This window comes from Hirundo rustica, chromosome 14, assembly GCF_015227805.2.
Source record: "Hirundo rustica isolate bHirRus1 chromosome 14, bHirRus1.pri.v3, whole genome shotgun sequence".
Taxonomy (NCBI): Eukaryota; Metazoa; Chordata; class Aves; order Passeriformes; family Hirundinidae; genus Hirundo; species Hirundo rustica.
The window spans coordinates 2,603,410-2,745,284 of NC_053463.1; the positions used below are offsets into that span (position 1 = coordinate 2,603,410).

General features: G+C 46.6%; 3 protein-coding genes across 3 annotated transcripts; all 3 read left to right on the forward strand.

Annotated features, from left to right (window-relative positions):
- Nucleotides 1-355: 355 nt before the first annotated feature.
- Nucleotides 356-38,538, forward strand: CPEB4 (cytoplasmic polyadenylation element binding protein 4). Its single transcript, XM_040077859.2, has 8 exons — nucleotides 356-3,068; nucleotides 11,820-11,901; nucleotides 28,309-28,482; nucleotides 29,507-29,596; nucleotides 30,058-30,176; nucleotides 30,989-31,103; nucleotides 31,288-31,469; nucleotides 34,117-38,538. Exons 1-8 carry the CDS (start codon nucleotides 1,947-1,949, stop codon nucleotides 34,342-34,344), a joined length of 2,112 nt encoding a protein of 703 aa, XP_039933793.1. The 5' UTR covers nucleotides 356-1,946; the 3' UTR covers nucleotides 34,345-38,538.
- Nucleotides 38,539-47,005: 8,467 nt separating this feature from the next.
- On the forward strand, nucleotides 47,006-52,789 carry C14H5orf47 (chromosome 14 C5orf47 homolog). The gene is made up of 5 exons (XM_040077864.1): nucleotides 47,006-47,279; nucleotides 47,877-47,965; nucleotides 49,407-49,509; nucleotides 51,634-51,680; nucleotides 52,070-52,789. The coding sequence occupies exons 1-5, from the start codon at nucleotides 47,006-47,008 to the stop codon at nucleotides 52,094-52,096; spliced, it is 540 nt and encodes a 179-aa protein (XP_039933798.1). The 3' UTR covers nucleotides 52,097-52,789.
- A 9,715-nt stretch (nucleotides 52,790-62,504) lies between these two features.
- NSG2 (neuronal vesicle trafficking associated 2) lies at nucleotides 62,505-93,827 on the forward strand. The gene is made up of 5 exons (XM_040077861.2): nucleotides 62,505-62,617; nucleotides 63,436-63,586; nucleotides 75,417-75,536; nucleotides 90,392-90,502; nucleotides 92,009-93,827. Exons 2-5 carry the CDS (start codon nucleotides 63,458-63,460, stop codon nucleotides 92,198-92,200), a joined length of 552 nt encoding a protein of 183 aa, XP_039933795.1. The 5' UTR covers nucleotides 62,505-62,617; nucleotides 63,436-63,457; the 3' UTR covers nucleotides 92,201-93,827.
- The last annotated feature ends 48,048 nt before the right edge of the window (nucleotides 93,828-141,875 follow it).

Here is a 141,875-nt window from a genome sequence, read left to right on the forward strand (position 1 = left end):
CGGGCGCCGCGCTCCTCACTCCAAGATGGCGGCGCCGCCGGCATCCGCCTGACCTCCCGCCCACACCTAAGATGGCGGCGGCGCCGCGGGCGATGCGCGCCCAGCCCCGGGGTGGCCGCCCGGGCCGGGGAGTCCCTGCCCGCACCAAACATGGCGGCGCGGCGCCGGGCGGAGCCGGAGCCGGTGCCGGGGGCGGGCCGGGGGCGCGGCCGCCACCGCCCCGGAAGCGCCGCGCGGCCCCCGCCAGCTGGTTGTCATTTGGTGCGGCCGCTCGGTCCGGGCGGCACGGGCTGGGCAGCGGCCGCGCGGGGACCAGCGAGGCACCGGCTGCGGCGGCCGCCGGGGGGGTGGGGGGCGGGGAAGGCGGCAGAAAAAAACACACGGAAAAAGACGCACAAACGAGGCGGCGGCAGCAGCGGGGGCTGCGCGCCGGGGACGCGTCGCCGGCTACCGAAAGCTGTCGATCTCCTCGTCCTTCCAGCTCCCCGCAGCATCGAGCCCGCGGAGACCTCCCCCCCACCCCCGGTGCGGCCGGTACATGAGGGGCACGGCCCGGCCGCAGCCCAGCCGAGCCGCCGCGGGGCAGGGAGCGCCCCGAGCCGCCGCCGCCGGAGCCCCGAGCGCTGCGCCCCGAGACAGAGCCTGCCCCGACCCCGCCGGGCGATCCGGGAGAGCCGCTTAAACACCTTCCATGGGGGAGAGAGGAGCCCGGCCGGCCGCGCCTTCCCCTCCCTGCCGGAGGCTGCTGCGCTGCTGAGGTAAAACCCCTCCTGCCTTGCCCGGCTCGAGTGAGGGCGGGGGACGCGCGGGGCGCCCACAGCCCGGCCCCGCTGGATGCCGAGTGCCTGAGGAGGGAGCGCGTTCCGGGGGCTCGCTGGGCTGCGGGAGCCGCGATTCCCGGGGAAGGAGGCGAGCCCCGCACCACAAAACACCCTCCCGGCAGCAGAGAGCGAGGAAAAAAAACCTCCTTCCCCTTCCTCCTGCACAACTCGCTGTCCCCTCCCTTCCCTTTCCCGAACGGTGAACGCTGATTTCTGAGATGAAAACCTTCCTCCTCGGACAGCCAGGACTCATATGAAGGACACGCAAATATTGGATCATAAATAAGAAGCGAGTCTGGCGAGCTCAGAAACCCAGCCCAGAAGGAGCAGCATCAAGAATCCACCCTTCTCCTGCACAACTCACTCCCCACCCAACACACAGAGAATACTGATTTCCTGAGATAAGATCTTACCCCTTTAAACAACCACACACGCATACACACGGTGTATATTATTGCTAAATATAATAGGTTAAGCCCAGCAGCACGGGATAAAGCCTCTTCTGCAACTCACTCCCCCGTTTCACCCTTCTGAATGCTGAGATCCTGAGGTAATTTTTTCCCTTGTCCACAGCAAAGACTCTTTTTGAACAGGACACAAATATATATTAGATTATAGAGATGTATTAAATTATTCCAGATTTAAATCTATTTTTTGCTGCCAAGGGGTTGAGGGACCAGACGTCATTGTATTTTTTTTTCTTCCCTCTTAACTCATTTATGGGCGAGTCAAGGCTGCTGAGGAGGAAAAAAACAGGATAGTTAGAATCTCTTTATCCTTATTTCCCAGAAGCTTATTCTCTCATTGCTGTGCATTTCCTTTAGAAAAAAGGAAGCCTCTTATTTTGTGAACCAAAGATTTATTTTTCCCTTCCTCCTGGCCAAAGGAAGGAAATGGACACAAATTGACACATTGAAATAGTTGAAGAGATCTATCTTTTGCAAAAACAAAAACAAAAAAATAGCAAACATCTTTATCCAAATCTGAAATAAACAGCGTGGAGGGGGACACTGGAATATCTAGCGAAAACCAGGATACTTGCTAATCTTGCCTCACAAGAGGACAAGCTAAACACTAAACATCAACTTGTTCTTACAGGGAGGATTCAAACCCTAAATATAATAAATGGGGGATTACGGGTTTGGAGTGTTAGTGCAAAACAACACTGGAAATAAGTCAGCTTTTCCAGTCAGATTTCATCCACATCTGCAGCCTCCACACCATCATCAAAACGCAACCCCCAGCCCTGCTGCTTTTATAAATAATAACACAGCTGCCAATGGCAGTAGTGCTGGGTCAGCTTGGCTCTTTCCTGCTCCAGCTGCCCATAATATTCAGGATGAGATTCTGGGGTCAGAAAAATCTAAAACTCAGCAACAGGAAAAGCAAGAGTCCCTAGAAAAACAGCAGCTTTCCCCTGGTCAAAGTCAGGAAGCAGGCATGCTCTCTGAACCCGAGAAAGCTAAAACTGAAGAAAACCAGGGCGATAATTCTTCAGAGAACGGCAATGGAAAGGAGAAAATAAGAATAGAATCGCCGGTTTTAACAGGATTTGATTACCAAGAGGCTTCAGGGCTCGGTACTTCGACACAGCCCTTGACATCCACCGCATCTTCTCTGACTGGTTTTAGTAACTGGTCTGCAGCTATTGCTCCTTCTTCATCTACGATAATCAATGAAGATGCAAGTTTTTTCCACCAGGGAGGGGTCCCTACTGCCTCAGCTAATAATGGTGCTCTGCTGTTTCAGAATTTCCCACATCACGTCAGCCCTGGCTTTGGTGGTAGCTTTTCCCCCCAGATCGGACCCCTCTCTCAGCACCACCCTCATCACCCCCATTTCCAGCATCATCACAATCAGCATCAGCAACAGAGGAGGTCTCCTGCAAGTCCTCACCCGCCTCCATTCGCACACAGAAATGCTGCTTTTAATCAGTTGCCTCATTTGGCCAACAATCTTAACAAGCCACCTTCTCCGTGGAGCAGCTACCAAAGCCCATCGCCCACCCCGTCCTCCTGGAGCCCCGGCGGCGGCGGATACGGCGGCTGGGGAGGGTCCCAGGGCCGAGACCACCGCCGGGGACTGAACGGAGGCATCACCCCCTTGAACTCCATCTCGCCCTTAAAGAAGAATTTTGCAAGTAATCATATCCAGCTGCAGAAGTATGCACGACCCAGCTCGGCCTTCGCTCCCAAATCCTGGATGGATGACAGCTTGAACAGAGCTGACAACATTTTTCCTTTTCAGGTGAGCGCACTCTGTTGTATACATAAGACAAAAAAAAAAACCCAAAAAAAACCAAAGGAAAAAACCTCCCCAAAGAGCATTAGCATGCCCTGGTTGTGGGATTTCTGTGCTTACAGCTGAAAAAAACCATATGGCTAACTCGAAATGTCATAGTGGGAATGATCCTCCAAGCTGTGATTCATGGTTTTTTTTTTTTTTAACAGTGATGGTCATAAATATCTATTGCCCATCAGCCATCTGTATTGGCCACTTTGCTTCAGCTTAATACTTACACACAAACAGAAATAGCCGATGAAGAAATTCACTGACAAGTATTTCAACAAAGAGGAAAAAGGAAAAAAAAATGTGCCTGGTGGAGTATGAGAGATCTGAGGCCTTTTAAAGTATTCAGCAATGTACCACATCTGAGAAAAAGTATGGAGTGATTGTGTTTGGTTTTACAGTATCAGATGGGCTCACAGTGCAGCCTAATTTTTGTAGCATTTTTGGGGGGAAACTTTGCTTTTTACAAATAATGGTAATCACCACAGTTTGCTCTCCTCAGGGATGGCAGCAACTTTTGGTTACAGGCCATTAAATCAGCACTAAAAATAGATGTGGATGAGATCAGCTGGTGGTCTCCTATATTTTGCTGTGGCCTTCTCCTGGCAGGAGGCAGGTTGTCTGGCAGCTCAGCCTCTCCTTCTGGGCTGACTTGTTATGAATTTGAAAAGAACTGTATAATGTTGAACCTAATTTGCAGTAGGAATTAAACCAGAAGTCCCCTTCTTTTCATCTGACCACCAGTTAAACCCAGCTTTTATATGTGTGTGTGCCTTTTGTAAACTCCTTTAGGGCGAATTAAAAGACCCAAGAGTTCTTTTACATTTCCAGGGTTGTTTTTCAAGCTCTTCAAATGAGGGCAAAAGTAAAATTCTCAACGTGATTGCAGTATTTCTTGCCATGCTGCAAGAACTGGGGTGACCTACTTAAATACAAAGATACAAACTGTGCAGCGTGTCTCATGATGTAAAGAAACGGAAATGCATTTAACAGTGACTTTGTGGATTTGGGGATAGCTGGGTTCTTTGCAAACTGCAGGTTTTTGGTGGTGTGCAGGCCCTGCTGACAGCACAGCAGCTGCTGGCAATAACTTTCCTTTAGAACCCTTTTTTTTTTCCACTGCAGTGCTACTGACTGGTTCAGTATCAGGTAGAGCCCTTCTGAATTTAGAATGCAGAGTAATAATTGATTTTAATGTCAGGATTTGTAATAAATATAATGAAGCTGTGTCCAGCATACCCAATTTATCCAGTGAAACCATTAGAAAAAGGGACCCAGCTGGAGCTGGTCTTTTCAGCCTCGCTGCAGCGAGCCTTGGCTCACGGTTTGATTCACTCTGTACCCTGACACGTAGCTGATGTTGAGAGTGACAGAATGAGATCAAGTGTGTCCTTGCTGCTGTGTGTAAGACCCAAATATATACACAGACAGAGCATTGTGCTTGGATTGGCATCAAGGAAATTTCAGGAAACTGGCAAAGTCAACCTTGACTCCTGGATGGTGTTCGAGACACAGAATAGCAGACACACGTAGTTTGATCATGGTAAAGAAATCATTTTGGTGTAGCATGTTGGTGTCTGTTTACATAAACACTCTGATGAAGCTGTACATGTCAAGACCAAGTCTGACACTCCTTCATGCCAAGAAAAGGAAAGTGTGGAGTGAAGTGCTTTCCAGTCTGTTACTATCACTTCTGTGAGGAAAAGGGCAGGGCAGCAGAGCAGGACTTCAGCACTGCAGCCCTAGAAAGATGCTGATTAATTTTGAAGCCATCTTGAACAACTGCTCAATACAACTTTTTTTTTTTTTTTTTCTTTTGTATAAAATCTTCAGCTCCTTTGGTCACTTTAGCTGAGTGTTGAAAGCGCAGTGAATTTTTGAATCACTGGAAACAAATGATGTCAAATTTTACCTTTGATGTCTTTTTATTTTTTTCTTGACTATGCTGTTTCTATTCCTGACTCAAAGCAGAATTTTGCTTATTACATATTTGTCATGCATCTCTCTCTCTTTCTCCCTCTCTCTCTCTGCCCCTGAAGTATCCTTGCTGATGCAATCATACTGGACAAGGCTATTTTGTTACTGGAATCTTCTTAAATTCCTGTTTAGGAAATAATTGAAAGCTGTCTTTGCTGCAGCAACATAATGGAGTAATTTGATACAACAATCCCTTTCATTTAATATTTATGTTTTGCTGCTTAAATCATTAACAAGTGGTGCTGCAATCTAGTGAAAATGAGTTTCTTTAGAAGGCAAAATGTAAACCAACCATTGCAAATATCGGGGGATCACTTTTTTTCTTTTCCTCAAAGGTCATGTGTATTCCAGAGCTTGGTGACACACAGGATTCTGTCTGTGTTTTGATGGAAATCTCGGGGTGACCAGGAGTAAGAGCTCTTTTCCTCTTTGGAGAGGATGGCGTTGCTAATTTCCCTATTCACTGACGTGAACTCCTGCTCCCTTCAAACATCCCTGCCCACGGGATGAAACGGGTGCTCCAAATGGTGCAGATGAAAGGAAAATCCTGTGGTGATCAGTTTGATAACCTTGCAATTTGATGATGCCTTGCCTTGGCACTGAGAGCTGCGTGCAAACCCTGTGCTCTCTGCTCTAAGTGTTTTCCATTTGGAATCCTGTCTCCTGCAATTCCCGAGCGACAGCGTCCGTAGGAACCTCTCGCAGGGATGGAACTGGCAGCAAGGTCAGAGAAGACTTAACCAGATCTGTTAATGAAATTAAGTTTTGATGTTGTGCTTTAGCCACTGGGCAGGCTCCCCCCTTCAAAGATCTTTTGAAAAGAGAAAAGCCATTGTTCTTTGTGTGTTCGTTTGAAAAGGAAATGGTCTCCAAATGAAAAAATGGTTCCTGAATTAAAATTAAAAAGCAAAAAACGGAGTCTTTTGGCTCTCACAGCCTTCCCTGAGAATTAGTATATGAAAATGCTTTGACTGTGACTGTGGCACCTTACCAAGTTAGTGATTTTTAAGAATAATTCCTTGTCCTTCTCTCCCAGCAGCACTGACAAACTCGGTGCTCAGTAATTCGTTTCACGGCAGCGCTGCCTTCAAGATTGTTTTGGCTTTCCTTTGGCTGTGTACTTGTACTTCCTCATGAGTGGAACATCCTGCCTGTTATGCAATGCATAAATCTTGCTTTGATAGGCATTTCCAGCTTTCCAGATCTCATCTTCAGTGCGTGATGATGTTTTTTTTAAATGTCTCTCTGAAGGCACAAGCAAGTGAAGCAATAGTGCTCAGCTTTCTGTAAAAATGCTTAAAAAGAATTTGTGTTTCTTCCCGGAATCAGGCTCGAAAATAACTGCCCATTTCAAAGAATTTTGTACATGAGAGCAGTTCATTGTATCCACTTGTTCAAAATGTTTTTTCCTTTCTTCCCCAGTGGCTGATTTCCAGGTATATAACCCCTTCCAAATCCAGCCAGGGCCTGTGCCAGGGAGACTTGCTCTTCCCCCAGGCAGATATGGAATGTTTGAGAAAACACATTCGTGATTACAAAATGTGTTTGAATTCCGACCTCTGCGTCAGCATTTGTTTGCCCATAGAAATGGCCTGATCTAATAAGTGCATTAAACAAATTCACAGGGAGCTGGAATTAAAAAAAAAAAATAACCTCTTGAATGAGTTTGCCAAACTTTCTTCTTGAAGGGATCTTGCAAATAAATTTCTTTACCGTTCCTCTTTATTTTAATATTTGGGTTTGAGGAACCTCTTCTTAACTCACGATGGCTGGCTGCACAAAAAGAGCTTATTTGTTTTGCAGAATTTCATTTTTTATTCTAGCAACAGCAATTATTCCCAATAATGTCAAGGTATCATATGAAAACAGAGCAAATCCTTGGAGGTGGGTTTTTAAAGCTGCTCCCCCATTTTTTCTGTAACTCCATCAGCTGTGCAGTAATTAGTGTTTTGTGTGCTGTTCCCCACAGCTCCTGATGTGTGGGATTAGCAGCACTCTAATGTGGTATGACATGCACAAGTTAAGTGCTGTGGAAGTTAACACTGTTCTTGTTTTATAAACTTACTACTGACGTTAATGCTTGGGCTTTGGCCCTCCTGTGTGTTTTTGACCTCAGGGTTTCTGTTTAAAGAGAGCTTTTGTTAAGGAGCTATTTGAATTATGTTTGTCTTTTTCCTAAGATTAAAAGGAGTACTCTTATTAAGCATTTTGCTTTGAAAGTTGCATACTTAGCAGCCCAGCAAAGAGTGAGAATGCAAAATATTGTGGAAAATCATTTCTGGAAGATACATGATAAACTTAATATACAGCTAAAATAGAATCACACGTGTTACAAACGTTTCAAGTAAAAGGTTGTAATTTCTAACACTTAAAAAGGTCAGGTTGGACTAAACTTTGTGTTTTGTTCCACTTCACTTTTCCAGCTTTTTCTTTTTGTTCCCTGGTGAAGCTATAAAAGATGATCTGGGCAGAATACAGCAACATCCTTTCAGGAAAAACCTGTTTATTCAAAGCCTTTAATTCACTGGATGCTGGACTGGGAGCTGGAATACAGCATTTGCAGGGTGCTGGCAAGGAGGAGCAGCTTCCCCAGAAGCATAATCCAGTCCAAATTGGTGTTGCAGTTGACAGAGAAGTGTGGACCTTGTATTTATGATGATAAATATGGGGATATTGCTTCTCCTGTGCCTGGGACAGGTGGCTTTGGAATTGTGGGAAATGGTAACAAGGTTTCAGAAAGTTTCAGGCTTCTGCTGTAATTAAAGTACAGATAAACCTGTGAGGTTTTTGATTTGCACAAACGTTCTGGTCTGACAAAGATTTAAATGTCTAAAGCCCCACTTTTACATCTACACCTACTCCATAAATGCAGAGCAATAAATTGCTTAATGTAATGACATCTTTTGCATTATTATCAATACCTTGGGCTTTAGATCAATCTTATTTTAAGAGCTCAGGCCCAGCCTTAGCTGCCAGCAAATGTTCATACCTTGACTTTTTTTGAGCAATTTGGGATTTACCACTGGGATGCCCATCCTGGGAAGTGCCCTCAGGTCCTGGCACCTTAATTATTCAGGTGATGGTAATGCTGGGGGTGCTGATTAAATACAATGCATCTAGAATGAATTAATAGTTAAATTAAATGTGCATTTTTCTGATGTACAGGAGAATTAATGTATGGGATTTTTAAATTTAAAGTATGATCTTCCTGTGCAGGAAAACTTCACGTGGAATTTCTTTTGCATGGGAGGATGATCCAATGTCTATCATACATGTGCACCAAGTGACTTTCTTTTTGGGATGAAATGTCTTCGGACTTGGAAAAATAAAGTTGGAATAGGGATTAGAATTTAATTTTTTTTTAGGCAGGGGTGGCCAGGGTAGAGTCCAGAGGTGGTTTGTTGATTATTGTAGGACATTTACAGACTCAATAACTCATTTTTCAGCAGATCTGCTGCCTGTCACCTCTTGTACATTGTGAAAACAGCCCTGCTTATTCCAAATTATGGTTAATGAATGTCTTCTAAAATGTTGGCTGAAATTTTAAACATAGTCATATATATTAAGACTTGCAGGTTGATTTCTTTCTTGTTGGTCGTTTTTTGGCTTCAGTTTGTTTAATTTGGTTTGTGTTTTGTTTGTTTGGGTTTTCTTTTTTTTTTTAATTTTTTATTGTGGCCTTGTGTTTACCTGATGTCTTTCTGCTTCAGTTCTGTTTCCTAAGGATAAAATTGTGCAGCCTTTGAGCCCTCTGATAAAACAACATTTTAGATGTCCTAAGCAAACTTGTGTAAAGCTAAGTTCTTTTGGAACCCAGGTAAATAATATCAGGCTGTGGTTGCCACATTTTGTTACTGAATTGTGCATACTCTGCTTTAGTCCAGGGTAGTCATTACCCTTGTATATTTTCTTTATAAATAAGTGTACAGTAGCAATCCAGCTCCAAAGCACTGTAACTTTGTCAATTGCTTCATTAAAGCCATCACAATACTGTTATTAATTCTCTCTATGTGAAATCTCTTAAAGAAAACTTTTTTTTTTCCCTAAGTTCAGTGTGGTTTATATGCTTTATAAGTAATATGTGTCTGAGAAAAGTTCACATTTGGTTTGTGATCAATATCTTGATTATTAGAGCTATTTTTGATGTTCTGGGGTAAAATGCAGAGTTATGCATTTCTTCAGGGGTTTGGCCACTCTCACTTGCCTTCACCTGCCTTTATTTTTTCTTTAGAGGCACAATAAATGGATATATTTCAGATGTTGTTCTGGTAAAATGTCTTGGAAGATAAGACTGATGAAATCTGTGCTGCTGTTTTCAGAGGACTTTCACTCTAAAAAGGACTTTATTTGTATAAAAATTCTGAAATTTCATATTCTCAACTGGTGACTTTCTCTAGTAGTGTGCGGCCTGCCAGGGCAAATAATCAACTAAATGAATGGAATTATTTTTAATAGTCAGCACTGTGTAAATCTGTGACCCAGCTGAGCTTGGCATCTTGGCTGGTCCTTATTTAGGACTGACATCTTTTCAGTGGGTAGATGTACAGAGTCTTCCTTACAGATCCCAAGTTTTAGCCATTCCTCCTTTTTCTGGGACTGCTGGTAGCTGCAGGTGGGAACATCACAAATTAATCTTTTGTATCACTGTGCAGCGTTGTGTTTTAAAGTGCTTGCCGTGGGATTTGCAGCTTATGGACGTCACCCTAAAAAAGGGCCAGCTTGTGGTTCACTTGAAAAGGAAAATAAATTCCTCAGCATCAAAAGCTTCCATTGGAGAATGCGCTTCCCTGTGAGCCAACTAGTTCAATTCCATTTTTTCCCCTTCAAATGTTGAAATTCTCTGTTCTCAATATTAAAAATTAGCATTGCAGCAAGCTCTTCATTACTACAGCTCAAGCCAACATAACACAGATACTTTAGAGAGAAGAGACTTGCTTCAGGCTCAGGTGCTCAGCACAATAAAATGGGAATTACTTGGCCTGGGTCACTTCCTCTGTGTCTCTCAGACGACTGAAATGTGAAGTGCCACAATTCCACGAAGATTTGGAATTACCGAAGTTCTGCGCTTTGTAAAATCAGAGTTTTGTAGCCGTTCGTGGGGTGGGCTTGAGGTTAACGCAAGAATTCAGGGAGGAGAAGCTGCTGAGGGACATCAGGTTTCCAGTAAATGCTCCCACCTGTGTTTTAGGCTATTTTTGTCACTTTGTGAGGACTGCTGGAAATGCAGAGGTTGCCTTTTAATATCCATTCCTGAGTTACTCAACTGTTGGATCCTGATGGTGGGCTTGTACTCACTCCTGCTAAGGGATTCTAATGTAACTAGAGTTTGAAATAGGTAAGGAGTAGCAATGTTTAAACCAAACCAATCGATTAAATCTGCTAGGGAAAGCAGAAAACTCTAGGAAATACGTGAAAGAAAAGCGCAAAATTTAAGAATTTAAAATGCTCCTGATATTTTCTCCAAGGTGCCTCAATTATCTTGTAATAGAAATGACCATGGAAATCAATCCTGTGGGGAGACAGGGCAGTGCTGTGCTTTTTATAGCAAATTTGATATTTGCTAGACTTAATAAAGGAACTGGTTCCAAACTCTGGCCTTTTTAATGCTATTTGAGACACGGCACATCCGGGTTGGAATACGTGGCCTGTTCTGTCTCAGTAATAAACTGTTCTGAAGAGAGGAAAAATACCAGGAAATTCGATTGAAAAATGGTATTTTTTAGTGATCAGAATGTAATTTACAACTTGGAAATGGATCAGGAGCTGGTGAGTTCCTGCTCTTGGAATAGTCTGAGGTATTTAAAGTCCAGAATGAGGGATCAGTGAAATCAGGAACAGCCCTTGCAACACACAATCACTGCTGCTTCAGCGCTGAAATAAAGCACTTTATAACTCACCACTGCCTTTAAAAATATTCCAAGCTGGATCTGTGTGCTTTGGAGAAATTTCAGCTTCACAGCCAGTGTTAGGGACAAAAAACACACTCAGTGCTGGAATAACAAGGGTTGTGGAGAAGGAGTCAAGAGCAAAAATGTCCAAAATTGCTCACATTTCTCTTTCTCGTTTGAACAGACTTCCCAAAGCTTGAGCTCAGTTCAGAGGGAATTCCTTAGAACAGAAATGAAATAAAATCTTTAGAGGTGATGGTAGAGAGCTTTTAGGACAAAAAAAAATTAAAATCAGGGTGGGTTAACGTAATTGTATAAAAATCTATCCAAGTCCAAATGTATAAATACACAGAAAGCATGGATATGTGAATAATATTGGGACTTGGAGTGATTTTTGCCTCCCATTAGGACCTTTTATGATCCTGTAAAGATTTCAGAGATTGCAAGAAATTTCAGTTATTCTGAATTTGCCAATTAAATTAAAGCTGTGCCAGGGTATTTTGCATTGTGTTTTGCTTCTATAGCATCAGATTTGTATCATGTGGAATTTATTGTTGGGTTGAGAAAGCCTGAGTTGTGCATATGTTAAATGATGGCTCTGGTTAATAGGAAGGGGAAATAGTTGGTATTACACTTCATTGGCTATGATTAGATTATTATAGATCAAATTCATATTTAATAATATTATAATTTTTAATATTCCTCTATCAGAGGAATTTTTTAATATTCCTCTATCCTTTGGTATATGATTTTTTTGCTTAATTCTGCTGTGGTTATGTGGAAGAAGATGGAAGTTTTTTTGTTTCAGGTGTTTAACCCTGGCTCTGTTTGTGTTTGCTTGCAGGATCGCACGAGGACTTTTGACATGCACTCACTGGAGAACTCCCTAATTGACATAATGAGGGCTGAAAATGATTCACTGAAAGGTAAATTTAGACAGAGACTATTTCCTGCAGCAAATAACTGGGGAGAGGGGTTTACTGAAAATAAGAGACTCCAGTTTTGGACAGCAAAAGCAAATTTACCTCGTGCACCTGATGGCTTTTTTCAGTTGTGTGAATGAAGCTGTTGCAGCACAGGAGCACTTGAGGGTGTCTGTCCTTCTCCAGAGCACTGCAGAACACAAACACAGGCTGACCTGGTTTTTATTTGCCAGGGGTTTTGATCAACTTCAGAAATCTTGTGCAGCTCAGCAAGAAGTAACTTTTTATTTAACACGGTTTTCTTGATGAAGTCATAGTTTTTCCTGTCTTGAGAAAGAATAAGGTTTATCCATGTCCTTTTGAGAAAAACAGAGTATTTTGTCTTTTTTTACCTTTTTGGAACCATTGGGAAAAGAAAAGAGAGGTTGAAGTGACTTGCATTTGGGATTTATCTCTTTTTTTTTCTCTTTTGTTTTTTTGGCAAAGGTAATCTCGCTTTGGAAATACCTCAGCTTACAAAGTATTCAAAGTATTGTCTGCACATAATTTTGTCTGAATAGAAACTGCTTATGGTCAACAATTCAGAGCTGTAGTTTCATGTCCTGTGGGATGAGTAATCCATTTCAGTTCAGTGGTTACTTGAATGAGTAGAGTAGTCAAATTCTCACACACGCTTCTTATCTAACCACTCACTTTTGTTGCCAGTCATGAGACCACTGGAAAAAACACAAACCTGCACTTGTGGTTTCTGCAAGTAAATTCCTTTTGATATCAAGGCTTGTGGTGGTAATGAAATCTGACTTGTTTTAATAGTGATTCTTGCTCAGAAGACCAGCCCTTGATAAACTGGCAAGGACTTGTGTTTGTTGCTTTCTCTGTGGTCTGAAAATGCAGCTCGAGTTTCCCGTCCCCAGTGCTGCGCAGAAATTCGGTGTGGTGAGAAACACCATGAAATACTTTCCTGTTGAAATGGCAGGGAGAGCCTGATGTGGATAAAAGTGATGCCAAATGAATTAAAACTCTAAAAAACCTCCCCTCCTTATACAGTGGGGACCAGGCTTTTATTAATGACAAGTGTTATCAGCTTTATTTGGTTTGTGTTCTGTCTGGCAACATCCCATGCCCCCAGAATTGCATATAGAACCAAGAATGAGGTGCTCTGCCTTGACTGAGCACCTGGGATTTGCCCCAAAACCTTCCATCCAAGTACCAGGCACTCCCAAACCAAGTTACAGCTTTGAAATCTGGCCCAAGGTGACATGGCCATGGATCAGATAAAACCTCCCTTTAAATCTGAATTTAACAAAGTCAGCTTCATACGTATTTATGGTCAGCTGCTAAGCAGGGGTACTTCTGAAAGTAGCTTGATGTTTAGTTTAAATGCTTTGAAAAGGTTCTTTGCAGTTGGAATATTTCTTTTTGAGTGCTTAGCATGTTTTAAGAGTGATGGAATAAGTATGTCAGCAAAGAATACAAATAGTTCTGACACGCATTAATTCCTGCTTTAGCCTGAGTGTTAATCCCCTCTGCAGAGTCATCTGAGGGTTCTCTAAAGTTCTGTGTGCCTTGTCTCACACTGATTGAAACACAGGGATATCAGTCAGGTCCTGGTCGGGGAATTATTGCTTAGATTCCTTGTGAATTATTCTGTTTCATAGTTAACAGTTACATAACTGCACACAAAAAAGCCTCAAAGCCCAGATGAGACATTTAAGTGACTCCACATGAAATACTTTGTTGTGAAGCCTAATTTTTCAAGGATCTCCTCAGCAAGAACATGAACTTTGCTTGCAGTGAAGTGTGCAGTGCCTGACTTTGGCTGTGCTGCTCTGGCACAGCGCTCAGTGACTGAGTTCCTGTCGTGTATTTAAGGAATGGATCTTTATTCAACCCAGTATCCGCCGTGCCGTGCTAACGCCGCAGAGATCATCCCTGAGTAGGGTGGGGTCTGCAAGGAGAGGAAATACCTTTAGTTAAACCAACTGATACAGCTGGAAAAAAACTGTAAACTGCTGGGACAAAACATTCCACACCAGGCCCGGAGTGGGGCTGCTGATCACGAGCCCTTTGTGTTTATTTTCCATCTGCTAACACAGATCCTGTCTCATGTTTTCTCTTTTCTTGCCCCATCTTTATTTAAACCTCGGATATAGAAATCTTTAAATAGGACAAATTATGGCTGTCAGCTCGAATCTTGTTTGCTGTTTCAAACACCTGCATTTAAATCAGCAGCTCCATGAGAAGTTTTTTCGGTTTGCATTTTAAATGGGTTAATCAGTGCATGCAGTGCTTTGAACTAAAGTTGGATACTCTCAGAAAGGAAAAGCTTCTGGGTTTGAGACTTTAAAAATAGCCTGGGCAAGACAGTAATAAAACATACTGTGGAGAGCAAGCTCAGAATGGCATGGAAATAATTCAGATGATCTAATAGGTCTCACTGCTATCTTGTGAGAGGCTTAATCCTGCCTCAGCATGAGTTTAGTGTGTAACACTAACGGCACCCCCTTCATGTTGTCATGGACTGCCAGAGAAAGAGGTACTGTGTAAAATACCCCTTCAAAACAACTGAGAGTATGGGCTCGATAATGGACAGCAGTCACAGTGTGGAACCTGCTGTCTCTGGGACATCTTTTCCATCTTTAAATGCAATGTTCAGAGCAGCAGGCTGGGTATTCTGTAATAGAATCAGAAGGAGGAATTCTTGCAAATGTAACAAAATCCATTCACAATGTGTTCTGCGTGTCTGAGGTGATTAAGCTGTGCCAGCCTTGGATTTGTTTAGATCAGTAATAATGATGTTCTTAGGTTGTCCTGCTATATGAAATAAATAATATTTCCTGTGTGGGATTAAAAGGTGAACCTTACAGTGATTCGGTACACCCAGTATTACCTTTTAATGCTTTGAGTAGGCATTTTACCATTTTCTCCCCTTCTTTTAAGGTATATTTTTATCCCTGCTCAAATCCTCTTCCTTTGCTGAGCAGCTGCCATTTCAATATGTTATTTTTATCCAGCCCAGTGAGTGTGCTGCGTGCTGCACAGCCAATGTCAGCCTGCAGAAGCCTTTCCCTGGAGACTTAATTGCATCTTCTTTGCAATGTACTCGGCCTCCCTGAGCTGAGCCTGGGATCCAGAGCCTGATTTTTTAAATCTGGGTCTTCCAGATGGCAGTTTGAGCATTACTGTCATAGTAGTAGATTGACTAAATATTTCCTTGTTAAGTGGCACTGAAATGTCTTTAAATGCTTTATGACTGGTATGCTACTGAACTACCCAGTATTTCAGTTCAGAACATCAGGTTATTGCCTGGAAATGATGCAAGGTGGGATGGATGAAAGCAGCTTGTAGGACATCTGCTTCCAGCCCTGCAAAGCACTCCTGTAAAACCTGGGTGTGAACAGCTCAGTGTCTGCAGGAATCCTGGGAGTGTGACACAGCCTGGAAAACTAAACACACTTCTGCACAAAAGGGAAGGGTTTAGGAGTGGAGTAAGGTCAGACACTGGCAGGGTTGAACAGCAGCCCCAGATTTTAATTTTGAAAAGCCAGAATGCTGAAAAGTTGCACCATTCAGGATTTCTCTGAGCAAGCAGAGAGACCAAGCTGTATTTTTAATCATCACCCCCTTAATATTAACCTGAAAAACCATGGCAAAATTGAAGAAAATATGTAAACCTTATAAAATGGTCTTTGATGAAAGAGGTCCAAATAGTTTTGAGAGCTTTTTTGAATATTGGAAAAGAAACTGAACTGGTTGTTTCTTTTTGAGCCATATGGATTATGCAGCATTTTCGTATTAATGGAGTAGAATGAGACATTTGGGTTTCTGTATGATCCAGAATATTAATGAGAACCTGCTGAGAATCAGTCCCAATTCTCTTCAGCAAAGTTTAGGGTCCCTTACACATGCACAGGACAGAACCTGACCTCTTTTAAAATGTAAAATAATACATTTTCAGGTTTTCCACAGCTGCTGTGGTGGTTGTACCTCAGACTTTGGTGTTGATCTCCTTGGCCAGAACCTAAGGGTTAATGATTTGCAATTTTTTAATGTATCCAGCTTCAAATAAAAATTAACAAACCCATCCTTTCAGGCTGCAGACAGTTCAGGTTTGCCTTCATTTTCTTTGGAAACTGTTGATGAGTTACTGTGTGAATGTTTCATTCCCAGGATCTTCCTGAATTTTACCTCCTATGCCAGGAAAGGCTAATGGGATTTGCAGACCTGAGTGCCTATTAATTAAGAGGAAAATCAATTGTTTTACTGTGTCAAAATATTGCAGAACTGGGTCTAATAGCACTGAACTACAGCCCATGCTGAGGGAGCTGGGATGGGGAAAATTCTGTGGGCTTTTATTTGACATCAGCTGTTCCCATTCCTGGTGGGTTAAAGTAGAAGTATTACAACTTTTGCTATTTAATATTCTAAAATAATAACAAGCAGGGGCCCACTTTCTTTCCAAATGTGGCTAATATTCAACATTTGGGGGCAATACTCAATATTTTAATTTTTTAATTGAGGTGTATGTTGAGTTATCCCTGCCTTTCCAATATTTGGGATTTAGCACAGTTTTTGTTTAGAAACAGCCAACAATCTTGTAAGAGTATGAAATCACCTGGGCAGCAGGAAGGGACTAAAATCTTCTATTAATCAACACTGAGATCAGATTCACAGATTGGATTTTAAACCTGCCACAGAAGTAATGGATGCAAACCATACATAATGTATGATTTTACACTCATTAGTTCTTACCTCATAAATTTCCAGTCATTTAAATGGACTTCTGGATTTGTGGCTTCAGCAGAATTGTTTGGAAGAGATGCTGGATTTGGTGAGGATTGGAAAGGTAAAAGTGGGTTGGAAAGAAACAAATCATGTCTGAAACTTGCGAAAAAGAAAGAAGGCAAAAAGGGGAATTAGCCTTAGGTAGTACTCAAGGAGGAAAGATCTCCAGTGAATTTGAAAACAGATTTTTGAGAGGAGGAGCTGGGCCTGGTCAGTCTGGAGAAGGGAAGGCTGAGAGGGGATCCCATTAATCCCTAAAAATATCTCCAGGGGTGTCAGGGGATGGGGCCAGACAAGAATTACTGAGCAGTTTAACCTGTCTGTTACAGAAATGCTGGTTTTGGCATAGCACATATCAAACAGTCATCAAACAACTCTGGTTTTACTTCAGCCCTGCAGGATTTTGAGGTGGGGAACCTTGATTTGTGCTCCGTCCAAAACGGAGCCATTTAGCCCTGAGCCACGGGGTATTGATGTAACCACCCTCTGAGGCCAGGAAATTCCTTTTTCTGCCACCTCTGAGCAGTACAAAAATCCCAGGGTTTTCTGATCTTAATCCAATTTGGGAATCAGTGTCAGGATTCCTGTGAAATTCACTGGAGCAGACCTGTGTTTTTCTGTCCAATCATTTCTCCCAGGCCCCTTGCCATGCTGTCCCATCTCCAGAGCCTGCGTGGAAAATTAAATGCCTCTCATACTTCTCAGACAAGATATTTCCTCGGAATGTATGTGCTGGAAATGATGTGGCAGTCAGGACTCTTTTTAAACACAGCAAAACATTGAAATGGTGCTGAATATTTTCATGTCTAACTCGGTGATTTGATCTTCAGAAGCGGTACAGCCAACAAAATCGTTCTGAATGCCGTGACAGCAGCCTTGCTAATCTGATTAAAACCTTTCTAAGGTTTTCTTGCTTTCTTTTTTTTATATTTGTAGCTTCGTGAAATTAATTCCATCCCTTTTTTTTTTGAGAAGCGAGTTTAATCTTCTGTTTTGTTTAATGTCACTGTCCACCAAGCGGGTTTTGTTTTGGGTTTTTTTGGTTTTTTTTTTTTATCTTTTCTGAATTCTTGCTTTGATAATCTCTGACCATTCTGGATCATCTTCAAAGCTGCCTTTAATTTGGAGCTGTATTTCATGAGTGGTGTCTGTTCCTTGTTTTAGAAGACGCTGAACTCTCCTGCCTCCCTTCCCAAACTGCTCAAACTACCTGTCTTTTTGCTTTTTGCTCACTTTGTTCACTTTTTGCCTTGATGTTGAATCGTTTGAGTCTTTTGTTAACCACATTTTGCATGATCTCTGCCGTCGTGTTTGTGAGCCTTGAAATGGCATGAAAGGAGCAGAAAGAAAAGCCTGAAGTGTTTTTCTTAAACCTGGAGAGAAAGAAGAAATGGGTGTAATGAGAGAGGGGATGAGTTTTGAGAAAAAATAAGGACGTGAAGGCTGAGATGTGAGCATAAAAGGGAAAAAATTGGTCCTAAGAAAGTCATAACTTCTTTAGTCGTGGGCAGTCATTGCTTATGCCCAAGAGTGACTAAAATCTGAATTTTGCATCAATTATTTAAGACATTTCAAGAAAGAATCCTGATGCATATAGAATTTGTGTATTGATTATCCACTGATTTTAATCCAGCATTGGCTAGAATGATAACATCTCTTGCTGAGGCGAATTTGAAAACATGTTTTAGAGTAGGTTTATCCATCCTTGGCTTGATGCTGTGTGTGTTGGAATGCAGACTGGTCAGCTGTGAGGACAGGTTTTTTCCACTCCAGTGTTGATGGTTGGGTTGTCAGGTGAGTGGAGCAGTGACGTGCTGCCTCCAGAGAGGCACATGTCAAATGAGGTGCAGGGAGTGGTATTTCAGCTTTACTCAGAAATCCCATTAGCAGGAATCCCAGCTCAGCACTCAGATTGGGTGTGAGAAAAGGATAAATGTTGTACATGGAATGTGGGGATACTTATATAAATATGTACTTATATAAATACTGCCGGTGCCTGGTTCTGTGCAGCACTTCTGAATCCAGGCAGGGGAACTGGTGATTCTTTTAAAATAATGTTTTCATTTTCTCTTCTCATTTGGATTAGGTGTGGGGAAGTGTGTGGTACAGTTTTATCACATTCTGGGAAAATGAGTGACTTACTTGTGCTCTTCACTGGAAGAATGGAAAACGGGGAAATGTTCCACTGCAGTGGAACTTCTTCACAGTGTGCTTCTTCACAGAACCATGGGAGGGTTGGGTTGGGAGGAACCTCAAAGCCCATCCAGTGCCACCCCTGCCGTGGTGACTCCTTCCACTGTCCCAGGCTGCTCCAAGCCCCAAAGTCCAACCTGGCCTTGGGCACTTCAGGGATCCAGGGGCAGCCACAGCTGCTCTGGGCACCCTGTGCCAGGGCCTCGCCACCCTCACAGAGAGGAATTCCTTCCCAATATCCCATCTGACCCCGCCCTCTGGCAGTGGGAAGCCATTCCCCCTTGTCCTGGCACTCCATCTCTTGGAAATTGTCCCTCTCCATGTTTCTTGTTGGCTCCTTCGGGCACAGTTGGGTCACTCCAAATCCTTCTCTTCTCCAGGCTGAACAATCCCACTTTTCTCAGCCTTTCCTCGTGGGTTGCTGTTGACTTGCTTGTGTTCCAGTTCCCTTCTTGTTTGGGAGTGAGTTAAGAGGGTGGTTAAAAAAGGAACCAAGGCCTCGTGTTGCATTCCAGGCTGTCTTGTGATCATTCCTTCCACCGACAAAAATAAGTTGCTTTGAACCTATTATTGTACTTAAGGAACTGCAGGTTTAGATCTTGCTCTGTAAGTCCAGCTCTGGCAAGTCACAGGCAGGTGATCCAGGAAAAAGCCTGGAAAGAATTCCTGGTGCAGGGATTGGTGATGGTGTGGACAGATACCGAAGCTCTTGGGGTGAAATGCTGCAGATACAGAGTCCAGGAGCACAGTGATACAAACCATGACAGCAAAGATTTGGGAAGGTTTTACAACTTTTCATAAGTTGTTCAATAAATTCTCTACTAGGTTCAATAAATTGTTCTTGTCACTTACAAAATAAATTTTACCTAGCAATTTTTAGCGTGTGACATCCCATTCCTCCCTTTCCTCCTGTCAGAAAGTGTGTCATTAATGAAGTTACCACGTTTGAAGTAGTTTGTGGCTGAGCAGCTGATTCCTGTAATGCTTTTCCTTCTCCCAGCTGCAAACTCTGCCTTTCATTTCTTACTTTCCGAGTGAATTTTGAAGTGTTCAAAAGATAAATGCTGCCAATTATTCCATATCATAAACTGCAAGATGTATTGAGGCAAAAGATGGGATGTTTTTATAACTCCGTGTCTATTCTCCAGCAGTCATACATGAATATAAAATAAAGCTCAATGCCATGAGCGGCAGGGTGCCTGCTTTCCTGAAATACAGTATAATTCCAGCTAACATCCAGTCTCCAGCTGATGGTTGCGCTCCATGATTTGCTCCTTTGCTTTTTTGGTTCCTTATCTCACACCCTGGGGGGGATCCTGGAGGAGAGTTGTAATCAAATACATACAATATTTAAAGCTCCCACTTAAATTGATTTGCCGTATCCCACTGGAATATAATTGGAATTAAGGAACAAATATTGATCCCTGCTAGACAAAACTATAGCTCTGTCAAGGATTTGTAGCAGGTTGGTTTAGGAGAAGATTTCTCGGTGTTCTGCTGTTTGATAGCAAAGAAACTTCAAAGTTACCTTTGAAGCTTCTGTATTTTTGAGATGAAGGAGACTGAATTGGGTTTGTCACATTTCAGGAGTAGTTAAGTGGTTGTGGAAATGCAGGAAAATCCTGTCTGGAGGTTCCTTCAGTCCAGAGTTCCCGTTGGTCTGACAGAGCATCAGCAGTGACACTGCTGCTGGGTTTTAAAGCCCTCACACAAACTGAACTCAGGGTTTCCAGAGTTAACCTTTCTTATCTCATTTCCCCTTCACACTTAGGCTTCAACTGTGGAGTGCCCATCCCTGGAGGTGTCCAAGGAAGGCCTGGACGTGGCACTCAGTGACAAAATTGGGATCAGTCTCAGCTTGGACTCAATGGCCTTGGAGGGCTTTTCCAACCTAAGTGATTTCTGGAATCATGTCCAGGGCTTTCGGGCTCAGTTGCCCAATCCAGGAGTTACCTGGAGCTCCTGACAGAGGTGGAGTTGGAAGCAGGATGTTCCTTCATGTCCCTGCCTGCCACTGCAGCCTGGGAATCAGGGAATCCCAGAATAGCTGGGCTTGGAAAGGACCTCTGGGGATCACCCAGTCCAACCAGTGCCCAGGCAGGGTCACCTGGCCACATCCAGGTGGGTTTGGAAAGTCTCCAGAGAGGAAGAAGAGTGTGGGGGGCTTCTTCCCTAGGATAATTCTTCCACAGGCCCCATCTCTGCAGTGAGGCAGATTTGCTTTAGGCAGATTAAAGCCCTAAAAACCTGCAGCTCGTTCCACAAGCCTTGGAAACAGTCCCTTTGCCTTTCAGTGTTCTCAGCCTCTCCTCCAGCCCTGGTTATTTGATGTCTAAAGTTGTCAACACTCCCTGTTTGCCGTTATTATGCTGAGAATCTGCTTTCTGCCACTCACTCAGGTTCTACCTTTCTACCATGTGAACCCAATTAATCCAAGATAATCACAGTGTTACTTACCTAAGGATTTTGCAGGATGATTGTCCGCAGGGTTTTTAGAGGAAAGAAACCTGTTTACTTTTTGTCTGTCAGTTGTTTTGTGACGGTGACCTGGAATTGAAAATTAAAGATTCTAGTCAGACCTGTACTTGAGTCCTATGGAATAACAGAAACTTCATTTTGTTCCTGTTCTTGACAGAAGGAATGGTAAATACTTGTCTTCAGGCATCTGGCTTTACTTGAAATAAAGCATAATATTTGCATCTACAACAATACTCCTGTTTTTCAGCATTTGTTTGGACATTTTGGACATAAGGTAGAGCTGTATTTCCTAACTTTTTTTTTTTTTTTTTTTTTTTTTAATCTCTTTTTACATTGTGTTTCTTTAAAAGTAAATTTAGAGGAAAAATACAAGTTTTGGCAACTCTGCTGCTTAATTTTGCAGAATCAGTAATTCCAAAGGTGTTAATCCTTGGTTTTACTGTGCAGTGAAATTTAGGCTTCTTTGCAGTTTCATGCTGACTTTGACATTGCTGAAAGTGTGTCAAATACACATTCTTCAGATGTACATATAGAGCTGCTTAATTTTTCTGAGACTGTTTTAAGATTAATAAAATATCACTGCAATACTTTTCACTCTTTGAAGTTTGGTAGCATTTGAAATCCACAAAATAGAGAATCTCTCATATTCCCTTTTAGTGGCTCGGTTTGGAAAACAATTTTTAGGACAGGGATCTCATTTCCCAGTGTCAGGGATGGCTGTAAAATGCAAAGTTCTGATGTGGAATGCACCGCTGTCAGTGCAGATTTGTTACCATTTTGTTCAGTTTGTTCTGTCTTGACAGAATTTCTCATGGATCAGGTGTCCTGGGCTGGTGCCACTCTGCCATGTATGGGCTGTTGTTCCACAGTCAGCATGGAATAATTCCACATCATGTGCTTGGAATAATTTGCCTGGAATGAGATTAAGTGCCTGAACTGGGCAACGTCTCTGCACACATGCAAATGTCTCCTGGTACCACTCGTGGAACTGGTGACTGATCCTTTTGTGTTTTAGAACTGAAATCAAGGAGTGCATAAATAGAGCACCTGTTTTGCCTGCCTTAGAACCACAGAGTCACAGAGTGGTTTGGGTTGGAAGAGACTTTAAAGATAATTTAGTTTCATCCTCCTGCCATGGCAGAGACACCTTCCACTGTCCCAGGGTGCTCCAAGCCCTGTCCAGCCTAGCCTTGGACACTTCCAGGGATCCAGGAGCAGCCACAGCTTCTCTGTGCCAGGGCCTCCCCACCCTCACAGGGAAAAATTTCTTCCCAAAATCTAATCTAAACCTTCTCTCTGGCAGTTTGAAGCCGTTCCCCCTTGTCCCATCACTCCAGTTGAGGACACACACAGCTTTTCATGACATTGTCTGCTCTCATGCTGAAAATGTCATCTAAGAATTAAATTGTAAGGCTCTATTAAATGGAAAGGGATACTTATGTGTGTGATACATGCAGGTAGATAAGATTTTCTGTGTTCTAATTTCAAGTATATATAGCTCTCTGCAAAATCCCTGCTTGGATCTCTAAATTTAATACAGATAATTTAACCCAATATGCAATAAGTAGAGATGTTCTTTAGAATTTTCACTTTTCTTCCCTTGGTTTGGTTAAGGAGATGTTTCATTTGTTCCCTGGTGAAACAGGGTTTGAGGTGACCTTACAGAACCTCTTGTGAAATGTCCTCTTACCTGTGGCAGAAGCATGTGATCCATGGCTGACATGTGAAACGCGTTGTGAAATACAAAATGATGATAAAATCTCACTCTGGAGTTAGAACCAGCCCTGCCTGCCCTCAGGGATTAATGGGGGGGGAAAGCAGTAAAATATTAGAGTTCATGTTTTTAATGGCCTTGTGCACAGCGTTGTCAGTCTCGATACAATTGCAAAGTACAGTTGAGTGTAAAAAAATGTAGGAATAAAGCTCTGCTGGTGTAATGGCTAAAGCAGATTGTGCTTTAGTTATTTTTCTGTCGTTTAAAAGTAAAATTCAGGCAAGTTGAAATGTTTTCTCTGGTTGATTCAAGGATATCCAGCTCAGTTTTAGAAATAATCCTGTGGAACTTTGGTACTTCTGTTTCTGTACAAGTTTAAGTCCTAAGGGAAACAAAAGACAGCCTGGCCCTAAATCACCTTCCCAGTTTCAGTGAAGGCCTGAAGCTCTCTGATATTGGTCATGTTTACTTTCCAAATAAACAACTGCTCACCAATGTTAGTAATAGCAGAGAAAACTTTATTATAACCTTTCAAAAAATAAAAGAAAATCTGACCTCTGACACTTTTCTCCATTTATATAATATTTAACAAACAGCTGCTGATGGTATAAATTCTAAATGCACCTGGAATCAGCAAATGCCAGGTGCTCAACCTGGGCACAGTTTGTGCAGAATAAACGTGGAGCAGATTTGGGGTTTGAGTGATTTAGGATCCCTGCAGCATTTTTCAGGGTTTTTCAGCAGAATGTGTTTGTGGGGTTATACCCTGACAGGATTTGTGGTGCCTCCGATAAAGGGAAGAGAGTTCAGCTCGTTTGATTGGAGGTGAAGACACAAAATATGTGAATTTTGAAATGGAAAGGGGGTAGGAGCCCATTAAATGTCTCAAATGAGGAGAAGACAAAAAATTTGAGTGGGTTTCTTATTCCTGATGCTCTTTAAAATGAACGAAAAAAAAAAAAAAGCAGCAGATTTTTGCAAAATATCATTAACTTTCTCTATGGCTTTATTTCAAACACGGAAATAAAAGGAGGGCTGAGAGGACAAAATAATTGAAGCAGCTGCTAATAGCATTTTAAATTTCAGGCTGATTTTATTGGAAGAACATCTCTGCATTGGTTATTAATGAGCAGTTGAACCAGTTGCATGAACACTTTGCATTTTTTAGGTTTTGTAGCAAAATTCTTGCTCAGATATCCGACGAGATGAATAAATCTCAGGCCCTTCTTGCAATTATCTGAACCACTGAAGAAATGGGGAAGGGAAAAAGAGCTTTGAGGAATCCAAACCAAGGCTGCAGTTGTCTCATTTCTCAGCAAAGGACGGACAAGTGTCGTGATCTACAAATTCAACCTTTCCCTGTGGTTGGTGGCAGTTTAAGGCTTCATTTGTGCAGCAGCTTAGCTGGGTGCTCCTGTAGCAAAGCCTCCTGTTAATCTGAAATTCTGCAAACCAAAGGGGGGACTCAGCTGCCTCCCCGGCCTGCCAAGAGAGCATTCCTTGCCTCAATGCTGTTTGTATTTCACAGAGTTTCACATTGTGTGAAATTAATGGCGTGTGATGAACTCTGCATTCAGGGAGCAGAGAAAGTTTGTATCTGTGCTGTGCTGGGCGAGTTTATAAACTGTGGCTCCTGAGAAATGTTTTGAAATGTCAGATGTCGGTATTTTGCGGCTTAGATGTGAAGCAAACGTTGAAAACAAGAGGCAAATTAAGAAGAGGAAGAGGGAAAAAAATCATAGTATTGGGTTCTCCAAACCTAGTATTTGGCTCTGGAAATAATTCCTAGCTGGTGGCTGATCCTTTTTGGGATGTTTTTCGTGCTGGTAAAGGAGAAAAGTCCTCTTGTGTGGAGTGCCTCAGGTGGGGAAGCTGTGAGGAGTCCCTGGCCTGAGCTGTGGTCTCACATCCACCGTGGAATCGTGTCTGTGTGTTGTTGCCAGCAGTGAGTGTACAGAGAGGAGGAGGCTGTGTGGTTTTGTCAGTAGTTCAGAAACCACAAGCAGGATTTTTATGGCTTTATAGGCAGAGCTGGCTTTGAGAGTGCTTGATGTGCTCCAAAACGTGCAAAGGCTGCTGGGCTCAGGCAGGGACACAGCAAGATTGCTGATGCTTTGTCATTTCCTTCCATTTCTCCTCTGAGGACTGTATCAGCCTCCTGCATTTCCAAATCCCAAATTACCGTGGAAAAACTGTAATTGTAAAGGCCCTCAGCCCTTGAGGTTCTCCCATAAAACCTTTGCTTCAAGAATATGCTCCAGTCTGAAGACCGGGGTTTTGTTATTTTGTGTTCTTGGTGTTAATTGTGAGTCTCTAGCAGAGGAGCGAAACGATCCTGTGGATGTTAAATAATCGTGAAGTAAATTGGATTGATACAGTTTTTATTTGGAAAGAGGAAATGACTCCTGTATTGTTGTGGTTTACAAATATTTAAATGCTTCAACTAATTGCCGGCCTCAGTTTTGAATGGGGAAGCAAAATCAAACACATGATGTGCTCAGAGTTTCTCACAGCACTTGCCAGGAAGAATCCAAGTTTTGAAAACAGTTGGCCTGCTTTCAGAAAGAGATTTTAATGAGATTAAAAGAGAAAGAATGTGCAAGTTTGATTAGAAAGTTTGGCCGTGCTCTGACAATGGGTTCTTGCAAGCCAGCCCAGAAAATGCTGTTGTTTTTAGGGGTAGAACTGATTTGTTCTGAAACATGAAAAGTAGGAATGAGTGGGTAACTCGAATTATTCCAGCACAGTGTCCTGGGTGAGTGTGAGAGAGTCCATCCTGTTGGACACACTGCTGAGTCTAGAAGGCAACTTCAGTGGCCCAATTTCTCCTTGACTTTTCAGTTTTTCAGCTGGTTATTTCCCAGTCAGAATTGACCCAAGGATTTCGTGGGTTGTGCAGAGCAACCTGATTTCAAACCAGAAAGTGTCACACCAATCTTTCGCTTTCCTTGTGTCAGGGCTTCTCCAGCTCGGGTGGAGAGGAGTGCTGGAATATTCTGGAGCTTGGCAAGGCAGAGAGAGCCTGGTGCATGAGGAAAGATCCATTTGCTTATAGGCACACCCCCGGAAACAGCTCAAATAAATAAATAAATGTGCAAATTCGGGGCTAAAATTGCTTCCAAAAGTCTCTTTGATTATCCATATCCACTTGGTCAGCCTCCTGTCACCGTGGTTTATCAGTAAGTAACAGAGCTGGGCTGAGGAGGCCATGGGGGGCGGGGAGGGGCAGCTTGTGAACACTTATTTTAAATGACCTGGATCTGCAAAGCCTTGAGAATCACTGAGTCAGTATAAAGGCAATAAAACGAGGTCTTTTGGTCCTTATAACAATGATTGAAAGGCTGTTTTCTTTCTCATTTAACATGCAGCAAGGACATATGGGAGAAGGCGAGGTAACAATATTCCTCTTTAATTTTCTAATGTTGACAATGTCTCATGGGAGAAATAACATTAAGTTTTTACTAGAGGGCAAAGTCCAAACTTTAAGCTTATAAGGGAGCAGTTTCACACACGTTTACATCGTCTGCATGCCATAAATCAGCATTTTAACTGGATTAGGGAGTACCTGAGGCTGAAATGAGCACAGTGGACATCACCTGGATGGTTTGTGACCGTGGGGGGCTGTGTTGCTGTGTTTGTGTGTGTGTGTTACGAATGCCAATGCTGGAGGAGTTTATTTTGGGAATTTTGGGTGCTGATGGAGCATAACTGCAGTGAGTGGCTGAGCTGCTGGGTTCAGTGTGTGTGTGGAGTTCTGGAAAGAGGGGTTAGGTTTGGGAATTGCTCCCTCCCAACAATACCTGCAGGACTGAGGTCTTAAGAGATGAAACAAATCACAAGTGCACCAGTTCCTTAGGGAAAAACAAGGTTGAAGTCAATATTAACGATTTTTTTTATCATAGTAGGAATGAGGTTTGCCCAGCTACAGATAGAGGTCTGATTATACTTGAGTGGTTTTTTTATTAAAGGTGTGTAGAAGATTCTTGAAATTTCAAGTAAGGCAACCTGACGGAGCCTTCCAATTTTTATTCATATAAATTCTATGGACTGTGGATTTTATTACCTTTTTTTTTTCTCCTTTCAGCTTCTTAGCTGTTTGATTTTTTTCATGGAAAACGTCTGTATCTTGGTCAGATTTTCTGTTTTCAAGATATTTTCTTTTTTTAAATCAATTTCTTTCAAGAGGAGGAAGCAAAACCAGGATAAATTAATCTCACCAGGACATTTCTGTGGTAGATTGGGATGAATCCTGAAAAATCAGACAGTGTATCACATCATAGACAAAAGGAAATGTATACTAAAACATCTAGCATGCCTCATCACTTACTTTCCCTATATATATTTATTCCTAAAATGCTCCTTAAGTGAGTAGAAGTCTCAGCTTGTTGTGTAGCTGTTGCATATTGGAACTAAAGAGGGAATTCATGGCAGAGAACAGCTCCTGTGCTCTATTTATGATACTGTACAGTGGCATTTATAACAAAGAACCTTATTTAAAAGAAATATTATTAAGGAACTCTATGATCAGGGATTATCATAGAAAGATGCTGGACTGTGAGGGGAACATTCCTCATTTTACAACATTTTCTCTTAGAGTGAGGCCATTTACAAAACTCTGTTGTAACACTGAAGTAAAGTTGTAAGGGGGAACAACATTTTCAGTCTTTGCAGTAAATGACAGTGGGTTTTTCCTGGTTTCCTCTGGTTATTTTTGTTATTTACTACTGGGTGGTTTATGATGTGCTCTGATATCAGGTAATTTAAATGTGCAATATATTTAACTGGTAAAATTCTTGTTTTCCCATTTTCACCTTGAAATTGTATCTTCTTCCCTGGAAGAAGCTGTTCACTGGAAAATGGAATTATGTGCCTTGATATTGTGAAAACCCCAAAAACCAAATTGGCTCTTCCCATCCCTTTTTATACTTCTTAAAAGAAACCTCATTGGAAACACAAAATATGGGAAGCTGTCAGCTCGAGCACCCGTTAGAAATCCTGGTTTGTCGCTAGGAGGAACCTTTGCTCTGAAATGAGGCATTTGAGCCGCTGGATGATGCAGAAAACGAAAAGGGTGCAATGAAATCCAGAACATAACTGCTCATTCAGAGGGCAAATCACTCCCAGTTCTGCTGATGCAGCAACCGGTGCATTTTCCCCAATTATTCCAACAGTGTGTGCTTTGTTCTGTTAGTATGGTTTTTTTTCCCTGTTTTTCTTTTTTTTTCCATCCCCCTCTTCAGGTCAGTCTTCGCTGTTCCCAATGGAGGATGGGTTCCTGGACGATGGGCGTGGGGATCAGAGCCTGCACAGCGGCCTGGGGTCTCCTCACTGCTTCTCCCACCAGAACGGGGAGCGCGTGGAACGCTATTCCCGAAAAGTCTTCGTGGGGGGGCTGCCTCCGGACATCGATGAAGGTACAAAACCTCACCCAGGGCACCTGCTGGGCTGGGAAAACTTTTGTCTGCCAGCTCAGGGATGGGTGTTTTCCAAGCTTTGATGTGGAAATGGATCTTTCAAGTGAGTTTAGGCTGTGGCCGTTGTAAGAACAAAATCACGTTGCCATGCATTAAACTGACTTCAGCAGGATAAAAAGTACAGAAGTGCAAAATTAAACAAGGCAGCATCACCTGTGGAAACTCATAAATCCATTGCAGTCATTTTGCAGGCCCCAGAAGTCAGTAGCAGGAAAAGCTGCTCGTAGTTTTATAAGGTCTGTGTGGGGTATCAAGTCCTAGCTTGGTTTGTGGAGTTGAGGTTGTTTCCAGCAATGGTTTTTGTCCTGTGGTAGCTTCTGACCTGGCATGGTGAGAACCCAAACAGGAATGAATCTGTAAAGGGCATCCTGAGGCACCGGGGCTTTGTGGTGGCCCATCACACAAATCACACAAATACACACAAATACTGCAGCTGTTATTGAAATAAAATTAGTAAGTCAGATACAAGTGTTGTGAAGCTTCATTTCACCAGAGCTCTGTGTGTATGAGCCTGCTGGGATAGTGGTTAGAAGAAATGCAGCAATGAAGCTGAAAAGTTTTTTTCTTAATCACAGTACTGTTTTAATCCACACTTTTTTTTTGTGTCAGAGCTTGTAATGCTGTGACATGGCAACCTGAACTTCATGTCACCCATGAGAGTAGTTGCAGCTGGATTATTAGAACTGTATGGATGCAGTGGCGCAGTTCCTGAGAATTAGTGGGTTATGAGCTTTTATTTATAATTATCAGTAGAAAGAAAAGTTTGAGCTTTGGCCTGTCTCGTTTTATAAGGAGTGTTCTGCTTTGTCACAAAGATTCCCCATCAGCACTGCTGCGAGCTGCTGAACCTGGAGGGTCACAGAGTGTTTGTTTATAGGATGAAGCTACCTGAAATCTGTGTCTTTCAAATGTCTGGAGTTCAGTTCATTTTCAGTTCACGCCTTTTCCCTTCTCTCCTGTTCAGATGAGATCACTGCAAGTTTTCGGCGCTTTGGACCTTTGATTGTAGACTGGCCACACAAGGCAGAGAGCAAATCTTATTTTCCTCCTAAAGGTAAATACCTGCAAACCAATTAGATGACTATTTTAATTTTTTTTTTTGTTGTTGTTGTGATAAAACACAAGATTGGTCTGACAGTGACACGATGCTTAGGGGTAAAAAGAATTTAATACTTGGGATTGTTCTAAACTGGTGAAGTTTTGAATATGGTTTTGCAGTTATTATTCACTAAAAGAATGCTTCCTTAATTTCCTGCTTTTACTTTATTCCATTTTCCCTCTTCCCCCCCATTGTTGTACATGTATTAACAGCTTTTTAAAGGCTCCACAGGAGCTGGGAAGGATTTGTCCCTCAGATGAACAACCAGTGCACTTGTGGGTTGGAAATGTGTGCTGAGAGCACCTTAAATCTTCTCCCTTCCTGTGTGGCAGCATAATGTCAAACCTAATTCTGAGTTAAATTCTGATCCTGTAGACAAAGAGACAGCAGTGATGTTTGTGTTTTCCCTTGGCCAGGATATGCATTTTTGCTGTTCCAAGATGAAAGCTCTGTGCAGGCACTGATTGATGCATGCATTGAAGAAGATGGAAAGCTCTATCTCTGTGTTTCCAGCCCCACTATCAAAGACAAACCGGTAGGTGGAATTGTCAGGCCCTGCACAATTCCTGGGTGATAATCACAAATTGGGCTCTTCACCTGCAGTTTTTTCTGTCTTCAGAATGTTAATGTTAAAATTTCTTGAAGGTGTCAAATTAAGAAAAGAACAACTTACTACTTTTGAACTAGACAGAGGAAAGTTTTTTAGTCTAGTTACAGTGCCTATTTTTACTAGAAAAAGATGTATTTCCAGACAGGTATTTTATGGTGAATGTGTAGGATTCATATTATCCAAATGTTGTATGTAACAGTAAATCCTAAAAAAACATACCATGGCATTGAACTGTAAATTATTAACATACAAATGGTTGGGGGGCTGATGCAAGTCTGTCAATAGTTAGGGACAATTCTGCTCTAGTCCTGTGCTGCAAATTTTGGCCAGCTGTAACCAAATACAAATACGGAGCAGCACAGTAACTAAACAGGCAGCTCTGGAGCCTGCTGCACTGAGATAAAGCTGGGACAAGAGGAGCAGTGCAGATCTGTGTGACCAGGGGTGTTGTACAGCACAGCTCAGGCATGATTAAGTAAATGTGTCAGCAGAGGGTGAGGGTTTTTTTCCCCAGAAATTTGGGTGACAAGGAAGTGATGAAATTTAGCACCCTCCAAAGGTCTGTGTGAAGAGAGCTCGTTACCATTTCATTTGGAGAAATCATTGCTGAACGAGTAGAGTTTAGAAAGTACAGCTGTTTAAGAAGTTTACTTCTCTGTAGGACGCTGTTGTAATTTATATTACCGAGACACTTTGAATTGTGAACAGTTAAAAAAACACAGGCTTTTTGTCCGTAGGTTCAGATCCGGCCTTGGAACCTTAGTGATAGTGATTTTGTGATGGATGGTTCCCAGCCTCTTGACCCAAGAAAAACCATTTTTGTTGGTGGTGTTCCTCGGCCTTTACGAGCAGGTACACGCTGCGGCGCTGGGCGTTGGATGCGCAGCCTGGGCCGGGGAGCGCTGGGGGAAGCGAGCCCGGCAGCGAGGGAATATCGAGCGCGGTGCCGCAGTGGGGGATGCGAGGTGGCCTGAGGCTGTGCTTGGAGAGAAAGGAGCCAGCCTAGAGCGCTGTTTGGTTTTGCTTTGTGCTGCAGTGGAGCTGGCGATGATCATGGACCGGCTCTACGGAGGGGTTTGCTACGCCGGCATCGACACCGACCCCGAGCTCAAGTACCCCAAAGGAGCTGGGCGGGTGGCGTTCTCCAACCAACAGAGCTACATTGCTGCTATCAGCGCCCGCTTCGTCCAGCTGCAGCACGGAGAGATTGATAAACGGGTAAGGCCTGCGCCCCTCTGCTCCTCTGCAACGCCCTCTCTGCCTCACAGGGGTCCTTGGCAATGGTGCTCCGGGTTAATCCCGGTTTTAGTGCCTCTCGCGCGCGGCGCGGAGTAAAAGCGGAGCGGTGGGGAGCTGGTGGTGCTGGCACGTGGGAGGTGACTGTGAAAATGGCTTTCTCGAGTTGCTGAGTGTAGTGGGAAGTGTGGCAGCTGCCTTGGCCTTTTCTAAGAATACTGCGCTCCTCAGATGCTCCCACTGCGAGGATTTGTAGTGTTTGTGGGGTGCGGGGAGGGATCTGCCAAGGTATTGGGGCAGCTCTTCCTCCTGCTCTGCAGCCCTTGGGAGAACAGGCAGAACCACCCCAAAGTGTGCTGGGAGTCCCAGAGCATCCTGTAAACTTGTTACTGTGCCCTGCAGCGTCCCAGTCACACTGCACAGCCTGTGCTTGGATATTTCGTTCCTTTATTATTGTATTCCTTATTATTTTAAATTAGAGGAATATGCCAAATGGATCAGCACTTTGCTTTCTGCCCTCTTCATCTCTCTAAAATGTAATTGCCAGTTACAGTGCTCTTCAGACCACAGTTTTGGGAAACTCAGATGTTCACATCTCCTCTTGTAATGCATCCTTTGTCTCTGGATTTTTCCTACATGACTGTCACTGCTGATCTTAATTTTATAGTTAATACAGTGGAAAGCCTCCAAACTTGGCTGATTAGCCCATTATCATTTCACTTCTGCTTTGGCTATAAAGCAGAAGAATTGTAACAACAATCTGACTGTGGGCCTGTGAATTGGAATGTCTTTGTTCTAATCTTGGCTCTGAAATAAGTTCTGTACAGCTTTGAACAAATAATTTGGGCTGCCCTTGTGCAACTTGTGCTTGCATAAGCAGACACTTGGGTGAATAGGTCCATTGAAGCTGGTGGGACTACAAATTTAAGTAAGTACTTGTAAACCCCCCCAAAAAATTTTGCAATCTATTTCCCCTTCTTTCTCTCCTCCCACTCCTTATTTCCTCATTTTTTTGGTGTAGTTTTTGTGTGGGGAGATAATGTTCAGAGAGGATTCATTATAGGAGAGATGGGGTGCACGAGGGAGGTAAAAATACAGCAGCACTAGCTTTAATTGAGGTTCTGTTTATTAACAGTTTTCCAATACTGTTTTTCTGTAAAAAGAAAAATAAAATTAGTTTAAAAAAAAAAAAAAAGTAACAAGAAGGGATTTCCTGTAAAAATTAGGCAAGGAGGTGCTGCTAAAGGGTGTGCCATGAGATAATGCTCAGGAAGGGTTCCGTGGCTGAGGCTCCAACCCTGAGTGGGCCTGATGGAGCTGCTGTAACTGAGGCTTTCTCTGGAGCTGGGAAATCCAGAGATTAATTTATTTAAAATAAATAACTGCAGGGAGCAGTTACAGCCGTGTCACACTCAGAATAAATGTGACAAGGACACCTGAGCCGCAGTTTGGTCCTGAAGGTGGCTGAGCCGAGGGAACAATGCAGAATCACCACGTGAAGGAGGCCTGTGTGGTATCTTTGTTCTTTTAGCACTTGGAGAAGGCAGCAGTCCTCAAAAAACCCCCAACCTCCCACTGCACAGCAGATTAAGGGATGGGGAATGTGGTGTTAGGAATATTTGCCTGCCTCTGCTCTTCTACAAATTGACTGAGTTGGCAGGGCGGGGTTTTGGGAAATGCAACTCGAGCGCTGTAAGAGGAGAAAAGCAGGTCATTAAAAAGGCTGTTCTGCTGTGTCTGAGCAGTTTATGTGTCCTGTAAGCAAAAGTGACATCAAACTGCTGCAGTGCCATCTGGACTGTGATAAAATTGGGTGGGTTTAAAAACCCAGGAACTTGTGAATGTCCTTATTTGCCTGAGGTGTGTCCGAGGCCTGTGAGGTGCAGAGAGGAGCAGTCCCAGGCCAGATGCAGAGATAACAGCAGAGATACCAGTCACAGCCTGGGTGTTTGAAAATGTTGGTGAAAACAACACATTAAATGAGCTTCAGAGAAGGTTCACAAACCCTTCTAGAGCAGGAATTTGTACCTATATTTATTTCTGCTGTTCTGAATTCCTGCCCATCACCTGGCCCTTAATGCCAGCAGCGTAGGAGGGCATCAGTCCCCTGTTAAGCCTCTCATTTGATCCCCAAAAGATCAGGTGGATTTCCTTTTGCTGAGAGGACTAAGCCATGGAAAAAATACAGAAATGAAGTCTTTATTTAGAGAATAAATGAATTGTCTTAACGTTGGGAATCCAGACAGTGCAATTTTCAGGCCATGTGCATATTTAATCAGCAGTTACTGTGTTGTATAAACAGCTTCCATTCCTGCCTGAAAGGGACGGAGCTTAATTGGGCATCGAAAATAACTCCCATAATTATCCAAGGTTTTGGTGTCAGTCAACAGGTTGTTTGAGCCTTTCTGTAAATCAGTGACAGCAGGTGTGAGACCCATGGTCAGCACTGATCTCTGGGGGTTTTTCTTAAGGATCAAGGAAGGCATAGATGCGTCGAAGTATCACGAGGGGGAAAATCTTGAATGTAGCATTCCCTACTGCATAACTGCTGGCTGCCCTGCTAAAACACGGGTGTGGAATTACGAATTTGCCCCGGAGAGTGACCAACTGTCTTGTTTCGTGGCTGCAGGTGGAAGTTAAGCCATATGTCCTGGACGATCAGCTGTGTGACGAGTGTCAGGGCGCCCGCTGCGGCGGGAAGTTCGCCCCGTTCTTCTGCGCTAACGTGACGTGTCTGCAGTATTACTGTGAATATTGCTGGGCTGCTATCCATTCCCGTGCCGGCAGGGAATTCCACAAGCCCCTGGTGAAGGAGGGAGGGGATCGCCCAAGACATATTTCATTCCGCTGGAACTAAAGGATCGCTCATTTGCAGGCCTCCAATTAAGTGCACTCTTCTGTTCTCCCGACCGCCCTCCCCGCCCCGCCCCTCACTCACAGCATGTCCTTTTGTAGTAGTCTGTAATTTAACAATAGTCTAAACGAAAGAATGACCTATAAATGGGTATTTTATAGAATCTTGTCATTGAAAACTGTATTGGGAACTCCTTTTCGTATCGATAACATGTTGCGAGCGAGTTGCGTTCTCGTGTCTTTACTACCCAGAGAACACTTAATTTCCTGCAACGTTTTCTTAGAGGAGAGAAAAATATTAAGAGAAGAGAATTGAAACAATAGAGTATTTTGGTTTTTTAATTAAATTATTGTTAATAAAGAACATAATAATACTTTTATTAAATAACCGTGTAACAATAACACTATCAGTCTGTTCTGACACTTTTCCCCCAGGGAAGCCTGTTTTTGCCTCTCTTTTTATTGTTTGGTTTGTTTTTTTTTGTTTGGACTTTGGATTTTTCCAGCAACAGATGAAGTTAGCATTTACCTACCAACAGGAAAGAGCATGTTTAAAGCAACAGAAATGCATGAGCAAAGTTGAAGCAGCACTATATTAATGATCTTTTTTGTTTGGTTGTTTTGTTTTTTTTTTTTTTAAAACTTTTTTAAGGGTTTTGAGGCTGAAATTTTAGCTCGGTGTGTATCTGACCGTGCCTCTGGCTACCACCCACATCCAAATTACTAACGAGATAGCAGAGCTTAGTATATTTTCATCAAAATGATTACATTTTAAGAATTCCTGAATGTAAAAGTTGAGTAAAGTTACTACTGAGGGGGGAGTGCACTTTTTTTTTCTTTGTGAGAACTCAATTGTCTGGTTACAGCCCTAGATATCCTACCAAAGCTAGAGTAATGACAACTAGTGAACTGGCATTTCCTCTCCTGAAGGATAAATATATAGATTTTATTTTTGATGGCTATATATAACTCTATATCCTAATATACTAACATTCATCAGGGGCCAGCCTTTGCTCTCCATTTTGACGTGAAAAAGTAGAAAAACCTAAAGATACCTCAAGGATATCACTGATTTTTACTGGAGTTTTGATATCCCATTGTGGCACACAAACTCAAATTGGCTGCTTATTGGTTTCCCATCTTGGCTGTAAAGTCAGTTTTCAGTCCCCTCAAATTTAGCAGTAACAGAAGGCACGAATGAAATCCAGGAGTTTCCAAATCCTGCTTTGCACCGTTGGCCCAATTTTGTGCACGGAATGGTGCAAGTGTGCCGATGCCTTTCTTACTCTTCCTGTAGAAAGAATCCCAGCTCAGATCCCAGCTCTTCAGAACTAATTGTGGGGAGATAAAGACGAGCAGGTGGAAGTGCCAACACCGCTAATTAACGCCGGCTTTATTGGAACTCAGTCCTGCCTTGAGAAGCATCAGCCCAGGACACGTGAACCGAACGCTGACGAGTGGGTGCAGAGGGTTTAGTTTGAAACAGATGAAATGAAGGAGTAGTTCTGAAAATTAATTTTTAGTACTTTTGAACTAAATGCCCTGGCCAACTTCTCCACCAAGGATGTAGCAGTGTGCAAACAAAGTGATTCTGTGGCAATCTCTGCCCGGCCCCAGGGGCCTGGAACCACCCGAGAGTCTCCCAAACCAAAGATTTGCCCTGGCACTGCTTGGAAAACATCTGCTCCCTTCAAAGCCCCCCTCATCCCTTTCCCCCAGCCCCCATTATCTTTATGAGAAGCAGTTTTTCTGTTCAATACAGGCTTTAATGAACTGATACCTTACCAAGTTCCAAAGGTCAAAATGGAGACATTTGCTGTCTATTAGTCAAGTATAGCAAGGGAGCTGCTTTTACTGAAATCCCTGAAAATATTGACAACAGTAATGCAAATGCAGAGTGCTCTTGTGTAGATTGTCAGGGACTTTTTTTTCTCTGAAGTACCTAATTCTAGTTGGAATGTTCCTTTCATTTTTTTTTAATGCTTGTAGGTGGCTTGGGGTGTGCTATTGTGCCGATCCTACCCAGCAAACAGGTGAGGTGGGTTTCCATTACAAGAAAATAACACTGTTTGAGAACTAGCTTTGAATAATAATTTTTTCCCTTTGTACATGACCTGCTGAATTTCGGTACAGTGTTTTTGTAGCTAACTTATTTTGTCATGCACATAATGTATATTTGTTATGCACTACTTTTGTATATCTTGTTTTTCCAACAGTGAGCATTTTTAGGCACACTTTTCACTGACGGGATATCTCTTTATGCAATACCTCAATTTTTCATATTGCAAAGAGTAGCTTTTTGTACTTTTATTACTGAGAGATCTTCATATACTTCATTTTTTAATATAAATAATTTTAATAAATTTTATTTTCTTATATTCTGCTTTTTATACATTTCAGTGCTCTGCATACATTTTGAATTATGGATGTTGTGCACTGGCAATGCTATTTTAGAATCTGCAGAGAAAAGAAAGCATGTTGCTTAAACATCTTAGCCCAGCACCAGGTATTTGGTGTACATATAATTTAAGAAATAGTATATGTAAAGTTGAGAATTAATGAAGAAAAAGCATGAAAGTGACAAATGACACTTGTCTTTAGACCCTTGAAATTTAAATGCATAAATATAGTGTAGAAATTTAAAAGTCAAGAACCATCAAAATTGTCTACCGCTTCTTACTGAGTTTTTAAAAATTATACACAAATGCGGACGTTTTTGGTGAATGTTTAGCCATTTTTATTATTAATAAAGAATCGATGTTAGGTGTTTGATGCAGAACCGTGTCTGCTCTTTTAAATTATATTTAAAGAATAAAAGAGAGCCTGCTAGGTGGGCAGGCATGTAATGTTAGTATGCATGACTAATGTAAGAAATCGTTATTCTACTAATATTCACTTGTGATTGTGTGACAAGCGTGTTTACAGATCCTTTGGTTACACTTCGATTTACAGGGCATAAACAATTCTCTCCATTACTCTGTGCTTCGCGAGTGCTGGCCGAGCCTCCTGATTGCACTGTGGGGTTACCGTGTAGCCCCAGGCTCATTAACGTGCAATTAGCTACCGGTGGGGGGGTGTCATTAATGAGCAGCGGCGTTCCCGGGGTGGGGGGAGCGACAGAGTAATTCCATGGTTATTTTTGCAATGTAAAATAAAGTGTTTCTGATTATTTTATATGTAAAGGAACCCCACTGCCCCGTGCTTTTTTGGTATAGTCTCTACTTCTCCATACACAGACCTCTGCAGAATGCAAATTTCAACCTTGCAGTGACTGAATTTAGCCTTTTATAAGGATGCTGTTGGAAAGACTTGATAATTCACCCCTTGTGTTTTTGAAGAGTTCAAACCTTCTGTTCAAAGGTGATTTAAAACTTGAATGTGATGAATTGTGGCAAGTTAACTTCAAGTTATGTGCAATACCTATTTCAGACTTCTGGAAGATCTTTGCAGTGTAATTCTTTGTTTTTAATTGCAGACATTTAAAAATGTCATTTTCTACTGTTCTAGTAAATCCTCTTTCTTGCTGGTGTTTCTAAAGAAAAGAATCAGAAATCAATCTTTCTACTAATGTAAATTTGAGATTATTTTTAAAAAAAAATGGAATAAAACGTTTTGGTCATTTGCTTTATTTTATTATCTTATTTTAAAGCTACTGTGATAGCATTGTAAGAATTGGGACAATATTGTATTCAACTGTTTTATTTTTTATATTTTTAAATTTTAAAGTATAATTAGTTTTTATAATTTTCATCAGATTTTTTTGTTATATTTTTTGGAAGTGAAACTTTTAGCAAGTGGGTGTCTAGTTTTTACTAATCCCTAATATGTTTTTCCCCCGATGTATTGCTCATATTATCAGAAGGAAAAGTTATTTAAGTATGTCAGTTAATTGTACTACTTGGCTGAATTTCCATATAGTTTTTACTGTGTATGGGGAGGTTGTAGTATTTATTATAGCATTTTAAATAAGGGTAATTCATTTTTTATTAAAGTCATTTTCACGTTTAAGTTCATATTTTTGTATGTTCTACTCTAAGTTATATAACACAAGTTACTTTTTTTAAAGAGTTCATTTGTTGAAGTGCTAGTGAAAATTAATGTTATTAAATAGTTTGCAAATGACTATTTATACCAGTATGCATATAATTTTTAAATATTTGTAATGTGAGATGTTGAATGAATAAAACTTTTAACTCAATGTTTCTCCTTAACCTTTTTATTTTGAGCTTCCTGCAGGAACTCCTTCCTTTGTGGCTGAAGCTCCTGGGGCTTGGGGAGGGGACTTTAGTGGGGTGAAAAGGGCCTTAGGGGAAGTTCTGCTGCCCCGTTCTGCTCACAAACGCAGCAAAGGTTCCTTGCAGAGGCGAAGATGCAGCAGGCGAGGAGAGCGGCCACTGAGGCACAGGTAAGCCCACAACGGATTGGGCTGGAAGGGACCTTAAAAACCATCCAGTGCCACCCCCTGCCATGGCAGGGACACCTTCCCCTGTCCCAGGCTGCTCCAAACCCTGTCCAGCCTGGCCTTGGGCACTTCCAGGGATCCAGGAGCAGCCACAGCTGCTCTGGGCACCCTGTGCCAGGGCTGCCCACCCTGCCAGGGAGGAATTCCTTCCCAACATCCCATCTAAACCTGCTCCCTGTCAGTGTGAAGCCGTTCCCCGTGTCCTGTCACTCCATCCCTTGTGCAGGGTCTCTCCATCTTTCCTTCAGCTGCTGGAAGGCCACAGTTGGGTTCAACAATGAACAATCTCAGCTCCTCCAGCCTGTCAGAGACCTCCGTGCAGTGGGACACAGAGAACCAGGGCAGAACCCAGCAAGGCAGGGTCAGACAAGGGATCCTCTTTAATTGTCTCAGGCCTGTGATCTGACAGTATCAGAGAACTTGCTCGTCTCAGCCTTTAATTTAAAATACCTAAACTTGAAATACCTGAAAAGCCGTGTGAAGTGTTGCTACCTTACAGATCTGCTCTTCAAGGGCTGTTCAGCAGGTGCTTAAGGAATCCCAGAGTTGTCACTGATCTCGAGTGCCATCCCTGGAGGAATTGTGATGCAAATGTTCAGTGGGTGGTGACTCTCACTCCTTTGTGTGGGTGCTCCTGAGCTCTGATCATTTCTGCCAGCGCTGATCACTTCACTTGCTTTTGCCTTCCCCTGGTGCACGTGGAGCAGCTCCAGCCTTCGGGAACTGGCTTTTCACAGGAATGCGAAGCTTTGCTGGTGGTTGCACGCAGATATTCCCAATTCCCCTGCCATGACTGTTTGAACAGAAGGCTGAGGTGGTTGGGATCAGGAGTGGCTGGAGGTGCCCTGCCTGCCCAGGGAGTCAGGAATTCCTCAGTGCTCAGTGCCAGCCACGCAGCTCCAGACACCCTCGAGCAGTTCCAGCGTGACTTGGCTGGGAAACTTTATCCCTCTGTTCCCTGCGCTGGGATTGTGAGGAAACAGCCACAGCTCTTGACATTGTTTTCAAGTGCAAATGGTCTTTTAGACAACATGTGCTTCCTTATGTGTTCATGTTTTTTCACGAGTGTGACAGACTTGAAATCTGGTCCTGGAGTACGGGAGGTTTAAGGCTTTGGGTGCCGTGGTGGTGGAATCAGCAATGTCCTTCACAAACACGGCACTCACTCCCTGCCTGACTCCAGTTCAAAGTCCTGAAACTTAGAGAGTTTCCCCGGGTCCAACATTTGATTTAGAGTTGGGGATTAAAGTGTCTATTCATTCTAGAATTCTGCTGTTCTGAAGATGGCAGAATGCTTGGTGAATGTTTAAATGTTCTTACTAGGCAGAGTCTAAAACAATGAAATCAATAAGGGGAAAGATCTGGATCATTCAAAACTCCAAATAATCACTGTTGGGAGTGATAGGCTGATTCTGAATTGCCAGTAAGTTTCTTGGGCAGATGACACAACAAATCCATTTTGGGTTTCACTTGCACTGAAGCTGTAAGTAAATTCTCCAGGGAGGCTCCAGAAGATGGAGGTAAACCATGCTGGGTGGAATTCCAGAATTCCCACCGTGTGTGAATTCCAGCTTTTTCCTTGCTGCAGGAGCTGCCCCCATCACAGTGCCCCGGAGCTCTCTCGGGTGCTACTTGCACTGAACGAGCTGCCACATTCCAGGCCGGTGCAGGAGGTGGATGGAACCAATCTCCCCCTGATTTAAAGGCTGAGCTGATCTCCAGGACAGGCTCTGAGCTCTCGGGTTGTTGTGGGACACCTTCAGCTCAGTCCTGACTCTCCCGAAACGCCCGGTGAGGCTCCAGGGAACCTGGGACGAGTCGTAGCCTCGGAAAGGGGAGATGAGGAGAAATGCTGCCATCCCTTCCTCCGTGTGAAATAAGCTGATTCAGTTTGTCAGAGTGAAAAACAGCCTGTGGGATAAGAATATCCTCACAGCTGTCTGTGCTCTCAGAGGAACTGAAGGGGGTGAATCAGTGCTCTGAATACATCACTGAAAGCCTTCCTGCATCCCCATGCTCTGATTGATGCCATCAGATATCACCTGTTCTCATGGCACAGGAACTATAATTTCCTGATTTCTTGCAGGGCTTGTCAGAGAGACAATTTGATGCTAAATGCTGATTTATTTGAATGCATCTCTCCCTAAGGGAAGCTGCCTCAGTCACTTTGTTCCTGAAGCGTGGGAGACTGTGTTCATTTAAGGTTCCTCCACAAAATTTGCTGGTCCAAAGTTCTCAGTCCTCCCGGTATACATAAAATACAGAGATGTATTAAGTCAGTGTTTGATTGCATTTTTCCTCCTGAAATTTAATTTTGGTGAGTCATGAAAGCTGAGATTAAATCCTCTGAGCACAGCACAGGCCAAGAATGACTGTGAGGACACATGTTTGGGTTTGTATTATTTTTAATGGTTAAAATGGATGTAGTTTTATTGCTCTCAGCTGTGGGGTATTTTTTAATCCCAAAACTATGAGTTGCTTTGCTTTTCATGGGAGTGAAGAACGTTGGTTTTAAATGGCAGAGCGATGGGGTAGAGGCAGTGGACACACACTGTGTGCCTCAGTAACTCAGACCAGACCTGAAATCCGTGGAAGGAGAGCAATGCACTAAAAAAAAAAAAAAAATCTCCACCAGCCTTCTCCAGCCCAAGGCTTGAAAAAAAATGTTTGCTCAGTGTAAATCACCATCTGACATCGCTGCTGACTCACGGGCCAGGATCAGTTTGCTCAGGGATTGTTCAGGCCTTGCTGTGCATTAAGTTGTCAGTTTGGCCAAGCATCACTTTGCAAGGCACTGCTTGTGGCTTTAAGCTGATGCCCGGTGCTGGGCTGGGTTGGGAGCACGTTCATGCCGAGTGCTGCTGAGTTTAAATGGGATTCCTTAAGTTTCTGAGGCATTCTCCTGGAAGCAGCAGCAGCAGCCCCCAGCCCTGCTGCAGTGGGCCAGCTGTGCACGGACAGATGTTGCTCAGTACGCACTGGCAAAATCAGCCCAGCTCTTCAGCCAGTGGAAAGGGAATTTGCTCAAGCGTTGCTTTTACAGAGGGGGAGGAATGTGAGGGCAGAACAAAGCAGAGACTGCTTCCATTTTCTCTGCAGAGGGAGCAATCCATGGAGACAGAGCCCTGCTCTGCTCCTCTCCTGGCAGCATCCTGCTGTCTCTGGGGGAGGGAGGGAGGAGGGAATGCTCAGTGCCATTATAGGGTGCCCTTGCTGCTGAGAATCCCAGAACCTTTTGGGTTGGAAAACACCTCAGAATCCATTGAGTCCAAGCTGTGCCCAATCCCCACCTTGTCCCCAGCCATGAGCACTGAGTGCCACCTCCATCTTTTGGGTTGGAAAAGACCTCAGAGTCCATCGGGTCCCACCTGTGCCCCATCCCCACCTTGTCCCCAGCCCCGAGCACTGAGTGCCACCTCCAGCCCTTCCTGGGACACTCCAGGGATGGGCAGTCCTGCAGCCAGGTGTGCTGGTGGTCACACTTTGTCCTGGAAGCCTGTTGGATCTCAGAGGAGAAGTAAGAAATTGTGAGTTTTCTGTGTCTGGTCTTGGGTTGTCTACATTAATGCTGAATCTGGGGATGATTTAGTGATCTTTGCATTTTACATCCTGCATGAGCCAGGATTCTTTCAGCACCTGGAGGGTTATGGCAGTAGGGCTGAACTTCCTCAGCTGTGTGTTCACTGGGGATCTGACTGCACATTCCCCTGAATAGGAGACTTTTAATCTTTAATGTCATAGTCTCTGCAGCCTAAAATCTGGTAAAGTTTCTCTGTCTGATTTGGAAACAAATACCAATAACTTGCACATTTAGTTCATTTTTCATTTGAAAAATGAAATCAGAGCAAGGGAAGTCCTCACCTGCCTTTCCTGGAAATCAGGCTGTGTCACTCTGCCGTAATCTCAGGCTCACTTTGTCTCCTTGAGTTTTGCCCATAGTTTTATTTCCAATTGGCAATCTGTTGAAATGCTGTAACACAAAGTTCTGCTAAGCCAGGGGGTTTGATCTCCTTGACGTGGGTTTTGTTGTAAAGCCTCTGGACCTTCTCGGTGATTTGGAAATCTCTCCAGGGGAGGGCTCAGGCTTTTAGGTAACACAGTTTATAGTCCACTAAATATTTTTATGCACAGCATGAAGAGATGGGAGAACTGGCTTGTCCTTCTGAGTGGTGTGGAGGAAAGAATTCCCATGTGTGTGGTTTGTAAAGCAGTGGGAGCTGTGCAGGTTCACTGCTGTGAATGCAGGTGCTGTTCCATTTTCTCTCCCTGCTGTCCCATTTCTGCTCACACAATTAACTGAGAGCCAGGCTAAATGATGAAGTTTTACAAGTAAGAAGAAGCTGAAGACAAATTCATCGCTTTGACTTAGCAGAAGTCATGACTTTTGTTTTTATAATGATTCCCGGTTACATTAATAAATGGTCCCCGGTGTCTTTTGTGCAGTAACCACATACTAATGAAATCCCTCATTCCAGTGACTTATTAAATATTCTGTGAAAATGAAGGTGATAGAATAATTGTTTGTGCTACTGCTGAGGGTATAATTAACAAGGTTTGAGTGTCGCTGTTGTCAGAATGAGCACACTTTTCCCTGTCCACAGAGTCCTACTTCAGATGTATTCACCCTTTGCAGCTGATCAAGACAATGTTACAGTTAATGAGCAATGGCCTTGCCTGAGTCATGTTGAATTTTAGGGTAAGTCTGGGTGAGATGTATGGAAGAAATTTCTCCCTGTGAGGGTGGGAAGGCCCTGGCACAGAGTGCCCAGAGAAGCTGTGGCTGCCCCTGGATCCCTGGAAGTGCCCAAGGCCAGGCTGGACAGGGCTTGGAGCAGCCTGGGATAGTGGAAGGTGTCCCTGCCATGGCAGGGGTAGCCCTGGATGATCTGTAAAGGTCCCACCCAACCCATTCTGTGATTTCTGTGGGATCATGTAAGTACTTCCCACTGCAAAGAATGCTCAGAGAACCCCAAGTCTCCACCAGCAGCAGAAGGGTGGGATGCTCAGGGAATCACTGACCCTGCGTGCAGCAATGTCCCAACAGCTCCTTCCCTCCTTCTCCTTGGCACCAGCTGTAGGCACCAAAAACTGCCTCATTTTAAAAGGACTGCCAGGGCTCACGGATGATGGCACATCCTTGGCCAAAGCAAAACTGAAGCAATGGAATTCAGGAACCAAGGCAAGTCGTGAGATGGAGGAGTTGCCATTGGAGCACAGAGCAAAGGCACACAGTGAGGTGCAGGCTGAAACCTGGAATCTGGAACCTGGGCTATTTTTAACCAGACAGTTGCAGCTGTGGTGAAAAGCTGAGATGTTTGCACAGAGTGATTAATGCAGAGATAGTGGCCAGCTGGTAGTCAGTTCACACATGTGGAAAGGTGGGTGAAGAGCAGTGTGCAGCTAAAATAGCTGAACTCGACAGATCTGCAGAGAGATTTTAGGTGGCATTGATTTTTCTGAGTAGCAGCAGATCCTAAAAAGGATCTGAGCTGAATTTGCATTTGAGATCAAAGTGCTGGCAACGTGCTGCTGGGAAAAGGGGACAAAATGTGCCCCACGAGGTCTGTGTGTTTGCATTAGCAGGGTGGAAGCATTTCTGTGAGTACAGGTGCTGAGAAACCACTGCCTTGGCAGCCGTGGTGCCCCGAGGAGGCCGGAGGAAGGAAGCAGCTGCCAGCTGGCACAGGCAGCTCCTGCCCTGGCAGATACAGCAGTGAGTGTTCCTGCACAATGCCGAGACAGTCATGGAATGAACACGGGGCTCTTTGGGTTTGTGTGTGAGGATTCACTGAGGGGTTGCAGCTAAAGAAGGGATTTCTTTACCAGGGCTTTGGGATGGATGGAGCTGGGGAGGTTTGTAGGCCAGGGTCAGTTTTTAATGAAGCTGTTGGGTTTAATATCCCAAACTGAACTCACTGGCTGCTTCCTCACTGGCGCAGTTGTTTAGCGCAGGTTTTGACAGAGGAGGAGGGAGTTTGGGTTTGTGGAGGAGTGGAGTGGAGAACTGTAGAATCACAGAATATCCCAAGCGGAAGGGACCCACAGGGGTCATTGATCCAACTCTTGTCCCTGCACAGCCCCAAAATCCCACCCTGAGCCTCCCTGGAGCGCTGTCCAAGCTCTCCTGGAGCTCTGGCAGCCTCGGGGCCGTGCCCATTCCCTGGGGAGCCTGGGCAGTGCCAGCACCCTCTGGTTTTTCCCCGATATAGGAGGTCACAGTTGACACTGAGGTCACAGTTGATCTCAAGGCTCCTGACTCCGTGGCGGTGTCAACCTACAACCTCCTTTTTTAGTCCGCGCCCTTTGGAGCCTGCAGGAGATGCCCTTTTATAACTGGGAAACAAGAGATTACTCCGGCGAACCGTCGGGCTGTGCCTGTGCGAGTTGTTTCTCCGTTCGCAGCCGCACAGGCGACATGCCCCGTGCCGGCGGCGCGCACGACCCCGGGAACGCCAACGCCGACGCGGGGCCGCGCTCGCCGCCGGCCCGGAGCGCGGCCGCGGGCGCCACCTGGCGGGGCCCGCCCGCACTGCGCCGGCCGGGCCCGGGCACGGCTGAGGGGAGAAAGAGCCGCGGGATCGCCGAGCGCGGCCTGCGCCTGATCCCCGCCTTGTCCCAGCCCGGAGCACTGAGTGCCACCTCCAGCCCTTCCTGGGACACGCCGGGGATGGGGATCCAAACCTCCCTGGGCACTTCCAGTGCCCGAGCTCCCTTTCCATGGGGAAATTCCTGCTGATGTCCGAGCTGAGCCTCCCCTGGCCAAGGCTGAGGCTCTTCTCTCTTGTCATGCTAACCCACTCAGCTGCCCCTCCTGTCAGTTGTGCAGAGCCACAAGGTTCCTCCTGAGCCTCCTTTTCTCCAGGATTCCTTTCCCAGCTCCCTCTGCTACTCCAGCCCCTTCCCCAGCTCCGTTCCTTTCTCTGGACACACACAGGGACCCTCAGCCTCCTCAAAGTCTGGGGAATGACCACAGTTTGCTTCGTGGTCTCTTTGGATTCATTCCCAAGGGCAACACCATTCATGCTACCAGAGCTGCTGAAACAATTAGGGAAAATAGGTATTTTCATAGAATTTATTTATTGTGCAATCTGAACTGTGGGAAGTAATCTGGAGCGGTATTTTAGTGACAAAGAAAACATCAGTGGGACTTGACATAAATTCTTCCCTGTGAGGAGGTGAGGCCCTGGCACAGGGTGCCCAGAGAAGCTGTGGCTGCCCCTGGATCCCTGGCAGTGCCCATGGTCAGACTGGACTTGGAGCCACCTGGGATAGCAGAAGGTGACGTCGCACATGTCAGGGAATGGAACTGGATGTGTTTAAGGTCTCTTCCAACCCAAACCATTCCACGATTCTATGACTTGAGCTCTTCAGTGGTTTGAAAATGCCAGTCGTCACTGTCCATATCCAACAAACCCATAGCTGCAATGGGACATGTGTCTGCTGAGCACTTGCATGGGCTGGACTAAACCCGCCAGGCATCCTGTCAGTGTCACACATCTGTTGAAGGACAAAACAAGTATTTGATGTTTCATTATTGTTCAACATGTTTGGTGCACTGTTTGGAGAGGAAATCCTTGTATCAGTGCAGGCACTGCAACAGTACCTGCACCAAAGGGACGCCAGCGGTTCCCCTGTTGTAGAGACAAATAAGACATCAAACAACCTTCAGCCCGGAGTCCCCTTATCACTGGTACAAATAGATCAATATGAAATGTACCAATACGTGGTTTCAGGCAGCAGAAATGAGTGCTAAGCTAGCGCTGGCACAGGGACACGGGGACATCCAGCCCCTCGGTCCTAGGTTCCACTCACCGACGCCCAGCTCCGTTCACTGACCCCGGCTCCTCTCACCAACCCCTCGCTGCCCCCTCAGTCCCGGCTGGTCTCACAGCCCTGGGCGTCCACTGAGCTATCCCCCGGTTCCCCTCACAGACCCCCAGCCCTGCTCCTCTCAGTCCCCGGTTCCCCTCACCGACCCCTCATTCCCCTCACCGCCCCTCAGCCACGGCTCCCCTCAGCGACCTCTCGGTCCCCGGCTCCCCTCGCCGCCCCCTCGGCTGCGGCTCTTCTCAGCCCCCGGTTCCCCTCTCTCAGCTTCAGTCCCCGCTTCCCCTCAGCCTCCGCTGCCCTCACCGACCCTCGTTTCTCCTCTCTAAGCCTTAATCTCCGGTTACCCTCACAGCCCCCAGCCCCGGTTCCCCTCATGCCCGCGGCCCCGCCGCACACGGAGCGCGGCCGCCGCGCCCGCCCGCCCGTGCCGTTCGTGTACGTGAACAGCTTCGGCTCGCACCGCTGCGGCACCGTGATGCGCCTGGGCCGGGGCTGCCGGCAGAGCCCCGGGCAGAGCCCCCCGGGCCCGGCTGGAGCCCCGAGGGCCGCCCCGGAGCCGCGGGCAGGGCCCAGCTCCGGGCCGGGCGGCAGCGGGAGGCGAGCGGGGAGCGGCGGCGAGGGGAGAGCCGGCAGCCGCACCAGCGGCGGTACGAGAGACCCCGGGACAGCCCCCTTGTGTCGGGCCCTCTAAGGGCTGGAGGTGGCTCAAGTGTTGTCTTAATTGTCTGTACCAGGAATATCGGGGCCAGCAAAACGCGGGCGGGGTGATTCTTCCCCTGTTCTGGGCACTGGTGAGGTCACACCTCGATTGCTGTGTCCAGTTCTGGGAAAGAGAAGGAATTAAAAGCTCCCAGAAGCCTGTTGTCCAATGTGCAGTTTTGAAATCAGTTTTGTGGCGTTTGAGAGACACTCACTTGCCCCATGATTATAACGGAGTAAAGAAGAAGGGGACAAGCTGAAAGATGTAAGGATTGATATACCCTATAATGTGACCAGAAATAAGGATACCTCCAGAATCATGGAGTGATCTGTGTTGGGAGGGACCTTAAAGATCATCCAGTTCCATGCCCTTCCTAGGGGCATATTCCAGTAGACCAGGTTGTTCAGAGCTCCATCCAAGCTGTCTTGGACATTTCCAGGGATGGGGCAGCCACAGCTTCTCTGGGCAACCTGTTCCAGTGATTGGCATCTTCCTTAGGATTGTATTGTAAATACTCAAAAAATGCTTTCTAAATTCTTTCCAGGTGACCCTCGAGAGGCTAAGGCTGACACCTTTGACTTTCCCATCCCTTCAAGAAACGTTGATAAAGTCATTAAACGAAAGAAGAAAAAGGTATCAAGTGTGGCAGCTCAATTAGCTGCCTTGGCATTTGAGAAAGCTGCTTGTTCTCTGTGTGTGAGAGCAGGAGGGAGATTAAAAGATGGAACTGGTAGCCTGTTACTGAAAACCTTACTTACAGAAAAGAAAAAATGGTATTATCTTCCCTCTCTGGAGGCTTTAAAATTCTGGCTCTTATTCAATAAAGCACTTAAGTGTGTGCCTACCTTGAAAAATGAGAATATGCTGTTGACTTAAAGCCTGTACTGAAATGCTTTGCTGGATTGCGGCCAGGGTGCAGCACACCTTGGGGGTGAAACCCAGCAGGAAAAAGCTCTGCAGCTCCTCTTCCTCTCATGTTTTAAACAAAGGAATCCCATGGGTTACAAATAAGCGGAGGCAGGAACCCGAGCTATTAATGCCATCCTTGGAGCAATGCAGAATTACTTTCTGCTTCACAAATGTGTTTCTGTTGCTGTTCAGTAGTTTGACATATGCTTGAAATTTTAAGAGGGACATTTGTTAAGCAGTAACTCATAATGAGATTCTGTAATGTGTGAAGTGTAAGTAATCAGCTGGACTAGAAAAGAGTCATGTCATAGCTACTTGATTTAAAAACAGCCAAATGCTACCAACTGCAGAGGAACAGCGAATAACATCTTGGAATATTGCTCTCCTAGTGCATTGAATACTCTTCAAAAACAATGAGGAATATGTAGAATGTTTTAGCAATACATGTCCTCAAGAAAGGAATTGTCTTTAGATTTAAACAAGTTTCTCAGATGAGGTCCAGCTAAAGTCCAAACATCAGCATGTCAACAGCCATTTCTCTTTGTTAGGCCACCTCTGCCTGAATGCTTTTGTCCACAACTCCAATTTAATCTTTTCAATGCACAAGTTTGAAACGTGCCCACTACGGGCAGACCTTTATGCCTCCAAAATAAAGGTTTGCAACATCTGTAAACAAATTAATATGGATTTGTTATGAAATAGGCAAGAGCGTTGCTATTCAGGAATCTGAGTTTGGGGCCTCAGTTGTGCTGCTGCTGAGGGACCACATGGGAAACTTTTTGCTCCTGGAAAACTACACAATCTTTCCCCCCTGCCCCCACCTCAATTTGGATAACTTTGAAGAGAGCTTAATGGCTCTACACACATTTTCATGAGCTTTGCTTATCTAGAAGGGCACTTCTCAAGTCCTGGATAAACATGAGAGTTCTAGGCAAGAAAGGAGGTGGAGATCTCATGTGGAAAATCATGGAGGAATTTATGTTTCTGACTTTTAAACAGAGGTAATTCTTCCATATATCCCACATATATATCTCTTCTTCCCCTCTTTCCCAGTCCTGAACTAAAAAACTCAGCTGGACTTCATAGTCATTGTGGGGAATTCAAAGTTCTGCCCTATAGATGTTCTAATGCAAACTTTTTTTATGCTTCACATTTTATCTTACAGTCCAAAGTCTGGCACAAAGTCTGGAAAGTGATTTCAAAAATGCTTGAAGAAAATGAAAGGTTCAGAAGTCGACTGTTGACCTGCAGCCAGTTTGATGGCGAAGGTAGGAAAAGAACTGATAATACTTTATTTTACTAGAGAAAACAAATTAATTATACAAGTGAAGATCCCAAGGTTTAAGGTCCATTCAGCTGATTGTTCTGGGTAGTAGGTTTTACAAGTCACAAATGGAATTCATTCCATGCTTTAGGCACTCCCAGCTTTTTTGGAAAAAACCCTTTTGTTTCACGGAGGGTTTTGTATGTGTTAATTTGGAGGAAGGATGGTGGAAGCGTTTGCTGCAGCGTGATATTAAAGACATGCGCATAAAACATCTGCAAGTTTTTCTGAACATGTGGAATACATAATTAAACTTATTCACAGATGGGTCCAAGGCAGTAGTTTTATGAATAATAATTTATTTTTTCACGTAGGAAAATAGTGGTTGATTTCATACATACAATAAATAAATTAGATGCTCCCCAAAGGTTGCTGTAACACAATTTAACAAAACCATCCAACATGTTCTCACTCTGTGCCCTGAATGCAGCTCTTTCATTACTGGAAAATGACTTGGGAATTAAAACTGGTGCTCTGCATTCAGCCAATTTCAATTAGAGGCATTGTAGCTGCTGCACAATTTAAGATAATAAAGTGTATGCTTACAAATGGAATTGGAATTTCTGGCCTCACAGTTGGATGAATTATTAGGAAAAAGAATATACTAATCCATGAAGAGCTACCAGACAAGTTAAAAAATGCCACTTCCACCCACAGCACTTTTTCTTCCCTTGCATTGGTGCTGATGGAAATTTTCCACGTGGGGGCATGTTGGGGTGTATCCCAAAATGTAGGACCATTCCTGCCAGTGTCTTATTTCATAAAATGTTGGATTAGATTTCCACACACATGACAAGAAAATACTCCCTCAAAAATGTTATTCATGAGAACAAAAGAAGTGCAATTCTGGTTTAGAACAGAAATCTCTACCCCAGTGGATGTCATTGAATAGGAGAAGAAATTCCACTGAAATATGCTCCAAACAACTTCTTCTGCAAGTATTGTGCAAACATTCTGCATTGTGTGCAAAAACACTTCTTCTGTTGGCTTTAAGCCCAATTTCTGTTTAATTCTGGAGTTGTGGCATGATATTAATTATTCATTACTTGCTATTCATATTCAAGTTTCCACTGGCCCCGGTCATATTTCTGTGCTAAAAAGTTCCAATCTAATAAATCTCTCCTCCCATGGAAATTGTTCCACGTGAGCTGAGATCATTGCAAAAGTGCTCGTGCAAAGCTGTTAATGTATATGTTGGACATACATCTATGTGCAAGACACACACACCCATGGATGTGTAGGACAATGAATTTAAAAAAAAATCTTCCTGGATTTATGTTTGCTTGATTGCAAGAAAAAGAAGAACAAGTGTCAAGAAAAAAGGAGGAGAAATCTTTAATAGATTATTAGATTTCAAGTTATTGTAAGAAATAAAACCCAAAATCTTGTTTATATAAGATTTCCTGGGTGGAATTGCCACCTTACCTTAATGGCTGCTTTTCTGTTTGTTATGGATCACCATGTGCTGTTTAACCTTGGATTTATGGAGAGGTCCTGTCCCTTTTTCAGCCACTCATTTCTTTTAGAGAAAGAGCATTTTCTTTATATATAATTTCCAGTGACTTGAAAAGCCTCACCAACCAACCAATCCCTCCTTCTCCCCTCCTACTCTATCCTTAATTGTAATTTTCCCCCCTTTCTCAGGAGCTTTAACTGAGAATCTCCTATTAAGTCCTATTTCAGTGAAAGCCATCAATTCTAATACCTTCTTTCTAATTAGCAGATTTTGCACAACATCAGATCTAGGAGATAAGTCTCCTATTGATCTGAAATTTTCATTAATCAAGAAGCAAATGGAATAATTGTAGAAAATATTTAGATAGGGATCAACAAGTCTGAATAAACTGGGTTCATTTTTATCTTCTTTCCCCCCCCCCTCCCCCAGATTAATAAATCTAGAAAATTAATGCTGCATTTTATTGCCTCTATAAATAGGTTTTTTTGAGAGAACAAAAGTCTACTTGAATTTTAATTTTGCCCACTTACTCCTTGGAATGTTGCAATTAAGATTAAATTCCATTCCATGACTGCAAATGATGATTTTCTTCCACCTGATGTTCTCCTGCAGGCTCTGACAGGATCCAGGGGTCACAGAATGGGGCATACCTGGACAGGGTATGTAGGCAGTCCATTAAAGGCCAAAAAAACCCTAAAATAAACAAATTAATAACATTAAAAACATGCACTGATCTTGCCTAATGTTATTATAATAAGTACCACTTCTATTCTGAAGTATTACTGACACTGGGCTCAATTTTTTTTGAGATTTCAGTGATTTGGGGGCCAGAGCAGCTCCATCCTCACAGGGAGGGCTCTGTGCTTTGCCAAGGCAAGGGAGGTGGATTTTGCCTTCTTCTTGAGCTAAATCCTTCCCTGATGGTCTTAAGTACAATCTGAAGAATCTGAACAGTCTTTATTTGTCCCAATTGATATAGAGACTTTTTTTGGTTTTAATATTAATGGGAATGTACCAACTCATTTTTGTCACTTTTTTCTTTCTCTAGGATGAGTCCATCTTTGGCTGGGTGTAGCAAGAAAATAAAGGAAGATTCAGTCCCAAAGGAAATATAAACAAAGTGAAGGCTTTTATTTTGATCTAGTTCTTCCTGGAGTCAGTGCAAGACTGCAAAGTGACTTCAGGGAACACAGGTTCTCTGTTGTTTGCTTGGTGTTTGTGCTTCTGCTGTTTAAGAGGTTTGTTTTTACAGTGGCTTAAACAGCTCTGTTGCAAGATATTTATCTCAAGCCATTAAGTCTGGTGTTTCACTGAGCTATTAGTTTTAGAAAGCTTTTTAATGAGCATAATATTGTGACAGTTTGCTTGCAAAAGAAGAGATACACATTTACTGTTGTCTCTGTATTTATATGTTTTATTTTTGTAGCTTGTCAGAGTAATAAACGCAAATTCAGTAAGGCAGAGCTCCACACAAAACATAAACCCCACTTTCCTTTTTTCCTGATTTGAATAAATTTGACTTTATGATATTAAAATATTACACAATAACCCTCTCTGTTCTTTCATCCATTTAAACATGAATCTCAGCAAGTATTTGGAATATGAAACCACGTGAATATTTTCTGTCTTCTGTTCATCCTGAGGCACATAATGATACCATCACAATCAGGAGGTGTTGTTTATCCACCTGACTTTAATAACACAATATAATTTTCTTCTGTTCTGCAGCTTAATACTTGAACCCTTGATTGACTGTTAAAGCCTTTTAAGCCAGCAAATTGTGTAAATGGAACATGAAAACTGCATAGAAATAGTTATGTATATGGGGATCTTCTCGGGAGTGAAACATTCACCTGTCAAAATGAGACGTCCTTGCTTTCAATAAAAGGATTGTTTTCTCCTGCCATAACGTCTTGGTGTTTGCAGATATAATGACTGCAGTGTCAGAGTGTTGAGCTTTGATAACATGCTGGTGATTGTGTCATTAGGCAGCAAAGCACTTGGAAAGGTTTCATCTCTGTTTTCTTGGTGGTAAAACTGCAAGTGTGGAACTGGAATGTGCCTTTTCGGGGACAGCTGAGGCATCAAGGTTCCCTTCTGGTTTGTGGTTGGGTAATATTCGGATTTTACTTAAAATAGTTGACATTTCATCTTGGAAAAGGAAATGAGAAGGCAAAGTATTCAATCAAGATGTGATCATTTTTCTGGCAGAGCAAAAATGTCATAGCTCTTTGGTATTTTCAAAACACATGTTTAGAGTCACACGTGGGATTTTGGGGGGGTTGAGGGTTTTTTTGACTAAAATGAGATGGTCTCCCTGTCCCCACAGTTCTATCAATGACATGTTTGCATTGGGAATATTTAGTTTAGAGTCCTGGTTTGTAAATTGTAGAGCTGTTGCTCCAACTTTCCCTGTAAACTGCAGCTGCAGTTGGTACTTTACTGGCACAGATTTCAGGGGCCCTGGAAACACTTTTCTTCCAGATGTATAATTGCTACTTTAACAGGATAGATGAGGTGCATTAACCTAAATCTCTGCATGAAGTTAGCCAACACATTAAGATTCTCTGGATAAATACAGATCTCTGTCTGTGGGACTGTTTCAAAAGAAATTATAAAAGGTAAGTATAGTCCTAAATCATCCCTATGTACCTCCTTCAGTCTAAAGGGTCTGTGTGGTGGTGATGAGATAATTAATTGGTTGGGATCTATGAATCAAGAACTTTCATTTAGCAGTACTTTAAAAAGCTCTTACATTTTTCAAATCACTTTGGGCCAGAACAGCTGTTGCAGTGGAGAAAAAAATTCTGATTCAGGTTCAATTTTTGACTTTTTTGGGTAATGAAGTTCGGCTTTCTGCTGTAGTGACCAGATTTCAAAGTCACAGCTGGGAACAAGAGTCATCAGAGCAGTTAAACTGCTGAAAAAAGGGCCTGGAGAAGAACCCAGCTCAAGCTCTGCTATCCAGACCACCATCCCCATCCACTCAGACCTCTGTGCGTTCTTTTTTTTTTTTTTAATTCGTGTGATCATTTAAGTGTAAAATGCAAAAGAAATGTAATTGCAGTGTTGCATTAAAATATCTCACACGTTCCAAGTAAGTAACATGCTCAACAAGGAGAAAAAGGGTTGGCTAAATATGAAAAACTTCACTGAAATCCTGTTTGTAAAAAGGAGGGAGGAGTAAATAAGGGACCCTTGGGGCACTGGATCACAGAGTAGAGATTCAGAAAAGAACTGGTTCCTCTCTGAAGACCTCAATCTTCACTGCAGAACCAAGAGCAGGTGTCACACTGTCTTGCTGTGGCCCCTGGGCAGCACTGCTTTTCCTTCACATTCTCCAAAATGCAGATCAGTTACCTGAAGATTTTAATAACAACTCTCCCTTGGAGTGTGAACTGAAGCAGATGTGCAAACACAGAGGTCACACTTTGTCTTTGCTTTGCCTTGTTCTCCGTGCATAAATTACCTTTATATACAGAACACAAACTCCAGCTTATTCTCAGAGTTTGACATTTCTTTATCTCTCTGAACTCTTTAACTCTGTGAACAGCTGCCAGGAGATCTGAGGAGGCTCCTTGTGGTACAGACGTGAATGGAGCAGCCAGGGCACACAGAGTAGCCAAAGGCATTGCTGCTGAATTTCTGTTATCTGTAAATAATGGTGTCAGACAGTTATCTCATCATCCAAAAGCTGGTCTGGATAAGCTCTTTTCTCTGTGTGTCATAAATACAAATGACTTTGGATGAAGGTAAGCAGTGGAGAGTAAAGCCTTCGGGTTTTGTATCACTGTTCCATGTTAGCTGGAGATTAATTGGTCAAAGTATAACTGGAAACAGCATGTCCTGACATGTTTTGGTTGAAGTCATCCCATTAGAGGAGCTCTTGCCTCGTTCCTAGAACAGCTCAACCCAGGCAACTCTGCCTTGGAATTCTCTGTCCAGGGCCTGGGGCTCGAAACTCCAGCTGGTGGCCTTGGGCTACCACTTCCAAAGGCTGTGAAGCTGAAAGCAGGGAAGTGCCAGGAGCTGAACTCCACAGTGATTTCATGTCTAGAAGCACTGAGAGCTTGGCTGGGGCCGGGCTACCGGAGCTCCTGCACTCCCTGCCATGGAGCTATGCTCTGGGCTGCCTTCCCAGGGTGTCCTCAGCATCCCCTGCACAGGAGCCAGGGAGCTTCAGGAGCTCACACAGCTACTGTGTGGAGCTGCTGTGTGCAGATGCTGCTGCTGCTGCCAGAAACGATGCCACCCATCAGCTGCAGCCTTGGGAACTAGGGAATGGTGTTTTGGAAGTGTTTTGATGTTTCTGAAGTGACCTTTCTGGGAATTTCCATTTTTTGGGCATTTTCAAAAGGCTTTGTTTCCTGCTTGACTTAGCCCAAAGCCACCAATTGAGATAAAACCTCACTTCCCACAGGCTGGAGGCTTGGCTTGCCCAGTAGCTCCTCTGCCCCTACCCCATCTGCTCTGGAGCTGGGATGAGTCAGATTCCTGTGTCCCACCAACGGAGGCTCTGCAGCCCCATGGCCTCGGAGGTTATCATAACTTGGCCATTACAACATAATCAATCAGCAAGGTTAATAATATCTGACTGCTGATTCCTCCCATGAAAAGATTTCAGCTCTGAAGCAAAACTTGAGAGCAGGATGTGGAGTTTCCAACATGATTTGATTTTGGGGAAGTAAAAGGTGACCTTTGTCTTCACTGAACATCCAGAAAATGTCTCTGTCTTTAGGGCCCTCCCTGGTAGTCAATGTTCATGTTTTAACTTCAAAGCTTCTAATACAATTTTGCATGGACTCTGACTAAGGAATAGCCTTCAGCAGGCAGCTGAATTGTAGTTTCCTTTTTCTTTGGGAGGGGGAAGTGACTGAAAGCAAATTTTGGGCATATATGACATTTTGCCTGTGCAGTATAAAGCTGCTTTTTTTTTTTTTTTTTTTTTCCTTAACTATAAAGCAAAACAGAACTTTGATTTATACCTCTTGTAAATAACTCTCAGTGACATGGGCAGGTTTGTGCATTTTTTTTTTTTTTTCATTGCATAAGCACTTATATAACTCTGATGGTTGGAATTTGCATAAAAACCAAAGCAGCCATGGAAAGGTTTAACATCATGGGCTTTCCAGTAAACTGAAGTAGCAGGAGAACCTATGGTTTAAGAGGAATTTTACTTTAGGAGGAAAAGAGCAAGGTTTTTTTAAGTATATTAAGCCACAGTAGATTTTTAATAAATATTCACGGGATATTTCTCACTCGTTAGTGATGGCATCAGGACCGTCTTATCTGAGGCAGAGAAATTCACATGTGAAAGTTTCAGCCCAGGGAAAATGAATGTGGGTAATTGCAACTTCATTCTGTTGGGAGAAAAGTTATGGAGGCCCCTAAGGAAAAAAGGAATGTGCCTTGATCCAGGGAGGTGATCACCCCCTGGAAGATGCTGAGTGCTTTGACCTCCCAGTGGCTGTGGCACCTCTTTTATCGTGTCTCTTGAGCTGAATATGTGGAGCAGATTAAGAGAGGATCTCTTCTTCTTTCTCTAAATTTGGACTCCCCGTTTATGTCTCACCTGAGGGACTCAGCTGAGCTGTGGATGTTGCTGGGCTGGGCTGTGGACAAATCTGATTTCTGTCAACTCCCAGAGGTCATGACAGGATCTGTCCATGCTGGGAATGTGTGAGATTTATTGCACTCCCGTTTGAGGAGGAGCAGAGGCAGATTGAAAGAGCTGTGCAGGAAGGCTCAGGATGGCACTGACAAATGTTCCCTCTCTTCCAGAATCTCTGTAATCTCCTGTATTTTGAAATGAGTAATAAACTAACATGGCTTTTCGTTTTTTCCCGTTCTGCGGTATGATTGTTTTCTGGTCCCTACTGTGTGTGATGGGAATTCAGGTGGTGCTGGTGGAACTCTGTGGAATGGATGAACTCCTCACAGCAGTGACTACCAGTAGATAAACCCAGCTTAGAATGAACGTGGTCACTTTTACACCTCCTTGTATTTAAATTCCTTCAGCTACAGAAACAGTACAAAATTTTGGGTATGATGCTAAGTTGTCTGTGATCTCCCAAGGAAAATAATACTGTACTGGTTTTCACTGCTGTATTGGACTAATTTTGACATGAGCTCAGGTAAATATTTGAGAAACAAACACGATCTTTTGGTAAAACAGTCTGAAGTGGATGATGTTATTCCTAGGATTGACCTATCACGATTATCATGACTTCCTCAAACTCTGTCCTCACTCAATGCCTTAAAGTTTTGTCGTTTCCCTTCATAGTAACCCCTACTTCCCGTTCACACATTTTCCAGTGTTTTCATTGAAAGCCTGGTCCCAGATATTCAATATATGAATCCAGATAAAATATTGCTCCTTATACTAATGAGCAGGAACGTTGCAGAGAAAAATGCTTGGTGTGCAGGAAATGTATTTTATGAAGTGAGACAATAAGTGTTTCATAGATCAAGGAGCAAGTGAGTGGAATAATATTCATTAACATTGAATAGGAGTTGATTTATGTGTTCAGGCTTGAAGTGGGGAGAGGCTGAACTGTGCTGTGACTGATGTTTTGTTTACAAGCTGCAGAAATCGCAATACAGTGCAATGTTTATAGCCAAGCCCTGTTCCCTCCTTTCTTCCTGGGCTCAGCTTCACTTGGGCTTCACCTTGGGCTTCAGGAGAATCTCAGCTCTGGCACCTGGAGCATCTCCTTCTCCTCCTTCTCCCCCATTCTGTGTGTCTGCAGAGCTGTTCCTCTCACGTATTCTCACTCCTCTCTCCTGCTGCAGCTGTGCAGTTTTACCGCCCCTTCTTAAATCTGTTTTCCAGAGGTGTCACCCCCATGGAGCCGCTCTGTGGGACACGGGTGAAGCTTCCAGCAGCTTCCCACAGAAGCCACCCCTGCAGCCTCCCTGCCACACAAACCCAGTGCCTTAATAATTGTGGGAGACTTATGAAAGGAATAAAAAGAGGCATATATTTTTGTTGACAGAAGAAATATATTGTTTATTCCTCTGGAGTCTCATGTTGCTCGTATTGCTGCCGTGTCTTATTGCCTGTCACTGAGCTGTGCTGTGTGGGCGGAAATGTCAGGCTCTGAATTGGCTCTGTAAGAAAATCTGTGTGTTACTCTGATTTCTCATACTCACTTGGGCTTGCTTTAATGTTGTCCCTACAGAATGTTCACTTTTGGGATCTTGCTGGCAACTTCTATTTTTGCCATGAAACATCCTGCTAAATAAATTTACTCCTGTTTGTTTGTTTGTTTGTTTGTTTGTCTGTTTGTGAGAAAAGGGATTTTGCAAAGAAGTATTTTCAAACTGAAATGGGCCACACTGACCCTAAGCAGTCACAGGGCTGGTCCAGTCTCGTGGAGGAAATGGAAGTTACTGGATGTAATCCCAACGGTGGCTTTGGATGTCTCTCTGCTCATCTCCCTCCACCACACTGCCAAAATTCTCAGATGGTGCCACTGAAAAACGTTGCTTAAAATGTGCTTCCACCCTGAAAAGTCAAAAGGTAAAAGCAGCATCTGCTCATTTTTCACGGGTTCTTGCAGAACTAGAAGGCTTTTGGGGGAAAAGTGGTTCCTGGTGCCAGTGCAGGAGTGCTGGCCATGCTGAGCTGGGCTCTCTGGATCACATGGAATATCTCCAGCAGAGCCGAGCTCTGCTTGGTTATCAGGAGATTTGCAGCTACAGGGAAAGGTGTTTCACAGTGGGAGCAATGCACAAGAAGGAAGGGAATTCCCCTCATTGCCCCTTAGGTTTGTTACCACTAAGAGGATTCAGGCATAACCAAAAAAAGTTAATATATCAAACTCAGTGAGTTCAACGAAGTAGAGGTGTGGAACAATCTGCAACCTTATTTTTTCCTGATGCAACCCCAGTTTCCATGGGTTTGCACAGGTGACTCTGGAGATTTCACATCACTGTGCTTGTGAAGGGTTGCTTAAGACCTCTCTGAAGTCAGAGCATCAGCTTAGGTGTCATTAATGTAATATTTTGGCTAAGCAGGATATTCATTGCCGGTGTTGATGTGGATGAAAATTATTTGGTTTTTAGATTACAGGACGCATTTGAAAGCTATGAGAGACATCACTTTGCTTTTCAACAGAGCCCTCAAGTCAGTAATTACCAGATAAAGGTGGAAAACTGCAATACCCTTTTCATGGAGTTGCAGCGCATTATTTAGTAATATTTCCTATTGCCTCCATTAAAAATAGTTGTTTTGCTGACAGAGGAGCTAGAGTAGTTCAAATCCATATATTCAATGGGAGGCAAACATAGATCTGATAATCTCTATGGATGGTCAAATCACTTCAGATCCTATAATGTACTCTGCTGGAATTTGGGGAGAATTGCTGTAATCTCCCTGTCCTGGTTGGAGCATCTGCCCCTCTGGGAGAGGCTGGTGGAGTTGGGATTGCTCAGGCTGGAGAAGCCTCTTCTTAGCTGTGCCCAGTGACAGGAAAAGGGACAGAGGGCCCAAACTGAAACACAGGAAATTTCATTCAAACATGGGAAAATCTATTTTATTCTTGGAATGACTAAACACTGAAACAGGTTTCCCAGAGCATTTATGTCTCCACCCACGAGAGTTATCCAAAACCCAGCTGGGAACAGCCCTGAGCATCCTGCCCCTGCTGTCCCTGCCTTAGGCACTGGTTGGGCTCCAGGGCTCCTTCAGCCTGGCTGATGCTGGACACAAGGAGCATCAAATGCTCTGGCAGGAGCCTTTGGGGACTTTGGCTCAAGGTCTGGGATGAGACCGGGCTCCTGGCATCTCTTGCAAAGCATGTGCTCTTGGATTTTCTTACAGCCTCCACATCTTGAAGGTCCCAATGATCATCCTGGGCCAGACCAGCTCAGGGACACAAGAAAAGGACTTTGCAGGGTGTATAACTTACTACACCCCTGCACAGATCCTGTTCCAGGTGGGCAGGGATGGCTGATTTCCAGTATTACTGCAATAATTAAACATTATATTGTAGTAATTTAATGAATAATCTTTAGTGAATGGGGGTTTTCCTCAGACCTATAGGGCTTAAATCCTACACTTTTCCTTATCTGTGGGATGCAGCCTGCCAGCTTTCTTTGTAGGCATCTCTCCCTGGTCTGTCTGCAGCAGCCTGGAGTTGTGATTTCAGTGGAAATCTTGTTCAGTCTTCAGCTGAACACAACCCCTGATGGATCAGATCTAAGGGGATCCCTGCTTAAGAAATCTTTCTTGAATTTCCTGAATGTGAACTCCCCAAACCTTCTGATGTGATTGATTTTTTTTTTTCCCCACAGATATTCTGAGAACATCAAAAAACAGCCTCCCAAAAATTTGTAACACTCCAAGCAAAAGTTCTTCAAGGTTAAGTTGTATACGTGGCACAACTTTATTCTTAAACCCAGAAAAAAAACCTCTTGGTGAAATCTACTGTAGAAGTTTGGCCTGATCCAGAAATGTGATAGAGCAAATTCCAACCCAAGCATGAAAACTGGTGAAACTGTTGGAAACAGGATCTTTAATGGGCCGTGTAAGGTGATGTCAGTAGCAGGTAGTTTTAGGTGCCCTTCTCTACTCCCTCTCAGCTCCTCCCTCTGTACCGTGAACAAGCTCTACCACTGCAGTCAGCACTTCCCCTCACTCTGCCAAAATACAGCTTTAAATGAGTTTTCACAAGTCAGTTCTCAAAGGCTTTATTATGGAAACAGTTCACGCCTTCAAGGAGTATATTTAGGTCTCGTGAAAAATGCCAAGTTGCGAGCTCTGGAGGCAAATTCTAAATTTATAAACAAATCAGGCTGAAGTCATCCCAAAGTATGCTGTGTCTCCAAGAGGAGTGCTCAGCCTCCCGCTGCAGGTGGCTGTGGTCCTGTCCGGCTATCCCAGCATTTGAGAATCACAGAATCCCTAAGGCTGGAAAAGACCTCCAAGACCACTGAGTCCAACCATCAACTCAGCACTGCCAGCTCCACTGTTAAACCATAAATGCCACATTTGGGTGGTTTCTGAACGCTTCCAGGGATGGTGATTCCACCGCTGCCCTGAGCAGCCTCTGCCTGACCACTCCTTCAGTAAAGAAATTCTTCCTAATATCCAATCTAAACCTGCCTAGGTGCAACCCGAGGCTGTTTCCCCTTGTCCTGCTCTTGTTAGCTGGGAGAAGTGACTGACCCCCAGCTGGCTCCAGCCTCCTGCCAGGTCCTTGAGTGGGCACCGGGGAGAGGGGCTGAGGGCCAGGGAGCTGAAAAGGGGATTGGGAAACCTTCCCTATGGGGACAGGCTGAGAAAATGAGGGATGATCAGCCTGGAGAAGGTTGTGTGGAGACCCCAGAGCATCTTCCAGTGTCTGAAGTGAAGGAAGAATGACAGGGACCCTGCATCGGGAACTGGAGTGACAGGACAAGGGGGAACGGCTTCACACTGAAAGGGGGGAAATTTAGCTTGGGATATTGGGAAGAAACCGCTCCCTGTGAGAGCGGGCAGGCCCTGGCACAGGGTGCCCAGAGCAGCTGTGGCTTCTCCTGGATCCCTGGCAGTGCCCAAGGCCAGGCTGGACAGGGCTTGGAGCCACCTGGGATAGTGGAAGGTGACCCTGCCTGTGGCAGAGAGGGAACCAGGTGATCTTTAAGGTCCCTCCCAACCCAAACCATCCCACGATCCCACATCATCGTGCTACACCCCAGCGAGGGACACGGCGCTCAACACCACCGCGGGCCAGATGGCGACAACAGAGGGCTCCTGTCCCCATGCAGGCCCCCCGGATTACCTGTGCCGGCGCGGTGTGTGCCCGGCCGGTGCCGCGGCAGTGTCGCCCCTCGCTCCTGTCCCCATGCAGGCCCCCCGGATTACCTGTGCCGGCGCGGGGTGTGCCCGGCCGGTGCAGAGCAGTGTCGCCCCTCGCTCCTGTCCCCATGCAGGCCCCCCGGGTTACCCGTGCCGGCGCGGTGTGTGCCCGGCCGGTGCCGCGGCAGTGTCGCCCCTCGCTCCTGTCCCCATGCAGGCCCCCCGGATTACCTGTGCCGGCGCGGTGTGTGCCCGGCCGGTGCCGCGGCAGTGTCGCCCCTCGCTCCTGTCCCCATGCAGGCCCCCCGGATTACCTGTGCCGGCGCGGTGTGTGCCCGGCCGGTGCCGCGGCCGTGTCGCCGCTCGCTCCCGTCCCCATGCAGGCCCCCCGGATTACCTGTGCCGGCGCGGTGTGTGCCCGGCCGGTGCCGCGGCCGTGTCGCCGCTCGCTCCCGTCCCCATGCAGGCCCCCCGGGTTACCTGTGCCGGCGCGGTGTGTGCCCGGCCGGTGCCGCGGCAGTGTCGCCGCTCTCTCCTGTCCCCTCCCCGGCCGTGAGGAGGAGGCCGCTCCCTCAGCCGCGCGGCCTGCAGGGGGCGCTGTGCCCGCGGCGCGCGGCCGCCAGGGGGCGCGCGGGGCCGCGGCGCGCTGAGGGCGGTGTGAGGGCTGGGGGGGGGAAGGAGCCGCCGCCCCGCCCGCCTCAGTCGCCGGCGGAGCCGCAGCGAGCGCAGCGCTGTCCCTTCAGCACCGCTCCCCCCGCGGACACCGCGGGCTCCACACCGGCCCCGCCGCCGCCTCTCGCCGCCTGCTTGGCAGTAAGTAAACGGCGCCGCGCCCGCAGAACCCCCGCCCTGACCTCCGGCGCCGCCGCTCCCCCGGGTGATGGGAAGGGGGGACACCCGAGTGCTCCGGGATGCGCGGGGGAGAGGGGTCCGAACCCTCAAAGGGGCTGCAAAAATGGGAAGAGAGTATGAAAAACCTTCCTGGGGTCCGTAGGAGACGCGCCGTGTGCCCGTGTCCCACTGCGTGTCCGCGGAGGTGGCGGTGCTGGTGGCACTCCCGTTGATACTGGCGACATTCCCGGTGATGCTGGTGGCTCTCCCGGTGATGCTGGTGACATTCTCGGTGATGCTAGTGGCCCTCCTGGTGATGCTGGTGACATTCCCGGTGATGCTGGTGACATTCCCGGTGATGCTGGTGGCTCTCCTGCCAGCCCTGGTGACATTCCCGGTGATGCTGGTGACATTCCCGGTGATGCTGGTGCCTCTCCCGGTCGTGCTAGTGGCCTTCCCGGTGATACTGGTGACATTCCCGGTGATGCTGGTGGCATTCCCGGTGGTGCTGATGACATTCCCAGCCGTGCTGGTGGCATTCCCAGTGCCGCCGGTTCTCCCGGCGCTTTGGGATCTGCCGTGTTTGGGCGTACAACGAGGGGTTTAAAGGCTGTTTGTGGGGTTTAGAGGGTGTCTGTGGGATTTAAAGGCTGTGGGGTGTCTGTGTAAGGCAAACGCTTTGGCGAAGTGACATTCCCTGAAACCCAGGGACTGACACCTGAACCCAAAGGGAGCAGGGCAAGGCAGGAATTGTCCCCTTCCCACTGGCCCGGTGACATTGCTCATCTTCCCGGTTTCAGGTCTGGAAAGCCGGGTGCAAGGATGGTGAAGCTGGGGAGTAATTTGAACGACAAGAACAACAAACAACCATCCAACGAAGATGGTTTTCAGACAGTTCCTTTGATCACGCCTTTGGAAGTAAATCACCTGCAGTTCCCGGCTCCGGAAAAGGTAAAACAAAATCAGAATGTGCCCCTGCATGGTTGCGCACACGTACGTGCCCCTTGGTTTTCACGGGGCTCTGGCTATGGCAATTGTGGCACATTTATTTAGTAAATTAAAAGGGGTTATCTTTCACTGTGTGTTTATCCATTTTAACATGGCAAATAAGCACGCAGCAGACCCCCAGCGCCCTCCCTCCTCAAAAAAGAACCCCAAATATTCATAAATACAACTGGGGAAAAAAAGCTTGATGTGTTTCTCTTGCAAGCGCTGGAGAACTGAGGAGCAGTGTGCAATATGTTATTATCTTGAAGATTAATGGCCTGCTTTGAGAGGAGGTAATGTGATAACTCTAGCGAAATAAGCAGCTGTTTTAATTATCTCAGTTAAGCTTTTTTATTATTATTTATTTTTTTTTTTTCTTCTCGGTGGCTTTGCAGAGCTGATTTGGGCACTGAGGATGCTGATTTCTCTGGGGAGAGTGGCTGAGTTCCTGGGGGACAGCCCGGGGACGCTTTTGGCCCCGGGCGGGGACATTGTTCTCCCCTGCCCTCTCAACTCTCTTACACCTGAATGCACCACTAAAACGCCCGGGAATGTGCGATTGGCTGCCGGTTGTGTTGGGATTTTTTGGCTGCGGCGTGAACTAGGAAATCTTTTGTCTATATCCCTGCGGGGATGATGCATATCAGTATAACCTGGTGAGGACATGATGAGACTGTAAAAATCCTTATTCCCCAACAGCCCTCACCAAAACAAAGCCTGTCTGCAATGTAGTTCCCAGATACCACAGAGGTGGAGCCAGCCCACCCCAAAGTGCAGACGGAATGATTAGATCTCGCAGGATAATGGAATAACAGCAAAATTAACACTGATGGTTATTGAACATATATCCTGCTTTTACCGTGGTACAAAATGAATTTTCCCTAAATACATTAGGAGAACAGGGCGATGGATGTGATAAACCTGTCTAGGTAGACAAACAGTGTTTATTTTAGGATAGAGCTGAGTCAACTGCCTTGACATCCTGGGAACCAGAGCAGCGCCAGACAAAGGATCTGGTTCCACTCTCCACGTGTTTCATGGCAATCAGGAGCAACTTGGACACATTCAGGACAGTTAGATTCCATGAACTGTGAATCAGAGGCTAAGCCAGCCCTTATCTCTGACTCTGATAAATAAGATTAAGCAAAATAATTCGGGCAAAGCCATATGATTCGTCATAAATGTCTGAAAAGCTCAGGGGAAACTGTAGGTGTGTAAAAGTGGCTCCTTTGATGCCAGTACAAAGGGCTCGTTGAGATCACCCAGTGTCACAGTGTGACATTTAAATGACTTGTGGAGCAGGTGAGGCGTGGACTGCCCAACGAAGATCTTTTCAAGCTGTTCGAGTGGTAACGAGTGTTCTCAGGACTGCCACAGTTCCAGCTGCCTGTTGGTGAACAAACACTGGCGTGGATCGGTGTGGTGTGATTCCTTGCTGATTTTTCTGTTTAAACATGCCCACATCAATAATTCACGTGTTGTTAGGTTACATTACCTTCATTAGCATATATTACTGCCGATGCATCTACCAACATCCATAATTTTCTTTGCTGGAAGTGTGGGATGTATCTCCGGGCGTGCTGAGCGTGATTCAGAACTCATTAGAGTCAGAGCTATTGATTTCTGCAGGCTGTGGTTCATCTCCTCCGTGCAGCAGGCCCGGAGTTAACGGGCTGGAAATCCCTTCGCCAGGAGGAGAGGTTATTTATGATAAAAGCAAAATAATTCACGACCTGTTTCCTTTGCTCTCTGTAGAAGGGGTTCTGGTGGGGTGAGCTCACCCCGGGGCTGTTTAGAGAGCTGCTAGTAAAGAGCTGAGCCTCAGGTGAAAAGCTTTGGGCAGAGGTTAGGTGAGAGGGGCAAACTGCAGCTTTGTTCTTGAGAAAGCAAAGCTGCTGCTGAATTCGGGCAGGCTGTCCCTCTGAGGAGGGGTGGACACAGATTTCAGCTCTTTCAGGGTATATTCTTGTTTGGACTTGCCTTGCTCTGAAGAGGCTGGGTCAAGAAAACACCTAAAATTGACTTTTCTAAAACCTGTAAGCGGTTGATTTTTAGCCTGGGAGAATGAGCTCATGAGGCAAGGCGCTTCCTGTGCCTCGTGCAAGGGATGCTGCAGGAGCCAGCAGAGCCCGATGGGCGCTGTGGGGTGTGAGGGGCAGCTCCGCGGGGCACTCCAGCCTCGGGGCTTTCCTGCCATCCCTCTGCCAGCAGCCACAGCGAGGCAATGCTGCCGGCCAGCTCCTGCACTGCATCCTCGGCACTCCACAGGCAGCGAGCATTGTCCTGGGAGCCTACTGTAAGTGAAACCTGAAAAAAAAATATATATATATATACATCCAACCCTGCTAAGTATTCCTCTTTGCTGTCAGAAAGGATCCTCATTAAGGAAATTCTGAGTTTTTGACCTGGATCTAACCTTGGGGTCAGGGCAATCCGGGGTGCATCAAAACCAGGGCAGGGAGGTTTGGGTGCAGCTCAGGGCTCTGTCCTTGCTCCTTCTAGAGGAGGAGTGGTAACAGCTTTGGGTAGTGAACCAAGAGTGTACAAGGCTTGTGCTGGGCAGCCCAGCTGCTGTCCCTACAATAATGCCTTCATCTGGTGTGTGTTTGCAAGTTCTGTTACTTTATAGGCATTTTGTTTCAGTTGAGTCTTAGATACCTGCATGAGAGTTGAAGAACATCAAACCTGTTGTTTATTGTATCCTTAAAAGCACCCCACAAAACCTGTGGAATCTACAGACTGAAAACTGCAGTTTAAGGACCTTGAATTCCTGTGTTCTTTCTTCATTTTAAGGACATTTTTGTAGCTGAATCACTTTGAGAGTCACTCAAAGTGACTCTCAGCATTAACGTATGTAGGTGTTTCACCAGAGCTTCCATCATCTCTGCCAAGTGTTTTTTGTGTCTGGTTCCTCTGTCAGAGAAATGATACAGAGAGAATATAAAAATGAGTCTTCTGCTGACGTGATGTAACCCCTGAAGTCCAGTTCTTTCCAGACAGTTCCTTGAAGAAATCATAAGGGGGGTGAGAAAGGAAAACTCTTAAAAGTGTGGTTAAATTTACTGTGTGTCCTTTTGTGGGTGCTTTCCTAACAGGCTTGTTCTCCAAAGCGCTGGGAGCTTAGCAGCTCCCTCTGACTTCCACCCTGCTGCTGTTGGAAAAACGCAGGCAGGAATTCAGGAGGCTTCAAATTGGCCACCTTTCTTTTTTAAAATTGCAGGCCCCTGGAATGTCTTAATTCGGTCTCCCACCAAAGGAGGATGCCCCTCCTCGTGCTGCTCCTGCAGCATCAGCATTCTCATCCTTCTGTCAGCACTTGTGTGGCTGCAGGGAGACAAACAGACCCAGGGCAGGAATTGTCCCCCTAAGGTGCTGAGCCTGCTGTGCATTTAAATTTATTGACAATCTTCAAGCATTTCCATTGTCCCCTTGCTGGAGCAAAAGGCAGAGTCAGGTGCTCCAAAATAATTTTTGCATGGCCTTTTTGGTGAAATCCATCCATGTAACAGCAATAATAGCCCTTGACCTGGCTTTTTATGTCCCTGATTTTCATTTCTTCTGATTCAAAAAGCAAAAAAAACCCCCGCTGCAACCAAGGTCTTTTATCTTTTATGACCAAAGGGAAAAAGAGGAGCTGTTGCCTTGTTTTCCAAGGCATAGACAAACAGCTTCAGCTCTGATTGTGTCCCTGCAATGATAATGCTGAAAGATGTGCAGCTTTTCAGGGACCATTCTGTTCACTGAAATGTTAAATGAGACCAACAACTGGGGACCCCTTGGTCTCTTGGCTCGATTCAGTATAATTTAGCAGGAAATACCTCTGTTCTGGCAGTAAAATCCTAATTTTACATAACACAAAAGTGCATTAAAGCTCTTGTCAGGCTGTAAAAAACATCCGGCACCTCTTTTGTGGTGAAGACTGCAGAAGGCTTATCATGTGGTCCATTGTTCTTTATTTTGAATGCATCAGGAGCCTGGAGAATTAATTTCTCTAGTGGCAAATTCCTGCCACCAGAGCAGGAAAAAAAAAAAAAAGTAACAGCTCTCTTCAAATGCTTTTCCCACCCTGCCCCTGGCCACATCCCTTTCTGGGTGGCTGAGGCCATGCAATTACACAGAGTTCCTGGAGATCAGGGGGGTCCCTGGTGTTCACAGCCTGTCCCTGTTGGTTTAACAGAAAATAACGTTTGGCTCTGGCCAGCTGAGCAGGAATAATTAGGAGTAGCTGGATGAGTGCTCCTGTACCTCGGGGACTGCTCGGAGCTCTGTCCTGGATGCCGGTGTCAGCCTGCCCCGTGTGCAGCCTGAAGGCTCGAGCTGTCGGGGCTGTTTTTGGGGAGCTGCTGCTCGTGCTGGGGCTGGAGGCAGCTTGGCATTCCCGGCTCAGCATTGCTGGGAAGCTGCACGAGCCCTGTGTGAACCGGGAACAGGCGGCTCCGCTGCTGGTGAGGCTGGTGGGATGGAGCAAACAGCAAAAGGAGGGATGGGGCAGGGATAGTGATGAGGCAGGGGCAGGAAGGAAGAGGAAGAGGGAGGAGGAGGATGCAAAGGGGAAGAAAACATGGATAAAACAAAGGAAGGGAGTAACAAATAAAAAGGAACAGGTTGTCTTGCTTTCCCCCATCCTTTCCTTTCTCCACTTGGGAAACTCTATGTCATCCCCACAAATAGCGAAGTCTGAGCCTTCTTCTCACCCCACTCCTACACCGTGCAAATTCCTTTGTCCTCTGGGTCTGTATATTTACAACTGAACACCACCCTTGCCCTTTAGGCTCATTAGGCTGTAATAAACCCTTGCAGCATCGAACTCGGGCAGAGCAGCGTTTGGGGAACCTCCTCGATGTTGTTTGCACCTTTTGGATAGCTCTGCTCATGTCCTTGGCAGCTCCTGCTCCCGCTTGGATCACTCTGAGCTGGTTTTCCTCTCTCACACCAACCCCTCCACTAGGGCTGTTCACAGGGTGCTCACAGGGACCTGGAGCAGCTTCCAGCAGCCTCCCTCATCCAGAGAATGTGCTGCTGCAGCAGAGCTTCACTCTGAACATCCCAGGATTTGTGTAGCCTGGGCAGAAATCTCCCTCCTTAACTGCTCTGCCGTCAGTGCCTGAATTAGGGGCTTTAAAGCTGCCTGGGTTTGTGAGCTCCCATTACCTCTCTTAAGCCCAGCTATGTCTGCACTGCAATTCCTGGAGCTGCATCCTGCAGAAACAGCAGGAATGGACACAGGGAAGAGTGTTGGGCTATGGAGGCTTAGCTGAGCCTGTTCTTTTTTCTACCATGAGAGCTCACTGCTGAGGGTGGGAGTGATTTCAGCCAGTGAACCCCACATACCAGTTCCTTACTGGTCTGGAAAGGAGAACGGGGCAGGAATCTTGGATGCTGTAAATCAGGGCAGCTGAAGGGAAATCAGTTCATTCACCCTGGCCAATTTGTGATTGGGTCTTTTGTCTGCTTTGCTAAACCCTCTCCTGGATGAACCTACCAAAATCAATTTTTCTCACCCCACCTCCTGTGGGTTCCTGGTGGTTATGGGCACCCAGGGGTTTGTAGGGAGATTTGGCTGAATAAATCCCAAGCCCCTTTTTTCTTGGGGCTGTGCTTTGCCCTTCTCAGCTGCTTTCAGCTTCCAGTGCAGCCTTTGCATTCTGTGCTGCCTTTCACTGGTGATGCCAGGGCTGATTACATTTGCTGTCTTTGTCCTTTTGTAATGTTCCTTATGCCTGGAATATCCTCCTGGCACTGAGTCAGGAGATCACTTTTTTCCTACCACCCCCTGTGAAACTCATTTCCAGCACAACACCCATTAGATGAGCTGATACAGGGTAAAAAAACAGCACAGTACTGACCCTGGCTTTCTCCAGCAGCTATGGATTTGATCCTAGGCACGTTTTTCTTAAAAATGTTCATATTTTTACTTTGTTTGCTGTTTGATATTTCAGGCTCTTTATGTATTCAAATAATGACTAGGATGCCATTACTTACATCCCAAATGCCAATTTTCATATCAGCCTTTGGGAAGTTTGCCTGCTGAGATGTGTCCATCCTGTAGATTTGGAAGCACAGCTGCCATCTTTACAGACCCAATTCCCTAAAAATCTGGGAATTTGCAGCATGGGGATTACTAGGTAATCTGAGATTTGTCCACTTTATCCCGTTTCTGGCAGTAGCCAGGGCAACAGTCAGGAGGAGGTACAGGAGATGCTGCACGGAGCTGCTCATGCCTATAAATGTTTCATCCTAAGCCTGCAAGGCCAGAGATTGTTTTAAGCCCTCAAACATGATTCTCCCACCTCTTTTCCTCTATTCTTTTAATGCTGAGTATTTTGACTTCGTCTGCTGTTGGCCATGTGCACATCTCTTTTGCTCTTTGGCTCTGTGTGAGGATTAAGCTGGAGAATTGTGTGTGCAGGTGGAGGATTGTGACCACTGCTTGGCTTGGAGCACACGAGGGGAGGACCTGGCCCAGTCCCAGCAGGTTTAGTTGCCAGCTTTAGGCTGGGGGCACCTTTTGCTGTCACCTGGCCCCTGCTGCACCCTGAGGTCCTGCTCAGCTGCTGATGCTTTTGTTGGGTAGCAAAGGCAAAGGAAACCATGACATTGGTGCCAGTGAGAAGCTGATATTTTCCCTTCTGTTTCTGCAAGGAATGGAGAAAAGTGTGGAAAGGAAGGAAGCTGAGTCTCATTTTCATTTAAAATTGAGCCTGACAAATCCGCCTGGAAATGGGTGGGAGTGCTACAACCATTTTGTGGGACTACAAAGTCCAGCTTTGAACTTGGAGGGAACCTTTCTCCTTGGTAGCAGCAACACATTTTGTTTATCACTTCTGTCAATCTGACAGCCACTCCGACTGAGAGACTCTTCATTATTAATAATCCCAGGAAGTAGTATTTTAAATTTTTATGGTTTGCGCTTTGCAGCACCTGAACCACAATATATTACATGCACCGTGGCAGTGGAGTGGGAATTACAGCAGGGCTGCATGTCCTTTTCCAAATGAATAATTTAAAGTTTTCACAATGCCAGTTATGTTAAATATTATTACTCATTTCTTCAGGGAAAACCATAGAGCTCAAACGCAAATATAAAGTGGCAATAAATGATGTTACATTTAGCCAGTTGGAGACAAGGCTCAGAATTCATATCAGTTCATTTTCTGAAACACTTACTTCATCCCTTTGCTGGAAAATCCTTTTCAAGGCTCCATGCTTAATGGGATATTTTTCAATTTGTCACATTTCACATCTACTCTGCTCCTTTCTCCTCACAGCAAATGCTTTTGATATAACCCACTTGGTTAGAAGCTTGCTTTCTTTTCCCTTTCAGCAGCCCAAATCCCTGGATTTCCCAGCACTCTCCCACTGTTTACCTTCTCAAGGTTGTCGGTGATGGATTTCCTGCTGGTGTAGGCAGACTCTCATCTGTTGTTTCTCACCTCAGCACACCTATAATTTTCCAAAGCATCACTACAGAGAGGGTGCATGGTCCTGCATCCATTAAAGCTGAGGAAAGATTTCCTATTGATCCCAGCTGTGGCACTGGCATTAAGCCTGGAATAATAAGAACATTTCGGTTTGGGGCTCAATAAATGTATTAGCAAACAACATCATTAGAAACATCTTGTGTGGAGCAGGGTGATGGATGTGGCTCGTGGTCCTGTTGTGAAGGGGTTTCACAATTCCCTGCAGGCTGCTCTCAGCTCTTCAGAAGTGTTTGAGGGACTGGAGTGAGGAACCAGAAGATCCAAGGAAGAGAACAGAATGTCAAAACCCTTTCAGACATGGAATGTCACTGCATCTGCTGACCCGGGATGGCTGAGGGGGACAATTCTGCACAGAGCTGCCATTTTCCATCGGTTGTCTGTCTGCCTTCCCACCCTGTCATCCTTTGCTAGCCCCTAATCCCAAAAATGTGAAATTTATATGGAGAATCTGCTGGAGCTGCTGTTCTCTCTCATTAATGAAAGTCTGAGAAAACATCACATTGTTAGCAGTGAACCAAGTGAACTCCTGACTCAGCCACCGAGTGGGACTCAGCACATTACTGAGATTCTTTTTTTGTCTTTTTTTCCTACTCCTCCATGAGTAATATGGCATGCTGGGGTCATGCTGTGTGCAGAGCCCCGGAGCAATTGATGAAGAATTCCCCAGGATCCCCAAGCATCCCTGTTGGAACTGGCTGTGGGAAGGAGCCTGAAGCCAGCTCCGATTGGCCAAAGCCACAAAGTTAAGCACACTTAACTTGAAATATCCGGCTCATCCCCTGGTGTTAATAGGACTACTTGCATTAAGGAAAAGCTTAAGTGCTTTGCTGAATCGGTGGTTAATTAGCTCAAATTCTAAACAAACCTGGTTAAGGAGGGAGCTGCAAGGACTTCGGGTTCCCATAATTAGATGTGACTTTTTGCTGGTCCATGGAAGCCCTTTTCCCTCCTCTCATATTCTCACAATCACTCTGCAAGCCCCATCTAGGAAGCAACTTTCAAGGAACAGCTTTATTTTGGGTGTAAAATGAAGAAAATCCCTGGTAATTTCTTGGTGTCCCCTTTACTGTATGTGCAAAGAACAGCTCTTTTCCCGGAGCTTTTAGGTGCTGTATCTCTGGGAAATGGTGTGAAAACTTAAAGAACAGATCACAGGAGCAAGATAATCTGCAGGGAGATTCCCTGAGCTGAATCCATCTGGAAGTTCCCCCTTAGAGCAGCTCTCTTCCAACGTGCCAACATCCTAGAGAAGGGAAGGAGATGGCGTTTCTTTCCCTTCAGTTTCCTTGGAATTGCAGCCTCCCCAGGACCCCAATTTTCCCTCCCTTCCCCTGATTTCAATCCAGAACAATTCCCAAGCCAGCACCGCTGCAGAACAGCCAAGGAGAAGGGATGGGGATCATTTTGCTGCTGTGGGTTGTAATAAACGGCAGCAGCTCCCAGGAAAGCTGTCGTGGTGTGAGATGGATGCTCCTTGTTTTCACAGGAGCAGTGGGATCGGGGCTGGCTGCAACTGCTCGGGGGCAGCCGCTGATAAACGAGCGCTGATCATTGCCCCGACTGCCGAGTCAGGAGGCTTTTATTACTCGATGTTCAACAGCAATTTGGGTCGAATTTCTGGAAGACTTCACTGCCAGGATATTTTATTTTTTTTCCTCGCTGACAAAATGGAAGAAGAAGGTGAAAAAGGAGTGATGGCGGGGAATGGGGGAAGGCAAATCGTTCCCACACAACTCAAACCAGAAAGCTGGAAAATGAAAACAGAAAAAGGGGAAAGAAAAGAAAAGAAAAGAAAAGAAAAGAAAAGAAAAGAAAAGAAAAGAAAAGAAAAGAAAAGAAAAGAAAAGAAAAGAAAAGAAAAGAAAAGAAAAGAAAAGAAAAGAAAAGAAAAGAAAAGAAAAGAAAAGAAAGAAAGAAAGAAAAGAAAAGAAAAAGAAAAGAAAAGAAAAGAAAAGAAAAGAAAGAAAAGAAAAGAAAAGAAAAGAAAAGAAAAGAAAAGAAAAGAAAAGAAAAGAAAAGAAAAGAAAAGAAAAGAAAAGAAGAAAGAAAGAAAGAAAAAAAGAGATTTCTTTAGAAGATTGATTGTTCCTTTTCTAAATTTGCACTTCTAACTCTGAAAGAGTGGGATTCGTGCTCAGGCTGATTTATTTAGCCTGTGGGGGACTGAGCAAGAAGGAGCTCTGTTCTTCTCCATGTACACCCCATGCCCTCAGCAAAATTGCGTTTTTATCGTTGCTGCCACGATATTGAATGGTCCCCCGACTGCAGGTTTTCAGTTTTCTGTTTGACTTTTGTCATTTGATTTCTCTGCTCTCCTCTAAAAAGGAGACTTCGCTGCCTGCCCTTTCTTCTGCTGAGTAATTCCAGCGGGTGTCTGTCAAAGACACTCCTGAAGAGCGGTTTTTTAACCTTTGCCATGCTAAAAGCCCTTTAGCAAAGGTGCTTCTCCCCTCTTCTACCAAAGCTTTTTGATACCTCTGCAGAACCCTGCCCAGGGTGGCTCTGTGCACACTTTCACTGCTGGCACACTCAGCAAACTGTTTCAAGCACCTTCTGATCTGCCTGGGGCCTGAGCTTGCTTGTTTATTCCCAGATGTGATAGAATTGCTGCTGGACCTGAATCTGATGCCTGGTGAAGAAAGGGCTGTGTGGGCTCATTTTCAGACTCTGTATCCCTGCAGACAGCATGATTCAAACTTTCCTGCTTATTGGTGCAACGGAACAGTCAAAAAATAACCGTAACAAAATTGGTGTTGATGATGAAGAAAATTAAATTATAGCTAGGAACAAGGAAAGTTTTTAATTTGATTTTATTTTCTTATATTCTGCCTTCATGGTCTTTCATTAAGACACAGCATTACAGTTTGTGGAAAAGCTCTCATATAAATTTTAAATAATTGTCTCCAGCTAAGATTTGCATTAAGCAGGAACCATGAGTTTGGGAGAATTGGATATTGTCTGAAAACAGAAAGAGCAATTTCTAAACACTGGCTGGCAGGTGCTGCTGGCTGATGGTCTGTAATTTACTGTACTGGGTTTACAAAAGGCCAGGGAGAAGACTGAAGGCTGGCCAGCTGCACGGGGCTGGGTGCATTTGCCTCCTTCTGAGGGAGAAAATGAGGTTATTGCTTGTTTGGAGCTCAGAGCTGACCTGGGCCACTTTGTCTTGGCTGCAGAGAAAACTTTTTTTTTATTTTGTTCACAGTGTGCTGGACAGGGTGGGCAAAATGGGGTTTGATTCAGCAGTGGGTTCAGAACAGGGTCAGGATTCACCCCAAACCTGCCCAGTCAAGCTTCTCCCTGTGGATCATTTCCCAACTTCTGTGTTGTGTCATCACAAATCCTGAGCTCCCATCTGCTCATAGAAATGTACTTGAGTGGCTTTTTGTCCATTCTTCTCGCCAAGTATTAATATTGCAAATGCTCCTGTAATAAATACAATTGAGAGGGATTCGCTGGAGGATGTAAATATTCATCAGTCTTTAATGATTTGCATTTGAATCCAGAAAATTGGCTTATGACTCCTCACTGCTTTTCTCTCGCTCTGATTTCCACATGCAATAAATGCAGGAGGATTAAATACCTGGGGTTCTCTTTGGTCCAAAGCAGACTTTGCTGTCTTCATTTGGAAATAAATCCTTGATTAGCCGGGAACTCAACCTTGTGCATCACTTAATCTGTTCCAATCCTCCACCACGGTTTTGTTTCTAAGAGCTTTAGGATCACTTGTCACTCTCATCTGGAGCAGCCTCTGCTCCTGGAGTTTTTCATTTCCACCAGGCTGCAGCTCAGAATGGGGAACCAGAAAGTGGAAGGGTCTTCTGCACCTCATTTTATAAGATTAGTAGGACCTGGATTAATCAGACAAAGATCTTAGGGGAAAAGCCAAGGTGATAATACAAGATAAATATTGATAATCTGGAGCCTGAATGAATGAGGCACCAAGTGGCCTAAGTTTAAATTGGCTTCAGCAGAACTTGTTTGGACAGAGCTTTTAATTAGTGAGGGTCTTCTTTAGGATGGGCTGTTCTCCTGCCTGTTGAGCATGATATAAAAATTAAATACTCCTAAACAAAAGTGGGTGTCATACGTTTTGCTGTCAGCTATTTTAAGGCTCAGTGTGATAAGCTCACTGTCCTAGTTCTGTGTATCTGCTGATTTATCTGCCTCTCTTATTCCTGAGGGGGTGATGGTTTTGTGTTCAGTTATGGTGCTTCTGTAGGTCCAGGGGATGGTTTATATAGAAAAGCTTTGATAACAACCCAAAAATCTCTGCTGTGGGCAGAAGCCTTAAAAGTGTTGTTATTTTCCAGGTAATTGTGAAAACAAGAACAGAATATCAGCCTGACCAGAAGAACAAAGGAAAACTCAGAGTGCCCAAAATTGCTGAATTCACAGTCAGTTTCACTGATGGGGTAACAGAAAGACTAAAGGTAAGAAATGGTTATTCTGCTGCCGTCTGATGCAAATGCCATTCATTTAAAAATAACTGAATCAAAGTGACAGGAAAGACATAACAAATTTAGCACTCCACTCATCACCAGGGTCAAAGATAGGTTTATCTGCATGAGTGTAAAGATTTTTTGGGGGGGACAGGCATGAAAATACTTTCTTAGCCTACATCTCAAGTAGAAAATGCTTTTATTTCCCAAGGCAAATATGAAAATATATTCCAGCCTAAATTGAAAATAAACCAAGTTTGAATCCTTTTTCTTCTCAAACACTGGCATTAAAAAAAAAAAAAAAAAAAAAAAAAAGTGAAGGTTAATAGAAACATTTTGTTTAGCCTTTTAAAATTCCTTTTGTCTCATAGCCAGAAAACTCTATTTTTTTCAATTTAAAATACTTTATTATTATCATTATATTACTACAGATTAAAAACTACTTCAAAATGCACATTTAAAAAAGTATTAGAGAAGTATCCAAGCATATCCTGTCCTGTAAGCAGTTTTGCTTCAAATGAATTGGAATTTTCTGATGGCAAATGTTTCCTTGGGAAATTTTCAACAGGCTCTACTCAAACATGGAAAGAAACTCATGAATTATTGAGTGCCATCGGTTCCTGTTGACTGCAGCACATTAGAATGGCTCAGTTCCTCCTAAAATTAGACTCCAAATGAGTAGCTGCCAGTTTTTCCTCCCTTTTCACTGGAAGACCTGGTGCTTTTTCTAAACCACAGAGCACGGCAGTGATAGAAATGTGAGATCTGATTGCTCATTTTCAAAGTCAGAGCAAATATCAATAATTTTGAGGAGAAAACAGAGAAAGTGGGCAGTGCCTGGTGACATTCCTGCTCCTTTCAAAGCATAATTTATTCTTAAAAGTTCTGGGAATAAATGTTTATGCATCTTGGGTTGTTTTGTTTGTTTGTTTGTTTGTTTGTTCGTTTGTTTGTTTGTTTTAAGTGGACATCACAGTTCGATCTAAAATTTCTTACCTGCTGTTGATATTTACTCAATTCCTCCCTGAGCTTATTATTTGTAGTAACTATTTACCACCAGTGGTAACTCTCTGTTGTACCAGAGTAAAAATGAATTGACCACGGTTAAATCCCAGTGTTGGAAGCCACAGCAGACATTTCCAGTGTCACACACAAATCAGAACCCGACAGGATGTGCCTGAGAACCAGCACTAAATTTCGAGCCTCCTGGACGGATGTGTTGGCTCTAACTGCAGTAAATGTCCTTGTAGGTGCTGTAAACGCTGGTGCCTCAGTGAGTGTTTAACACTCAGTCCTGCAGCCCTGGAGGCTGTGAAAGGCAGGGTAAAACCACAGAAGGATCTGCCTTTGTTATTTAAAAAAGAACATCTCCTTACACACTGAGTTAATATATAGCTCATGGATAAATCCTATTTCATCTACTCCTTCTAGTGAGTATCTCATTTTTCCTATTCAAATTCCCGAGTTGCTGTTACATTCAAAACTCTCCTCTCATGCATTTTTGCCTCTTCCCATCCTGTTGTTGGTGCAGTTTTCCCATCACTCTCACAGCTCCAGCTGGGAGCCCTGGCAGAGGTGGGAGCTGGGCCTCTTCCTTTAGAGCCTGGCAGCATCACAGTTTCATTTTGGAGCTATTTCCTTTCCCTAAAATCCATATGATTTTCATTCTCTACTCTTCAATGTCATCTTACTCATCAGGCAGCCTCTGCTCTAATACTGGATAAGGCTCTAAGCCTCTCCCTGCCTGCCTTTCATAAAGCTTCCATGTATCCCATTAAATTTGTAGTATTATTTCCTGACAAAATGAGCTCAGATAATAGCTAATATTTATTACCTTTTGTACTTTTTATTGCACCACATTTTTGTCCTGGTGCATATTTTTAGTGAAGTTATTAAAAACCCTGCCCTCTGGTTATAAGCTGCTCTATTATCTGGTACTGATGGAATCATCTTACATTTGGTTTTCTGTAAGAGGAAATCACCGTAAATACTTAACTTCTATGATCCCAGTTTGGCTACATTTTTTAAAGCTTTAAAAAAGATTGTATAACTGTGATGATCATATTCTCTTTTGCCTTTTTGAGGGTGAAAAAGCCCTCCAAGATCATTGAATCCAGGCTGTGCCCATCCCTACCTTATGCCCAGCCCAGAGCACTGAGTGCCGCTTTCAGCCCTTCCCTGAACACCTCCAGGGATGGGGATTCCAAACTTTCCTGTGCAGCCCCTTCCGGTGCCTGAGCACCCTTTCCATGGAGAAATTCCTGCTGATGTCCAAGCTGAGCATCCCCTGGCCCAGCCTGAGGCCATTTCCTCCTGTCCTGGGACTGGCTTCCTGGGAGAAGAGGCTGAGATTCTGTGATTTTGTGCTACAGAAGACCAAGTTGTCTGGAAAAAAATTTGAGACCATGTGAACCCACCAGCCAAGTCCACAGATGCCCTTTTTCTTGCCTTTTGGGTATCTTTTATTGAAGAAACTAATGAATTATTAGACAACTTTCTCACATGAACAAGCCCAAGCCAGAATTTAAGCTTATGCTTGCATATTTTTCATCCATCCAGAATAGCCCAGATCTGAGCTCTTTAATTATCATAAAGAAGAGACTGTCCCTAGGCAACGGTTCTTATTTCACACCAGCTTTTCCAGGAACCTGAGATAGCTTCTGCCTCTTGTCACATCCCCTAATAGATGAGATTATGATTCTCTCCAGCTCAGCACACGGTGTCCTGGAAGTTTGACCAATTAGGCTGATTCTTTGGCTGCATGAGTCAGCCCATACATCCTTTATAAAACTGTTTAAATAGTTGTGTGTAGATGGGTTACAAGAAAATTACGTTAAAACAACCTTATCGTTGAGCCATCCCTACAGAAATTTCTTTTCTCGTTTTACTCCTCCACAGAGAAACAAAGAGAACATTTTTCTAAGCTGACAGGCAGTGATTTATAGACCTTGCCTTCTCCAGACTGCTCCTACCTTTGCAGTGTGCTCCTGTAGGAAGTCTCTGAGCTGCAGAGATCTTGTTTTGCAGTAGCTCTGTGAGCTGAGGTTTCCCAGGCTGAGGGGGAAGGGTGGCTGCTCTTTGCCCTTCATTTGCAGTGCTTGGAAGGGAGCTCCTGTTCCTGGGCTTGGCCATCCTGTGACAACACTGAGGTGTCTTAGGGAGGGTTTGTAAATGTGTCTGTGATTCCTCTGTGGGGTGACAGCTCTAACACCCTGCTCCTTCTCACCAGTGATAGCCCATCTTACAGCTTTTAAAAACAATCTCTCACATGTGAGTAATCATTCTGCCCTTATTTCTATCAGTCCTGAAAAGGGATTGAATCCCTTCTGCTGTTTAAGCAGATTCCCCACCAAATGAAGCCTTGTTATTTCTGGAGAAGAGGGTTTCCAGTGACTCCTTGTCTCTTCCAACCAGTCCAGACAGCACAGAAATCATCCAGCAGCACTGATTTATGTAGACAGCACCAGAAGAGGTGCTGGAGTGGCCTTTCAGTGTAGCCTTACAGAACATTGGGTGGACACCTGCAACTGCTGGCCCTTCACTGGTTTTACACAAACTGGTCTCTTTCTTACACCAGTCTGAGCCCTTTCTCACCACTGCCACAGAACTATTAATTATTTTTAGGAAGGTAATGATTTGTTGACTATTAGCTGGGTGATGGTTACCTCCCATAGTTACCTGACTTCTCAAGTCCTCTACAGTTCTTTCCTTTTCATGGAACTCTAAAATTTTTATATTTTCATATAATTAATTAAGCTCAGTACTTGTCTTTAACAGAACAAGCTGGGAGTGGGTGTACGGGGGAGAAGTTGAGATATTTAAGGTTTTTTTTTTTGCAAGCGATTTATCTACCTGAAGAAATCATCTGCAAGTATTGATGAAGACTGGGAAACTTCATTCTTCTCACTGCAATTTGGCAAGATGCATTTTCAGAGTCACAGGCTGTGTCATCTGTCCCTGTTGAGAGTGCAATGACAAATATTTCTTATCATCAGATCACCCCTCTCCTCCCTCCACCCTGAAACTTCTCTGTCATACGCAGATCCAGGGATCAGCGGATGTAATTACTGCCCACACTTTTCATCAGGTCCTTAAAATGGAGTGGAACCATTCAAATGCTTCTGTTGTTGAAATGCTCATACTGGAACAATTGTTTTCCTCTGACTTAATGCAAAAGATTTAGAACAAAATTGCTTTGTCCCCAGCCTCTACAAAACACTGTGCTGCAAGGATTGTTCATGATCAGACCCAAGCCAATATCTGAAATGCTTGGCTCCTAATTAAGAAAGATTGTTCTGGGCCAGGGAATAATTTCCTGTTGGTAACAGCTTTGCTAAATGGAAGATGCACCCCTGGTTCCCCCACTGGAAGGTGAGGCGTCAAATCCCCAGGGAATTCACACTTTGCTGCACACATGGAGCCCCAAATGTGCAATTCCTGCTCCGCCTTCTCAAACTTCCCAACCATGCCATGGATCCTGCAAACTCCTCCTGGGATGTTCTGCTTTTGCCTCTAGGCTGTTGCTTTATGTTCACAGTTCTTCCTCTAACCCATTAAAAATCCCGTAAAAACTGAGGCTTCCCATTGTACCCATTCATAGGTAAATACATCTCCTTAAATTGTTGGGTTCCCACGGGGCAGGAGTAACTCCTGGTGAAAGGACTCCACTCCTTTTTAATCCTATCAGCACCAGCGTCACCATGACAACTGCCACATCCCATCGGAGTGGCCGCTGGAGGATCCCGTTACCCGACTGATGGATGGGAATTGCTGCTGGGGCTCAGACGCTGCTTTCAGGATCCAGGAGGACAAGGGACAAAGCAGAGGAAAAGCAGAATTGTGCCAGGCAGGCACAGGGGAGCAGGAACTGGCGCCAGCAGCGGGGTTGGGACCGGGGTTTTCTCTTGAACCTTGCACTCAGAGAGGTCTTGGAGAGCTGTCAGTAGGAAGGGCTTGATTTCAGTGTCCAGGGACTGATTCAGAGGAATATTTCCTCCCTTTGGGAGTTCCCAGCTGGCACCAGGCAATCTCCTTTCCCTGTGGACGCAGTGGGCAAGTTCCTGCAGGGGTGTCAGGCAGCTCTTACTGCATCTAAGGGTTCTCCAGACTGCGGTGGATGATTTGTGTGTGGAGCCAAAGCTGCCTCTTTGGAGGCTGAATATTTCCCAGCGCAATGCAGAAGGTCACAGGTTCTCCTTTCCCAAAAAACCACTGCCCAGCCCTGCCTGGCCATGATGCAAACTCACACCTGGGTGGCTTCAGGCTCCCACTCGTGGTGTGCATGCAAGGAGGTGAGAAACGGTGCTGCTCATCTTTCTGCCTGAGCTCAGAAATCCTTCTTCTGAGGATTTCTGAGGAGAGGACAGGTCACATCTGTCCCAGTGGCTCTCCCAGGCGGCACGGGGCAGATTGATGGAGCCATTCCTGATCATCAGTGACAATCAGGAGCTGGGAGGATGAACTGAGAGGGGATTTGTGGCTCAGCTGCCAGGGAACAGACCTGTCTGATCACAGCCCCAGGAATTGCTATAAACCCTGCAAGGTTTCCCCTGTCTGAGTCTGGGGGTTTTGTAAGAACTTCCAGCTAATTCCTTAATTTTTTTTGTACAGGCAAGGGCCCAAAAATGTCCTGTCCATGTCTAAAACACACAAGAAAAACCTATTTTGATTTAACTAGAATGTTCTCTCCTGGCTTAGGGAACACCTAACAAAGCAAAGAAAAAAAAAAAAACCAAATATGTTTTTTTAATAGGAAATGGACCATTCCTTACAGTACATTTTTGTTTTATGTTAGTTTTACACACATAGATACTCTTTTACAAAGTCAGGAAAAGCCTCTCAACTCTATTTTATTTTTGCCCTCTGTGAGCACTAACAGAGCTGAAGAGATTTGTTCAGTTTTGGTTTGGGTTTCTTTTTCCATTTCATTGATTTTTGGGGAGAAGAAGAAAGTGAATTTATATGCAGGAAATCTCTAAAAGTGGAAGTCACAGAGAATATTCACGTGCCTAAATTTTTGTGGGGTACACCCGCTGAAAGTTCACTCTACACACCAGGATATATTGAAGGAAAAAAAGATTTACAGAGCAGAAACCTCAACTGACCCTTGGCTTTAAAGCAAAATACTTGAAAATATTTCCATAAGCCACCACATGGAGATAGCCTGGTGCTAATTACAGGATGTAATTGGCAGTTCCCATTGGGCCTGGAGGATTTCTTACACTCCATCTCTGCCTCTAACACCGCTCTGCACTTACCTCTGCCACCCCACAGGAATCCTGCCTCTTGGGCAATTTTCCTGTCAGCATTTGAGGTGAAATGAAAGATATTTCATGCTGGTGTGGCCACAGTAGAAACAGAGACCAAGCAGGATGGAGGAGCAGGAAAGGATTTTCAGCCGAGTGAAACCAAAGCATAGTTTATTACCTGTTGGGAAGTGCATTTGGAATCTTGTAACCAGACCACTGAATGCTAAAAAAAAATAATAATAATAATAATAATCGAGGAAGTGCAAAGCTTCACTCACACAATTTTCTCCATGCAATGTTTCACTCTCTAAAGCAGCACAGGCTGTGATTGAATGTTAACCAGAGCTGAGCTGCCTCTTGTTGGTACTTGCAGATGTATTAAAGCCTGTTGGGTCGGATCCACAGCTAATGGAACTGGCCTCATGCCTTTGGAGGCAGCATAATCACCTCGATTATTCCTTTCTGTTGTTTGCTTTTAAAAGAGTAGCTCCTGTAAGTCATTTGCAGCAATAAAGCTTCATCTTTCTAATTCAAAATGGAAAGGCTTTTAATTCATAAGTTACCCAGGGGACACTTTGCTCACCAAGTCCTCACTTTGTTCTCCTATAAAGCACCCATATAATAAGTTTTTAAGGAGAAATGGGTGTACTGGACCATGAATGTAGAAATATTATTTCCTACTCATGATGGGAAACATAAATGCTGAAATACAGGTGAATTCGTTGCCCTTCTTGATGGAACAAATTTCCAAGCAATTTTTTCTTCAGGCACAGGAGTGCACTGAACAGAAGCATCTTAATTCATGCAAGCCTGACCTTTGGAAGAGGGTAATTTCTCATCTCAGCTTTTCCCTAGAGCCGACCTGATCCTTGGCTGTGGCATGGTGGTGGTCTTTGGGTGGTTTTGCCTCAGAAAAAGGCAAAATTTGGAGAATTTAGATGTTTGCAGCTTTGGGTGGCTGTCATGGGGTTGTCTGAGTGGGGAGTGAGCTCTGGAGCTGGGTTTGGAGGGATGTCAGGTGTCAGGAAAAGGCAGTAGCAGAGCAGGGAACACAACCTGCAGTTCCAGGTGTGGTGCCAGGAGCTAATCCCTGAATCCATTCCTGCTCAGGGCTCCCAGAGATTTCCCTGCACCAAATCCAACATCAGGGAGGAGTAAGAGGGGACGACTTTGCATTCATGAGACTGTGCAGAGGTTGAGTCTTGGCAGGCAAAGGGCAGGCAAGGAGGCAGTTTATTGATGGCTTGATTTATCTTGTGTCCCTGTTAATGCATTTAAAAAGGGCCTGTGATGAGCTGAGGCATCCATTGCCATGTCCCACGTGGAGTGACCGGAGGAAATGTCACAGCCAAGGCTCTGCCAGGGCAGCGGGGAAGGGCTGCACGTCAGGAAGGCTTGGAGAGGATGTTTCTGCCTGCTGCAGTCCCACTAATTGAAAAAACACCTCAATTTAGGGATCTGGAAGGAAGCCTCTTCCAGCATCACTCAGCTCCTGAAGTGGGCTGCCAGGTGTTCTCAGGATGTGGCTTTGGGAAGAAAAGCTCCTTTCTGAGTGGTTCTTGAGTCACCCCACTTGTTTAATTTGGGGGTCTGCTTAATTTCTTTTGGAGGTAACAAACACAGAATCATTGAATGGCCCGGGCTGGGAGGGACCTGAAAGATCACCTGGTTCCAGTGGGAAGGGAAAATTGAAAAAGAAAGAAAATATTCTTATAGGAGGAGGGGAAAAACACCTTTATGAACCTGTCTGGTCTGCCAAAATGGCCATGTATTTATTTGGTGTTCCTAGAAACAACATCACCCCATCTCACTAAACCCGCCTTCTTGATGAAGGAATTTTTCAATGGCATTAAATGGCAGAAAAGAGAAAGCAAATCCAACAGAGCTTTTTATTTACCTAAATGGAAATTCACTGATACTCGTTGGTGAAGCAGCCTTATTTAAAATGGCATTTAGAACTTCCATAAGGAACGGGGGCTTGGAAACAGAGCCATGAATTTTCCATCCAAGGGGTTTGACTTGGCACAGGGAGATGTCACGCAGCCCGCAGCTGGCACCAGACACTGTTAAAAAGATCTGAGGCTATTAGTGCCTAAACAGCCACTAGAAATTATATTACATGATGGAGACTGGCTAATATAATTGAGCCAGCTAGTTATTGTGTGCATAATTTAATTATTTGACAAATTGCTTAGAAACACGGTGTGCTCATTCCACACTCGTGCTGTTCTCACAGCTTTAGAAGGCGCAGAGCAGAGGAATTGCTGGTGGCTATCCTGGAAAAGAGATGTTTCTTTTTTCGATTTGCAAACTTGGAGAGGTTCTCTGGTGCTGTCACAGTGGGCTGGGGTGTGCAGAGATGGGAGAGCCCAGGGGGACGTGGCTGGAAGGGGGAATTGGCTCAGAGACAGCCAGTGCTGTTTCAAGTGAAGCTTTGGGATACTTGGATAAATGAGCCTCTCTGTACCCTGTGAGTGTTCTGGGCTTTGATTGCTGGGCTGCGTTGGCTGAGAGAAACCATGGAATAGTGGAGCAGAGAATCCCAGAATGGTTTAGCTTGGAAGGGACCTTAAACCCTCTGCCACGTGCAGATAGTGGACATTTCCCACTATCCCAGGGTGCTCCAAGCCCTGTCCAGCCTGGCCTTGGGCACTTCCAGGGATCCAGGGGCAGCCACAGCTTCTCTGGACACCCTGTGCCAGGATCTCCCCACCCTCACAGGGAAGAATTTCTTCCCCAAATCCCATCTAACCCTTCCCTCTGTTAATGTGAACCCATTCCCCCTTGTCCTGTCACTCCAGGCTCTTGTAAAGTCTCTCTCCATCTTGTTGGCTCCTTCAGGCACTGTGAGACCACAATTTTGTCACCCCAAAGCTTCTCCTCTGCAGGTGAACAATCCCAGCTCTCCCAGCAGAGCTGCTCCATCCTCTGCTCATCCTGGAGCCTCCTCTGGGCTCTGTGCACAGCTCCAGCTCCTGGCTGTGCTGGGCCCCAGCAGCTCTGCAGCTGGGCTCTCACCTGAGCACAGGGGCACAATCCCAACCCCGTTCCTGCTGCCCACTGGGGATCAGCCCAGGAGCAGATGGGAGAAGTTTCTGGCCCCCAGGCTGATCCCATCCTCATCTGCTCTTACGAGAACTGGGGCCAGATTGGTTTATGAATATGAATTGAAAGTTAAAGGACCGAAACATCCCATCCACCCTAAAACTTCATTAAGAAACCTCACAGCACTGAGGAGTATTTTCCCAAAGCCCTGAAAATGTAGCGACATGACCGAGGACATCTCCCTCTTACAAAGCACCTCCTAAACAATGCTTCTTAAGAATCTGGACACCATCTGGAATAAAGCTGTGCTGTAATAATAAAAAACAAATCCTACATCTTCTTGAGAAGTACTAAGCAAATCTGAAGACCCAATTGTGTCACTTTTTTTTTGCAGTTAGCCTTTCAAAAATTCGGAGGCGAAGCTGTTGCCAGAAGATCAGCAAAATCAGCAACTTATTGCAAAAATATTTCTAACAGTGGGGAGTGAAATGACATTTTTGTTGAAATGCAGTCAGATCATTTTCCCTGCCAGGGTAGATCAGGGTGTCTGGGTGCTGAGCAAGGCACCACAAGAGTTCTTTGGCAGAGTTTGAACAGTGGGGCAGCTCCTCCTGGGGTGTGTTTGGTGGGGTACCTCGTCCCCTGCTTGATCCATCTCAGCATCCAGTCAGCCTGGGGCTCCCTCCCTGCCAACACCCCAGAGTTTTCTTGCAATAACGACTGGGATTTGGGTGCTCTGCACCTGGATTCCATCCTGGAATACAGAGAGGCCACCAGGATAGCTGGATCCAGGAGCTCTTGATCCTTTAACTGTACCTTCCACATGGAAATCTGATGGCGTCAATCTCCCATCTCATTATCAGCTGGAAGAAATTATGGGACGGAGGTGAAAAGAATTGCTCTCCTCAATTTTTCATTGTCAAGCAGAAATCCTTATAATGGATTCAGGAGTGCATGGATTTATTTGGATGCCCTTAGATGATTTTGTGATTTTTTTTTCTGCAAGTTAACTGGGTTGTCAGGGATGGACGGGTTTTCAGGTGTAATGGAATTGCCATAAACTATAGGAAAAGCTTTGCTGCCTCTCCAAGCAGAGCTCTTAAGCTCCTCTCTGAAATAACCTTGACAGGATATCTGCCAGTTTTGTTCATAACAAATTTTGCCTTGTTCTTTGCCTTTCTTCTTCTACAAAGAGAAAAATTAAAACCAAGAGAACTTCTTCAGCTGAATTGCCTATTAAAGGTCACAAACTTTCCCAATTCCCAGTAACACTGAAGGTATCTTGTAGAACCAGAGATGGCAGCAGCAGTGGAATCTTTTCCTCATAAACTGGAACTTTGTGAAGAGGCTGAGAAGAGTGCAGGTACAAAAAGAGGCACCAGGGGCTTCTGAGGTCCCTAATTCACATTACAGCTGCAGAAAGTAGGAAAATGGTGCAGAATTTTGTAGGGATTTTTCTGTGATAAATGATCTTTACCTCTTCTCTGCACCTGGCTGCTTTTCCTGTAGGCAGCAAGGCTTTTCTTGGTTGGCATCGGCTTGGCTCTGCTCCTGGTTTAAGCGTATCTAAGCAGGGAGAAAAGTGTCCAGAGTCAAACACTGATTTACCAGGGCTAGAAATAAAATCATGCCTGACATCTGAGAAGTGCCACACACGCTGAAAGAGGGGAAATTCAGTTGGATGTTGGCAAGGAATCCTTCCCTGTGAGGGTGGGCAGGCCCTGGCACAGGTGCCCAGAGGAGCTGTGGCTGCCCCTGGATCCCTGGCAGTGCCCAAGGCCAGGCTGGATGGGGTTTGGAACACCCTGGGACAGTGGAAGGTGTCCCTGCCCATGGAGTGAGACGATCTTTGAGGTCCCTTCCAAGCCAAGCCATTTCATGATTATATATTATATGAGTAAGGGATAAAACTAAAAACCTTGCAATGGAAAAGCTGTTAAATAAACACCCTGCTGTTTGGATGTGCCATTGTTCTCTGGTTGCCTTTTAAATAAGGCTTTGTACCGGAGTGACAGAAGGAAAAAGGGAATTTTTGATGAAAAAGGAGATCCCGGGCAGCTGATGAAATGAAAGAGCGCAGGGAGGATGCTTCCATGGGCTGCATGAAAGCCAGGTTAGCTGGAACACCACTGCAATTAGGCATCCTCTGCCTGGCACAAAACCTGCTGGCACCTGATGTCCCGCTGCCTGATGAGGATGGATCCTTTTATTCATCTGTGCTGTGTGAAAATGCAAAAAAAAAAAAAAAAAGTTCTTTAACTCTGGGAAAAGGGGAGAACCACCCCAAGCGTGCTGCTGTTGATGGGAGCTTGACATCATCCTCCATGGATGCTAAGGGCCTCTTCCCACATTTTTTGGAGGATGGAGGCAGAGTTTTGGTGTGGTAATGATGTTCTCTCTTCTCTGTTCCCTCTGAAGGGAACCTTTAGGAATCATGTGAGATTTTGAGGAGAGGGCAGGCAAACCCCTCCCTTCTTTCGCCCACTCGAGCAGTCACATGTGACAGATTCATGCCTGCAGCACTTCTAGGTTTTATCTGCTCACTAAATTTTATTTCCCCTCTGTGAGTGTTTCTATTGCTTAGAGATTGCCAAGGTTCGTGTTAATTATGAAAAAAAAAAAAAAAAAAAAAAAAAGGAGGTTTATTAGGTATTGCAGCTCTGTGATTCTTTGGTGTTCGAATGTTAATGAAGCTTTGTTTGCTCCGGAATAGTTGGAGAGGTGGATCTTAGCTCTGGCATGGCAGAATACCCAGGGGTGGATTTTCCTTCCCTTCCCTTTGGGTTTTAACATCATACACCACATTTCATCCAGAGCAATTTTCCACCATTTATCAGCAGGTGTAATATTGTCACACCAATTCTTTGAGTGCAGGAAAGGCGGGAGGGTGAAAATGGGCTCAGTTACACCCTGGAGGGAGGGGAGAGCTCAGCACAGGGACCTGCTCCTGGGTGGCAGCACTTGGCCAGAGCAGAGGGGAATTTGTTATTTTTAGGGACTCAGTGGGCAGACAAGAGGAAAGAACCCCTCAAATTGCAGTTCTAATGTTTTTTTTTCTATTATGCATGCACATGGGGTTTAGCAGAAGAGCCATGAAGAGACATTTATTCTCACTCCAGACAGCTCAGTTCTTTCTTCTTCTGAAGGCTGAGTTTCAAGCAACGTTTCTCTTCTCATTGTACATTTAATTTGGGGCAGAGAAGCCAAACTGGAGAGCTGAGCATTTCTTACTTCTGAATTTCTAGCCAGGGCTGTGCCTCAACATTGGCCTCGGTAGAACAAGGTGTACACCTTCAAATTAACCTCAAAGGACACTTGTGTCATTGTCATTGTGGGTTTCGTACCTGGAATTAGAGGGGGTACCTGGCCTGGCAGGCTCCCCTTCTAAATGAGGAGGAGTTGATGGATGTGTTCCACAGGAAGAATGCTCCTCCACACTGACCGGTCATCAGGACTGTGGTGGTCCTGTTGGAAAAACTAGAGCATATTTAATCCAGGAAGTCTCTCTTTTTTACAATTTCAAAGGGACTTAGGGGGTTTTTTTGTTTTTTTCAACAACATCTTTTGGGGACACAAATGGTGTCAAATTCCATTTGCATGTGCCTTGAATCCAGCTGAGCCTTTATCACCATGAAAAAGGACAAACTCCCTCAGGCTGGGAACCCAAGGGCTGCCAGAAAGCTGAAATATTTCTATTCACCCCTCTGGGCACTGAGAGGGAGGTGGATCCCAAATTTTCTTGCTCAGACTAGTGCAGTTCATACAACTGCACTCCTTTTGTGCCAGATCCCTCTCCAGCACGCCAGGACTCCCTGGCAGTGTTCTCCTGGATCCAGCAGTAAATGCTGCTCCCTCTGTTGCTGCCTTTGGCTTAATTGACCCATTTTGCAGCAGATGAGGCCTCAAGGAGAGGTAAATTCAAGCAGGAATGTTCAAAGGCAGGTCAGGGCTTCAGCCAACTCTTTGTCCTTGGCAAAGCCTCTCAGCGCCAGTCTCACCTTTTTACCCTTTATTCTAAAATATTCTGATTTACAAGGAATTCAGAGATCTCTCCTGCTGGAGAAGAGTCTCCACAGCTCTCTCTTCCCTGAGTTTTGGATGTGATGGGTAAGATTTGACACCAAGGACACAAATTTTCCTTCCACTCTTTTGTCTTAACCACCAGAATTGTAGCTCTGGATCTTCCAGGAGCAATCCCAGCGTGCTGAGGAGGAGGAACACCCTCAGCAGGCAGTTCATCTTTCTGGGGGATTGCTGGCAAGGCTTTTCCTGCCCTGCCACCAATTCTAGTGAACCCTGGAGTCTCTGCAGGATTGCAAATCCCACTGGTCCCAGAATTGCAGCTGCTGGAATTACTGAAGAGGAGAATCAGAGCAGATTTCAATGTGAACCAATATTACGCAATTAATGATTTTTACTGATACGATATTACTAATATTACATAATATTTCTGTTGCAATAAGATTACATCAATTAGTTCTGAGTTATTAACAACCTGCTGTTTATTAGCTGCTCTTCCTGACAAGCCTGGTCCCTTTGCTCTAGGCACTACCAGTGCTTTCCCTCTTTCTACCGTCACCTCTCCAGCAAGTTAAATCTTCTATAGATAAATGGGATGCACAGACCCTGCAAAATCCTGGTGCACCCGGCTCTAATTTAGGCACTTGGAATCCAGAGCCATTTATACCGCGTTTGTGGAATTATGGGACCAAGAAAGCTTTGGGAAAGGGGAGGATGGGAGTGTTTTTCAGCTTCTTGCTCAGTCCTTGTGGCCTGGACAGCTCAGCAAAAATCAGTGATCAGGGCCTGAGTGTAGACATGAGCAGGGACAGAAAACTTGCTGTTGGATGAGTTATTTAGGAGAGACCTGGAAAAGCCGGAGAGAAGGGAGCTCCAGCAAAGAAACAGATGTGTGCAGCAGGGTGTCCTGCTGGGCAGTGAGGAGAGGGGAATATTTGATCCCCAAAGAGGGAATTGTGTCTGGTACCTCCAGCACCAGCATCTGCTCTTGGACGTGCTCTGGGATATTGTCAGTAGTCAGGATATTGTCCTCTCACAGCTTGGACAAACAGAGAAGGGTCCCTTTTCTCCTGCAGGGCACAGCTGATCCTGCTGGAATTGCCCAGGAGGCACAGAGGGATGTGAGCTGCCAAGACCTCATTGCTCCTCCCTGCTCAGCTGCCTCTGCTCCCAGAAAAGTGGGATCTGCCCTGGTCAAAGGGTACTTCATCCACACCTCAGACCTGGAATGTGGGCTCTGGCTGCTGCTGGGCCAGAGCTGAGAGCATGGGAACACCAAACACTACAGCAAAACCTGTCCATTTGCAAGGGGTTAAACGTAGGAATGTGGAAAGTCCGTGGGGGGATGGGAATGAAGCGGGAATCCAGGATATTGGATCCAGCATTCAGTCAATTACCATGCTTAGTTAAGTACTGCACGGTGGAGTGAAGGCTGCAGTCTGTTAGAATGTCTGCTCCTATAAGTCATTTCATTATGAGGTTGTTCGTATGCCATTTTAACATATGTACAGTAACATTATCCCTCTTTTCTAGGTCACCATCCTCATAAGCCTGGCTCTTGCATTCCTTGCCTGCATAGTGTTCCTTGTGGTGTACAAAGCCTTCACTTACGACCACAGTTGCCCAGATGGATTTGTTTATAAGGTAAGGAACTTCAGAAGGATGAATTGCCTGAGCTAATGACAGGCTCTAATTGCCTGCATGGTTACAGCCCAGGCTGCCTTTTTTTTTTTTTTTTTGGACCAGGCCAAGCAGAACATTTGGCAGGAATGTGTTGAAATGGAAAAAAAGTGTTCTGGGAAATGTGGACGTGCATCTGACTCCATCAGCTACTGTTACAGTGTAATTGTTGGGATTAGCATTTGGTGAACACTACAGACAGATGTTCAGCAACAATCCCTCGTATTTGTGAATGGATTTATTGCAGCTGAGATCCTGCATTTGCTTCCCACACTCCCAAGTAGCTGATGTTTACTGGCACACATTGTAATGCAAAGCAAACTGCTGCAGTGCTGACACTCCGTCCTTGGTGAAAAAAATCCAAATTTGCCCAAGTAGCTCACTTCTAGGTGCTCTCGAGCCTCTATCAAGAGCAAAACCATGTAACAATTGCTAAAACCCAGTGATTTTATATTGAATATTCACTGAACTGTTTGCCTGGTCTGCTGAGATTAAAAAAAAAATACATTTTGCAAAATAATTCACTGACTTCTCACTGTGAATAAACTCATAAATTCACAGGAGTCTTGACCACACAGGGGATAATAAGTGAGCTGGAAAATAGAGTAAGTTGTGGGTGTATTAATCATTGTGAATTATTCTCTTAGGTTATATAAAAAGGGACAACTGGGATTGTTCAGACTGGGAAAGAAAAGGCTTTGGGGTGACCTAATTGTGGTGTCCATTACCTGAAGGAACCACGAGAAAGATGGAGAGAGACTCTTTACAAGGGCCTGGTGTGGCAGGACAAGGGGGAATGGCTTCAAAATGACAGGGAGAAGGTTTAGTTGGATATTGGGAAGAAATCCTTCCCTGTGAGGGTGGGGAGGCCCTGGCACAGAGAAGCTGTGGCTGCTCCTGGATCCCTGGCAGTGTCCAAGGCCAGGCTGGACAGGGCTTGGAGCAGCCTGGGACAGTGGAAGGTGTCCCTGCCATGGCAGGGGGTGGAATGAGATGATCTTTGAGATTTCTGCATAGAGTCATGGATTTCAGAATCAAATCCCAGCCTGAACTTGTGGAAAGAGCTGACCCGCTGCGCTGTGCCTCCTGCCACCCCCAGCCCTGCGCTCATCCCACGGCTCAGGGTATCGCCCTCCAACAGGGCAGCACACAGCAGCTTTTGCTGCCCCTGCCTGTCCCCTGCCTGTCTGGGGGTTAACTCTGGCCTGGGAGCTGCAGAGCTTTGGGTGAGCAGAGCTGCTCAGCCAGCCCGGCCCGGCCGCGGTCCCTCCCTCACTCCACAGCCCCGCTGCCATCCCGGATCTCCGGGATGTGCCGCCGTCGGGGTTGCCAATAGCAACCCGTTCGGAATGCCAAGCCCGGCTCGGTGCATCCCCGGGACACCGAGAGGCGGCTGCGGCAATCTGAGCGCAAACAGCAGCCCGCGAAAGCCGATGGCATCACTCTGCTTCTCTTGCTTTCCCCTCCCAGCACAAGCGCTGCATCCCCGCCTCGCTGGACGCCTACTACTCGGCACAGGATTCCAACTCGCGGGGCAGGTTCTACACCGTCATCAGCCACTACAGCATGGCCAAGCAGACCAGCTCCCGGGCCGTGTCCCCCTGGCTGCCCTCGGGCTCGGCCAGCCACGACAACAAGGCTGCCAAGACTGAAGGTCACTAAAGGGAACGAGCGGCGCCGGGCGGAGCGGGAGGGCGGGGGGACAACACCGATCCCAGCGGGGCAGGAGTGAATCCGACCCACGGGGCAGGATCAGCTTCATGGATATTTCTTTTTTTCGTGCGTTGTTCTCGTTGATTTGTAACCGAGTCGAGCTCTTGTACAAAGGCATGTTTGATGTTGACTGTACCTTAACGATGTAAAAATATTTTTAAATCATTGCTTAACTATTTGTTAGAAAAATAAATTAAAAAACAAAAAAAGCAAGTCAGGTAAACAGCCAGAGAGGATAAAAGCAGCAACGGGAACCCCACCAAGTTTTGTCAGCGCTGGAAAGCTGTGACAGAGGCTCCACAGGCAGTGAAGGAAGAGCTGGAATCCTTTCAAGAGGGGTAGAGAGAACTTGGTACAAAGACATCGTGGTGCTGTTTGGTTTGCCAAAAGGGAGATATTTTGATTGAATCCAGTGTCGGTGTTCATTCACTGACAGAGAAATACAAGCGTTCCCTCCTTCCCCAGACATGCTCACGTGCAAACACAATCCCTGCACAGCGCCCCAAGGAAATCCAGAAAGTTCCTGGCATTCCTGATGAGCCACCAGAGTTCTGCTGGTCCTGGCCAGGCTCTGAGGCTGAAATCCAGGCTGCTGCTTGGAGATGGAGCAGGATGGGAGCAGGCAGAGGCTGCTGTAGAGAAATCTTGAATAAACTTTTGAGCACAGGACTCAGAGCCAGGAGTTCAGGACTCTGCTTCTGGCATAGGTTCCCTGCATGAGCTTTGGAAATTTCCATGAGGCTTCATCCTTTGGGACCTCTCTCCTGAGGGTCACCAAAACTCAAAGAAATGCCATTAGGATCAGAAGAGCATCTCCAAAATGCTGCTAGTATTGAGCCTCTAACTTTTCAGCCCCTAATTTTCCCATGAAATGAGATGCTCCTGCTTCCCTCCTTCAGCTTCAGCTCCTTCAGCATTTCCTGTCGTCCCAGGTCACTAGAGAGAGGTACAAATCAAATCTCTGCTTGCAAACCCAGAGCAGACCCCAAGCTTAATCCAGAGTAGCGTGTCCTCTCCCCACAAACACCGCTTGAGGTTAGTGCAGCCTGGTGGGATTTAAAAAACCCCCGAGGATTCTCTTTTGTTCAGAGCTGCAAAGAGCAGGGAGAGCTGGGCAGCAGGAGCAGAGTGCAGAGGCGGGGCAAGGTTCACCTTGGCCTGAGCTGCTTTTTCAGATTTTTGGCTAGACTGGGATGGAAATTAGGAACTGGCCCCTTCTTCCCTCGCATTGGGCAGTTTTGTCCTCCATGTCAGAGACACTGGGCAGTGTGTGAGGGCAGAACTCCTCAGTCCTGCAGGCATCATGAGAAATAACTGTATAGTGTAGCTAAAACTGTAGTGCCGAACGCCATCGTCTGACTCCCTCTCCTCCCTTCCCTTTCCACCTGTAAATTCATTTCTCACTCAAAATGTACAAACCGCCCCCTCCACCAACAACCCCAACTCCAGCAAAACCACTGAACAGTTTATAATTTTGTGGTGTATTTTTTGTCAGTAGGTAGCAGAGACTGAAGTATTTTTTGGTGTAATTCTTGAACTTTTCTGACGGGATTAAAATAAAGTTCGATGTGACTGAGCGTGGCTCCCGCGGGTTTTCCTGGCACCTCGTGCCCTGGGCTGGGAGATGGTGGGTGGGATTTGTGTGGTGCTGCCAGGCTCAGGCTGCACCTTGCACCAGTCCCAAGGTGACTCTGCATTTCAGGAGGCACTTCCAGAGCTTCCCATTTTCCCCTTTTAATGCCTGGATTTTGTTGCCTATGTTCTCACCCATTTCCAGTAGGAAAATGGAATCAAACTGCAACTCATCTTCTGCTGCTTTACAGTGAACATCCATTCCCATTTTAAAGGGAATTCCTTCCAATTCCCATTTTAAAACCCATGGACAGCAGGAACTTTTCCTGGCAGCAATGTCTCCCTAACCATCTGATACAAGCATTCCTTGGAATGGGGGGTTAGAGGAAATCCAGCTGACAAACCAAGGGCCACAGCTGAACTTTGGGAAAGCTGAGCTCTGTACCCAAACAAACCCACAGCTGTATTCATCTCACATGCTTCAGAAAGCAGATTGTGTTGCCTCAAATCCTTCTTTGAAATGGAATGATAGCCTGGCATTAAATTGACTCATTCCCAAAGGCTAAAGAACATTTTATAAAACCTTTGGATAGCTTTCCTTCCAAAAAAAAAAAAAAAAATTAAATTAAAAAGTGTATTCAGAGTTGCAAAATTGAGCTACCACAGGAGAGAAACCACTCTGGTGTTAGAGGTCAGCATCGAGTATTTGTGAAATACATTAAAAGGATCCAGTGCTGTGCAGGATTGAATCACGGGATAATTTAACCATGGAACTCTACTGCCAGCTTCTCAGTAATACCCCGTGTGTTTACTTGAATCAAAAAAAAAAAACAACCCAGGAATCAAATCACTTGAATTAAAAGGGTTCTAGCCATTACTAGATAAGTGAGTCAGTGGGGATAACCGTTCCTCTTTAATAAGGGAAAGATCAAAATCTGTACAGAGCAGAACTTAAAACAAAAACAAAAACAAAACAAAACAAAACAAAACCAAAAAAAAAAAAAACCAAACCCACACAAGAAAGACTCAGGGAAAAGTAAAAGAAACCAAACAACTTGACTCCTGCTGCAAGTTCCACCACTGTGAACATTGTTATTGCAGCTTCTGTACAAGCTGCAGCTGAGCTTCCAATATTCAGCCACGTATTTTAATCAGGGCAACAGGGAGAAAATTGGAAATGTAGTGCATCATCGTATTATTTCAGTCTTTAAAAGCCTCCTTCAAGGTCGATCATGAGTTTTCAGCTCTGATTAAAGAGCGTGTTGGTGACAGCCCGGGCTCATCAGGGCTCTGGGCTCTCTGTGCAGCCTGAAGCTCTTGAGGGGCTCTGGAGAGCAATGTTTTCCTGAGCTGTGCCTGGGTGAGGGCTCAGCCCAGGGTGATCTGAGGAACAAGAGCTCTCCCCGTGCCTCCCAAAATTTCTGTGATGGCCAAGTCCATCAGCTCCAGCCTCCACTCTGTGCCTGACCCTGCTGCAGCAGGAATCTCTTTGGGCAATCTTCTCCCTTATATCAGAGTCTGAAATTCCCAAAATTCCCCTGTGGGCCCCCAGGCCTGGAGGAGTTGTTAGTCCTGCAGGGATGGGTGCCTGGGCTGTTTGTCTGCCCCGCTGGAGTGGCAGGAAGGGTGGAAGGAGAAGGGGCAGAGCAGGGATGAGCTCAGCTGGCAGGGACCAGGGCACCCTGGCCAGGCAGCAATCCTGGGGGACAACTGGCAGAACAGGTGGGAGAAAAAGAACTCCACCAAAACTGCGGTGACGGCACGGTGGGAACTCAGCTGAGCCCAGCCCTGGAAGGAGACGGGAAGGAAGGAACTGTGGCTGTTGGAGCTTGAGAGAAAAGGAGATTGGCACCAGCCCCGTGACCCTGAACCACTGCACCCTCCTCTCCTTGCCTGATGGAGCCTGCCAGGTTCTGGGAAAGCCTCTCGGAACATCCGCAGTGCCCCGAGGGGAATCACTCCAGCACTGCCTGCAATCCTCTCCCACCGCCTGCAAAAGCAGGGCCAGGAGAGGAGGTGCCCACGGGGCTGGCAGGGCACAGCAGCACAAACAGCTGAGCTGTGTCTGTCCGGGCTCTTGGAGGTGACTTTGTGCTTTGGATCCCAGAGACAGCTCAAGGCGCTGCCCTGAGATCAGAAAAGGAACGCTCCCTGTCCCTTTGCATGTGAATTTCCATTCCCTTTATCCTCCCCCGTGCTTGCCAGCTGTTTCTGGTTTGTAAGAACACCTCCAGTGATAAGTGTAAGGGTCGTGCACTGAGCTGTCCACAATCACATTTTATACGATTAGTCAGGGGGGTTTAAAGCACCCTAATTATTACAGTCAAACCGGATTAAGCCATTCCTCTAATAGATTTCAGTTCCTGTAAAATAGGCCAGGGAAAATGGCTTACGGGAGGAGCTGGGGGAAGGAAAAGCTCTTTCCTTCCATCTCTTTGGCCTTTGATTTGTTTTTTTTTTTTTTTTTTTTTTTTTTTTAAATGCCAGCAGTGGCAGGGGCACTACAGAGATCCCACTGGGGGAGCAGTGCCCAGCAGGGTTGGGGTCTCTGGCACTCAGTTCCCCTTCTCACCTGCCCTGGTGCCCTTTGAGGGCCAGAAGAGCTCAAATCCTTTTGATTTAAAATGTTTCTTCGGCAGGAAGGGTGGATGACAAGCCATTTGAGAGGTTGTGGGTGGCTTCCTCACGGAAAATAATCCACAGGAAGCACAAGAGAGTGGGGAGTGCGGCTCCGCTGTGCCTGAAGCGCTGCTGCTGGGGAAGGCTGGGCAGGATTAGTGCAGGATTTGTCCTGCAGCAGCCAGATGGTGGTGGGGAAAAGCAGAGAGGGAGAACATGGAAAAGCCTCTTAGCAGCAGGGCTCAGAGTTCATCCCGGCCCTGCCCCAGCGGGGATCCCCATCCCACTGCAGGATCTGCAGGATCGGTGTGCTGGATGTGCTGCCTCCATTCCGGGCAGGAGCAGCAGCCCGGGAGCTTCCCCTGCTCTGACACGGGGTGTGAGCCCTGCTGGGGTGAGCAGGAGAGGGAACCTGCAAACCGAGCAGCCCGGGAGAAAATGCTGACCCTGCACGGGCAGTTTTGGACAAGCCACGGGTGGAGGTGGTGGAGTCACCACCCCTGGATGTGTTTAAACAAAGTCTGGATGTGGCACTCGGTGCCGTGATCCAGCTGAGGCGTCAGGGCTGGGTTGGACTCGATGATCTTGAAGGTCTCTTCCAACCCAGACACTCTGTGATCCTGTGAGGCTCCCTGTGGTGTCAGGGCGGGGTGGTGACACTGTCCCCCACTGCTCCCTCTCCCCCCATCCTCACAGGCTGTGCAAGGACAATGTTCTCCAGCACAGGTGGCCAGAATCAGCCCCTGGGGCTACCAAGAACCGCCCTGCCTGGGCTGTGAGGTCCCAGCGAGCCCTGGAGCTCCCAGCTCCGTGCCAGAGGCTGCTCCAGTGACAGCTCAGTGCAAACCCCAGGGAGGATCTTCTGGGGCGATGCCAGCAGCAATTCCAGCAGATCCCAGCCCCTGCTGAAGGCACAGGCGGCACCCAGGGGCTGCAGCTGGGGCTCCACCGGTGCCATGTCCCTGCTGGGTCAGTGTGAGCCTCCCCACAGCCTTGGAGCCCCAAAATCCAAGCTCCAAATTCCTTCTCCACACTCTGCTCTGCATGGCTGGGGGTGTCCCCAGCTCACCTGGCGCAGAGCCACGAGCTGTCCCTGTCACTTGGGTGGCAGCAGCAGCTCGGGGCTCTCTGAACCCCTCCCTGCCAGCCCCTGCAGCCGCGGCCACGTTTCTGTGCCGGGCAAATTGATTCCTGTGTATATTTTGTATGCCAGGTTATTACAATTACTCTTCGGGGTCCTTTGGGATGAAAGGCTATTACAGAGATGAAAGCTCATTAACAATAAATATAAAGGGTCGAAACTCCCCATAAAAATGTATTAGAAACAGATTTTAGTTTGGAAATGTAAATATAGCATTTGGCAGCAGTCCGGACTGGCTGGTCTGGTGTGCAAGAGAGTTCAATCCGCTGGGAAGTTGGGGCTACTTTTATGGCAGAATTACTGGGTGAATTATGGGGTTTTGGCTTGCTGGAAAAACAACTTCTGTCTACCATCAATAAAAAAAAGGAATTGTTGCAGCTGAGAGAAAGAAGATTTCTCCTGCTAACAGTAGGATTTTTGTGGTAGGGCTGAAGAATCTTTGGGAATTTACAAGCATAAATGCTGAGGGGGAAAAAAAATAAAGGTGAAGGGAGATTTGAAATTATAGTGGTAGGAATGAAAGTACCTAAACAGTGAGAAAAAAACCACACTTTTTTTTTTTTTTTTTTTTTTTGATATGTAAAATTCATAAATTCATATATGAAGTGGATCCTGAACCTGGCTCTTCCCCAAAACCTTTGAAGCACCAACATTCCCAACACTATTCCCTCCTACCCTGAGCACATTCCAGCTGCCTCAGCCACCCAGGGGTGTAAAGGAGCCACGTCCCCTCAGCTGCTGATGGTGACCCGACCCTGGGTTGCCAGGGCTGTTCCTGTGCTCCTGCCATGGGGGTGGATCCATGGGGAGTCTGAGCCGGGATTTGGGGACAAGGATTCCAGCAGAGCTCGAACACAGCCTGGACTGGCAGGTGCCCAAGGCTCCCAGCAGGTCTCAGGTGGCACAAATTCATTTTTAGTGCCTCGAGTAAAGGGTGTTCCAAAGGATCCATTTTCCCCCATCTCCTCCTCAGACTGAAGGTCTGGAGGAGCCCAGCAGAGGGAGAGAAGCAGAGATTTTTGCAGAGATTTTTGGGATTTTTGCAGAGGAAAAAGCTCTGTCAGCAGCAGAGGGGTCCCGTGGGGCTCCAGCTCGGCTGAGCTGACTCAGGCTCGGTTCAGCGAGGTGCTGCAGTCACTTCATGTTTAAAGATGCAGCATTCCCTCCTTGCTCCGTGCCATCCCTTGAGAAGGCGTTTTCCTGGTGGTTTTGATCAATTGGCATAATCACCGAGACCTTCAGATGGGTAATTAAGACGTTAAAGTCTTTGGCTCACACAAATTGCATTAATCTGTGCACACTGTCACTGCAGCCCACCCCAAGATCTGCTCCCTTCTGTGCCTTGGCCACGCTCAAAAAAACACCAAACTTAAAATAAAAACCAGCTAAGACACGCCACTTTAACCTCCCCAAGCTAAACAAACAAAGGAGGGGAGAAAAATCTCTTCCCTGCCTTAGTGAGCTCCGGGTTTATTGCTTTTCCCTGCTGCATCCAATCTGCACAGCGCAGCCAGGACTGCCTCGGAAAAAGGGATGCCTGGCTCCTCAGTGCTTTTATTTCCAGGGGGATTTTGGCATCACGGGATGGAGAAGTCGATTTTTGGGTGGGCACATAGTAAACAGGATCCCAGAATGGTCTGGGTTGGGAGGGACCCCAAAGATGATCTCATTCCACCCGCTGCCATGGGCAGGGACAACTTCCAGTATCCCAGATTGCTCCAGTCCCTGTCCAACCTGGCCTTGGACACTTCCAGGGATGGGGCAGGGGATTGTGATGGGAAAAGTCATATATTTTATATATATATATTCATATATCTCCATCTATCCCATTATTAAAGTGATTAAGTAGAATTTCCCTTTCTCCCTCCCTCTAAAGTGTGCACATCCTCAAAAAAAAAAAAAAAAAAAAAGGGATCTGTAATGCTCAGAGCCCTGGATTTCCTGTCTCCATCTCCAACCCCACCACAACAGCCCCTCAGGCAGATCCATGGACAAACCCCACAGCTCCGTGAGGGAGGAGACGCCGTCCTGGGAATTTTTGGGAAAATCTGCCTCAGTCCTGCCACAAGTAACGAAATTGTACTGGGGGAACCCTTTAAAATGGACACCAGACAGCAAAACGGGGAGAGTGGAGGGAGGGGGGAATTTATGGGAAAGGAAGAGAAGGAATGGGACTGGAGAATTAAGGACATCATATTACTGAGACACGCAAAGCAGTCACGCAGAGAGAGAGGTTTCACAGGGCAGAGGTTCCTCCGTTCTGACTCAAGGCTGAGACGAGGCGGAGAGAAAATCTCTTTGTTTATTTCTTACTTCTTATACATTTGTGGGTCAGGCCAAAGATCGGCTTTTTGGGGTTTCCACCCTTCAGCCTCAGTGGTCAAACCAGCTGTAAGTTACAATTGTTTTCATGTTAGAAATATGCAAACAAAGGACAGAGAATGAAAAACAAAGGATTTGTTTATGTTACATCTGTGGGAAATAGGTAGAAACTGCTTCTAATATTGCACCATAGCTAAAGATCTGACTCCAATTTATGAAAATTCAAAAGGCTTTAAAAAACTCAGAAAAACCAGAGTAACAACATCATTAAAGAAATCCTGTCCCACCCAAGCCCCTGCCTTCATTTGGGCTCTGCGCCCTTGAGGCTGAGAAGTTAAACTGGGCAGCCTGGAGGCGTGGGGGAATTCCACACGTGATTGCGAGGCTGGCACAGAGGCACAGAGGCTGGCACAGAGGCTGGCACAGCCCGGGGAGCACAGGGCACGGACCCAGGCACACATTCGGGTTTGCTGCCTTGGCGTTTAATCCCGGGTCTGGATCCAGCTCTGTCTCCGCCTGGATTCTGCCTTTTGGAAGAGTTTTTGCCAGTCCTTAACCTGGCACGGGTTCGTAAATCCTGAAATGGGGACGGAGAGGTGTCGATCTGTGAGCCAGGGACGCTGATGAGCCCGCAGGTTTTGCTGGATGGCTCTTGGAGTCACATTTGCTGGCTCCCCGGGGATTACAGACATTTGAATGATGATGTACTCAGTCTTGGTGGGGTTTTCCCCTTTTTCTTTTTTTTTTTCTTTTTTTCTCTTTTTTTCTCTTTTTTTTTTTTTGGTCTGTTGCTTGTTTTTTGTTGGTTTTTTGTGGGTTTTTTTTGTTTGGTTTGGTTTTTTGGGGGGGAGGTTGTTATGTTTTTTGGGGTTTTTGGGGGGTTTTGTTTCTTTGGTTTTGTGGGATGTTTTTCTTTGTTTGGGTTTTTTGTGGGTTTGTTTTTTGTGGTTTTTTGGGTTTTTTGTTCTGTTTTGTTTTGGTTTTTTGGGTTTTTTTGGTGGGTTTGGCTTTGTTCTTGGTTTTTTTGGTGGGTGTTGGGGTTTTTTGGGTTTTTTTGGTTTTTGGTTTTTTCCCTGAAGGTCACTTGCTCTCTGCTGCTCAGAGCAGGGCAGGGAGTGGGGACATTGCAGTGCATCGAAGTGACCCGAGCTTGAGTTTCGGTGCCCATTTAAAACCAAACAACGCCAATAAACCCTCCAAAGTTTGCCTCGGTGCTTCCATCTGGATCTGCCGAGGGCGATTTCACCGCTCACGGAGGACCACACCAGCAGCCTAATTCCTTTTGGGGAGAGCATTTTGGAGCTGTAACCGGGCACAAGGATGGAGCTGGCATGGGGAACCTGCTGCTCCGGCACCCCCGACCGCCTGGGGTGCGGCTTTTGCTGAGAGAAATCAGCCCCGGGTTGGGAAAGCAGCTCCGTGCCACCGTCGGGCTTCTCCTGGTGAAGAAACACTCCTGGAGTTAAAGGGAGAGGTGGGATTGCTGCTCCCAGGGCCTGGAAGAGCCTTTGTGAGGGCTGGGTTGGGAGCAGGAGCAGGAGCAGGAGCAGGAGCAGGAGCAGGAGCAGGGGAGCCGGGCTGGCACAGCCCCTCCAGCCGCAGCAGCTGCCAGCAGGGAATAGAAAATTCTATTTGAGATTCTGTTTCTTTGGGCTGTTTGAAGACCTCTCACTTCGGCTTCCACTGCAAAGAGGAACACTGGAACTGAGATTAAATGCTCCGTCTGTTTCAGTTTATTTTCTTCTCCTTCCTTTTCTTTCCAGTTTATTTTCCTCCCCGCTGCTGCACGGTTGCACTCGCTCTGACAGAAATCACCTTCTGCCTTCCCCTTGCTCTGTGAGTCTGCTCTCCCCGCTCCCCCTGCACCAGGATTTTAAAACAGCCCGAGGAGGAGGAGGCAAAGAGCCCCTTCCAGTCCCAATCCCTTCTGGGCACCTTTAGGCACTCAGGAATGGGAAAACACAAACCCAGCCTCTGTGTCTGATCCAAATCCTCCTGCCCTCAGGGATACCTGCCCTGGAGGGAGCTTGGGTGCTCTGATCTGGGCTTTTCCTCAGGCAGGCACGGCCACGCTGTCCTTTCCCTGGGGAAGACCAAGGGTGGCCTGCTGAAAGCTCTCACCTGAGATTTCTTTCGTTTTGACTGAATTTTTTAATATTCGTGAGACACAGAGTGACCATTTCCATTTCCATCCCCAGGCTGCCAGATCCGTGCCTTTGGTGCCAAGGGCTGCCCGCAGCAAGAAGCTGCAGCAGAGGAATCCTCTCCTTCATCTTCCAGGATCTCACCCCTTGGGCTGGGAGCGCCATAAGAACAAGGATTGGCTCCAGAATTGGGGGGGGGGGAAAAAAAAAAAAAATCCCATTTAATCCCCATAATTTCCCACTGGCTTTAGTGGCAAGTTGCACAAAGGGTTTACTTTTAGGTTTGTAAAACATTTTTTTTCAAATTTGCTTTCGATGAAGCAGAGTGGCTGAAGGAAATTTCCAGCTCGTTGTGAATTTACTCCCAGCTTCCCTGCTCACTTATTCTGTGCTCACCCCAAATTATGAGTCAGTTTTTTGTCTCATTCTTGTGTTCCCCTTCAAAGTTGTCTTGCTAGAGCCCCTCGTAGTTCTCTGTGTATCCTAGCAATGCTGAGGAACAATTGAATTCATGTTAATGGAAGAAGAGGTTTTTAATAATTCACACCATCGATTTTTTTTTTTTTCCCCTGTCTGTATTCCTGCAGTCACCTGCAGCTTTTGCAAATGATAATGTAAACCCAAATTGGGCTGAGCTCAGATCTATTTTCCTAATACAGCCCCATCATTTCTGCCCTCCAAGGTCCCTTTATGCCAGCTATAACTCTCTTTAATAGTTTTGTCCATTTTCCGCAATCTTCCTACTCGGGAGCTAAGAAAACTGAAATGAAATGATTTAACTCAGAGAGGTTTGGAAGAAAGAGCAATTATTCCTCCTGTTCATTAAAATCTTTTTTTATTCCCCGCTCTCGGCACCTGCATTTTGTGAAAATCCCAACACAAGGCAGCAGAGCAAACACTTTGATCCCGTATTAATTGCACCGGTGTTGGAGGTTAAACCTCTGGCATTCCAGAGGGAAAATGCGCTGCAAGGATCGCAGCTGAGGCCTGGAGTGACACGTCTCCCCTGGCCTTGCCCTGCTCAAAGGGAGCTGTGAAAATTCCAAATTTGTGGAGCCTTCTCTTCCTCCTCTTTGCCACGGCAAGCCAGGATGTGCAGCCCCAGCAGCTGAGGGAAATTCTCAGGGAAAACCACCCACTATATCTATTTTTTTTTTTTCCCTTCTTTTTAACAAGAACATCTCTTTCTTTTTCTTTTTTTTTTTTTTTTTTTTTTTTTAAAGCCTGAGAGTTCTCAGCGATTCCACGGCGGGAGGAGGCGTTGGAAGGGGGCACAGAGCCGGGGGAGGAGCTGAGGATGGAGGATGTTTCTCTGACACTCTCCTTTTCACATCACCGTTCTCCCTTTTTTTCCAAGTGCCGGCAAAGTTTAGCGCTTCCACCCACTCCCAGGGGGGGTAGGAGAAAGAGAGAGAAATTTGGTTGGGGTTTTTTTTTTTTTTGTGGTTGCCTTTTGTTCCAGCCTGTTCTGCCTTGCGGAGTCTGTGCACGCCCTGATAAATATCAGGATGAGATCCAGGATATTTAGAAGGAATTTGTGCTTCTCTTAAACGGGGGATGCTCCAAATGTCCTCTTGTCTCTGCCATTTAACGCCAGTGATGGAGAGGGATGGGCAGGACACAGCCTGGGCTTGGACTGCGCTGGGAAAGTGCCACCTCCAGCCCTTCCTGGGACGCTCCAGGGATGGGGATCCAAACCTCCCTGGGCACTTCCAGTGCCTGAGCTCCCTTTCCATGGGGAAATCCCTGCTGCTGTCCGAGCTGAGCCTCCCCTGGCCCAGGCTGAGGCCGTTCCCTCTCCTCCTGTCCCTGTTCCCTGGGAGCACAGCCCGACCCCCCCGGCTGTCCCCTCCTGTCAGGGACTTGTGCAGAGCCACAAAGGTTCCTCCTGAGCCTCCTTTTCTCCAGGCTCAGCCCCTTCCCAGCTCCCTCAGCCTCTCCTGGGGCTCCATTCCCTGCCCTGGGCACGCTCCAGCCCCTCACATTTTCACTCTCTCTGAGCAGGGCTGTCCATCGTGGAAAATCCCCTCATCCCAAAGCTCCCTTTGCTCAGGACAATCCCTCTGGGTCAGGAAGGAACAGGCTGGTGATGTTTTCCTGCCTCAGCTCAGCCGGTCCAGGCTGTTCAGCCCTGAACTCTCCTAAGAGAGGGGAAAAGAGAAATGGAGGGAATGTCAAAATGGGATGCACTTGAGCTGGAAAATAGAGCCATTCGTCCTTAATTTCTCTCCTGGTGACTTTGGGCATTTTCTTCACCTGGTATCTCACCCTGAGTGAATCCTGGCAGAGGATTTTACTCAGCACCACCCAGAAAAGGGGACCCCAATCTGACCCTCACCAAGAATTCCTGTAGGGAAGCAGCCCCAGAGAGCTTTGAGGTGATGAGCAGATCACAGGACTGCTCAGGCCATCAAAGACTCGGCAAACCAAAAGGGCTGAGAGCTCTGCCAAGGCTAATTCAGCCCCAGTGCATTAAAATGAGAAAGAGAGAACAGAAATAAATAGGCCCAAAGTCTCTCACACAGCAGCTCTGAGCTATTGCTTTTTTCTACCATCTGAAATCTTATTAACCTGCAAGTTGTCGGGGGTTTTTAAATTATTTTTTCACTGCACTTTTTTTTTTTTCTCTTGATTCCTTGGTTTGTGCTCCAGCCAAACAACTCTGGGGTGAACGGACTCCAGGAAAGCTTTTGAAGTCGTTTGTAAACTCAGTAGAAAACAGTTGTGAACTTAATTGAAAACGGCAAGAAGAAAGCACGAGTCTGCCTTTTTAAAAAGCATCGCTCCCTGGGAAGATCAAGTGGACATTCAGCTCATTTTGCACGAAGGAATTAAAAAGAGAGGAACAGAATCCAGCCTGGTGTTTGCTCTGCTGGCCCGGGTGAGGTGCAGGCTCTGCTTCTTGGGACAGGACTGCCTCCTGTCCCCTCTTCTGTCAGCATTTCCCTTCCCAGCTGGGCTGCAGGAAGTGTAAAATAACCCAGAGCTGCACAAAAAACGCATTTAGGTCACCAAGACCCCAGGAGCAGCCAGCAGCTGGTTAGAAGAAATTTTGCAGTGATGCTATCAGAGAAATCTTGGGTACCAGAAGCTTTAAAATGAATGTTTTCGTGGTGTTAAAGGTCGTTTTCAAAGAGCCCCAGCAGCTACAGACCCAAGCCGTGAATCTAGACCCTATTCCAGACCCAGATTTCAATTTCCCCTCAGTTCTAATTTAACCTTTTGTTAAGGACTAATGGCTCTATTTTCCAGCTCGAGTGCTTCCAGGAAAACCAGAGTCACAGAAAATGACAGAAAACCTTAGGAGGAGATCCACACAACAGTCTCGTTATGTCAGAGCAGCACTGAAAAAAACAACATTTTGTTGCTGTTGTTGTTGTTGTTGCTAAGAACTTCTTTGATTTGAAATAGGAAAAAAAGAAATAAAATAGAGCAGGGAAAGGGAAGATTAATTTTGGCTCTTCCCCATCACTGAGGCTGGGATCTTGTGTCTAGAGAGGCTTCAAAATTCAGGGCAGGAGAGACAGAACTCGTGGAGAGAAGGAAGCACTGGAGCTGTTCCTGCTCTGGTTTCAGTCTGTCACCCTGAACGCTCACTGGAGATGGGTGAGGAGGTCCTGGTGTTTCTTTTCCCCTGTGTCTCCAAGGAAATGGAGAGGAAATGCTCTCAGACTGGGAACTCTCTGCGGGTAAAGAGAGTTTAAAATGATCTTTATAGTCCCTTCCAACCCCATTCCCTGATTCATTTAACCAGAAATGCCCTGCCAGCGCTCTGGTAGCCAAATTTGGCCAATTTTCCCTGGACTGCTGTCACTGCTGTCTCTAGCTGAGCCAGAAAAATGAATCCTTCTCTGGTACCACTCAGCCCAGCTGAGGAATTGCTCTTTTTGCCGCAAAAATCCTTCTTCAAGCTCTTCCTTCTCCCGCCCCCAGAGCTGCCTGGTGCCGGACAGAGGTTCCCCGGAGTCTGGGGGTGTGAGGAATGGCTCTGAGGGCACACACATCACGGGAAAATGCTTTTCCTTCCCTGACATCTCCATTTTCCCATGAGAGGCTCAGCCAGCCTTGGCTGTGGGTGTGAAATTCTGCAGCAGAGGTGGCCTCAGACCTGCTCAGCCACCAGAGCTGCACTTTGTCACCCCCCTGGGGACAAGCCAGGACTTTCCTCACCTTAGAACATCCTAAAGACTTGTGGCCAGATTTTATAATTTTAATTTTTTTTTCTCCTCGATGCTGATCAAATCTGTTTTTCCTGTTGTGAGTGGAGGGGCTGCCTTTGGCACCACCGGGGTTTGGTGCTACGTAACCTCCAAAAATGGGGCGTGGAAGAAGGAGAACGGCTGCGTGATCTTAAAAACGGAAGCTAAAATGGAAATTTTGGCTCTTTCCTCCTCCCTGGCTTTCCAGGGATGCCATTCTGCACAGGACTCGGTGCTACAGGACGGAACGGGCAGTGCATTTTTAATCCAATAAATAATCTGATGTCCCAGATGCCTCTTGCAGAACGAAAATGAGTGAGACTTTTAGGACCCTTTCTAAACCAACATCTTCAGCTTTTTTAAACCTCCCATCACTCAACTGCCTGGCTGCCAAAATAAATAATAATCCTTTTCTCCCCAGCGTCTTCATAAGGCTTCAAACATTTACAGAAATAAAGAAAATAAACCTGGTTATTGTCTGAGTAATCATTTGTTTATTGACGGAGACAAGCCTGCTCGTTCCTCCTGCTCCCTGGTGATCAGATTATGATAAAATGTGACATTTAGTGATAAATCCGATCTGGTTGGTTACGTACAGTTTGAAAAAGGGGTCTGTGCAATTATCCTGGTGGAAGGCTTTGGCCACCTGTGCGGGAGATGGTGGCAGTGGTGGAGCAAACAGCAGCCTCTCCTCCGAGCTGTGACAAATGCAGAGCTTGTCCCCTGGCCCCTGGATATCGGTTTTGGTGCCTCCTTTCTCACATCCCAGCCGAACCTGGAGCCCGAGGCAGGGCTGTGATGAGAGCAGGGACAGCCAGGAGCAGGCCGGGAGGGCCAGGGGCAGCCAGCTCACACTAACTGGGGCATTAGCTGGGAATTAATCCACCCAAAGCATCGCTTGGGAAGAGCCCACTCATGGATCCCAAAGAAAAATTCCCCGGCTGGTGTTACCCTGGTTTTTCTGAGCCTTTTGATTTTCTTAAATGGAGTCAGATCTTTTTAGTTACTGTACAATATTAAGAGCAGTTTTCTGTCTTTCCCACAGATGTAACATAAACAAATCCTTTGTTTTTCATTCTCTGTCCTTTGTTTGCATATTTCTAACCTGAAAACAATTGTAACTGACAAATGGTCTGGCCACTGAGGCTGAGGGATGGAAACCCCAAAAAGTCAATCTTCTGCTAGACCCAGAAATTTATAAAAAGTAAAAAATAAACAAAGGGGCTCTTCTCTCCGCTCTTTCAGCTGGGAGCTGGATCAGAAGAACCTCTGCGAAAATCTCTTGTCTGCGTGTGACTGCTTTGTGTGTCTCGGTGACAGGCTGGTTCCTTCCTTCGGGCAGAGATGGAGTTTCTGCATTTTAAGCCAAAGCAAGGACAAAGCTGGACACAAACTGCACAAAAGCAACATCCCTGTGAGGAGTGGGGCTCCCTGAGCCACCTGGGATCACTGGCATTCCCACAGGCAGCAGCAAAGGGCAGGAATTCCCTGTCCTTCCCTAGGGACAGCCCCAGATCCCGGCCTGTGAGGCACCCCAAAATCCCCCTGCTCTGCTCCCACAGCAGAGATCATCTGTGCATCTTCAACCACATCCCTGGCACCCCACAGCCACCCCTCGAGCTGCCACGGGCAGGCTGGCACTGCTGGCAGGGATGAGAACAAACCCCCAGGAAAGGAAGGGGGACACCCCTGGACACGAGTTCCTCTTTTCCAGCAGTATTTTCCCTCTGGAAAAAGGAAAAGAGACACCCCTGGACACGAGTTTCTCTTTTCCAGCAGTATTTTCCCTCTGGAAAAAGGAAAAGAGACACCCCTGGACACGAGTTTCTCTTTTCCAGCAGTATTTTCCCTCTGGAAAAAGGAAAAGAGACACCCCTGGACACGAGTTTCTCTTTTCCAGCAGTATTTTCCCTCTGGAAAAAGGAAAAGAGACACCCCTGGACACGAGTTTCTCTTTTCCAGCAGTATTTTCCCTCCGGAAAAAGGAAAAGAGACACCCCTGGACACGAGTTTCTCTTTTCCAGCAGTATTGTCCCTCCGGAAAAAGGAAAAGAGACACCCCTGGACACGAGTTTCTCTTTTCCAGCAGTATTTTCCCTCTGGAAAAAGGAAAAGAGACACCCCTGGACACGAGTTTCTGTTTTCCAGCAGTATTTTCCCTCTGGAAAAAGGAAAAGAGACACCCCTGGACACGAGTTTCTCTTTTCCAGCAGTATTTTCCCTACGGAAAAAGGAAAAGAGACACCCCTGGACACGAGTTTCTCTTTTCCAGCAGTATTTTCCCTACGGAAAAAGGAAAAGAGACACCCCTGGACACGAGTTTCTCTTTTCCAGCAGTATTTTCCCTCTGGAAAAAGAAAAGAGACACCCCTGGACACGAGTTTCTCTTTTCCAGCAGTATTTTCCCTACGGAAAAAGGAAAAGAGACACCCCTGGACACGAGTTTCTCTTTTCCAGCAGTATTTTCCCTACGGAAAAAGGAAAAGAGACACCCCTGGACACGAGTTTCTCTTTTCCAGCAGTATTTTCCCTCTGGAAAAAGGAAAAGAGACACTCCTGGACACGAGTTTCTCTTTTCCAGCAGTATTTTCCCTACGGAAAAAGGAAAAGAGACACCCCTGGACACGAGTTTCTCTTTTCCAGCAGTATTTTCCCTCTGGAAAAAGGAAAAGAGACACCCCTGGACATGAGTTTCTCTTTTCCAGCAGTATTTTCCCTCTGGAAAAAGGAAAAGAGACACCCCTGGACACGAGTTTCTCTTTTCCAGCAGTATTTTCCCTCTGGAAAAAGGGACATCCATGGACAGGCCACCCTCCTGCCCTGCAATCCATCTGGCACTGCTCTCTGCTGTTGGTGGGTCCTCCTTATTTCCCAATTGCTTTTTCCTGTTGAGGAAAATCGTCTGTGTCACCAGGACCCTTCTGTCACCAGCACGAATTCCAGAACGCAGCCGCCTCTCGAACAGAGCAGCGAGGCACCCGGGCCGAAGGAGCCAAACCATCCCAACAAAGTGATTGGGGTTATTTTTCCGTGAGGAAAGAAATCAGCAAGCCCTGAGGGTGCAGGGCATGGGACAGGCTCAAAATGTGGCGTGTAATTAAAATTCCTGGCTGAGAGGAGCAATTCCCTTCGTCCTTCTCCGCTCCTTCCCCAGGGCAAAGTGCCCTGTGTGCGTTCCTCTGCCCGGAGTTTGGATCTCCTCCTCCTCCTCTGTGTTTGCTGCCGTCCCAGCCGTGTTTTGGTGTCCAGGAGGTTCTGGTTGGCGCTGGAATGAAGGTGAAGGTCCGTGGCCCTGGGCTGTCCCGTGTCCCTGTGTCCTTGCCCGCGGCGCTGCAGCAGGGACAGGATGGGCTCGGCTCCCCTGCGGCTCCACCACCTGCATCCCGCAGCTCCCAGCCTGGAAACGGGAGCATCAGCGTCCACCCTCCATCCACAGGGCACTGTGCTGAGCTGAGCCCTGCTCAGCTCCAAAACCAGCTCTGCTCAGCTCCAAAATCAGCCCTACTCAGCTCCAAAATCAGCTCAACTCAGCTCCCCAAATCAGCCGTGCTCTGCTCCAAAATCAGCCCTGCTCCCAGCCCTGCTCAGCTCCAAAACCAGCTCAGCTCAGCTCCCCAAATCAGCCGTGCTCTGCTCCCAAACCAGCTCAGCTCAGCTCCAAAATCAGATCTGCTCAGCTCCAAAACCAGCTCTGCTCCCCACCTGGAGCCTGCACGTCCCCTCTGTCCCTCAGTAGCTCCCACAGCCCTTTTCCTTGCTCTGGGAGCAGGGACACAATCCCCAGCACAGCCAGGAGCTGGAGCTGTGCACAGAGCCCAGAGGAGCCTCTGGGATGAGCAGAGGATGGAGCAGCTCTGCTGGGAGAGCTGGGATTGTTCACCTGCAGAGGAGAAGCTTTGGGGTGACACAATTGTGTCTGAAGAAGCTACAAGGAAGATGGAGAGAGACTTTACAAGAGCCTGGAGTGACAGGACAAGGGGGAATGGGTTCACATTAACAGAGGGAAGGGTTAGATGGGATTTGGGGAAGAAATTCTTCCCTGTGAGGGTGGGGAGATCCTGGCAGAGGGTGTCCAGAGAGGCTGTGGCTGCCCCTGGATTTCCAATGTTTGGACTCCTCGGATCATCAACCTGCCTTGGAAACAAGAAAAAATTCCTTGTCACGTATTTTGTTTTTATTTAGTAGAGGTAAGAAATAGAAAAGAAGAGGGAGGAATTGAGGCACTTCCCTTGCTCTTGTGGCGTTAAGGTTCTTTGGAAAATCAGTTATCAAGAGGTGGCCTTTTTTTGGGAGATTCAACTGATATTACAATGTTCAATTAAGCTCATTGAAGGAAGATTAAGACACAATTTAATCACAGTCTGTTAGTACCTACACAGGGAGAACATTTGATACAAGGCATTGAGTTACCAGTTGAATTTAGCAAAATTAAATTAGAAATAAAAATTATTGGTGTTTTGGTGTTGGTTTTTTTTTGGTTTTTTTTTTTTGTTTTGTTTTGTTTTTGTTTGTTTTTTTTTTTTTTAATCAGGGCACTTTACCATTGTAACAAGAGATAAAGATAGTCGGGAAATCCTGGTTTTAAATCAGGATGAGCACTGATGAGCTCAGGCTGAGGGTCAGGAGGTGTTGACCTGGGAGCTGACTGTAGGTCATGAAACCCCAGAATGTTTTTTGGGGTTAGGAGGGACCCCAAAAATCATCCCATGGGCAGGGACACCTTCCACCATCCCAGGCTGTCCCTTGGAAGGATGGGACCTGGTTTGGTGTGGATCACACAGAACCTGAATTATCCTGTCAGAAAGGTGGCACCTCCCAGCCCTGTCACCTCAACGATTACCCTGACCAGAAACTCTGACTGCCAGGAAATTAAAAAGAAAGTGCAAGGCTCTTTCAGTCAAGGCCTGAAATCCTACACACGTTCCCACCCTGAGCTGGGAAAACAGGAGATTCCTTTTCTGAGCAGTACAAACCACTGGGAGCCATAAATCTCCCAGAAGGGAACTCATTTTCCCCCTAATTTACATGTTATCTGCAGTCCACTGTCTTCCCATTCCCAGTTTTGGCACCGAGGTGCAGCAGGGATGTAAACGTCAATATTTTAATGTCAAAGAAGAATACAAAGCGAAATTGAATTCCAGTAAGTATAAAGGAAATACAGCAATGGCTCTCCTATTGAATCCTCTGCAGATTCCAGATAATGGATTATTCAGAGACCTTCAGCTCATAAAAAGGTGCCCTTTACTCCTGGAATTTGATGCAGCTCTCCCTTGAACTGCGATTATTTTCTGATTCCGTTTCCAAGTAGATTTTGACACAGTGGTACAATTTCCTTATCTCTCTCTTAAAAGTTGCTGCACGGGGCTGTGTAAATGAAAACAGCAGCGTTTTCCGTGTGGATTTTCCCCCATCTGTGTGATGTTTATTAAAAAGAATAAATCTGAGGGATACTCCCCAGCGCAGCAGAATGGGAAATGCAGCTGCTCCCTGAAGGTGCTTCCAGCTGATAAATGAACCCCACTGCCTGGACACACACAGCAAGGGATTTTAACATGCAGGAAAATCATCTGGAACTCCGACCACCGAGCTGGAAACGCAGCAGAGAGGAGGAATATCTGTAATAGGCGCAAACTGATCCCAATTCAGACAGAAGCCATCATTTGGCTGGTCCAGCACCACTCCTTCCCCCAAAATCCAGCGTGCACACAAACTTCCTCACGCCTGGGGCTTGGTGGGGATGGAAACCATGGGCTCAGGGGGTTTGGGGTTGTTGGGTGTTGTGTTCAACACGAGGTTTGGCTCCTCCTCGGGGATCCCATGGAAACGTGGGGCGATTCAGAAATGCAATCCAGAAATCCCCCGCTGCCCGCTGAAATCTCTGCCGCTGTCCCGAAGGGAGAATTTGTCTCTCACAAGGTTCTCTGATCACCCAACAATTCCCCACGTTCTTGAGGAGGTTTTGTTTCTAGGGCAATTTTTGTAGATATAAAAGAAAGGTCCAGATCGATTTCCCACTTGGCAGCACAGAAGAAAAATCACCCAAAGGCTTCTTATTTTTAATTTTTTTTTTAAGGAGTTTTAAAAACCTCTGCTGCCTACAGTGCAGCCCATTATTCTTGGAGGATAATCCCACATTAAAAGGGGAGTGACTGGATGTTCTCACAGGCTTTTCCCCTCCCTTGGCTTTCGTGATCTTTGCCCACTGATGTTCAGAGTGGCTTTGGACAAACTGGACTTTGAGGGCTCCGCTTTCATTTGGGAAATGCTCGCTAATTTGACAGGGTATTAGATGGCTTAATTAATATTGCAGACCTTTGATAGGCTCAGATGTGAGACCCTGCAGAAGAAGAGGCTGTAAAGCAGATAAAACCACCAGCTATTCCCTTCTAATGAATTCCCAACCCTGATCAAGGGGGTCGAGCTCCCTGGTTGCCTCCAAGGCTGAAATCCTGTGGGATCCTGATGACTTGTTAGTGTTCCCTGGAGGAAAAAAACCACACTCAGGGCAAGTTTAGCACGGATTGAGCTCCTGTTTAATAACAGAGTTCACCAGAAGCTGCTCACTTTGCGGGAGAACTGCAGCACAAGATAATTGACCTTAACACAGCTCCCTGCCTTTGCCTTTGATTTGGGCCACGCAACTGAATTTGTGGGCAATTACAGAGGGAGAATGAAGACATAATTGAAGGTTAGGAAGAGGTGGACACAGAAGGAATAGCTCTGGAATTAAAGTGCACTGTGGGGACACAAACAAGCTCTCAGCTCTGCGGGGTTCAAAGGAGAACTCTGGGGTCACCTGAGCAGGTAACCCCAGCTCTCAGAGATGTCAGGGCGGCGGAGACACAACGCTCACATCTCACTAAATGCACGAAAGAAGCGGCTTTTTGGGATGGCTCAGTGTCCTTTACATCAGAAATTACAATTTTACACAGAGAAAACCGACTTTTGTGCTTTGAACCATTAAGTAGCCAAGACACGGAGCTCCAACCAGGCTCTGCACGGCTCACGGAGTTTTTGATCCACAGAAAAAAGCCCCAGTGGTGGTGCATCCATGGACAGCCCTCTGGAGAGGGAGGATGCATCATTCAAGGTTAAAATTAATGAAGTGAGATTGAGGAGGTCAGAGCTATGTTTGATTTCATGTTATCAAGTCCTCTTCAATGACCTTAGATATGTCACCTCTCCGCCTCATAACCTGAATTCCCCACCCATGAAGTGGTAATAATTGTATTTATACACCTCCAAGGAGTGCCACAAACCTCGTTTAGTGGCGTACAAATGGACCAAACTGACAAAAGTGTGAAAACCCATCACTTCATGGAGAACTTATTATCTAGAAAGTGTTGTAAGAAATCTTTCCCCCACAAAATGTTGGGGTTTAGGGTTTTGTGAAGCAGCATGACCTAATAAAACCCAGCCCTGAAAGAACCCAGGGTGCAACACAGAAATGGTCGCAGTCCCTAAGGATAAATTGAGAATTCCTGAGCCCACAGCTGCCTGGAACGTGCAGAAGTTCTGCATTCAGGGAGGGACGGATATGTACCTGTGCTGGGATGATGAGAACAGAGAAAGGACGAAAGGCAAGCAGGAAAATGCACAGCAAAAGCAGCAGCAGCCCACAGACCTGTGTCAAAAGTGAATTATGGAAATAGCCCTGAACAGCCACGGCAGCTCCACAGAAACATTTGCGTAACAACGAGCACAGTGCAGTGGCAATAACAATGCCCAGAGATGTTCCCACCAATACCTATTTCTTAAAGAGAGTCATTTTAGCTCTCTCTTCGCATCTGTAAATGGGAGCTGAATTGATGATAAACACAGCCAGAGCAATGAAAAGATTTTGCTTTACATTCTATTATCCTGCCTGGAAGTGGCGTGGAGTTATTCCTTACAGCCGGGCTGCAGATGATCCTGTGCCCAGCAGAGCGTGGTTTGCACAGAGAAACCAGGAGGCTGGGGAGGAACAAAAACCTCTCAGGTCACTGAGTGATTACCAGCAAGGTTGTAGGGACCTGTGTAGCTCAATATTTCACTGGAATGCAATTTCCCTGCTGGGATCTCCGGGCACCTGGCAAATGGTAATGCTGAGAGGCACACACGGTTCTGGGAAATGGCCAGGGGTGAGCTCTGCTCGTGTTCCAAAGGCAGAGAGGGGCTGAGGGGCCTTTGTGAGGAGGCAGCACTTGGGACCAGAGAGGGTAAACATGATAGGAGAGAAGGTGAGCATGATGTCAGTGAGGATAAAAATGATATCAGTGAAGGTGGACATGATATCAGTGAGGGTAGACACGATATCAGTGAGGATAAACACGATATCAGTGAGGATAAACACGATATCAGTGAGGATAAACACGATATCAGTGAGGGTAGACACGATATCAGTGAGGATAAACACGATATCAGTGAGGGTGGACATGATATCAGAGAGGATGGACACAGTATCAGTGATGAGGGACACGATATCAGTGAGAGACACGATATCAGAGAGGGGAAATCTCACCAGGTCCCAGGGCTAGGTCTGTTGATGGATTTTAGCTTTTCTATTTTTCATCTGTTTGTGATCCTGCAGCTCTTTAGTGCGTATCTCTCAACTCCATGCACAGTGTGAGCTGCTGCTTTCCCACTTTGGTCAGACAAAATTCCTCTCCAGGCTGAGGAATCAAGGACACCTCACTGCCTCGGGCCTCAAGAAATGTAAATAAAAGTGAGTTGGGGGGAGCAAACTTGGGGTGAATGACTTCATTACCTGAAGGTGTAATTGGAAGATTAACCCCCAATATGCAAATGGACCAAACTGATAAAAGTGTGAAAACCCGCGACCTGTCTTCAAATTTTGGGCTTAGTCAGCCTGAAATGTACCTGAAGGCCCTTCAATAAATAGAACTGCTTCTTATTCCCTTAATTTTGTTTGGCCTCTGTTTTCAGGTAGCCCCAAAAGGCATCTGGGGCTGGACAGACGGAGATGCCGACTCACAGACCAGCCACTGCAGTGCCAGGAGCCGTCACCTCCGTCGGAGGCACTGTGAAAGTGGGCAAGCAGCAGCCTCAGCATGACACAGGCTGTTTTAGCCATGGGGGATATTTATTGTCATTTTCTGGGCACAGCTGGGAGGTGGGTGAAGAGCAGCAGGGACTGCCCAGGCTTCCCCAACCCTGCTGTGGGAGGTGTGAGGGGTGGAGCAGCCCTTCCATCACCTCACCCACCCAGGAAAGTGCAGGAACACAGTGCTCTGTGCGTGGGGAATGTGCCTCTGGATCTTCTCAGGAAATCCCATGTTCCTGCTTCCTCGCAGAAATCCCTGCCAGCCCAGTGACCTCACCACTGGCACTGAGAACCTGAGAGTCCCCAAATACCCCTGATCATCCTCCTCCCTCTGCTGAGGTTCTCATCAGCCCCTGAGTGTGTTTTGAACCCCAAATCCTAACCAGGCAGCAAAACAAGCTGGGATTGAGCTCATGTTCAGGCAGCAACCTCTCTATCAGCATCCTGCCAGATGCCAAGAGTGATTTGCCTCCTGCAAAGGCTCTGCTCCTCTACCTGCACGTTTGGAGTGGATTAGGATCCCTCACTCCAGAGCAGAGCCATTCGCTGCTGTTCTTTCGGCAATTCAATTTTGCCCAATGTTATGGGGAGCAGCCTGCCTTGAGAAGCGAGCCAGGGCATTACTTTACTTTTACCAGTCTGCTTTAAACAAATATTAGAGAGCAGTGCTCCCCTGGGTACCCTTACAGCAAACAGCAATTTTCAAGCCAGCTCCAGCGCAGATTGCTGCCGAGATGCTTCTGTGCTTGTAGGATGTTTGTTATGCACTTATGGCACTTGTGAGAGGGGTGGAGGCGGGGAAAGTCTCACTGGCCGTACACAGGAATAACAGCGTGCCAAGCTGATGGACTCTGCACTTCCTCGGAGTGTGCAGGGACGGTGTGTGTCCCACACAACCTCATTTTTCATTTCTTTTCAGAGCTAGGGCTCGTGCTGCAGATCCCCCTGCACAAAGGAGGGGCAGGACAGAGGATGTTTGCTGTCCCTTCCATCACACCCCTGTCCCTGAGCCCTCTGTGCCCATGGGGACAGCCTGAGGAGCAGCAGCAGCCCCCTGCTCGCTCCCAGCAGCATTTCTCAGACCTTCTTCCCCCCCAAATTTCCTCCTCTCCCCTTCAGTCCCCGCCTGCCTTTTTGGCTTCCCTGCCCTGCTCGGTTCTTGCTGTGGAATTTGTGATGATTCCCATCCAAGCCATTCCCTTCCGCCCCCAGAACGTTCTCCTCCACGGGGTGCTGCTGGGGTGGCAGGGTCTGTCTGTCCTGTCCTGTCCTGTCCTGTCCTGTCCTGTCCTGCTGGGACAGACTCCCTGGAACAGCTCCAGGAGGAGAAATTAGAAATTCTCCCTCAAAACTCGAGGCAGGCAAGGAAATTCCGTGCCTGCAGGTCTGTTCCTCCCTGCAGCAAGGGGTTGCTGTTTGTTACACCTCCAAAGCTGTAGCTGAGCTCTCCCACGTCAAGGGTCTCCCAGCAGAGCTCAGAGGAAAAAAGATTAAAAAATGACTCTGTAATGAGACCCTCACACAAATTAAACTTGTTCATTAAGAACTGAGCTGGGAGAGAATTCCCAGAATTTCAGATGTGTCTTTCCAGAGTGAGAACCCATGGAGTGGCCACAATTATTAGCTCCCAGTTATTAGCTGAGAGGGTTTGGGAATGCTGGGCTGGGCTGTGGAGCATCCAGCTCCAAAAACATCCCCTCATTGCAAGGTCCATTGGAACGGACCAGAGGTCGCTCACTCCCTCTTCCCCCCGGCTTGGAATCTCGGTCTGGAGTGGCACTGGCATTCCAGGAGAGATGGGAGCATTCCTGAGAGTATGGGGAGGGGGACAAGTGTTTGGAAGAGTCTCCAAATCTGGATCAGGGCAGGCAGCAAAACCAGGAGCTGCTGCCTCAGACGAGCTCCATTGGTATTCTGGGCTAGAGACTGCACAAAATTATTTTCAAACGGGAATTACAGCTGGCAAGGCAAAATGAGAGAGATGGAGGGAATTCTGGGGGGCATTTGTCAGCGGAAGGCCTCAAGGTTGTGTTCAAGCTGACGACGGAGTAAACACAAGAAAAGCTGAGACAAAAGGTGCTCCGTGGATGAAAGCGACGGGGTTGTGCCGCAGATGCTCAGCGGGGAAAGGCTTTTCACTGTGGGAAAACAAAACTCTCTCCTGCAAAAAAACAAGGGAGTGCTGGCTGGGATAAACCCTGCCCGTGCTCCCACCGCCAAATTTTGGGCAGCAGTGCCACCCTGGAGCCCCGTTCCCTCCCTGTCTGCGGCTCGTTCTGACAAATTTGTCAGTCTTGACCTGCGAGTCCGATCTCGGGGAGATTCTGTTCATCGCTGAATCAATAATGCATGGGCAGCCATGCATTTTTCATGCCAAGACTTTTAAAGGCCACTGTAGTGATGCATGTAAATTCAATTTCCCCCCCTCCCCACACACAGAAAAAAACCCCCCTCCTTTCTCTGCACACTCAACTGCTAAATAATTATTAAATAATTATTAACGCCTGACTCACGGCAGGGTGAGGGCTGCACCAGCTACAGAATCCACTGACACCGCTGCCGCCGCTGCACCCTCCAGAAATTCCAGGAGAGATGATTCCAGGCAACAGCAGAACAACCTGGCTCTTTTCCTCTTCCTCCCCTGATGGTTTTGAGGTTTTTTTGGTTGTTGTTTGGGTTGTTTCTTTGTTTGTTTTGTGTTTGTTTGTTTTGTTTTGTTTTAATTTCTTGGGGGTTTTTGGTTTTTGGTTTTGTTGTTTTTTTTTTTTTAATATCAAGCCCTACAAGAACACGTTGCACCAAGTGGAGCAGAACAAAGGATGGATTTGCCATGCTTCTGGAAGCACATGAATCCCCTCCAGAGAAGCAAAGCTGCTGCCTTTATTTGTAGCTGGTGACCAAAGTTTATCAGGGACCTGAGCTGGCCACGGGGCTCTGAGGGACCCAAGGGCTCAGACGGGAGCAGGGGGAAGAAAAGCTGCTCAAAGGGGCTTAGGAAACACAGCCAGACTGCAAATCTGCCTGGAGGAGGGAATTTTCCCCTGCAGTGGGAACGTTCAACCCCCTCAGGTGGAGTCCCCAAGTGCTGGGATGGGATGGGATGGGATGGGATGGGATGGGGTGGGATGGGGTGGGGTGGGATGGGGTGGGGTGGGGTGGGATGGGGTGGGATGGGATGGGATGGGGTGGGATGGGGTGGGATGGGGTGGGGACAGGAGCTCCCTGGGGCTGCTGAGGTTCTGTCAAAGCACAGCTCTGCAGGCTCCTCACAGGGCTGGGGTGGAGGAACCCCTGGGCTTTTTCCCAGCTCCAGGTGATATTGCTGATGTCAGGAGAAACCCCCTGGGCTGCCCAGGCAGCTCTGCCCTCCTTTTTTTGGGAGGGGCTGAGGCAGAGAGCTTGGAAGTGTTCATTGACTGCACCAAACTGCCAGGCCAGCCTTGCAGGGACTCTCCAGACAGATTGCTGGAGCAATAAATATGGAAAGGGCAAAGCCCTGAAATGCATTTCAGTCTCCATCCCCTGGGGATCAAGGTGCAAATTTACTCAGGGATCTGCTGCAGCAAAATCGACCAGCCAGCAGGTACAGAGAGAGGACAACACTGGGTGCTGATGGTGGCACAAAGAGTGAAAGATGAAAAACCTGGATTTGGGGCACTTTCAGACCTATTGGCAGGAGCAAAGTGCTAATACAGTCATATACTTGAATCATTTCCCCTATAAAGATTTAAAGGTGATGATTTATGCCTGAATTACCCTGGTTGGTTTCCACAGTGACGTTTTGGGCAAGCACCTCCCCAGTCTGGCAAGAACAATATAATTTTTCCTCCCCAAAACTCTCTTTCTGCATGCAGCCAGTGAATTCCTCAGATGTTTAAATGAGAGCTCATGCTTAAAAGCTTTGCTGCCTTGGGACCTGGTTTTACCATTATATGCTTGTCTTGATGACATTTCAGACTGAAAATCTGATGTGAAACCAGGGTGAAACAGATCGAAGGGTTGTTTGCTTCCGTGCTTTTTTGGGCTCTTCTTGCAAAAAGCGTGAGGCCATTCCACAGGTGAGAAGAGCTGAGTTCGCTTGTTCAGAGGGATGTTCACAAGAGGAGGGCACAGCACTGGATATTTGTGTGGAGAGCTGCAGCATTTTAATTCACCAGTGGCAGAGAGAAGGAGCTGAGGAGGAGGGAGACAAAGGCAGACGAGGGCTGAGTCTCTGTGTCACTCACTTGTCCCAGGGGATGTCACCTGTCCACAAGGACCTGCTCTGCTGTAGTAGCAGCAATGTGGAGAAAAGAAATGTATCCAGATGCAGTCTGTACTTATCTCTGAGCCAGCAGCCTGCTCTGAGAGATTTGGGCTGAAGCCTCTCTCCCGAGACACGCACACACAAGTACAAACCTGCTTCGGGTTCTCCTCTCTGGGCTGAAGAGCATCCTGGAATACGGATGAGAGCTGCCTGCAAACACATCTAGAGAGCTTGGAGGGAAACCTGAGACAAATTATGGAAATGAAATGCCCATCTTTCCAGATCAATGCCAGCGAGTCCCTGCTGGGGAGTGTATAGATCATTTAAAAGACTTCTCATCCTGTTCACTGGGATTCAGGTCCAAAGTGCCCTGGCTGATGGGGAGGGTTATTAATAGCACTGGCACTGGGGAATCAGCCACCTGCACCTCATCCATGGACTCCTCTTGGCCTTTTTATTTCAGCCTCATTCACAGGCTGGTGATAGATCTGCATTTAGATGAGAGCAAAGCTGGTCACAGCACGGACAGCAGCGAAGAGCCCCTCACTGACGCTGGCAGTGAAGCCCTCCCCTCAGCCAGGCTCTTTGAATTGAGTAAATGGCCCAGTCTGTCTAGAAAAGGGATCAAACCCCTCGGTTTGGAGTCCTGGGCCGTGTCACGGTTTGTGCTGCTTTGCCCGTGTCCCTCCCTCGCTCCCGGGGCAGATTTGGGCCGTGGATTGTGCAGGGCGAGGGAAGGGCTCCATCACCTCCAGCCCCTGCTCTCCTGGGGGCAGATCCACACAAAGGTGTCTGCTCTGAGCAGACCCAACCCTTTCCTAAAGGGCCAAAATCCCTCCCCTGGGGCCAGCATCTGCTCTCCCTGCCAGGAGAGCTCGGGCTCACTTCAGGGATTGCATCCAGCACAGATGACAGTCCCGGTGATGAAGAGGAGGAGGACCAGGGTGGAGAAGCTGTTGAATAAATCATGGCCATGTTTGAATTCTGAGAGGTGCTCCTCATGTCCTGCTCACAGAGCGTCTCAGGAACTGAGGGAGAGCTCACTGTTTCTCCTTAAAAAAAAAAAAAAAGGGAAAAGGGGGAAACCTGGGAGATGGAACTGCTGCCTCCAGGTGAGGGTCAGAGCAAAGGCTCCTGCCTTCCTCCCCTGCCCAGCTGAGGGGGAGCAGAGCACTTGGAAGGGCCAGGAATGGTTTGAGGGGCAGGGAGGAGCTGGAAGAGCAGCCCCATCAGGGAGCCAGGTGAAGATGAAGCAGAACAGAAGCTTCCAGAAAAAGCTTCATGGATTTTTTTCCATCCATCCCATGAATTGCAGGAAGCTCCTGCTGGTCATCACTGAACCTTTGCTCTGTGTGTGTGAGGCATGGGATTGGGGACAAAGTGTCCTGGTGACACAGAGCACACAGGGACCATGACAAGATGCTGTGACAATTTTCTGTCCCTGCAACTCTCTCCTCCCCAGTCCTGACACCTTCCAGGTCTCACTTCCCACCCCTCGAGCTCCAGTGGCACATCAGCACCCCAAAATTCATGAGAACAGGCTGGAAATCCCTCTGCTCCACAGAAAACCGGCAGCGGGACGGAGACAGCAACGCAGCAGCAACCCCGGGTAAATCCTGATTTTTGGGGCATGGATGGAGAGCCTGTCCTGCTGCCACTGCCCCCACCCCCAGGAAAATCAATCCTTCTCTCCTTTTTGTCTGGACCAGCCTCAAAGAGCTGTGCCCTGTTGCTAGGCTACCTGGCTGCCTTCCACACATCCCGGAGCTGCTGCAAACCTCGCAGCAAATTGCAGCTCGCATGCTGGGTTATTTTTATCTTTTTCGGGAAGAGGGAGGATGAATGGACAGTGGAAGGGAGGGAAGAAGAAGATATTCCAGTTCTTGGATGCTCTGGTTGTTGGGTTATGACCAGAAGATCCTGGAGAAGTTTGGGAATGTGAATGTGTGTGTTCCCGCTTCCTTAAATAGGTAGAAGGTACGTGGGATCATGATGAAATACCTGGCTGGTTAATGAGCATCCAGTGTCACCTTTTGTGCTATTTCGGATCCTTGATAATTTGTCTTGTGTGATAATTTGTCTTTCCAGCCAGAAAAGAGCTGAGAACAACTTCACAGGACGCACTGGAGCACCAGCAACCCCGTGAAGGGCTGGCAAGTGTGGCATGAAAAGCCCTTGGCATTTGCAAAACCTTTCCATGTGGCTTGGGTTTGGATGATCTCACCAGGGAGAGGGCAAGAAAATGAGGTGGAAAAATGAGAAGGAGCTGCAGAGGAATGATTCCCATCCCTCCAATGGAAGAAAAGATTTTAGTCCCTTGTCCTGAGCCACCTGTGTCACCCCGCCCTGGGCGGTGCCAGGGGTTCCTGCACATGGAGAACACAGCAGGTGTAAGAGGAAATCCAGGAGCAGCACTTTTCCTGTTCCAAGGGCTTTATCCACGCCTCTGCTAACTCACAACGTCGTCTTTCCCCCTCTGCTTTGTTTCCACAGGTGGTGGAACTGAGCCTGGCTGAGGAAAACCATGGCTGGATCCCACCATGGGCCATGTCCCTCTTAATCAGACCTGTTGAACAAATCACCTCATTTCATATATAAACATATAAATAATTTCTTCTGTGTTGCTGCCAGGATTGAGGCTTTCCATGCAGACCAGCAATAAACTGCAAGAAAATGGAGTTGCTTTCTGGTCTCCTCTGTCCCTTTTCTTGCCATAAAACCTGCTGCAGTCATGTGAGGTGAGAAACCCACTGCAGCTCCCATCACTCTCATTGCTCAGTGCTGGGTTACAAAAAAGCCTTTTGGACTCAGCCTTCAGGTTCAGAAGAGAAAGAAAAAGGCTTAGAAAGGGGTGTTTTAAATGCCCACTTTTCTCCTGCTCTGCACTGAGTGAGGTCCTCGGCAGGGAGGTGCACACAACCCACCAAGTGACCTCTGCATGGTTATCAAGGGACCAAGGAGGACTGGGAAGGAGCCACTGGGAAATGCCCATTCCCAGTTAGCAAAATGCCTCTCACAGTTACCGAGATGCTGCTCAAAGAGGGGGAAAAGAAGAAGGGAACCCCTCCCTTGCTCAGGATCCGTTTAAACCTCCCCCTCCAGAAACCCTTCCCAACCCTGCCGGCAGAGATCGTTCCTTGCTCTCAGCCAGGCGCGGATTCTCCCTGAAATCACCAATCAGAAATGAAATAAATCCCAGCCACAAAACAGAGCCCAGGCCAGGTTTCCTGCCCTCATTCCCTCTGTTCTCCTGAACATCAAGCAGCCCCTGGGGCCAGGCCCTGGCGCTGCCCATGGGAGGTGTTTGGTTGGCAGCCGCAGTCCTGGGCTCCATCAGCCACAGGGAGGTTGTTTCTGTTTTCTCAGCAGCTGTTTGAAGGGAAATAATCCTGGAAGAGGCTGATGAATTAGCGTTCCGAGAGTTATCCGAACTAATGAGAAGGAGTGGAAATAGGCTGAGGAGAAGGGGCTGCTTTTCAAAGCAATGCAGTGCCTTTATTGGCTCTCTTCTGCTTTGGAGGTTCAAAGACTTTTTTTTTTTTTCTTTTTTTTTTTTTCTTTTTTTTTCCCCCCTACAGCAATTTATTTCCTGAGTGGTTGAAGAACAAAAACAATTACAAACTGTACAATTTTCTTTTTTCCCCTCTGAGCTTTCTCCTTTTCACTTAGTGAGATGCTCAAACTTCCTTCCCATCTTTCCTTTCCCTTCTCTCTTCTGCAAGACCCAAATAATTAGGGACCAGGCACAAAACCTATCCAGAGCAGCAGAACTCTTCTGGGCTATGCAGGATCAGGTGCTGAGCCACAGCATAGTAGGGAAATTTAAATAAAAATAGGGAAAGGAAGAGGGGAAAAAACCTTTCTGGTACTTCTGAGATCAAAGGAGCAACCCTTGAAATTTGATGGTTGGGAACTTGTGAGAAAGGAGGTTGTTAAACCATTCCTGGCTGCTGTGGCTGTTTTATCAGCAGGGAGACAGTGACATTGTTTGAACTAGATACTGACTTTTCCCCCACAGAGGCTGTGTGATGATTTCTGAGCGTGTTCCCCGAGGCTCAGGGTTTGCTGGGAGAGATCAGGAGCAGGGGGGATGCTTCCACTTCCAACAGATTCCACAGAGGCAGCCCAGGAATGGGAGCTCCCTGCACTGCCCAGGCCTTTGCACAGCTGTGCACCTCGCACAATTCTCACACCTTTTCCTCTCTTTTCCTCCTCACCTCGATGCCTTCAGTTTTATCTTTGCTGTGTTTCAGGTTCTGCACTGCCCAGGGTGCAGCTCTGAGCTCACACTCAGGGTCACTCAGCTCTCTGCACACAGCAGGGACACAAAACAAATCCTGTTCCTGCTGCACACCAAGGACAACTTTCAGCCCAAAAGCACAAGCAAGGGTGGCTGGATGGGAAGGATGGGACTGGATAACCTGCAGCTGGAATTGGACAATTAAACCCCAATGTGCAAATGAACCAAAACTGATCAAAGTGTGAGACCTAGTGACCGTTTGTCCATTTTTTGACCACTTTGTGACCATTTTGGTTCCACCTTGGGTGTGTCCCTGCCCAGGCTCTTGTCCTGCCCAAGGTGTCTCCTAAAGACCTTTCAATAAATCTCTACTTTATTCTCCAGCTCTATCCAGTCTCTGTTCCAGCTCTGCCTTCCCAAGGCATCACCCTTCTCCAGGCCACACAACACAGCCTTGGCTTCCCTGGAAAACTCAACCCTCCCTCCTCCCCAGGTTTTTTCCTCCTCAGCACCAAAACCCTTCCATAGGAAGGCGTTCAGTGTTTGTTTCTCTGCACGTTACCACTGAAGGAGCAGGAAAGGGTTGATGCAGTCGGATACTGAGGGAAGGGTTTGAGTAAAAGCAGCCCTGGATCTGAAGCACCTCCCTGAGCAGCTGGGACTGCTGCTGCTGGACACAGATCTTCTTCTGGCATGGACTGTGAAGGCTGGAAAGTGTCCCCACCATCTGCCACCTGGTCCCCAGTGCCCTTTGGCTGTGGCTGGGCTGCTGGTGTGGTCACTGCTTGATGACCTTCCATTAAAACACATTAATTTAGCTGGAATCTGCTATTAAAATGAGCTCATCTTCGCTGGAATAGCCCAAAGAGCAGGCAGATGAGTGCAGGCAGGCAGAGGTGGGAGGCTGGGGACAGGCTTTGTGGCACAGCAGCAGCCCAGTGGTCACAGACCTGTCATTGGCACCTCCCTCCTCCAGGGATATCCTGCTATTTGCTCTAAATTGTTCTTTTTACATGGTCTACACACAATTTCTCGCCCCACACGCTCCACAGCTCGCTCAGAATCCCGGGATGGCTCAGGCTGGGTGGGAGCACAGAGGGTCCCTGGTGCCACCTCCCTGCTCCAGCAGGACAGGGCACAGCAGTGTGTGCACACACCCCTGCAACATCCCCAGGGAGGAGACTCCATCCCTCTCTGGGCTCTGTTCCAGTCCTTGGTCACTGCACAGGGGAGAAGTTCCTCCTCTTGGCTATCTCTGCGTGTCCAGGCTGATTTCTCCCTGTCCCACTGCTCTGATCCTCGTCCCTGCTGCAGCCCAGGCGCTGCACAGGTGGCACCAGCCAGGGGCACACCGAGAGCAGCCTTGCTTTGGTTCCACACACACAGAGAGGAGACAGGGCAGCGTCCCTGGCTGTGGATCTGGGCAGGGAATTCCCCAGGGGAAGGGGTGAGTGGAACAGCCCAGGAGCTGTCCCGTGGCTGGGGAGCAGCAGGGTTTGGCTGTGCCTCTGTCCCCCTGCTGTGCTGCCCTTTGCCCCACCAGTCCTGGAAGGCATCCAGAGCTGGCTCAGGGAGGGTTTTCCCGGCACGGCCTGGGCTGGCAGGATGGATCTGGCCACCAGCATCCACTGGAAGTGTGCTGGGATGGGCCAGGCACCACCTGGGGATGCGGGATGAGCTCAGGGAAGCCAAACATTGGGAAAAAGAATAACCCCTGGCAGCTGCTGGGTGTGGAAGAGCTTTGTGAGGTCCAGCTCTTCTCCAGGGCACAAAAATCCCTAAATTGCATCTCACCCCTGGCCTAAGGATTAATAAAACTTCCATCCTTTATCTGGGTAAATTCTAGGAAGGAAAAACATCTCAGCCAGCATCCAAATGGAAAAGGATTTGGCAATGCCTCCTTTGAATCCCTGTTCTCTGCTTTATTTCACTGAGGGGAAGAAAGTCTCACGTGCCAGAAATGCAAAAATAATACATGAAGAGCAGAAAGTGGCTTAAATAGTCAGAAATAGGAGTGAAGCTGCTTGATGAGGGCTCGTCACTCAAAATGAAATGTGTGAAGTAAATGAGGAGAAAGAAAGGGAGAAAAGTTGAAATGTAAATTCATAGTTTAAGACTCGCCTCATTTACAAATGGGGAACTGTAATGGTGGGGAATTTGTTTAGAAATAGATTGATGTTATGCTCTCTGTCTGACTAAAATTATAGTTTTGAAATTACATGAAATATTCATGGGGGACGGGGTGAGGAGCCAACATCACCTTGGCTTTGCTGCTGAGATGAAACAGAGAGGAGGAAGGCAGGGAGGGGCTGAAGAGTTTTTTTGCGTTTCAGGAGAGCGTGAGAAAAGAAAATCTCCCTTTCCTGTGTTCAACGATTAAAGTGATAATGGCTGCACGAGAACCTAGACAGAGAAATTTCCAACCCCTCTGAAATTCTCTGCAGCTTGCAATTGCACACAGGCAAATTTATCACGGGTGCCAGATGGCACAGCGAGCGCATTGGCAGGGATTTGTGAAAGAAAGGAGGAAAAATAGCTGGCCTGTTCCGTGCCTAGCTTGCCTTCCCTCCTCGCTCCCACCCCCAATAACCTGTTCCTATTTTCTCTCTCCATGTAAATTTTCCTTCCTCTCTGTAAATCAGTAATCTGGGGAAAGAAACAATTACATTATTTGGGGTCAAAGGCTCCGTCCGAGACACCCACGGGTCCCCTGCGTTGCAAATGGGTGAAATCACTGAGTTCAAAGGCTTTCCTTGCAAGCAGCCCTGTTATTTTCCCTGGGGTGAGGGTGAGAACAGACCCTCGCTGCAGTCAGTGAGGTGGGCATGGAGGTTCTGGCGTCAAAAACTGAATGCAGAGAAGACATTTCTTTGTGGTGACGTGCAAAAAAACCACCCAAAACACCAAATTAACAGATGATGTTGATTGCAGACACCCTCAAATGCCTAATCCAGGTTTTTGCAAGGGTCAGGATGCTGCTTGTAAGTGGCCAAGCAGCAGCTGCTTCCCTTGTGTCGCTTGTGGTGAGGTTCTCGAAGCGTGCCCGTCCCCTCCAGGAGCGCTGGGACAGGCAATCTGCTCCCTGCCTCCATGCAGGCAGCATTCCTCTGAAACCCTGGCCCAGATGGGCCGTGTCAGCCAGCTCTGGAAGAGCTGATGGTGCCCAGAGCTGAGCACCTCGGGAGGACGGATGAAGCCCTGGCTCCAGCAGGGCGCTGGGCTGTCCCGAGCGAGGGGAGGAATTCATGCCAGCTCTCACTGCGCTTCACAGGACCCCAGGATCAGCTCCTTCTATTGACAGGAACTTCGATCCTCCAAGATAATTTGAACGGCTGCTTTTTTGTTTCTCTGAGAGCGATTTGCCTGGCTGCAGCTGGAGGCACAGTGTGATTGGGACACGCAAAGCAATCTCACGGAGACGAGAGATTTCGCAGGGCAGAGATGTTCCTCTGAGAGAGCCCAAGGCTGAGCCAAGGCCGAAAGCACCTCTGCCTGTTTATTTCTTCCTTTTTATACATTTTTGGGTCTGGCTGTGGATTGGTTTCTGGAGTTTTCACCCCTCAGCCTCAATGGCCGGACCAGCTGTCAGTTACAATTGTTTTCAGGTTAGAAATATGCAAACAAAGGACAGAGAATGAAAAACAAAGGATTTGTTTATGTTACATGTGTGAGAAAAGGCAGAAACTGCTCCTAATATTGTACAGTAGCTAAAAAGTCTGACTCCATTTTATGAACAACCAAAAGGCTTTAAAAAACTCAGGAAAACCAGGGTGACAGCACAGAGCCTGGCTTATCTGTTTATCTGGGTGTCTATCCTGCCACCCTGCTTGATCCCACTCCATCACTCCCATCCCATCATTTGGGAGTTGCTTTGTGTCAGGTGCAACACTTACACATTTTTTTTTTTCTTTTTCCTGAGCAGTGTTGACAGTTCTTACTCTCAGGGTATTACAGGTTAAAAGCTTTGTGTCTTCCTGTGTGTGCACACACTCTGTGCTTAAATGAACAAGGAGAGGTGCAAAGGAGGCAGGGAGGGAATGATGCAGTGACTGCAGCTGGCTTTAATCTCAGTCCTTGTACACGGCACTGCTCAGAGGAAGAGAACCAACTGTGGGAACCGACAGCGGTCAGAAAATAGAATTTTAGGCTTCAAGCTACTGCCTGGAGCCTAAAATTCTATTTTCTGACCACTTTCAGTTCCCACAACTAACCCTGCGTCACTGCACAGTTCTGATTTACCGTTCCCTCCCTGAGTGGGTGGGTGGCTGTGGACTGATCGGGGTGAAAAGGAGACTGCACAGGCAAGACAAGGCTGCTGCTGCTGCTGTTCAGGGATGTCCACGGAGCCCTTGCTCCCCAGCAGGCCCCGGGCTCTGTGGCCACCTTCCCTTCTGGCCACGTCTCGTGGGCGTGGGGCACTCAGGGATACCTGGAAGGTGAATTCACACCACTCCTGCCCCATGCAGTGCCCAGGCTCTCCAGGAGCAGCAAATGTTAAAAATTCTGAATTCACAGATCCGAGTGCTCAGGGTGGTGAGCGGACACAGACCTGACCGAGGTGCTGACGAGGGGAGCAGGGCTGCTGCTTCTCCCAGGCGTGCAGAGCCAGCTGAAGAGCAGTCACTCAGAAAATTAAACGCCAGTTTTGCTGTCTCTTGCTCATCTTTTTCTCCTCACCGTGTCAGCTCTAACACCCCCTTGTCAGGGCGTGTGGGGCCCGGGGAGCCCCGGGGATGTACAACGTGCTGTGCCACCAAAACAGGGCAAGGCAGCAGCACAAGGGGCTGCCTGGAGACTGCCAATCTCCCTGCCCTGCCTTCCCCGGCCTCGGTTCGAATCAAAGCATCGCTGAGCAGTGGGGAGGCCCTGCTCTCCTCCCTGCCTTGCAGCTTGCTGATATTTCATGGTGCAACGCCGGGTTTATTAACTCCTGCCACCGCCTTGGGTCTCCACGTGTGTGGGAGACCCTTGGAGGAAAGGGAAGCAAGCGAGGGGGAAAAATAATAATGCCACAAATAATTGTCTTGGCATTCCGGAGGAGAGAAAGGCAGAGGTTTGTGCCTGGGAAACAGCTCGTCATTTGTCTTTAGCAGAGGATGATTGCAAACAGATTTCCCACAGACCCCGGCCGCATATTGCACTCATTAAAAATCGTGTTCCCGTTGCTTGTTCTCCCCGCCTGGGCTGCCACGCTTTGTCCCCTCCCGGGAGGCTTGGCCATGGCACCCTGAGCTCTCAGGGAGTTCCTGTGGGGGGATCCTCGTGCCAGGCTCAGACAGAGCCCAAGGGAAGCTGCCAGGCTGCCCTGCGTGGTCAGGAGGATGGTGAGGGATGATAAAGGCTCCCAGCTCCTGTAGGGGTGCAGCTGGGGCTGGAGATTCCTCCCTGTCCTGTTGCCTTCTCTGTTCACACAGGTTTGTCCCTGGTACCGAAGGTTCTCTTTCAGGCTGTAAGATTTGCGTGTCTCTGATCCTGCATCCCTGATTTTGCTCCTAAACCAACGCTGCCCTTGTTAACTCCGGGGTCCCAGCTGAACTGCACCCACACACGCAGGGAACAGCATCCCCGGCCTCAGGGATGGATGAGTGAGAGCTGCAGGCAGCGCTGAGAAATCCCAAAAGAGGGGCTACAGCCCCCCCTACCATCCAGCTCCATCTCAGAACACACCAGAGGCACAAAGAAAGATGTGAATGAAACCTGGACCAGGCTTTCGCTCTCCACAGAGGAGACTCCAGAGCTGTCCTTGTCCCTCCACCATTCCTGTTCCCACTGTCCCACCGCTGGGTCAGTGTCAAAAAGCACCTGCCCAGGCTCCCTCCCGTGGGGACAGTGACATCTCAGGGCTGGACACGCCAGGTCGGGGTGGGATGAGGTTTCTGGGTGCACAGGAGGGGGCTGCAGCCCCGGCTGGAGCCATGCTGGATTCAGGATCTCTGGCCGTACTCTGCTGCCACAGCTCCTACCCCATGTGAGACCGGCTGAATCCGGTTCCTGGAAAAAAATTTTGGTTGAAGACTCGATAAATCTTCTCTCTCTGAAGCCTGAATTTTCAATAAATCACTTCGCTCTGAAGCCAAGGACCCCACCAGGAACTGAGACCCATTTCTGAAGTACCTGGGAAAGGCCTGATTGCTAAAAAAAAACAAACCTCTTGAGCAAAATTCTGAAAGCTGCCCAATCACCCTTGGCAAGCTGTGGGCCTCCAAATCACCACTCCCTGCTGAAAATTGCCCTCTCAGTGCAGCCCAGGGTATTTTAATGGGAGAAATCCAACCGGAACAGCAGCTCCAAAGCCCAGAACTGCAGCGCCAACCGTGTCACTTCACGTCTGAGGAAAGGGTTAATCCTGTTTGCATGCCTTTTAAAAATAATTATTTGTTGTCACCGTGAAGAGTGACTGATAATAATAATTACAGCTCCGGAGCGCTGTTCGCTTGCTTCCCATCAGAGGGGCTGAGTGCAAATCAGCCAGCCCAGGTTTGGTTGAGAGCGCTCATAATTATGTTCCTGCCATCATATTCCCTCTTTTCTTGCAGAAAGGGGGGAAATGCCTCCTGAAGTATCAGAGGGAGTTTTGCCTAATAATGGAAGCTTGTTCTTGAGTGATGTTTGAAACCCAGCGGGGAGGGGGGAGAATGAAGCAGACAAGGGCAGGATTTATCCCGCAGCATCCATGCACTGGGATTCCTTTCTTTAATTTTGTTCCTAGGTGCCTTATAATATTTTAAAGAGAGCCATAAAATGGTGCTTAGTTTAACACCGTGCAGAGCTCAGCTAAATCTCCTACCTGATCATGTCACCTTTTCATTCAGTGGCTCCAGAGTCTTTGAGGCACAAATAGGTTTTTGTTTTTCACCATTGTACCTTGCATAGAACAGGAAGATTGCTCTTGAGCCTCAAATATAATAATAATTACAAATATAATAATGGTTACAGGAAGAAAAAGGCAACAAAGTTGCTGATTAGGGAGTTGGACCCTGCAAACATAAATAGCCAAGGGAAGGGAACACAGGGAATGGAGAAAGAGCACAAGCAGATGCCCACGGACAAGAAAAAGATGTTTTGGTCAAGAGCTCCACTGTGAGACAGTGGCACTGTCAGCTTTAATGGAAATAGCCTATGGAATGTTCTCTACTGGTATTAAAAACAGAAAAAAAGAGAAAAGTTCCCTCCCTGTGAGGGTGCTGAGGGTGCTGAGGGCCCTGGCACAGAGAAGCTGTGGCTGCCCCATCCCTGGAAGTATCCAAGGCCAGGCTGGACGGGGTTTGGAGCACCCTGGGATAGTGGGAGATGTCCCTGCACAGGGCAGGGTGAAACAAGATGATCTTTAAGGTCCTTTCCAACCCAAACTATCCTGGGATTCTACACACAGAAAACACCAAAGCCTGAGCAATTCTTTCTTTGGGGTGTTCCATTTTTTCTGAGCCTATTCCTAACAAGATTTGTTCAAATATGAACATGAACACCAAGCCCTTGGAAAAAGCATGGATTTCCTCCAGCCTGAGCTTCCCCCCCAGGAAGCTGCTGCAGGAGTGGGTGGTTTATGGAAATCGCAAGAACTCAGGGCTCATCTGGAGAAGAGAATTTTGCAAAATGCCCGGTGGCCGTGCAGACAATGAGGGAGTGTCTGCACTGACAATGGAGAGCACTTTCCCTAATGGGAAACATCCTCCTGGATCGTCCCATGCCCTGCACCGTGCCTGCTGCTGGGGTGCTGAAATGCAGGGCGGCTTCCAAGGCCCTGGGCCAAGCGTTCTAATTGCTGTTAATGCTTCTCCTCCTCGCTGGGCACAGGAAGCTCCTGTAACGAGGAGCAGCAGCCTGGAAATGGCCCCAGGATTGTGCCCGAGGGGTGCCAGGCGCTGCAGCTCCCCAGCCAGGGCTCTGGGACGTCGGGATCTGCCACAGCCCTAATTCGGGTGAATCGAGGACAAGGAGGGATGGAGGGTGCGAAGGGGATCTGGTTCCTCAGTAAAAACCTACAACTCAAGCTGTCCACTGCACCCCTCTCAGAGCTGGGATGGTTTGACCACAGAACAGCAGAATGGGTTGGGGTGGAAAGGACCTTAAAGATCCTCCCATTCCACCCTCCTGCCGTGGGGACAAACACCTTCCACCTCCCAGGGTGCTCGGGGTTGGGGCACCCACACATAATCCCCTGCAAACAATGAATTTCCGTTCTTCGGCCCTGGAAGGATTTCTTATTTTTACTGATAATCAGATAGTAATTATCTTTGAAAGGCTCCTCACCCATCACAGGCCGAGCATCCATATGGTGCAGCACCAAGTTCTCACCAGCAGCTCCTGTCCAAGGCAAGCGTGTCCTTGTCACCAGCCAAGGAGGTGTCCTTAGTTTGGCATGTCGGAGTTTGGACAGGCAGGGCACTCCCAGTGAATATTCCCTTCTGGCAGATTTGTCTGGGAGCCCAAAGCCTGTTTGCAGCTCCCAGGGTGCATCTACACTATCAGAAAAGCGTGGATCCAAGTCCCTGGGGATTATAAACCACCCTGCCTATGCTAAGAGGCCCGTACAGCCCAAATTTCGGAGCTCTACAGCTCAATCATGCCCAGTGAAATCATATTTTAGCATGAAATCCAGCACTTACTCACTTGGCAGATGATCAGCAGAGGAGCTGTCACTGCTGAGCCCCTTCCTGCAGGAGGAGGAGGAAAAGGGCAGGGGAATTTATAGTGATGGCAAAAACCAAAGCCAGACATCCTGGCCAAAGCTGCCTGGGATTTCTCGTGGCCATGGGAAAGCGTAACTCAGCCAGAAAGACAAGTCGAAGACAGCCAGGAGACAAATCAGAAAGGGAGTGCTGATGTCTTTCCCCAGAACTCATCTCTGCACTGGTGGGCAAAATCTGAGCCAGGAATTGTTTTACCTCCACCACTTCCATCCGTCTGATCCAGTGGAATAAGTGCCGTTGTTCCTTTTTTGGAATCTGCATTAGTTGAATTTTAAGTACCAGCCCAGCAGCCCCCAAGGGTGTACTAGAAGGAACCAACCAACCAATTTCACAGCGAATAATTTATTCCACAAGCATTGCTTCCCTTCCCAGCTCCTGAATCGGTTCTGGACGGTTCACAAAGTTCTTAGGTTTATTTGTTATTCGGAATTGCTGATAAATTTCTTCCATGAATAATGAAATTGGGCCGGAGATTGTTCACTAGCAGCCTTGTGTGAGCAGTTGTAATTCCCTGTACTAAGCCCATGTTGTGATTGGATGTGTTAGCTGTGTTTTGTGATATTGTCTCCCACTGGATGGGTTCTGCGGCTCACCGGGGAGCGTGGCGGGTGTTGTGACTGTAAAAAATCTTGATTGGCCCGAGGAAAAGTGGGGGAAATAATCTAAGTGTGGATGTTTGTTAGTGGCAGGGCTGCTTCTCCATCCACTTACGCTGACGTAACTGGGAGATCGCTTCTCTGATACCAGCAGAGAAGGCTGACTGCAGAACAGGTAAAAGCGGCATTACAGGCAGCGTTCCCGAAATAGTGGTCCCCGGGGGCTTCCCAGCTGCGGGTAAAAATGACAGCAGGAGAACACTCTTTTAACCGTTGTTTCCTGTCACTGATATGGGATTTTTCCCGATGAAGCCGGTGAGTCAACAGAGAGGGGCTGCTGGAGCTGCTGCTCGTTTGCAGTGGTAGAGCAGCGAGCGTTCTGCTCCGACTGCAGAGTTAACTCCAGGTGAACAGGGAGAACCAGCACTGGATGAAACCGTTCCCTGCCCTAAAATCCCTCCTCAAATCCACAGCTGGGCTTCTCTGTGCCCCCTCCCCTCTGCTGTTCCCTGCCTGTCATTCCCCATCCTCGTCCTCTCCAGAGCTGAGGCTCTGCCTCTGCAGCCTGGGGACAGGGAGCACAAATGCCAGGGATCAGCATCTTCCCAGGGCTCCAGGGATCCAGGGAAAAGCTGAGCCTGGCACGGGTCCTGTCTTAAGAACAACGCTTTTTAACCTCTTCACTGGGGTCAAAACCAAATTCCCCAAATTGGGAATGTAACAGCTCTGTCTCCCTCCTCCTGTTGCTCCAACAAAACCACTCTGAGGGTGGTGGGAATGTGGAATTTCCAAGCTATTCCCACAGCAGAGTCAGTGCATCCCTTCCTCCTCTTCTGTGAGTGCAGGAGGTTTCTTTTCCCTGAAACAATTTGATTCAATCGACGCTTTAAACAGTGTTTATTTTATTTGTCACAAGGGTCTAGAGCAGCCCAAGGTGAGAGGACGATAAAACACAGCCAGCCCTGCTTTCCAAATCCAACAAACTCAATTCCTGTGTCGGGAATATCGAGTGTGGAGGCTCTGAGAGCAGGAACACACACACACACACATAAATAAACAAACAAAAAAGACCCCATCAGAACTCCCCAGATGTCACCTGCTCCCCCCACGGGGTTCACATCACCAGAAGCTCTCCTCTCCCCAGCTCTCCCCTAATTCTGGGTTTTGGGAGAGGAGGCAGGGCTGGGGCTCATCTGAATGCCGAGTGCTCTGCAACAGCCATGTTCCCTCCTCCAGTGCATCCCCACTCGGCGTGTTTATGATCCCTCCCTCTCCAAATCGGAGGTACAAAAAGCATTTGCTGGAATATTTTTTATTTTTTGTCTCGGGCAGAGATGTGATTTTTTTTTAAAAAACACCTTTACAAACGAGGAAAATAATCCAAGCGGACTTTCCCCCAAAAAATGATGCGGGGGAGGGAGATGCTGCTCTTAATTTGACAAATCTTTCCCGATTTTTGGGGTGGGATTTTTTTTTTTTTATTTTCCTTTTTTTGTTTCCTTCCCTTGCTAATGAAATTCCTAAAGATAAGATGGGTTGTTGTTGCCATAGAAACTTGGCCCTGGCAGAAGCTAAGGCTGCAGATTTATTCATGCGGCTTGTTAGTCAAACCTGATGCAATAACACAGAATTAATATTTCGGTCTCATCGAGATCTTGCAGCTTTTGCCTCTCTGCAGAAGCTGGGGGCGGAAGGAAATGCTAAACCCTGCACTGCTGGGCTGAATCCCTCAGTCCTCTCTGGGCACCACACCGAGGGCAGCTCTGTTCAATAAAAAGTCCCTTTGCTGCTGGTGTGGCAGGAGCAGCCTGGATGTGACTGCAGGAAACGTGGCCTGCTCTGCTGCCCAAATTCTCCAGGAGGAAACTGGCAGGGAGCTGATTCTAACACTCATTGAGGCACCTCAGTGGACAGAGTCTTCACCCCCAGGCAACTCACACAGGGGTTTTTGTGCTCTCAGCAAAGTGCATTTTGCAACTCCTGGTGGATGCATTCCTGGGATGAATAAGGATCTCCAATATTTATTGGATAAATAAGCTTTGATCCTCCTGGGCACGGCAGATTGAGGTGCTGTGCCCATGGCAACTCCAACTCCATCCCACAGAGCACAAGAGAAATCCAAGATCATTCCTTAAATCCAGGGGCAGGTTATTCCTGCCTGTCCTCCTTGAGCTTTGCTTTTTGCTGACCATAAGAATCCTAAGATGTAAGAATTGTGTCTCTGTACGGGTGCCCTTCCAACGTCACTCCTGTTGGCTTCCACACAGCTCCTCCAAACACCACAAAAAGGGCTGGAGCTGTAAAAGGGGAAATGGGCAGCAGTAGCAAAGTGCTGAAGGGTTAGAGAAAAGGAAATCTCTTGTCTCTGAAGCCCGGTGCTGGAGCTCAGGTGAATTCTGGCTCTTGGGCACAAAGCCCAAGGGACACCCTGAGCCTCGAGGCACTTTTTTATTGCCCCCCAATGAACCAAACAGCTCAAATCTGTGACCAGAAGTGCTCAGCTGAGGGTGAGAAATCCAGGAGCCCCACAGCTCAACACAGATTTGCTTGGCCAGCTCAAAGAGCTGAGCCTTTGGAGGATGAAGGCTCTTCCAGTACTCGCATCGTGCAGCAGAAAAGAAATCAGTGCTTGGAAAAGTTCTCCACTTTAAGCTTGATGATCTCAAATTCATTTATTTTATTGGATGAAATGTAACTTTTTTGGATTCCTTGCAGGCCCCTTTTGTGTGCTTTAAAACACCACACACCAGGCAGCTGAACAACACATGGCCACAGAGAAGGGTTTGGAGCCATGAGTCATTGAAAACCGATATAGTCACGGACACAGACCCTCTAACTAATTAAAGTTAGAAAGTGGTATGTTTATTCACCGGCGAGCGGCACGGGAGTCATCTCCGAAAGGCGTGGCCGCCCCGAACAAGGCTCTTTGCTCTCTATTTGTTTTCCAAGATCTTACATACAATACATATGCATAACCCCAGCACCTCCCATCCCCGCTCTGTATTAAAATGAGGCTATCAGTCCTTCACGCATGTGCAATCCTTCTCTTGAATTGGGTCGGTGGTCTCCAAGGATGAAGTCAAGAGAGTCTTCATCAGGTCTCTGTGACCCTCTGGCACTGTCCAAGGTCCCCTGCTTCGTGATTGATGGATTGATACCAAGTCCAGGTGCTGGCCATTGTTCTTAGCGGTTTCAATCTGTTCTTATGACGCTTCACTTACTCCACTTTTTCTATAAACAAGCTCATAATATAACAGTTAGCTCTAGCTTGGGCATCTAATAATCATTAACCTACCATTTACTGACCTAACTTACATCTTGATCAATATAAATTGCTTCTAACCCTTAGCTAAAATCTTAACTCTTTAAAGTCATGCCTCAGCCAGAGAAGGGAAGAACACAGTTTGCCCACTACTCTGAATCAACTCATGGATTTCAACCAGAATAAAACCCAGCCAAAATCTGCTCTTATCCCAAGTCCACCCGAACACAGGTTTTCTGCAGGTATCTCAGTGAATTAATGAGCTCTGGAGGGAACCAAGAGCGGGTGAGGGTCGTGCCAAGGAAAATGCTGCTCCCGGTGTGTGCCTGGCTCTGCTTACACACGTTTGCTGCACCTGGATAGATGAGTTTGCCCTTTTGCAAAAGGCAAACTGCAGCCAGAGTCTGCCTGATGGATCCCTGCTATAAGGGTGGAAAAGGCCACGCTGGAGGCACGGGATGAACTGGCTTTGAATCGTAAAAGGTGAAGGACACGAATGCTCCCTTGGGGTTTGAGCTCTGGAGGATTACACTGAGAGGAGCGAACCTGTGTTTTAATAAAAGAATATACTTATTTCTGACACGGGATTAACAGTTTAAGCCCCTCACCAGCCTCTCCTTCTTATCATTCCTCTCAAGGAAGCGGCTTTTTCTCAGTGAGTGCTTTTTTCTAAAGATGCAGAACCAGCTGAGAGAGGTTTTTTTATGCAGAACTCAAAGCAAGGAGGTGCTCCTGCTTCCATCTCCTCTTCAAAGACTGTCAGTGCTATCTGAGAGGGCTCAGCACCCTGCACCTCTCTCCCAGAAACCCTTCAGTTCCAGCAATTGAAATGTCAGAGAATTCAAAACTGAAATCAATAAACCTCTGAGAGCAAAGTCTGTTATTTATAATTGCTTGGCCCTCGAATCACTCAGGATACTTCAGGATTAGGCAAACCAGGCAAGACTTTCTGCTTCTCTATTTCACTGGAGTTCCTAGAGGTGCAAATCTGTGCAGCATCTGCCCTGTAATCATTAGTAAAATAAATTAGAATGCTTGAAGGAGCAGCCTGATTAGGAAGTGAAGTGATCACTAGGAACTATTGTCAGTGTTGTGTGCTTTGTTCCACTTACAAGGCTAATTACTGTAACAAAGTGGATCATTTTAAATGGAAATTCTGGATGGCTGTCAATGCAAATGTTCATGATTTTTTCCTGGATGCATCACAACCGCATATGGGGAAACAGAGGACAATGGAAATAATCAAAACACAACTGAATTGAAGAAACCATTCAATGGACTTTTGTTAGAGCTCATTAAAAATGTGCATTTATCCTCCTTCTTTGGGAGTGCTTTGTCTGAGGGCCCCTATCAGACTCCACCATCTCCACAGCTCTTTACAAAACAATGTCCACAAAGGAGCCTGTTGCACTTTCTGACTTCAGGCAGAGGTGCCCAGTCCCCTCCCCGGGGAATCTGTGACCTCCTGTTCTCGCCAGAGCCAGGACTGAGCAGAAATTCCCCTTCAGTCACACCCCGAACTCAGGGACGGTGTCACTGAGCAGAGCTCCTCGGGGCTGAACTGAGACTGGAAAAACTCTGGGATTCACATGTCCAAGAGTTTGGCACGTGGAGCCCAAAGCCCTGGAACCACCTGAGGCTGGGCAAAATCCCGCTCCCATTTTCATGGAGAGAGCTCGTGGCGTGGTGATGTGACAGCTGGGAATGTCAGGAGCCTGCAGGATCCAGCCAAATGTGGCTTTGTTTTCTTCATTCATAAATGGCTCTTGAGGCAGGGAGGAACTCTAACAAGGAGGATTAAGGAGTAATACAGTTTCCAAGAAATCCTGAGCATGTCAACCTCCAGTAGTCATCAGTCTATTGTGATCCTCACCCATCCACTCTAAAACCTGAGGGTGTTTTTAGCAGGGAATGTGCTCAGAGAAAACTCATTTCCATTTGACTAAATCCCTCCTGGCCTACTCACTCATTTTTAGAGAGGAAATGGGAGAGAAAAGTTGTACATTTAGACAATGCATGAGAAAGCTGAGAAATCATTCCCTGCCAAGGCAAAATCAGATTCTGACATTCTTTCTCTCCGCTGTATTTACTCCTGATTTGAGCTGTAATGTTTACTCACAGGAAATACACCCTGGAAAAACTGCATGAGCATCACTCTGCATAGGAAATTTTGGCAAGCTGGAAATGACAACTGTTTATTCTTTCAGTGAATTCACATCTAGGGAGAGCACCAGGCACAGCAAAGCCACCACCTTGGACCAGCTCTCTTCCAGGTGGGGCTCAAAGCTGATTTCTGTGGAGTTTAAAATAACACTACACTTCCCTTCCATGACCTTTTTGAACTGATAGGTCTGGTATTTTGGTGAGAGATTGCAATCAGTCTCTCAGTCTGCCCCGACAAAAGCCTTCCTTTGTGCGAGAGATGCATCCAGCGCCGTCAGAGCTGGGAAAGTGGCAGCCAGGGGTCCTGAACTGAGACCAAACAGCAAAAATGCAACCACATTTCTTGCAGGGGGTGGGTGCAGAATTCCCAGCTCGGTTGCTTTAGATGGCCCACTGCGGGTTTCAGAAATCATCTGCACATCCACACGGGGTTCAATCCATCGTTTCTGCATCAGATGTGCCCCCAAGGCTCACACCAATTGTGCCTGCACAGCAAGTCTGCTCAAAACCTGTTGGTCCTACTCTTTTTTAGGATGCGCCAACTTGGTTTGTCCCTGTGTGATTGGACAGAAGCGAAACAAAAGAGCTGATTTAGGCTGTTTCATCCCAGGCAGCTCCGTCTTTATGAAGGGGCAGAGGAAGGAGGGGAACACATTAAACTTTATGTTAAATGCTCCATGTCAGAGGCTTTCCAGGCCACCAGTGTGGTGGTGTCAGTGGTGTTTTACTGGTCTGAGTGTTATGTCAAGCCAGTAAACGAGGAGCAGTTATTGTGATCGCTGTCATTACGTGCTGAAAAAGCAGTGTAAGTGGGATGAGAGTCAGCCTGGCTGCGCCAGCACAAAACAAATGTTTGTAATAAATCGCAGCTTCGACTGATGTGGCTTTCTGTGATGGTACAAAATGAATGGAACTTCCCCAGTGCAGGCAGGAGTGGGGAGCAAACAAATCAAGGGCGTGAAGGGCGATCGCTAAAATGCCTCGATTGGCTTTGCAGGGCTTTTCGACATCTGTGGAAATCCATTGACTTCAACAGAGTTACCTAAGGCAACCGAGGGTGGGAGAAGAAAACAGTTTTGTGCTTTGAAAACCAGTAAATGGAAATTATTAGGGAAGAAAGAGTAAAACAGATGAACTCAAAAGAAGTCAAACTCCTTGTCTGTCCTAGAGGAGCTGAATAAGGCACTGGTTTCAGGTGTGTCTCCCTTCTACACCACCAGACTTCCCGGGGTGAATTAGCTCTGATTTTAGCAAATTAGTGGTTTCTAAAGAGACTGAGGGCAAAAAAACCCAGGGAGTGTTAAACCTGGGGAAATAAAAGATTAATATGCCTTTGTCTAAAGCCAAATATTTGCTACTCTCAATAAAATATTAGTCTGCCACAATTTGCCTTGGGCGAAACTCCAGTAGTCCCCGGGACACTGAGAAAAATGCTTTTTTTTAATATTCATTTTGTGGGACCCCATTGGGCTGAGTGCATGTTCTGCTGGGCTCTGGCTAATTGAACGGGCAGAGACAAGCTGTAGCCCAAATCCATCAAAAAGAGAGGTCGGGGTGGTATTTTATCCCTGTGCATCATTTACAGCTCAGAACGGTGCTCATGCAGCACAGAGGATTTCCTCGTATCTTCTGGCCCTCAAGAATTGGGAGGTACAAAACACCCAAGGCCCACAGACATTGTAGAGAGTTAGTACAGCTATTTTGAGGACTTTTTTTAAAGAGAGCAAGGGTTGCTGTGATTTGCTGCTGCTCCCTGGCCATCCCTTTCACAGTTCTGCAGAGTAGGAATCTCAGGAGGCTAAAACCACTGAGGGATTGGTGCAGCTTCCTCCCAGGAAGAGAGGCTAAAACCACTGAGGGATCTGTGCAGCTTCCTGCCAGGAAGAGAGGCTAAAACCACTGAGGGATTGGTGCAGCTTCCTCCCAGGAAGAGAGGCTAAAACCACTGAGGGAGCTGTGTAGCTTCCTCCCAGGAAGAGAGGCTAAAACCACTGAGGGATCTGTGCAGCTTCCTCCCAGGAAGAGAGGCTAAAACCACTGAGGGATCTGTGCAGGAGGAAGCACCACTGAGCAGAAAAAAACTCAAAAATCACTGCTGGACACGAATCCCCATTTCCCTTCCAGAGGTGACCATGGCAGCGGATAATTCCAAGTCCCCGCGACCTCAGGCAGATCCGTCTGGGATTCACGGGAGTGTTGGTGCTCTGGGTAATTAGCTGACATATTTTAGCAGTGCTCCAATCTCCTCGTGGCGCTGATTTGGATGTTTTGTCCCAGCCTGTTCTGCCGTGACCCGCGAGGGCGTTACACGGGAACCAAAAGGCCACAAATCCTCCCCTGCCATCACCAAGGAGACGTGGATAGCAGGAGCTGTTCTTTCACTGAGCAGGGTGGGCGGCTCTGCACACTTGACAACGTTATCAGCAGGGCTGGGGTGATAACGGGGAGGGGAAGGGGTGGACAGGTGAGCCCAGGGGTGAGGACCTGCCTCCGCCTCACTTCAGGCTTCCCCTCCCTTCCAGGGGCTCAGAAAGCTGAATATTCTGGAAAGCACCTTCCTAATCATCTGGCATAAAGCCTGTGATGCATGTTGAGGGTAATCATCACTTGCTCCCTGTCCTTAAACGTCTCTCACAAACGCCATCAGATGAAGGGGAAGGCGCTGAGGATCCCCGGGAAAAAAACGCGCCGGGAAAGAAGCGGCCATTTCCACGTCTGTCGGAGCAGAGCCTGAGAATGCATTTTGTTTGTGCAGGGATATTTTTAGGCTTCGGAATTATGCAAATTGTTCTCCTAAATTACACACAGCCCTGCGATAGCAGCTAGTGGCAGTGGCAGCTGTCAGTGTCATATGGCGGTGAGCGCCCAGCGAGTCGCGGGAGCGAGCGTGGAAAATGTTCTGAGCCTCAGGAAATAGTTCTGAGCCTCAGGAAACTCTTCTGAACATCAGGAAACTGTTCTGAGCATAGGAAATTGTTCTGAGCATCAGGAAACAGTTCTGAGCATCAGGAAATGGTTCTGAGCCTCAGGAAATGATTCTGAGGATCAGGAAATGGTTCTGAGCCTCAGGAATCTGTTCTGAGCCTCAGGAAATGGTTCTGATCTTCAGGAAATGGTTCTGAGCATCAGGAAATGGTTCTGAGTGTCAGGAAACTGTTCTGAGCCTCAGGAAACAGTTCTGTGTGTCAGGAAATGGTTCTGAGCTTCACAAAAGGGTTCTGAGCCTCAGGAAAATGTTCTGATCATCAGGAAATGGCTCTGAGCCTCACAAAACCCTTCTGAGCATCAGGAAATGGTTCTGAGCATCACCACATCCCCAGATACCTGCTCATGCCTGGGCAAATCACACGTAGAGCTGATGGGCCTGATGCAGGAAGGGAGGGAGCA

Coding starts and splice junctions, on each gene's coding strand:
- C14H5orf47 (XM_040077864.1), top strand. CDS start 47,006: ATGCCCGCGGCCCCGCCGCACACGGAGCGCGGCCGCCGCGCCCGCCCG. Junction 47,966..49,406: donor TTAAACGAAAGAAGAAAAAG/GTATCAAGTGTG, acceptor TTTATCTTACAG/TCCAAAGTCTGGCACAAAGT. Junction 49,510..51,633: donor CAGCCAGTTTGATGGCGAAG/GTAGGAAAAGAA, acceptor GTTCTCCTGCAG/GCTCTGACAGGATCCAGGGG.
- NSG2 (XM_040077861.2), top strand. CDS start 63,458: ATGGTGAAGCTGGGGAGTAATTTGAACGACAAGAACAACAAACAACCA. Junction 75,537..90,391: donor GGGTAACAGAAAGACTAAAG/GTAAGAAATGGT, acceptor CCTCTTTTCTAG/GTCACCATCCTCATAAGCCT. Junction 90,503..92,008: donor CAGATGGATTTGTTTATAAG/GTAAGGAACTTC, acceptor TTCCCCTCCCAG/CACAAGCGCTGCATCCCCGC.
- CPEB4 (XM_040077859.2), top strand. CDS start 1,947: ATGGGGGATTACGGGTTTGGAGTGTTAGTGCAAAACAACACTGGAAAT. Junction 28,483..29,506: donor GCCTCCGGACATCGATGAAG/GTACAAAACCTC, acceptor TCTCCTGTTCAG/ATGAGATCACTGCAAGTTTT. Junction 31,470..34,116: donor ACGGAGAGATTGATAAACGG/GTAAGGCCTGCG, acceptor TCGTGGCTGCAG/GTGGAAGTTAAGCCATATGT.